At 37.5% G+C, this 121,896-nt stretch overlaps 1 protein-coding gene across 1 annotated transcript; it reads left to right on the top strand.

Annotated features, from left to right (window-relative positions):
* The first annotated feature begins 422 nt into the window (after positions 1 to 422).
* On the top strand, positions 423 to 100,367 carry COL21A1 (collagen type XXI alpha 1 chain). Its single transcript, XM_027730588.2, has 30 exons — positions 423 to 484; positions 26,467 to 26,586; positions 27,435 to 27,986; positions 33,139 to 33,307; positions 33,441 to 33,657; positions 35,530 to 35,703; positions 36,606 to 36,683; positions 39,053 to 39,061; positions 40,113 to 40,196; positions 42,469 to 42,531; positions 52,823 to 52,876; positions 53,754 to 53,807; positions 56,287 to 56,340; positions 57,182 to 57,235; positions 58,389 to 58,442; positions 58,521 to 58,574; positions 62,352 to 62,405; positions 78,769 to 78,813; positions 79,162 to 79,215; positions 84,015 to 84,068; positions 85,363 to 85,416; positions 85,897 to 85,968; positions 89,452 to 89,487; positions 90,003 to 90,047; positions 92,080 to 92,112; positions 95,753 to 95,899; positions 95,997 to 96,051; positions 96,341 to 96,541; positions 97,995 to 98,072; positions 98,836 to 100,367. Exons 2-30 carry the CDS (start codon positions 26,499 to 26,501, stop codon positions 99,021 to 99,023), a joined length of 2,874 nt encoding a protein of 957 aa, XP_027586389.1. The 5' UTR covers positions 423 to 484; positions 26,467 to 26,498; the 3' UTR covers positions 99,024 to 100,367.
* Positions 100,368 to 121,896: the final 21,529 nt, after the last annotated feature.

Below are 121,896 nucleotides of genomic sequence, written 5' to 3'. Positions count from 1 at the left end.
AGTACCAAATCTTGCATTAAGCTCCGAAAACCAAGCACTTCTGAAATGAAAGGGACATCATCACCAAGCTATTTCAAACTACTGGCCTTTCCCTCTTGCATCCAACAGTTTGCTAATCCCCGATGCAGCCGGCGGTCGGCATTGTCTCACAAACCGGGGAAAGCCTATTAGACCCCTTACCGGGGACCGTGCGGGACGGCGGGGGCGGCACTTCGGGGGGCAGGGGTGCACAGGAGGTGCGGCGGGGAGCAGCCAAGCTGCGAACCCGGCCGCGTCCTGCGCTGGCCGGAGCCCAGGCAGGGCTGTGCCAGGGCGCGGGACCGGAGGGGGCGGTGCTGCCGCGGGGCGGCTCCTGCGGGCGGTGCGGGGCCGGGGCGGCCGTGGCTGGGCGGGCGTGGGACAGAGCCGCACCAGAGCAGCGAGGGGAGCCTGCGGCAGGTGCGGCACCGCGGCCGACGGAGGGGCGACGTGTGGCCGCCGGCAGGTCAGCGGGGCTCCCGGGGGCAGGAGGGCTCCCCGGGGGGCTGCATCCCTGCGGGGCTTCCCTTGCCCGCGGGGCAGCTGGAGGGGCAGCCGGGGAGGGGCACGGGCAGGTGCAGCCCTCGGGGCGGCCTCTGCCACCTCCCCGCAGCCGGGCTGCCCCCGCGGTAGCCGGGCGTGGGGACCGTGGGCGCCGGAGAGCCGCGGGGCTGAGATAAGGAAAATTGTGCCTTCGAAGTCAGCAGGGAGCTGACCTTGGACTGTGTCACTGATGAGGAGTTTTTTGTAACTTGACTGCAGTGCGTGCAGCAGGTTGGACTAGCATGATATCCTTGCTTAGTTTATTGGCACGAGATGAAATCATTTATATCTCGCTATGTCCTTCTGTGCTGTATGGAAACCTGCTTTATTCTTTCATCACGTTGGTCTTGCACAAAGTTAATGGCTTTGCGGATCAACTTTTTCAGTAGTTTGTGGCAAGAGAGTACAGACTTTAGAATAATCGGTAAAGTAGAAGGGTTTGTAATAACTGCAATTATACTTGCTTCTGTACCTGGAAAGAGAAATTTGTTCTGTGGGCCATTTCTGATTACTGCTTTTCAGTTGTGTAAGGCTTAGCTGTACATGCTACTTGCTGTGCTGAAAGGATCTGGTCTCTGGTTTGAGAACTTCACATGCTGGAAAACCAGTCCACTGGTTGATTCTGAAAATGTTCCAGCTTTCAGGCATCTGAGAAAGCCTTCTGAGTCTGTTACAATTAGTAAACTTGGAAGTCTTCCTCAAACCTTATTTATTGTGGGAGTGCTAATTATACAATATCACTCAAATATTTATTCAAATGCATAATACTGAACTAAAGGATGAGCATAAAATATTTATTTTAAGAACTGTGTTAAGCAGTTTCCTTAGGAAATTTAGTTTTCAGCGTGAAGACTTTGATAGGATCCAGCATGTTAAAGATGTGCAAAATCAAGACAAATATATTCGGGGATGCATAACAGGAGTGTTGCACTTCCTGGTAGTTGTGACTTTAGGGTCTGTGTCAGGTATCAGTACTACCTAGGATTCTGGACACCAAGGTTCCATCAGAGTCGTACCAGTTAGGAGATGAGTAGCAAAGGTGTTCAGAGATCTAGAGAACATAACCTATAGGAAGACAGTGAAAGAACTGGAATGTTGCAGTCTAGGGAAGCAAAGACTGATGAGAGATGTGATAACAATCTTGAGCTGTGTAATTGGTTGCTGCAGAGTGGTGGGAAGCAAACTCTTCTCCACATCCAGTGGAGACATAACAAGAACCAGCATGCTGAGCTGCTGCAGGACACATTGGGTTAAATCAGTAGCGAAAGTCCCGTGTAACTGTACAGGTAATTGAGCATTGATTGTCCAAACAATCACTTACTGGAAATCCTAATGACAAAGGTGATTGTGGCTTCCTGTTGTCAGAGACATTAAATAACCTCTTCAGGTCCCTTAAAGGCTCCATGGGTGGCAGAGGCTACCAATAGGCCAGCCTGTGAACTCGCACTCTTGATGATGATCATGCATATCGAAGAACCAGCTTTGTAAGGTAAACATGGCTCAGTAATCCATTTATAGTAATTCACTCACATGCCAAGCTTTTATAGTAGATTTTGTGATTCTTCTTTCTGCTCAAACTGCATTTGCCATTGAAGTCTAAGAACAGTTATAGATGATCTGTTCAAGAACATCACATCTTGGTTTGGCACCATCACAACTGGTAAATTGGCTTATGTGTAAATTTTAGGAGATTTGAGGTCAGTTTTGAAGTACAGTTATGCAAATTGTATTACGTTGTTTTCTTCAGATCCTCGGTAATACAAGTGTTTCTCAGGGAGTCCATGAGGCAGAATGCTTTGGTTTAATTTATCTGTATCTTGGCTGTGATCGTTATCTTGGAAATTACTCGGAATATAATTCAGTTCTTAAACATACTTAGAAATGCGTAATTTGTCCTACTGCATTTAACAAGGGTTTGCCTGGTCCAATTATCAGCCCAGTTTATCAACCAATTATATTGCTGCTTTGCTCAATTTTTATTCTTTTATTGTGTTATTCTTTGTGTTGTTATTATCAATTTATATGTTATTTATATTAAAAATTTTACCACATTCTTTACTTCCCGCAACTACTTGTGAAATTAACTTCTCAGTCCCAAAAAGGATGACTTAAGGTTTTTGAACATCCCTGTTCTATAAGAATGGGAACAGACAAGGCCTAACCTCTATTTCTAGGTTGTCTCTATTTGTTAGTAATTGGTGTCCCTGTGTTCTGCTCTTGCTATTTTAGAGAGGCATTGAATAAAGCTGGCTCAATCTTTCCGGTGTCTTTTTATGAAAAGAGATGCTTTTTCAGTGCTCTTAGTCATCTGTATTATTAACATGTCTTTGTTTCCACCTTTTTTCTCTTTTTTGACCTGGCATGACGTGAGCTGAGCCCAGTAAACCTGCTGAAGATGTGCTATTCCTGGGGCATCTTCTGCTTTTTCCTTCTCACAGAATATTCCAAGTTGGAAGAGACCCACAGGGATCATCAAGTCCAATTCTTAAGTGAATGGCCCTTATGGGGATCAAACTGTTCTTGACTTTAGCATTGTTAGCACCGTGCTCTAACCAACTGAGCTAGTCTCAGCTGCCTCCCATCACACCCACAGTGGTGTGGCAGGCTAGAGTGCTTGAAGAGATCAAGATGTGCCTTATAAAATGTTTTGCTTTTGGTTTTTATGATGTTGATTTGTTGCACTGGACCATGTCAGAGTTTCTCTGAATCATCAGAAAGGACAAATTTTGTCAGGGCACAGCATCAGGGGCTCCCCATGGAGGGGTGGCAGGGATGGGCCTGGCCTGTCCCACTGCCCCAGCTGGGAGCAGAATGTTTGAGGGCACCAGGGCAGCCCCAGCCCTGCACATCAGGCACCTCCCTGGGGATGGGCTGAGGCCAGGCTGCAACATGGGCCTGGCTCTATGGGGTCCATGGGCAGGCAGGGTTGGGCTTTGGGGAGCTGGGGCAGGGGATGACAGCCCTAGGGGGCTGACATGGGTTCCTGGGCTGTGGGAAGGGACCGGTTAAAGGCTTGTTAGTGCCATGAGGCCCTTGACACATTTCAAAGCTCTGTTGATCCAAATTGTGTGTTGAAAATGTGCAAAATCTGCCCATTAGCACAGTAGTGGGTACCTGAAGTATCTGAAGATGTGGGCTTTAGGAAGGGTGAGCAGAAAGGAGTGGAAGGCCAACTTTGCCATTTGTGCCAGGGTGATGGTCACAAGGAGGCTGTTGGAGAGTTTATCTTCCCCAGTTACACAAAATGACATAACCTATAGAACTGGAATTTTTAGTGGTAGAGACACATGTGCTTCAGCACTCTGTCCTTCTGCAGCACATCCTTGGCTGGAGCATATCGGGGTGTAGGGTTTGATGGCTGCTGTGCATCCTCTGCCTGGAGAATCTATTGCACCTCTTTGACCACCCATGGCAACCAAGCTCAGATCTTTGGATTGGAGATGGCTCCATCAGGCAGGTCTACTTGTAAATAGCCAATACTACTAGTCCAGAGTAAAATTTAGGGATAAGCAGAAAATTGTTAGGAGGTTGCTGCACCATGGTAATATATATTGCTTTGGTAAATACCACTCTCTCCCCCCCCCCCCCCCCAGTAATCAAGGCTTGACATTTCCTCCCTGGTTTTGCCCATAAAAATAGGCTGAGCCCTGCAAGGCTCCCGTGTTGCATCATTTAGAACTGGATTTGCTGCAGAAAAATGCAATATATGGTAGAAGAAAACTTAGACCTGTAGGGGCATAGACAAAATGGCTTGAGACACTTTTTCCTTCTCTCTAGTTTATGTGGTACTGGGGTACTGTGAGACTTACAAAAGAAACTTTTCCAAGTTACCATTAATCTGCACAGGCATTGTTTTAATGCAGCACTGATTGATTTAGCCTTCGAGGGTAGATGTCAGGCACACTATTCATGATTAACAGCAGATAGAAACCAGGGAGATGAGTAGTGTTGATCATACTGGATAATACTATGAGTGGAAAGAAGAGTACAAAGTAAATACATGTCAACCTTTTGGAATTTTATATACAATTTCAATGTTGGATTGAGTAATCAATCTTTTATCAGTGTGTTTCATGCTGTAGTAAAATAGGCTTTAAGAAGTGAGAAGTTAATAGCTGCTCTAAGTAAAACACACAGGCACTGGAATGAGACCCATTCTCCATAACTATGAACATGCAAAAATTGCAGGGAAGTTTGCTTAAACTCGATGTGGTGAAAAATAAACTATCATTCATGCCAGTGAGATTTACATTTTTTCTTGAATTTTTGGTCAGTTCAAAGTAAGCCTGTTAAGAATACTGCATTAACTCATAGGAAATCTACATGTCCACCTTGAATATTTATACTTTAGGGCCTCTTCATAATTCAGATTTTTGTATTCCAAGATTTTTCTCTCTGTGGTTAGTTCTAGTAGCTTGCTCTGAAGATCTGGTTTGAACTAATAACAAAGAGAGGCTGGAGGCTTCTTAGCAATGACAGAAAGAAATACTGATGTGGCAAAATGAGACAGTTATGGAGATTGCAGAGGGGAAGACAAGGAGGCACTGAGATCAATCACAGGTCCTCTGGGGCAGGAGGGTTGGGAAGTGACTGCAAGGGCCCTTTGGCTGTGGGACTAGGGGTGGGGGGTCTTCTGGCAGCTGACAAGGGGACAGAGGCATGAAGAGGGCTCAGGGCATTTTTAGGACAGGGAGAGTTTGGCAGAGCTTTGTGGCAGCAGAGTCTCTTATTCCCTCACACTTTCCATCCAGACCAGTTCTTCTCATTATCTTCTGCACTGTCCCATGTTGTGGGGTGCCTCTTGTCACCTCTGCAGCCATACATTTTTTCTCAAGCTAACATTTTTTCTTTCCCTCTTCATTGGCCCCTGCCAATACCTCCCAGAAAAGGGCTGGGGATCTCAATGTTGCTTGTTCTGGCTGTTGGGAAGGTGGTAAGGGGAGGTATGAAGATGGGTAAGGGGACTATGCAGAGGTGAGGACAGTGCATCAGTAATCATAAAGAGCAAAATTTGCTTCTTGTGGAGTCCTGAGTGACATGAGAGATGTATGGCAGAGAGGTATAGCAAGTCTGCCTCATGCACAGTCATCTCTGTCCTTGGAGATGGTGTCAGAAGTACTGTGTAAATACGAGGTGCTAATCAGCAGTTTGGGATGTAGTTTCTGCCCTCCCCATCTTTTTTGGCATAGGTAAAATCTACTGGTAGAAGTGGGCTACTTATTTACAAGTGTGCAGGTTTGTATGTAGGTCTAAAAGATGTTGAATGAAAAAGTGATAATTTTTGTATGTTTTTGTATTGAGAACATTATCTGGAGGGCTCTAAATGTGTCTGTCTTGACATGGCATATTCACAGCTCTATATGTGCTGTGTGACAAAACTTGTAGGATATTTTAAAAAGATTTTATCTGTGGAACATGCTAGAAAAGTGTCTTTTTTTCAAGCTGTCTTTGAAGGGAAGAAACTGAGTTGTTGGAATGAAGAGTGTCCCAACTTCTGTGGTTGTAGTGTACATTAACACTGCCATTTGATTAGGTCAGAGCATTTTTGTATATTTTAAAGACACTTACTCTACCCAAAGGTATTTTTTTGTGTATTTTTCTCCCTTTTTTTCTGTGTAAATTTTCCGAGCCATGGTGATGATAAAACATGTTCTAACTTGCCTGAACTGATTTGTATCCTACATCAACAGAAAGTGGAAAAAAGCCAAAACCCCAGAGCTCTACTTTGAAATTAAGCCAACAATTTTTAAAGCATGCCAGCTTGTACTTTCCAAAATATAACAATCTGTACTTTCTTCATTAAGTAGAGTTAATGATTTCCAAAAGTTTTTTTCAGTCAAAACTGTTTTGGCATATAAAAATGAGCCTAATTAGGGTGATTTGAAGACACGTAAGTGAAGAGTGCTGCAGTTGGTATAACAGCAAGAGTATATCTAGGCTCAGCCTTTAGCAGACACTTGGGAAGTCTTTGTTGTCAAGAGTACTTGTGCTTCCTTTGGTCTCAGTAGGTAATGCCAATCCTCACCCCTTATGATCTCCGTAATGCCACAAGAGCTTGCAGTATCACATGTGGAGAGGTCAAGATAACTTTGCATAGTGATACAACTATGTGATACAATTGTTGATACAAACAGTACAGTTTATAAAATACCAGATTATTGAGCTCAGTTTACTATCTTGTGGTATAACCCTTGCTCACTAAAGTGTGCAGAACTGTGTGAAGTACCTACGACCTTCAATGTCCCCAAATGTAGTAATTTCTTTTTCTTAGTCTTTTAACCACCTGGCATCTCCTGAGTGTCTCTCTGGGAGCTGCGTCCCAGACAGACTCCTTTAGAGAGAGATGTAAGCAAGGCTGTTTAAATAACTATCTCTTTAATTGCAGCTCTCCTTGACCCGATCAGCATGTTCCTCCTTACTTGCACTTGGGATCTGACCTTGGTTTTCTACTGTTTCCCCTTTCCTCATTGCACATAGAGAAGATAGAATAATACTTCCAGTTAAATAAAAAGGCAGAGGAGAAAACAGATACTGTAAGCATAGCTGCAGTGTCCTGTGTGGAGAAGAGGGGATGGACGCATCTGTGCAATGACCTGAAGGGTGGGTGAATTATGCAGAACATGACTTGAAGATGGTAGAGGCGGGAGTGGACCATGCAGAACTGTTAGCTTTGTGAATTCATTTATTTCTCAGCTGTGGGAAAAGTTTCAAAACAAAAAAGCACTCTGTCGAAGTGGCTCTGAGGTTAGACTTTATGCCCAAGACAAAAACCCATGGGAAAGTTACATAATGTTGAACTTCCATTTTATCAGAGGTTTGATTGCCAATGGGAGCTGGATATGAGAGTCTCCAGCTCTTAAAATCTTGGCCCTGATAGCACAGGACTTTAAGGGGTAAAGTAGATCACTGTTGGCAGAATATGAGCCAAACTTAATGTCAGTGTCTCGGTAAGGAGCTGTGTGCCTTCTTTCCCCAAGTGGAATGGTATCTGCCTGCTTATGACATTTCCGTTAGGAGGGAACAGAACTGGGTGAGAGACCTGCTGAGATATACCATCGGGTTCATTGTCAAGTCATGAGGTAGAGCAATGTGGGAAAGTACAGCCAAGAACCTTGGAGCTAGAGTGCAGCCCTTCATAGCAACTTAAAACAAAGGAAAGGTCATGTGGAAATGCAATAATAAAAGGTGTTAATATGTGGAGGGGAATTTTCAGAGGCAAAACACCTAATTATCTTGCTTACTAGAAGAAAACTGAAATTCTTACCTACTGAAAAGAAGTCCTCTTTGTCTTTCAGAAGGTGTCACTTGCAGAGGAAGTGAGTATCAAATGGCAAGCCTAAAAAACCCAACCAAATAAATTAAACGGCTTTTTGAATAGCTCTGTCTGGAAGTTGAGAGAAAAAGAAAATGGAGAAATAAAGGCAATTAAGAGACCTGGAGGTATTTTTTCCTATCCCTGAAAAATGAAACTGAGAATCTTTCAGGTCCTATGTAGAATGACACAAGCCATGAGAAATTACTGATGATAAAATGTAGCTACATGCTAGCAGTATATTAAATTGTAAAAAATATACCCTTGCAGTATACTAGAAAATAAAATGATAAAGGTGTTTTTTGCTGTTTTACTACCATGGAAAGGAATAAGGGGTAGGGAAGGAGAAGAAGATTTGCTGAATAGGAATAACAACAAATTCTTTTTAAAGGTCCTGGACAATGGAGGTTTATGTTTGCTATTCCCTGGTGAATTTTCAATGAGGAGAAAGGAATCTAATTGTATGCTCCTGTAATTAAGTCCATTTGCTGTGCAGAGAGGCCCACATGGCCATGGCGTGCTCATGACTGGGCTGAAATGAAGATTGACAATTTTGCCAAAAAGGGGAGGGAAGCCAGAGTGCAGAGGATTTCGTTAAGGAGCTCAAAAGAGGGGACAGCTGCACCTAATTTTCAGAAGCACATAGTTGTCTTCAAGAAAGCCAAGCAGTACCAAGAGTAAAGCTTCATTTTTATTTCCTGAAGAGTAAGAGCATTCCATTTATTTTATCTCTTATTTTCTTTCCTAATCTGCCCTCAGATGAGGTTTTTCTAGCAAAGAAGAATTACTTCTCTATATAAGTATACCTACTTATGCTAAGTACTCACCATGGGTTATTAGTAGTTCATGGTTTGATACTACCTGAGAGTAGCAAGTAAAAGGCATTCAACAAAAGCATCCTGGAGCTGTCCAGTACAGAGCATTTCATGTGCAGAAAACCTGATTCTCTGTTCTACACTTGACCATGTGCAATTTTGTGTTTGTTTCATGGGTCACTCTGTCTGATTTTTAAATAGATCTGGGTGATATATGTCTTCTCCTGCAGAGTTACTTAGAGGATGCCTTTGAAAAGTTGGACAACTTTGAAATCTTGCTCAGAAATCAAAGTGCAGTGAAAATTCTGTTATATGGTGATTTCATCCTGAAAACTCTGCTACACTAATGCCAAAATAGAACTTAAGCACTGATTGTTGATACCTGAAGTAAATATATAATCACTTTAAATCGTTAACCTATTTTCTTGTTTGAATACACAGGAAATAGCTTTTCTTTCCTGAAAATGAATAGGCCAAGATGTAAAGAATATTTTGATACCATGGAAAATAATAATATTTATTATGACAGTTGCTGGGAAATAATCCTATGTACCTTTGTGACATAGAAATTTTGACACTTTTTTCCTAAAGTGGTTATTTTCTAGTTTTTGTTTGTTTAGAACTTTTTCACTGGTTGATGTTTTAAATCTGGTTTTGTTGTCATGGAAGTTTATTTTACAATATGACTGAGAAGAAACTGGCTTTCTTTATTTGTTTATTCCCTTTTTTCACCTTAAGTACTATCTGAGAACCAATAATCATGTGCATAGATAGAGTTCATCTTTAACAAGTTCATTCTAAAACATACAGGACAGCATTTGATTTTAAAGATCTAAGATATAAGGCAATGCTTATGGATTATGTTATTGTTGCTAGTTGTTATGGCTAAACTATAGCTAAATTGATTGTGAATTCTGATCAATTATATAGCCCAAATAAGAACTGAGAATCGAATCACACATCTTGGAATAACGCCCAGAGGCAAGAAAATCCATTTGAGTCAGTGGATCAGTTTTTTATAGTTTAAGTTTTACACACCATCTTTGACTGTTGATGCTATACCCCAGAGATTCTTCCAAGGAGAATTTTTTTTGAAAGAGATGACCCTTATACAGTCATTCTGAAAGTCATTCAAGTGCCAGAATACAAAGTCATTCTAGTGACAAAATAAACCCAGGAAACACTGTAAGCATTTGCTCTGAAACACTGTGATAGTCAAGATTTTGTGTTATTGGGAACACAGAATAGATTAGATTTCCCTCTTGTATATAAATTTATCTTTTTAAGCAAACCTGAAATCTACCTGTTTTTCTAAGAGCACTGATTTGACATTTTCTAAGAGTACCAGTTTGACATTTTAAAAAAAAAAAGCTCATCTCAAGTTAAATAACTCTGGAATATGTCTGAAAATACATCTGGCATCTTCAGAAATGTCAAATTTCTGGCACAAATAATAACATATTGTATTCCTTTCACTTTTTGAAAAAAACTTTTATTAAAACTTATGATAATATAAAATCTACTTTTTAAAATTTGTGGTATTCCTCTGAAAGGTGAGCTGTACACCTGTTTATTCAAGAAAGCACGACCTGCACTTCATTCAGGCCTGTCCGATACCATTAATATACAGTGTAAGCAGCTTGTCATAGTTCCTAATAAGTGTGCCATGTTGTTTTATTCGTTCTTTTGCAACTTATATTGGTAACAGTAGACATTTCTTAATGGACTCTATGGAAAATAAGTTACACATATCTTGTATGTTTTGAGATATGGGAACTACTCTGGAAAAATTAATGGGAGCTTTTGAAAGAAAAGATGTTACCTAAACTGCTCTAACCTCTAATGGCCATTTAATGCACCTGTTGCTAATTTAAGTCAAGCTAGCTGATTCAGAAATGTGACACTTGAAACTCTAGGCCCTTTCATGTCAAAAGAGCAAAGAGCAGAACTGTTTGCACTGTTTTCTTGAACAGAAAAGCTGCAAGTGGAATGGCATGAAAGAGGCAGAATAGAATCATAAAATTGTTAAGGTTGGAAAAGCAGTGCCATGGAAAGGGATCTGGGGGTCCTGGTCGATGGCAAGTTGAATATGAGTCAGCAGTGCCCTGGCAGTCAGAAGGGCCAAACACGCTCTGAGGGGCATCAGGCAAAGCATCTCCAGCCAGTCAAGAGAGGGGATTGTCCCACTCTGCTCTGGAGGGCCTTGAGGGGAAGCTGTATGAGGAGTGGCTGAAGTCACTTGGTCTATTCAGCCTGGAGAAGAGAAGACTGAGGGTAGACCTCATTGCAGTTACAACTTGTAAGGGGAAGAGGAGAGGCAGACATTGATCTCTTCTCTGTGGTGACTAGTGACAGGACCTGAAGGAATTACCTAAGTTGTGTCAAGGGAGGTTTAGATTGGATATTAGAAAAAGGTACTTCACCTAGAGAGTGGTTGGGTGCTGGAACAGGCTCCCAAGGGAAATGGTCACAGCACCAAGCCTGAGAGAGTTCAAGACGCATTTGGACTACACTTGCAGGCACATGGTGGGACTGTTGGGGATGGTTCTGTGCAGGGCTAGTAGATGGATTGAATGATCCTTGTAAGTTCCTTCCAACTTGGCATATTCTGTGACCATGAGCTCCAGCTGTCAACCCAGCACCATCACCATGTTCACTGCTAAAACATGTCCTCAAGGGAAAGTCTTTGGCTGTTTACTGTATGGGTTGTAATATTGTAAAATACATAATCTGTCAGAGTAGTCTATGGTAAATAATATTTAATTATTGCTCAAAAGACGGAGCCTTATTTGTTCTGGTTCCCTTGTACAAACCTAAGAGGGTGTGTGGTGATGAGTACTTATGACTGTTCGGGGTCACTGCTGAGTATACTAGCAAATCTCATCCCTTGGGGCCAGATAACTCTGACCCATATGCAGAAGATTTCTTCATAGTTGTAGAGTGGGAGGAAGGAATTCGCCTTCTTGCCATGAGTAACCTAGCAAGATGGAACAGGATGGTGCCTTCCACCCCCACTCCATCCTTACGGTGCCAGCTTGTGAGGAATTGTCTACAATGGCTGAGGGATAATTTTCTGCAGTTTTGAACACTGAGATTTCTAAGAATTTCCAAGTGCATAACAAACTTGGATGTCCCTGCCTGTTGGAATTGTTATAAAACCAAACAACTCTCAGTCTTGAATGTAGTTCTCACAGTGCTCTGGAGATTTGGAGTTGCACTATTGCACTATTAAAACCTGATTAATGAATGTCTGAAGATTAAGCGAAACAAGTGGCCAGTAGCCCAGACTGTCTGGAGAGAGATAAAAGAAAAAGCAAAGATAGAGGAGGTAAAAGGTTTTATTATAGGGTTCAGGGACTTTTTCATGGGGAGAGATGAGATGGTACTTAGGTTTCTGCTGGCTTAGTAGTGGGAGAATCACTCCCCAGCATCATCAAGGCTCGTCATAAAACAGGAATGTGATATCTAGGCAGTTATGATACAGAGTGATGTATCCAACTAAAAAGTATTACATCTGAAAATTCAAGCACACAAAGATGTGGGGAATATTTTTAACATGTTAACATTGACCCCTGAACAATGAAGGAGAAGAGCTAGTTAGTTGTGAAAGGGGGAAAAGCACCACTAAATTTTAAAGAATTACATGGAATAAAAGGGCACTTTCTCTTCATTTAGGTAGAGAGGCTGAGATTGGGGGAGAGAGGAAGAGACATTGGTTTTATTCCTGTCTCCCACTTAGACTCCCACAACCCCAGAACGGTACTGGCCAGGACTACATGCAGTTTCTGCATCATCAGGACCCAGGAGTCCTGCGGAATCCTTCAGACATCTGAGCTCTAGGTTCTCTCTCAGTGACCTGTAGCAGTGCTCCTGACCTCCTTCCCCTCTTCCCCCGGTCCCTGCAAGGAGCTAAATTACTTCATTGGTGGCGATTCTTTAAATAATCAGAAACAGGTTTATTAGCAGGCACTGAGGGATATCTACAACAGCAGTGCTTCCTAGATCATTCAGAATAATCATTGTCACCAGTTTATTCTACGTAGGTTACTTCAGAGATGTTGTGTTTTTTTGGTGTCACTATTCCATAGATAGTCACCTCAATATACACTGTTGCTCAAGGGCTGGGACAAAATAGAGCATCCATGTTTGTATGTGTGAAGTTGTATTAGCTTTGCGTGGCCAGGTTTTGGTGGTGAGAGGGTTACAGCAGTGGCTTCTCTGAGGAGAGAAGCTTCCACTATGTTCGACAGAGCCAATACCAACCGGCTCCCAGACAGATCTACTGTTGGCCAAAGCTGAGCCCATCAGTGATGGTGGTAGCACCTTTGGGATAATGTAGTGAAGAAGAGGGATGGAATGGCAGCTGCATCCAGAGAGAGCAGTGAGAATATGTGAGAGGAATAGCTCTGCAGACATCAGGGCCAGTGAAAAATGAGGAGGGCAGAGGTGCTCCAGGTGCTGGAGCAGAGATTCCTTTGCAGCCTGTGGTCAAGGCCATGGTGAGGCAACTGTGCCCCTGCAGCCCATGGAGGTCCACAGTGGAGCGGAGATCCACCTGCAGCCCCTCGAGGACCCCTCTGGAGCAGGCAGATGCCCAAAGAAGCCTGTGTTCCTGTGGGAAGCCCACACTGGAGCAGACTGCTAGAAGGACCTGTGGCCCCATGGAGAGGGGAGCCCACTCTGGAGCAGGTTTACTGGCAGGACTTGTGACCCCACCGAGGACCCACAGTGGAGAATTTCATTAAGAACTGCAGCCTGTATGAAGGACTCATGTTGGAGAAATTTGTGGAACACTGTCTCCCAAGGGAGGGACCCCATGCTGGAGCATGAGAGTCTTCCCTCCCTAAGGAGGAAGGAGCGATAGAGACAATGTGTGATGAACTGACTGTAATTCCTATTCCCCATCCCCCTGTGCCTCTGGGGGAAGGAGGTAGAGAATTTGGGAGTAAAATTGAACCTGGGAAGAAGGGAGGGGTGTGGTGAAGGTGTTTTTAAGATTTGCTTTTATTTCTCATGATCCTACTCTGATTTGAATGTTAATAAATTTAGTTTTTCCCCAAGTTGAGTCCGTTTTGCTTGTGACAGTAACAGGTGAGTGATCTCTCCCTACCCTTATCTCAAACCATGAGCCCTTTGGTATATTTTCTCTCCCACTTCCAGCTGAGGTGGGGAGTGATAGTGTGGCTTTGTTGGGCACCTGGCCTCTAGCTGGGATCGACCCACCACAGAATTACAAGGCTTTTGAGTAGAAATAGGGAATTAATCTGGGATCTTACAATAACAAGTATACAAAAATGAAAAAAAAAAAAACAGCTCCCTGTTGAGATGCGTGCCAGGGACATTGGAAAATACTGGTGTTTTTCCTATGTCAGAAAGTGATTTACAACACCCAGGGAGAAGTTTGATCTTCTGGCTTACTTAGTATTTTTTCATAATGCTATTTATCTGTGTGAAACAATGCTGAAAGCAGAGAAATATCCAACCCAGAGACATGGGTTGGATAGTGCAGGACAGCCCTGGCCTTCTGACCACCCTGCACCTCTGCAAAACCTTCTTGGTGTGATTTGTCCATTCATTAGTTGCTCAACTCTTCAGCTACCGTGTCCTTAGTTGTTTTGTGGACTGAATGAAAACTATATGGTTAAGACTAGGAAGGTGCTTTATACTTTATAAATGTAATAAAAATAATTGTCTTCATAGACTGGGCTGTAAGTGTAAAGAAAGTGATCAGGAATACTTGCTGGAATATCTTTAGTCTTCTTGCAGGGGTAAAGCAGCTGGGCATGGAAATTGTGCATTGTTTTAATTTTTGCTTGGGATCATACTATATCTGGAACTGTGAGTTATTTCTCAAAGTACCACATTTTGGATATACTTGAAACAGTAAATGTTTATGTTTTCCCCTTCAAGCATGAATGTACTAAATTTCTTTTTTCTTCCCTCAAAAAACTGTTTAAAATCTTAAGGGTTTGATTTAACTCCCCTGAATACAACTGGAATTCTTTCAAAGTTTTCACTAGCCCAGGTCCTAAATTCCTCTAGAATTTCTACTATTTCCATTCCTTCAGCCATCACAGCCTCTTTTGAATGACTTTTCAATATTTTCAGTTAAAGCAAGACTAAGTAAAAAGAACCCTATCATTTAAAGAACACAGAATTGGAAAACCTAAAAATCCTTTTTATCTATTTGTTCTATGATTCTTCTTCATTTGATGTCAGTGAATTTATATATTGTTGTTAAAATGCTAACATATAATCAAATGGTTTAGAGGTCAGTTTACTTCATTATACCTTTCTGTGTAGTCTGAAGGCTGTTGTACTAAGTTAAATGGAATGAACATCCATTCATTCTCATCATGGCTAGGCTTCGCGAACGAAGATTTGGGAAGGCTCTATCCACATTTGCTGCAGGCACGCTGGTGGCTTATGAGGCCAATACGTGACAGACAAATCCGATTGCAAAAGGCACAGCAGAAAGACTCCTTAGAAGGTGTATTCTGCAATACACGGTTCTTTCTGCGTTGCCTTTTTTCCTCGAGGGTGATCCTGTGTGTGTTTTCAAAGGAGACAGCTGCGTTATAGATGGTGTGTCTCCAGGCCTCCCGATTTGATGCCAGAGTAGACCAGTTGTGGTGATCAATATGGCCAAGGCTGAGATGTTGTTTCAGGGAGTCCTTGTATCTTTTCTTCGGGGCTCCTCTCATGCGGCAGCCAGTGGCAAGTTCACCGTAAAGCAAGATCTTAGGGAGGCGGTGGTCCTTCATCCTGGAGACATGACCTGCCCAACGCAGCTGTGTTCTCATCAGCATTCATTCTACTGTGTAAAACAATAACGTCAAATTTTGAAGCTTGAAGAGATAGTTTAATCAGCTTTTTCTGTGACTACAGATTGCTATTGGAAAAAAAGAGCTTAATCTGATTTACCTTTTATTGAATGTTTCTGGAAATGAAGGAAAAAGAGGACAGTTAAAGAATTGCAAAAAAACAAGCTTTCAAATAAAGTTTTGAAACCTTTGACCAAAGCAGGCATCCATGGCATCATTCTTATCCTTTCCAGCATTTGACAGTGCTTAAATTAAAACTAATAGTAGCATTAAGTATAATTTGTGGAAAAAGACACATGAATAACACTAATGTGCTTGGTGCTAGAATGCAAATCTGTTTGAGGAATAAATAGGAGAAAGGAATAGAAGAAAAAGATAGGGAGACAGAAAAATATAATTTCTATTTCTGTTGCTGGTCCTTACTTGAAGGATGCAAATGAAGCCCATAGACTTCTTTCCTTCACATAGTAAACTTACTTTAAATCACCTATTGAGTATTTCTTACTGCATCTCTCTTGTTTTCAAGGTAAATGTTGTAGTCATCACATTGCAAATAACAGCTAAGCCAACCCTACCTTCCCTTTCTTAAAAGTGGAGAACAAAAATAAAAAGATGGAAGGAAAATAAATGTAAGGGGAAAAGAAAGAAGTGCGTGAGGATGTCATGGGTTGAGATTGGCTCCCCTGAGAGCCGAGGGGCCCAGAGGTGATTGGGTGCCAGGGCAGTGTTCCCTGGAGGGCCAGTCACCGTTCGTCTTGTTCACTGCTGCTGAAAAATCATATATGCACAATCACCGGAACATGTTGGCAATTCTGTCTGTGTCTGCTGCTGTGTGAGGGTGAGAAGGCCGAAGGGGTGGCAGGGCCTCCTCTTTCTTCCCCCTCCAAGGGGGGAGGGGGGGCCCTGCGTCCCACAGCTCTGTGGCCCACAGCAGGATTAGAGGCAGCATTTGGAGTGAGTGTTTGTGAGGGATGCGACTCACAGCACCTGAGGTAAGAGGGAGGAGGCCAGGCCCTCTCCCCCCCACCCTGCAGCTGGGCTACAGAGCGCTCGAGGCAGGGTATAACCGGACCGAGCTGCCTGCGACCAAGGCTAGGGGGCTTTTTTTCCCTCTCACTGTTTAGTGGGAGTGGATGCAAGGCTTAGTATTGAAGCTGAGCCAGGACACGGGCGGATAACGAAGCAGCTCGGTGCCACGGAGAAGAATCCCAGGCAAAATTGGAGACGGGCCAGAGAGAGAGACTTGGGAGTTGCCCTGCCGAGGTTTGACCAGGGGCAGCTGAAAAACTGACTTGGAAGACGCTATGATAAACTGACTGAATTACAGCAGCCTACAGAACCGAGGTATGAGACTGAGAGAGAGAGATCACACAGCAGAAATGTCACAGAACCACGGAGAAAGGACTCAAAGCTATCTTGGACTTCATGAAGAAGACAAGACTGCAGCAAACAACTGGAAGTTTGGTGAGGGAGTGTTTCAGGTTCCCTAAACACTCCCACGAGAGAGAGACCGTGTTACCTATCAGCCTTGAAAGGCTTTTCCTGGACTAAAGTTAAAAGGAGAAGCTTTGGAGGGACTGATAGAAGTGTAATATATATATATATATATATATAATTGCTTTTAGCTTGTATAGTATCTATTTGTGTAAATAAAATGTATATATACAACTTCCCCCTTCCCCTATAGAAGCCTCTGGCCTGAAAGTTTTTCTCTTCGGTGTTGGGATAAATTGTGGGAAGGGGTGAGTGAAGCCTGGAAATTGGATTTTAGATTTCTAATGTGGCTCAAACTGCCACAGAGGAGCTATTGGCAGAAATGTGTCTGACATATCAGGACCTAGCTGAATCTGGTAGCACTGCCAATATTTTTGAGTCCTCGGCTGTTTTGCCTTTTTGAGAACTTTGAGACCACAGCAATTGGATGAGCAATTCTGTGTATCTTTTGTCAACTAGACATAATCCTAAAGTAGTCTTTTAATTGCATTAGAATTTCTTATTTGGATTGAATCCATTTTTGTGTTGCCTTTATGCCTCTTTTTATCAACACTTGTTAGAGATTGTTGTACCTTTCTCTCAGACTTGAGCCAATTTCTATGGTGGTTTCATTGCTAAATGATATATAATTATGTGTAATTATATATAATTATTTTATATAATTTCTAGTTATGTGTGCCTCAACAGAAGGCATTGGCCCAATTGAACACTACATTCCTTAGTGCAGACAAAATGCTCTCCCAAACTATTGTACCAGCTAGTAATTTTTATTAAATCGTTTTATGTTTTTCTGTTTGGTAACGTAGTTATTTGTACATGTGCATGCTCCAAATTGGAACTTTTGGATTTCCTGTAGGAGTAGGTTGAAACATTTCTTATGCGGAATCCTATTATCGCATGCAAGGTCAATTTCAACTGTACAATTTCAGTGTCAGATTTTATCCTAATGATTGGCTGGTTTGTTTTTCTTGGGTCTGTCCAAGGAGAGAAATTTCTGTGGAATTCAAGATGCTTGATAAAGAGAGAAATAACAGCACAGGCTTTTCTTAGACAGGATGAAATCACGGTTTCCAGGGAGACTTCAAATTAATTTGTTGCAGCCAGAACTCTGAGATGCCAAGTGTGGTTACTTACATAAGTTGCCCATCTTATATTGTTTTCCAGTCAGTTGTGTGTCAGTCCAGTAGCTCAAATGCTGTGGTAAGCCTCCTTTTTCTTTAACTCATAGTAACTAATTGCTGGCTCCTGGCACAGCATTCTCTTGGAGTGGGAATAAATCCAACAAAATGTAAAGTGCCAGAATAAATTGGATTTAAAAATACAAGTCTTTTGTGACTTCAGATATTGGAGCATGAATACAGATGTTCTCTGCTGTAGACTGGGGGAATCTGTGAGTTTGTGTGGTTTACTCAATCATATGAAAAATAAATGGTCAGCCCATCCCAGTTAAGAGAATTATTTGCTTAAATAAATATAATGTCTTTTTGCTTGGGTTATGATATATATCAACTGCTTGGTTTAGTCTTCAATGTACAGCATTGAAGTTGGTGTAAAGTCTTTATACCGCTGATAAAAGCGTTCTTTCCAAAATCTGCTGAAAAGATGGTAAATTCTTTAATCCTCTCTGCTCCTTTATATAATCTGCATAATACTTTATGCAGTATATATATATTAAAGCTATAAATATGGAGTGTAGTCTTACCATGTAGTATTAATTCCTGTGAGTTTATTTTGTTTGTATTGAATACCTCTAATCATGGAAATTCCAATCATGTTGAAGAATAGTTGCATTTAAAGTACTGGCCCATTGGATTTTTTTATTATCTATCCCTAAAATGTCTTCTGGAGTGAAGATTGAAGTGGTTTGCATTATCAGTAGTTTCGGCAATGCTCTTTTTGACTGTTAAGTCAACTATTTTTAATGAAATGTTTAAATTTTGGCTGCGGCAAAAATGAATGAAATATCAAAAATAGTCTTGAAGTAGTTTTAGTGCCCTTACTGAGTTTTGAGGGGGAAATGCAAAATAATGTTTGAGCAGCAGGAAGAGACCATGCTAGTATATAACTTGAGGGACCACAGAGGTCTGTGTGGAGGCAGGTGAGATTGATTTCTGAAAATGTGGACGAGTTGTGATGTTAATGTTTCTCTGAGGTTTCCAGTATTCGTCCACATTCTGCAGGCACTTGGACATTGACTTTCAGCTAACCTAGATTGCTTTGCCATCAACCCTGCACAACTCCCATTGCTGCAGCTGTGGACTTGATATACTCACTCAGCTGCAAGAGGTCTCTGCCTACGTTTGTCCTCACTTTTTCGCGTGTTTCTCCAGCTCTGTTTGGAGATCTCTGTTCTTTAGTCTGTCTGTCAGGTAGGCTTTTAGATTTATAGAGAGAGGGCAAACAAAACTATGCCTCTTACCCTTGCTACTGTTGTAAAAAGAATGATAGCAAAGGTGGAGGAAATGGGGTGGACAGACCAAGCAAAACCCCCATTAGCCTTTTCTTTTTAAGAGAATCCAGTAAATTCTTTCTGCTTGATCTCAGGGTTAGGAAGTAAAATATATCAAACTGTACTCTACATATGTACTTGTATTGCCATGTATTCTTATATGGACTTAATGCAGCTATTGCTTAACCAGAAGGAAACCATTTTACAGCTACTTTTCATCATTGCTGCACTAGTACGTACTATTAAAGCCGAAAGAAAACTCATAATATGTTTAACTTAAACATATGGTTTTCTTTCTTGACCCCTCTTAATAAAAACTGTAGTCATATGTTTAATGTTGTAGAACACTCTTGGTATGAATGTAATTATACTGCTGATTATGCCAAAAGAGTTTGTTCCAACATAAAAATAGAAAGAAATGGTAGATGGGATACTGATGTACTCGTTACTGTAGGAGATTTTATCTATTTATATGCAATCTTGCATTTATGTACAATCTTGCATACAATCTTGCATTGTATGTGCAAATTGAGCCTAAATTAATGATGTCTTCACAGCCTCACCCTTCCCAGGAAATGCTATTATTACCCTTTTAAATGTCTGCAAGTATAATAATCTCATTAGTTGTGCCCACCAAAAAAACAAATGAAGAGGAACAAGATATGGAAAAAATGCAGAATGGACTGAAATCCAAGTTGAAATAAATACAGGTTGAAATGAATTACTTGCTAAAAGAAACTGACTTAGAATAACCTCATAGACTTTTCAAATGCTTAAGACTGGTAGAATAAGGTAGAGTTAGGAATAAATAGTTAAATGTAAATTGCCCTAACATTTTATTTGTAAACCCCATTAATTTTGAAAACTGAGAGCAAATATAAAAAGAAGGTGATGTAATATTGCATTACTTTTCCACATTTTTTAATGCATATTTATCAGAATTTTCAGGGTTACTTTTCTCTTGCTGTACAGTTTCTGTAGTATTGCATCATTTTTGGAAATGCAAAGAATCTCTTGTATGTCCTTTCAGTCATTATTGTTGTAATATCTTAGAATTTGTCCCTTTGTAGGCCAAACCTAATATCTCTAGTTGAATTATGAGATGTTTATGCAGTGATGCAATATGAGAGAAGTGTTAATTTATACTTGGAAGGCTAGATAATATATTTATAACCTTTAGTCTGGTTATTTTCTCAGAATGCTTGAAAGGTTAAAATCATACTATTTGTTACTTTCTTAGGCAGTAACTAGCAATGGAAAGAAGTGAAAGAAGGAACTCCTCCTTTCAGTGTAGTTCTTCAGTGTAGTTCTTAGTAAGAAATCTTCATGCAGCACAGAAACCAGGACTCTCAGAGAAAAGAAATGGGGAACTCCATTCCCCAGTTTGAATAGTGACAAAACCACACTGAAGAACAAAAATTTTTGATTCTGTAAAATTTCAAATTGCTCTAAATGGAAACTTTCCTCAGAGAGTATTCCTGGGAAGAGTAAAATGATATATTTATCTTGTCACTGAAAAAAGGGCTACAGAAAGACTACATCAGTAAACTGATCTTTGAGTTACAGAAGGTGCTGCTTTTAGGTGTCATAAATGCAAAGTGGAAATACTCCCTAACCTCCTTAGCACCTAAATTTCCTACTGAAAACTTCAATTGGATGTGAAATTATTCTACTGTGCATACATACAGGAAATACTGTAGTTTGAACCTCTGTGCACTTCTGTGTAGCAAAGCTGTTCTGGGAATTGCACACCTTTGCCATCTGTAACAGGCTGACAATCTTGAATTCATTCAGGAATTGAGTAGAGTCTACTGATTTCAGTAATGGCTGTATCACATGTCCACTGTATAGGAAACCTAAATTCAATGTCCTTCCCAGTCAGCAGCGTTCAGTGGCTCTGTTGGTGCAAACACTGCTGCACAGCAAAATTGCAGCACCCAGAAGAAAACAAGAAATAAGGTGTAGGAACTGTGCAGTTGGTTAAAGCTGCCTAAAATGACACAGCATGGGGGTGAGTTGATGAACCACAATTTCCAAACTTCACCGAGTTTTACTCCTACCTGTGAGAAAAACTGAATGTGCATTGGGGAGGCTGTCAGCTGTCTCTGACCATGCACTCACAGGGCATGGGCTGATGCAGACAGGTTATACTCTACTATCTTTCCTGCCATTGGTGAAGAGAGAAATAGTACTTTGCCAACTCTGCTTTGGTGGAGAACAGAGTCTTACACTACTGCTATCTTGGTCATGGCTCAAGGACCTGATGCTTAGTAGCATTGCTAGGATTTTACCTTTCATATACTCTGACATGCACAGCAACTTGTCTGAGTCTTGATGAAAATCGCTCAAAAATATAGGGTGTACTCTACAGCCCCTCATTTCAGGGTCTCAGAGTAGTGCTGCCTAAGGAAAATTCGGGGAGAAGAAAACTCCGAGGCAAATTAGTTTTGGAGGTGAGGAAATGGTTTTTAATTTGTGCCTAGGCATAAAGATTACAAGACGTGCGCATGTCCCTCTGTACAGATGTCACAATTTATAATATCGTCTGTCCAATCCCAGATGTTTCCACCCTGTGGCTTTTGCCCTGATCCACCCTCAGTCCACTCCTGGGGAATTGGGGCTAGGGGCTTTTCAAGACCCTATTACCATCAATCATCAATTTCTTCAGAGTACAAGGGGCATATATTCACCCAGTTCTTGGCTGTACTTTTGCGGTTCAGGCCAGGATTAGATGTCCTCAAACAGAAGAGCCTAATCTTAAAGAGAGACTAAACATTTCTACTGGAATTCGGGGGTAGAATTGATATAGGGAGCATGGAATGGGGTGATAGGGTTGGGGAATGTGTGTAGTTTCTATGCTAAGGGTAAAGGAATAAGGGCTGCTGCTTCTAAATCTACTTCTACTATATAACTACTTATAAAGCTTATAAAAATTAGAAGAATCAAAAAAAACAAAACAGATGGACCTTAAGGCATCAGCAGAGGCCTTTACATAAATTGGTATCCCTCTGTCTGAGACAGACTGTTTTACGTCATGGCTATTGTTTGCAGATGCAGAGGAAATAAGGAGCAAGCGCCTTCCCTGCACAATCTGACCCAGCTCCTACAGCTCCAGCAACAAAAGGTTGGCACAAGGACCCTGATTTCTTGTAGCAGCCAGCAGAGCTCTCAAGGGCAGAGGATAAAGCAGTGAGCACTTCCATGGACCACCATAGAGACAACATTCTTCTCTGTTTCTCTTAAAAAAACTGGAAATAGTAGGGACATGATCAGCAGTGATGAATTTTGGCTTTTGGCAATGTCAGTGGAGAAGTCCTGGGCTGATATTAGTGGTGGCCTCTCCATGGTGGAAATAAGACACTTGGGCAAGTATTCCCTGTAAGTAATATCAAGTACACTTCTGTTGCCTGTTCAGTAATTACTGTGTGACAAGAAACAGAAGTTTGGTCTCTGGAGCTGTTGGTTTGGCATCCCTTTTGACTGTTAAAAGTGCAGTGCTATATTATTATTTTCTTTCAAGTGAAGTGAACAGTGGATAGTTCCTGGAATCCTCGTTGACTGGTTGCTTAAGTTTTGGGTTTAAATTTTGGGTTCTATTAGTAAGTCCATTTTGGACTACTAAATAGTTATTTGGCTTTATATTTAAAATGAATTTCCCAACTACAGGCTTTGTTGTAAATAAAATACAGAAGGATTCTCACAAATAGATGGAAAAAATGATCTGTCGAGGGAATACAGTTTGGTTCTGTGAATCAGATAAGCTTGTTTTGCCAATTATTTTACTGATTCTTTTTAAGAAATATAAGTTGGAGCACAGTTTTCACCAAAAGAAATCTTGCTGTGATGTCATAGTTTCATGACTGTAATGTCTTTCAGCATTAAAGACATACACTGATGGCTGCTGTAGCATTCATGATGCTTTCTCTATTGTAGGACAGTCAGTAGATGCTATTTTCACATGTACCTCTCCCACAGTGAAGTATCAGTGTTTCTGTGGAGCAGCTCCTTCCTCAGAGGGACAGGGCTTCCTTGCAGCCCCCTGCTTTCCCTTTGCCACTGACCCAGCTCTGAGTATCTGCCTCTTTTCTGTAGCTTCTTTCATTCCTGTGAGAGGCTCATCCCTGAAGGTACCAGTGGGTAGGTTCTTGCTGAAGGATGAGCAGAGATGAGAGGGGCTGGTGCAGTTTAAGGAAGGCATTAATGGTTTCTGCAGGGTTGGTGAAAGGGGATAGCAATGCCAGTGAGCAGGATTCCAGTGTCCCCACCTGCCCTGAAGTGTCTGTGCTCATGACAGAGCACATACCAGTTCTGTGTTGCAGGCAGCATGTTGTTAAAATAATTTTTAAAATTTATTATACTGTTTTAATTTAAAAAAAAGAAGTTGCAATATTAATGGTAACTGTCCCTGTACTCCTTTTAGTGAAGACTGATGGCAATGAAGTCACTAAGTTGCTTGGTTTTTATTTTTCTTTTACATAAATTCTGTGGGTATTACACAAATAATCATTTAGACAATCACAGAGGTGACAAACAGCAAAAATTAGTTAATGTACTGTTGTGATATTTTGCTCAGTCTTCTTTTTCAAAATTATTCCTTATAATTTTTTTTTCTTTTGAGTTGTTGGTGGGAGAAATCATTAGGATTTTATAGTTTGTTACGGTCAGCATTGTGCTCTCTGTACAGAAATCTGTCTTATTTTTTTCAGTTATGGGCTGAAATTTTTCTGATATTCTAAAAGCGTGCAGTTGTCCTTCAGTTACCTGCTATTCAAATTCCCCCATAGATTTAATTTCATATGTTCTTCTTGGTATTGATCAATCTGACCTCATGAGAGGTGTGTTTTACCCTTCAGTAAACACTTGCCGTGGAAAAGGCTGAAAGGGATTTTAAAATAATCAATCATACAAACCATTGTCTGAAATAATCAATGTAAATTGGTTAACTGCCACTTAATCTGTTTGAATGAAGATGATCTCAGTATTTGTGTAGCATCATTGGAACAGTGCATCTTATGTCCTATCCCATAGACCCCAAAGTGCTTCATCTGGTTTTTCACCCATTTTGACACAAGGTAGTATGAATAAAGTATGGGGTTACCTTGCAATTACCTGTAACCCGAAGGAGAGATTAATAACAGAATAACAATGTTTTTGCATTATTAACTTTGGGTGATTATATTAGGTAGGAGTAGCGTTTCCTGGAAATTGACTTTTTTGCATTTTTTGAGGTTGTTTGTGGAGATTATTTTTTCTAGATAGAATGAGTGCTATATAAACAGTGGAAAAAGAAAATGTTTTTCTTGAAATGCCTGAGTAAATAAACTTACTGATTTGTGGCATATCTTCTATTTGGCAAACACAGATAATGAATCTACCATGAATGAACCTGACATTGAAATTACTACCTCTCTATTTGCCCCCACAACTTGGCCCCACAACTATGTAATCCTTTTTTCTCATATCATTTTCCTAAAAATCACATCAGGTAGATACATCTTCAGAGAAAAAATTTTATGTTTAATTGCTGTAGAATTTTGTTGCAGGTAACAACTTACTGGCTGCTTGATGGTTGCTCAGTATGTTATAGTGATTAAGTGGCATTCTCTTCAGTTTACTCTTAACTAATCTTGGAAATGAAAATGGTTTCTTATTTCCATTTATCTATTTCTTCTCTTAAGAAGAGGCATTTGCAGTAGGCATGCTAATTTGTGTTTTGGTGTATTTTTGGAGACCAGTCTTTCCAGCACTACAGAGGTTTCAGAACATCTGCCAATACCTGATTACTGGTCATGCGGTGGGCATCCTCAAGAGTTCAAAAGTGAAGATCAGCAACATAAAACGGACAAATACACACATTTTCATCCCTTCTCCTCTTCTTCCCATCCCACCCCCCTGCCTGATAGATGGACTTCTAATTTCGTTGTGTAATAAATATTTTAATTTATATTTTTAAGTGGATGTCTAGGTCATTTTGTTGTCGGCATAAGTAACGGTTTATGACTAGAAGAAAAAATATGAAAAGACAAGGAGTCTTGGCCTTATGTAAAGAAAGCATTTCAATTCTAGGAAATGGGCTGAAAAAAATGGCAAGAAAGTTAGTGGTAAACTTATGTGTAATAGATTTAACATGACTGACAAAGCAAAGTCTTTTTACATCTAGTCAGAAAACTAAATATTCCTCTTCTGGCTAGATGTAAAACACATTAGTGACACTGAAGGGCATTGAAATATATTGACCCTGAAAATTTCATTTTACATTGAAGTATGAGAAGAGAGAATACGGAAGAGATTTGGTATACTTTTTTTTCAAAGTCTTAAACTTAATGGACCTCTAATACAGTACTTCAAAAATGTATCTTTTAGCATTATAATTTTTTTTTTGCAGTAAACATAATGAATAAACATAGCTTAATTTAAGTAAATTTGTCAAATAGTATTTATAACAGCAATATGAGACCAAAATTGCATGTTTGCTTCACAGGGGGCTATAGTTCATAAACCCTCATAACAAAGGAGACATAAACAGAGGGAAAAAATCAAAAGTTGAAGATGTATATAATTTATATAATCTTGGATGTCCAGTACACAGTCTGCAGCGCTTGGCTCTGCTGGGGAAGGGCTGGGGCTTACTGAGACCCTGACTCCTGGTGACAGTCTCAGTCCTGTGGTAGAGAAGGGGGAATTGTACCAGACTTCGTGAAGTAGCCAGGTGCGTGGGTTGAGACTGAAGTAACACCTCCCCACCAGTACCTCATACATAAACACTTGCCACATTTTGAATCAGGCTGTCAAGTCTTTTGATAATGACTACAGAGTGGGATAGTGTTTGGACAAGGGCTGGGAATATAACCTAATTGTGAATGAACCTACTGATTCATTGCAGGGTGGCCACATCTGGGCTTGCAGATTCGATTCAGAGTTGTTCTTCATGCACAGTTTTTAAACTAGAGAAGCTTGGATATGTTTTGTAATACCATAACACTGTATTTTCTTTTCATTTTTTCCATCTAGTTTTATCTCAGGACCTTGAGAATAAAATACACATGGCACAGATCGTAACATTTTTTCAGATGCTGTTAGTTCTGCTACTTCATGATTACATCTCAGCTGAAGTTGGGGAAACAAGAGCAAGTAGGTCTTAATTTTTGCATTTCAGATAACTGCCACTTCAAAGAATACCTTGAATTTTTAGTATCCATTTTTGATGTTGATGGTGATTTTCTTCCAGTATAATTTTCCTAGTGAAAATCCTATCATATGTGAGAAACAGCTTAAATATCTTATCTCTCCTTTAGGAGGGGAATATCCTTATTTCTCCTTTGTGTCTTGGAAGTGCTCAAGGGGGCAGATGGAACTGTAAAGCTCCAATCTTGATTTAAAGTTATGTCTTGAGTATTTGTATTTTCATTTCTTCAGAAGTCATGTTCTGAATATCTTAATGTTATGTGAGAAACTGAATAAGGAAAAGTAAAGATTCCATGGATGGAAGCTGAGATAACCTCAGTTCTGGGACAGACCTCCTTGCGTATTCTCCAAAATTAGCATCTCAACCCCCATCAAATCATGTTTTGTACTCTAAATCTGGTTTATAGAAAAGAAAACATTAAAGCAAGGTAGTTTTTTGAAAGATAAAGTGACTGAATAAAAGGAATGTGGAAGAATTAATTTCCTCTGGCCGTGATACTTTCAGGGTAAGTCTTTTTCCTCTAGTTTTGCTCTCAATGCAGCAATTTTCACTACTCCATATTAGCAATTTTCAAACTCCATAAAATTCCTTTTCGTCTCTAGACTTTCAGATACCAGGTTAGATCTGTGTGGCTTACACAAACAATAAACTCCTCTGATTTTTTTTTCAAATGGAATGTATTTGTCAATATAGATCCTAATGCAAACAGCAATTAATAGTACAAACATTTACTCTGGAAGAAGAAAGTGGAAGTGTTCATTAAAATATTAATTTGATTTTTATCATTTTTTAGGTTGCAGAACTGCTCCAGCGGATTTAGTTTTTATCTTAGATGGCTCTTACAGTGTTGGCCCAGAAAACTTTGAAATAATCAAAAGTTGGCTTGTCAATATTACAAGAAATTTTGACATAGGGCCAAAGTTTATTCAAGTTGGAGTTGTCCAGTACAGTGATTACCCTGTACTTGAAATTCCCCTTGGAACTCATGAATCCACTGAGAACCTCATCAGGGAAATGGAGTCCATACACTATCTGGGAGGAAATACAAGAACAGGAAGAGCTATTCAGTTTGCTTATGACCATCTTTTTGCAAAATCTTCAAGATTTTTAACAAAAATAGCGGTTGTTCTCACTGATGGAAAGTCCCAAGATGAAGTCAAAGATGTAGCAGCAGAAGCAAGGAAAAATAAAATCACTTTGTTTGCTATTGGTGTTGGCTCAGAAATTGAAGAGGATGAACTTAAAGCTATTGCCAACAAACCTTCATCAACTTACGTATTTTATGTTGAAGATTATATTGCAATATCAAGAATTAAAGAAGTTATAAAACAGAAACTCTGTGAAGGTAAGTGCTTGTAAAATATCTTAAGTGTGCAAAATGTTGTTCTGTCCACATATTTCTTAATTTCACAAGCAGAATATATGATAAATGAAACCTAAAGGACTTGATAATCTTTACTCTGATCTTCTTTCATTTTGGCCTCAAAATCAAAATCACTCCCCGAAGTTTTGGAGTGGTTTTCCCTGTCATGCAAAGAGGTATATTTGGGAAAGATATGATGTTTTGACCCAGTACGTGTTTAATTTCAATATGTATCCTTTTGCGCTAAGCCTAATTTTTTTTTCATTGCTGAAGTTTAGAAACACTAAAACAGTTGAGCAATTCTTATACTGCTGAGAATATAGGGTTTACTTTGTTGTTTTTCCAATTGCAACTGATACTCATGCACAATCTAGCATTTCTTCTTGACAGGTGAGAGAATAGCCTGCCATTACAAACAAGAGTTCTTATGAATACATACTTCTTCTAGTACGTATTGAAAAACCCAGAAGACTCTTGGCAAAAATCATAGAATCACAGAATGGTTTGGGTTGGAAGCAACCTTAAAGACCATCTTGCTCCAACCCCCCTGCCATGGACAGGGACATCTTCCACTAGACCAGATAGCTCCAAGCCCCATCCAACCTGGCCTGGAATCCTTTCAGGGATGGGGCGTCCATAGCTTCTTCTCTGGGTAACCTGTTCTAGTGTGTCACCACCCTGACAGTAAAGACTTTTTTCCTAATATCTAATCTAATCCTACTACTTTGCATTTTAAAGCCATTTCCCTTTGTCCTGTGACTTCAGGCCCTGTGAAAAGTCCCTCTGCAGCTTCCTTGTAAGCCCTCAGGTGCTGGAAGGCTGCTCTAAGGTCTCCCTTCTCTTCAGCCTTCTGTTCTCCAGGCTGAACAACCCCAACTCTCTCAGCCTGTCTTTATAGAAGAGGTGTTCCAACCCTCTAATTATCTTCACGGCCTCCTCTGGACTTGCTCCAGCAGGTCCACATCCTTCTTGTATAGGGGGCCCCAGACCTGCACACAGCATTCCAGGTGAAGCAAACACATGGAGTTGTACCAAACTGTTATGATCTTTCTTAGAAGGATTTTATTTAAGAATTAGGCAAGATGAACATGGTAAAGTGCCTTTTTAGCTTTAGAATACTAGCAGCATTATTGCATTGAGTTTTCCGTTAATTTTGTAAAACAATGGCTTTCCCATATATATATAAAAGATAGCAAGTTGCTTCTAAAATGTATCACTCAGACTCTATTATATCGTGTTATTTTGTACATTTTATTATCAAGAATTGATGCAAGTTCTATTTCAGTTCTACCATATTTCCGCACTTAGTAAGAGAAAATATTTTTGTTTGCTCTCAGTTTGAGTATGGACTTCATTGAAAAAATATGGTGATACTTTTGTTGAGGATATTAGTGTTTATTTCTTGATACATCAAATGAAATCATAATAATTCCTTGTGGCTGATGTAATAAGGTGATCAGTCCAAAAATTAGCTAAGTGCAGCTAAATTCTTTAATAGAGCTTCATGCAGAGAGAAATTCCCCTAAATAAACACAATACTTTCTTTAAATAAAGTTTAGAAGTGACATTATATTTAATCAGATTTCAGAATTAAGTTAACTAGTATCCTTTAAAATTCAGCTGCAATATTTCACAGTAATCTGTGAATGTTGGCTACTTGTACAAACATGTACTTACTGTTTCACTTGAAGTGACCCTTTGCTTCTTCCCCCTGATGTCGTGCACTTCCCTCACATTAGCACTGAGATGCCTCTCTCATACTTGGCAGCTTCATTTCTAACCGCAGTGTCTTTAGCAAGTGAACTGCAAGACTAGTAAACTGTAAATTTTATACTGAGTTGTGAATGATTTTATTCATTTATTTATTTACTGATTATCATGTTGTTACGATTCACTTTGACTGTGGGAGAGGAAGTTCCATGAGGGCCAAGCAGCAATGATTTGTCTGCAGTCAACCACGTGAAGCTACCTGAAAATTTTGCAATACTCTCTTCATGGTCTCTGTTTAAATATCTAAAAAAAAGCTAGCTTTTACTGTATGGCATTTTAAAATTCATCATCATATGAACATAGGTGTAAGACTACAGGGACAATATCTCCTTTCTGGACAAAGGAGGCTAAGGTTTGCTGGTTCTTGTAGCAAGTATTGCTATTAGGAATGGGCTTGTGGATTTTGCTGAGAGTGTGCCTTTTAGGGTACCTGTAGGGTGAAAGACTTGCTAAACATGCCCAAATATTTAAGGAATATTTAATATTTATTCTGAAAGTTGAATGTTCCTATAGTATCAATATTCTATAGCAAAAAAAGAAAAAAGATTGTGTGTCAGGAGTGCATTTAAAAGAAAACAATACAGACCTCAGAAAGTATGTCTGGAGGATGCAGAGAAAAGTTCCTTTGTGGTAGATACTGTGAGTTAACATCAAAAAGTTATTTCATGCTTTAGCAAGGAAAATAAAGCATATGAAAATTGTAAAAATACTAAGAGGCAACAAAATTTCAGAATAGGCTCAAGAGTTGATGTGACTGGTACTATGGACTAGAAATACGACCCCGTTTTCCATGGAAGACAGTTCTTAATTTTGCCATTGATTTCTGCATCCGGTATAATGGCTTAGTTAGTTATCAAAATAGCCCTGCCAGAAAATGGTCCAGAAGACCCAAAAATGTCTACCTGACTGGGAATTTTTTATGTAATTCTTCAATATGCCATCAGAAAGAAAGAATATTTTCTTAATGCGTAATTTTATACATGCTTAACTTGGTTTGTGTTGGTTTGGAACAGTTACTTTGTCATTGATCTGTAATAATGGCCCTCTCACATAAAATAATCCTAATTCTGCATTTAGTTTTTGATTTTACACCTATTTCTAATACTGTAACTGGTAAGAGACACTTGTGTTCATTTTCTTCTCAATGTATATGTATATGATTATCTGTAATCTGATATGACCGTTATTCAACTTTGAAGTAAATGTTTAGAAATATTTCCATGATAACAATGCACAGTTGAAGAAACCTGAAAAAAAGTAGTGTTATTACTCTTACTTAATATCATGTTGACTCAAATACTGCATCTGTATTTTGAGAAGAGTGAGAAGGAAAGTTGTGTTGGACTTTGTATTTCCTTTTTTCTTTTGGAAGCATTCATTTCCAAAATGTAGGAAGACTTCTTGCAATTCTTTCTTGTAGAACAGAGAGATAACATATTTTTAATTTGGGAGTCAGGTGTCATTTTGCTGTTGGGAGGAAAAGAAAACTAAGGAGAGTTTAAGTGGCTTCTTGCTGCTGCCCCAAGTACCTGTGACACGTCTTCTTAGAGCAGATTGTCTTTTCCCACCACAGATAGTTTGTGCAGGCAATTCGCTGAATTTTCTTAGAGTTTGTATATCGTGCCTCACCCACCAGAATGGGGTATCTTCTGAGTGCCCTTGGATTAGTTGGAAAGGGAAGTCATGAAGCGTTTCTCATATTATAAAAACGAGCCAGTCTAGACCTTTGAGTTAATAATTCCCTGGCACAGGGACATGACTTTTCTAGCCCATAGCTGGTCCACATAGAGATGACAGAACTCTCCAACCCTTCTTTGGAATGTATTCCTAACCTCTTCCCTGTCTATGAACTTATGCTTTTCTGAAGAAACAATGGGAAATGAATAAAGAAAATGTATTTATTACAACTAGTTTAACATAATTTTAATAAAACTAAAATTTTTTCATCAGTTTATAATTCTAATACAACGTATGCTGTAGCATTAAATTTCACTCTCCTATCATATTTTATTTTTTTTTGAGACAGCTTAGGTCCACTGCCTAGTAACGTTTTTGTGTAAAGAGAATTAACCAGAGATAACATGCAGTTAACTTAAATTTCCACAGAAAATATATCACTCACTGTTTGTCCAGTGAGAATAGCTTCCAGCACTACAGGCTGGGCACAGAGTGGCTGGAAAGCAGCCAGGCAGAAAGGGACCTGGGGGTACTAATTGACAGGAAGCTCAGCATGAGCCAACAGTGTGCCCAGGTGGCCAAGAAGGCCAATGGGATCTTGTCCTGTATCAAAAATAGCGTGGCCAGCAGGAGCAGGGAAGTGATACTTCCCCTGTACTCTGCGTTGGTGAGGCCACACCTTGAGTATTGTGTTCAGTTCTGGGCCCCTCAGTTCAGAAAGGATATTGAGGTGCTGGAGCGGGTCCAGAGAAGAGCAACAAGGCTGGTGAAGGGACTGGAGCATAAGTCCTATGGGGAGAGGCTGAGGGAGCTGGGGTTGTTTAGCCTGGAGAAGAGGAGGCTCAGAGGTGACCTCATCACCGTCTATAACTACCTGAAGGGAAGTTCTAGCCAGGTGGGGGTTGGTCTCTTCTCTCAGGTACTCAGCAATAGGACAAGGGGGCACGGGCTTAAGCTCCGCCAGGGGAAATTTAAGTTGGATATCAGGAGAAAATTTTTTACAGAGAGAGTAATCAGGCATTGGAATGGGCTGCCCAGGGAGGTGGTGGATTCACCATCCCTGGAGATTTTTAAACGCAGATTGGACGTGGCACTGAGTGCCATGATGTAGTAAATGGACTGGATTTGGACCAAGGGTTGGACTCGATGATCTCGGAGGTCTTTTCCAACCCAATTGATTCTATGATTCTATGATTCTATGATTCTATGATTCAGTGTAACAGACAAAATAGCTCAGAGTCTATTTCGTGTGAAAGAAGATGAAAAAAACAGTTGTAGATAATTTTACCTTTGTCCATTTTCAAACTGATTTTATAGTTGGGGGGAATGCTGAATCCAAATTATTAGTGCACTGTGGAAATCAACATCTATAATTTTATAGCATTTTGAAACCATATAATTTTAGAAATTAAATTCAATATTTTTATTAGCCAGATATTGTAATACCAATGAACTAGTTAGTGACAATTCAAAATAGTATGTGAATGTAATTGCAGTAAAATACGTCTTAGTATTCTTGCTTCAAGTCCCTGAGAATTCTGTGTATGACTTCTCTCATGTTGTACTTAACTGACAGTTCTCTGTTTATTTCTTGAAAGGCAGATACAAAAAATTAGTTAGGTTGAAACTTACTTTTTGAAAGTTTTAAATCATATTTTGAACTATCCTTGCATTTATTACTTTGCAGAATCTGTTTGTCCAACAAGAATTCCAGTGGCAGCTCGAGATGAAAAAGGATTTGACATTCTTGTAGGATTAGGTGTGAAGAAAAAGGTTAAAAAGAGAATTCAAATACCAACAACTAATGCAAAAGCTTATGAAGTAACACCACGTGTTGACCTCTCAGAATTGACCAGGTATTGAAATTTATAAATACACTTCTATACTTAGTAATTTTTTTTTTTTGCTTTAAGTGAGAGAGAGTTATTTTAAGATTTATATGAATATTAAAGTACTGTTTCTTTTTTTCCCCTCTTCTCCCTTACTTAGGAACGTGTTTCCAGAAGGTCTTCCTCCATCTTATGTGTTTGTTTCCACTCAGAGATTTAAAGTAAAAAAGACATGGGATTTGTGGAGAATTTTGAGTCTGGATAAGAGACCACAGATATCAGTCACTATTAACGGAGAAGAGAAAACACTATCATTCACTACAACAAGTTTAATAAATGGCACCCAAGTTCTTACTTTTGCTGCACCTCATGTAAAGGTAAGGAGTATGTTATCTTCCTGCTGGAATACTTATTTAAATACACATTATTCCATTATTCCCCATTTGTCCAAACCACTTGTATTGTTTTCTAGTGTAATCTGAAGGTTCTCTTTCAGTCTTCAATAATTTCCAGTGAAATATTCAAATCTTGTAAGAAGGATTGTCTTGGTTGCAGATGAGACAGAGGGATAGGGACTGAATGTCTCTACTCGTGCATTTATAGCAGTATAGGAATATATGCAGCCCAGAGATCACCATTCCTGCCACGGGGAGTGTTATTTAAGTGAACAGAGATTCAGCAGACAAAGAGTGGGAAGGATTTACCGCTGGAGTGCTTCATGACCAAATGGGTTCAACTTTCCTGGGAAGCAAGGGCCTACATTTGAATCCCTACTCTAAGTCAGACTGAAGGAATTTCAAATTAAATCCTCTGTGAAGGAAGGACTCCTATCCAAGGAATAGGTCTTAATTACTAAGCTTTTCCTAGGGAGAGGTATTTCATTCTTCTGTTATTGGATGGAGAATTTTTGCTTTTTTCTTTCCAAATTTCCTCTACTTTATTATAATTATTAGTAAGGGAAATAAATTTTATTATTTTTTAAGAAGCTGTGTTAAACTTAACTTACTGGAAATTGTTAAAAAATTCAGTTTCAAGTCAGTCAAAAAATTAATATTTAAATGTTTCTGGGAGCTACAGTGACAAATCAGTCGCATTCTTTCAGTCCCAAATATCCATGAACTTCACCATGAAAACACAACTTTTGTGATTTTTTTCTTTTGTGTTTCTCTGTGCTTGCATTGCTATTATGGAAAACAATGAATTCATGGCTTTTTTAGAGCTGTATGTCTCTAAGCATGATATAAATGTCAATATGCTCTTAATTAACCTTTTTATTTAATAAACATTTATGATAATTTATCTCTTTAACTGGAAAATGGAAAGATTATATATTCTGATCCGTTGTTTGTTTTATCTTGTAATGAGAGCCATTGTTTTTATTTATTTACAATCTATGTAAGAAAATAAAATGGAAACAGAGGTACTTTTATAGCGTGTATTACTATTAAGTCAAATAAACTTAATCTCTCTATATGTCTAAAAAAGATAACAAAGATGTATTACTTAATGAAAGATGCGTATTTCAGTTTACTCTTATTAATACCAATTTAGTGTGGGATTAATCTCTGTGCAATTTAGCATCTAGGCTAGGCTAGGTTAAAGAACTAGGTTGTTTTTGAAATTAATAGATAGACTCAGGAAGAAGATGTTCCTTCCCATGTTGAATTTTATTTCTAAACTCTGTGAGATAAATGCTTTAAAGGTATCTCTCGCTTTCTATTACTTGTAGAATTATGTAATTTGTTTGATTTTCAAGCTTTAGAAACCTGAGGTTTTGTAGAGTATTGTCTGGTTTATTCATTGCAATATTGTGATCCTTTCTGCCATGTCATCTTTTTTTTCATAAGAGATTAAGTCAAAAAACTTTCAATTACCAGTTTGTTTTCACCATGGTTTGTGATCTGAAGGGTTTGAGTCATTATACCATTGCTGAAAAAAAAAGAGTTCAGGCTGCATATTTTGAACAAATACAGGTTTGGACATGTTCAAGACCACAGACTAAAGAGATCTATGTGAGTTATAAAATAATTTTGAAATAGGGATTTATTATTACTAATTGTCATCTCAATTACGGTATTACTTGGCAATACTTTTTTGCCTATACAGTTTATGACTATTTGTATGTAAAACCTGTAACACTGATCATCTCAACCACCAACAGTAGTTTTAAGTATTCAAATACAGTTTTATTGTTATTTAAATTTGAGACGTTTTGTTTAAAATAATTCTGTATTCTTTGTTTTCCTTAGATTTTGTTTGATGAAGGCTGGCATCAAATTCGTCTTTTAGTAACAGAAGACTCTGTAACTTTGTTGATAGATGGCCAAGAAATTGAAACTAAGCCATTGCATCCCGTTTTAGGTATTTACATCAGTGGCCTAACCCAAATAGGAAAGTATTCTGGAAAGGAGGAAACAGTACAGGTAAGCATATGCTAAAACTACAATAATCCAGTAATTCTACTGTAGATTAATATTACATTGGCGTATTCTGTTTCCTTGAGCTTACTCTTCTAATTTACAGTAGACTGAAATTTATTATACAAAATCCTACTACTTAAAGAGAGAACAAAAATGACCATGAGGACTCAGCACAACTGATGTATCCTGTGTGATGGGTGATGCAACGTGGTTGCCTGAATTGGAGAAACAGTGTCTGAAAGCAGGGAATTTCCTCTGTGCTTTCCTTCCATCAATATATGGGTTATGCTCGTAAAAGAGGGAGAAAACGAAATTTTGATGAAGTTTCTTTCTCCTCACTTTGCAATCACGAGAGTTTATGCTAGAAAAACTGACAGAGGTTTCATGTTTTTGGAATATAGCAGCAAAGCAGAATGGCACAAACTTTTGTTTTTCTGATGCCAGTGTTTTTATTGGTAGCTTTTTAAAGATTTAATTTGTACGCTAAACTCTAAATGAAATTCTTTTAAGCATCAGAGATGCTTCTAATGCTTCACCAGAAATTACTAATCCTACATCTAGTACAGGCAAGTCAGTGCTGGAGCATCATCCTAGGCTGTTAAGGTAAAAAAAGCAAAACGTTGTTTTTCCCTGCACTTGTAACTTGTTTCTGTGATGATACGGGCAGCCACTGTAGTTCATGCTGGGTATGTTTGGATTTATTGCAAAGGATTAAGGGCAGTGATTTCTGTTATTTTAGAAACAAAAATCTTGGATTGATTATTTTGCTTTAAATAATTCTGTTACAGTATGTTTAATTGGTTGTGCGTGAGTTGCCTGACTAAAAATGTTTCTATATCTTTAATTGACTTTTAACTGTAGCGAACACACAGAGCTCTAAAGAGTCTTTATGTTTTGAATTATAGTTTGATATACAAAAACTGCGAATCTACTGTGACCCAGAGCAAAATAATAGAGAAACAGTCTGTGAGATCCCAGGATTTGTGAGTATGATAGATGAAGAGGACTGCTTGGTTGCTTTTACAAACTGCTGTTTAAAGCTGACTTAATGAAGTCTTAAAATAAATAGTACTACATTTTTTCAGCTGGTGCAAACACATGCTTGTTACCTGTGCAATACCAAGTGACACAAACCTTGTCTGTTTTCAGCCTTATTTTTCACAAAGCACTTAAAAAGTTTTTTTAGTTTAGATATTTGATGGTGTAAATTTGACACCAGTGTAGAAGAATCTCAGGATCTTTTGTTAAAATTTCAGATTTTAAACATTATATATTAATAAAACTTCTATGTCATGATAGTGTAAAATTCATTAAATATGACTTTTTAACTTATCTGATATACTTTTTGCTACTTGTCAGGTCATTTAGACTGAAATTTTGGTACATAACTGAAAAACCTGTATTTCTAAATCACTTTCTCCTGTCAGAAATATCTATGCTGAGGTCTATGATAAATATCCTGCTATCTGAAATGTTGCCAAGATTTCCAGAAGTGTGTTGTGAATAAGACAAAATAAAATTCTCTTCAGGATTTTATAATTTATATACACAATTAGGAAACTTATGGGGATCCATCGACCCTCTCTTTGTCCTCTTACTTACAGTTAATAATGTAATAAAATGTTAAACGTGCAAACAGCTTTGGAAACTGTTCATGTCTGACAGTTGGAGCCGAATTTAAGCATTCAGTTTCCATCTCAAAATAAAAGCGGGAGATTGATTTATGCATGCAGATTCCTTCTGCATGTATAAATACTCTCCTTTGTTTAGTGTCTAAAACTGTGCTAAAGATTATCAGCCACCAGTGTCTTACTATGTAGGCCCATATTCTTTGTGTTGTGATTTGATTTAGTATCAGGACCATTTTGCTTGTTTGACAATAGAACTGTGGAATCTTCAGCATCCAGATTTTATTTTTTTTCCAGACTGGCACAGGCTGCCAGCTAGTCTGTTTTTCTTCTTTTCATTTGGGGCCAGTGTGTCTATTGCAGTCAACATCCTTATTAAAATTATTTTTGAAAAAGCTCACAACTTTCAATTAAGCAACAAGTAGGTGGCTGGATTATTAGCTGTTCTGAAATCTGACTGTGTAGGTCAAGAACTAATGGTTTCAGGAACGCTTTTGTAAAATTAGCTTTCAGTCTCGAACAAAATACAGTATTTGGCTAGTTAACTGCACCACATCTCTTTTTGTTCTTTACAAATTAAAAGCAGGATATGACAAGTAAACAAATGAAAAATATTTTACATAAAGAAAGCAAGTGAAAAAAATAAAAAGTCTGTCAAATCTTACATTCTCTGCTATTTGGCCAGAAGTCCAAGCCAAAAATTTGATTTTTGACATTTTAATTTCACTTGCTGTTGTTTTTAGTTAAATTTGGACTTTACCCATTAAATTCTGGACTTTTTCAGAAAATAAAAATGTTGCATGATCTCCACGGAGGAATATGCACTTTGTGGTTGTATTCTGTCGGTGTGGTTGTGTCAGAGCTGCTGAAATAAGCAGAGACTGTATGTACTAATTACAGCCCAAATTCATCCCCTTTCCTAGAGATACCTGGCTGCATACCTGGCTGCATAGTAATTTTAAGCTCCTTTGTGATCTGTGGAGAAAAATGACCTTCTCTAGAGGTTCCTTATGCTGAAAATTGATAACATAAGAAGCTGTCTCTCTCCACAGAGTGTGTAGGGAATCTGTGGTGGTTACATCCATTAGAAAATTCCTGTAATGGTGCAGCTACTGGTAGCTGCTAAACCATTAAGACAGACAATTTTGTGCTTGCTATGCTGGAATACTTGGGGATGGATTGTTCCGTGATGTTTCAGATACTGAAAAAAAAAAAAATCAATAGATAGCAAAGTCTAATGCAGTCATGTAGGACAGCAAGAAACAGTCAGCCTTGCTGCTGTGCTGCTCTGTGTTTTCCCAGATGTGAATTCAGGCAGAGATCAGAGATTGCAGAAATATTTTGGTACATTCTCTGACATAAATGAATAAGCAGAGGAGTTTTTTGATGAGAAGTTACTCTTGGTAAGAGATTTGACCCAAACGTAGACATTAATTGTGTCAATATTGACATGGTTTATTAATTCTAATTTTGTCAGTGCTTTTAAATATTGCTACTGGTAGCTCCTTTTGAGCTTAACAACAAAATAAGTTAAAATTATTTCATATGTGTTGATAGCAGCTGCACATAAGTCTGAGAAAGTCTAAAAATTTGAATTACAATATCTTGGTAGTTACAACCTTAAAGTTATGATTGGTTTTGATAGTGTTGTTAATCCAGAATTAATGGATTTTGCTTTTTACAACTATTCCTGTGCCCTTAAACTGTGTTTCTTCTTGTTTCAGAATGGAGAGGTAGGCTCGATCCTAAACTACTCAAACTCAGTTTAAGGTAGTATTTGACTTTATATAAGCTTCTTATTATTCTAGGTAATAATTGTTTTCAAAGGGGAGCAGAGATTTGCTAATCTTAAAAGTGCTGGATTTCCATTAATTGAACTCTCATCAATAGATAAATTCAAAATAATTTTTCTGAAGAAATGCATGTTTATTAGAATAAGTGGCCTGATTTTTTTTCTCAGTTCGATTCAGTTGCTCCTATTTGCGGGCTGGATACTGTTGCCAAGGGATGGGGATACGCACGGTCAGGTAGCTGTTACCCGCATGGTGCTCATGGGAGCTCCCTGACCAGGAGCTTGTCTGAAGGCTTGATATAGATAGTTTCCTTAACCTTCCTTGAAATTCCAATTGGTACCATTGCAAGGAAAATGGGGATTTGTGTTTTGATCAGTCATTTGACTCTAGGAAAGAATTCCATTCAGAGAACATTGTGTAAAAAAATCTTAGTTATTTTAGAAAATATGAGTAAAATGTTATGGAAAGTGGTTTAGATAATAAAAATCTGCATTTTTGTAGCTTGGATTGTTAAATTTTTGCCTTCCCATAGCTCTAAGAACTTCCTGGGTGAAAAAGAATTCAGTGAGTCTTACTTCTGCATATAGATTTAGTACAGATGTACCTGTATTTTGGATTATATTTGATAATTGATCACACTTAAAATTATTAATATAAATTGGTTTAGGAGAAGAGTTTTTCATGTTGCAAGATTTAAAATTATCAAACTATATGACAAAATATTTGTGAAAAAACCCCCACAAAGTTAGAGGTATCAGCCCAGTATTGGTACTTTGTTGTTTGTTTTTATTCTGGATAAAATAGTGAAATCATGCATGAAAATTAGTTGGAGGGCAATATTCAGATAAAGAGAAGTTCCAGCCGAACAAAGGAGTGAAAACCAGGACCCAAGGTAAAGCCAAGCTAAGGAAAATCAACTTCATATGATGTTATGATATATTTGTTGAATGCTTTTGGCATATGTTTTGATGGCTGGTTTAACTCTTGGTAGTGCATGAATGGTCCTAGTGATGTAGGCTCAACACCTGCCCCCTGCATATGCCCACCAGGAAAGCAAGGACCTCCAGGCCCCAAAGTAAGTCTTTATTCTGTCTTGTTGAGCACAGTATTTTTTTTTTTAATTTTATTTATTTTCAGATCTTTTGTTGGCCAGTCATAATTAGGCAGATTGAAAAAGTAGGGGCAAATTCTCCTAGTTCTGTTTTCTAGTGCATGAATATAGTGATTAGGATCCTCAAGGACAGGTTTTGCTGCCATAACTCCTAATAAAACAAATATATCTTCTGTTTTTTAAGGAAGATGTTCATGGGTGCAAAATTATGTTTCTTTGCTACTCTTCAACTAATGATGCTGCACTGTTAGTTGTTTGAGAATTAAATGATTTGCTAAAAAAAGTCTTTTTATTCGGAGGGTTTTTTTCCTTCTTTGTAAAAGAAGGAAATAGATGTTTACTGGGAGACTTCCACCTCAGCTGTTCTGATGACATCCCTTCAGTGCTGAAGAGCGAAAATGAGAACCAGACTGGAGTTGCAAATGTCTAACATGGCAAACTTAAATCCCTAGTATTTTGCTGTAGTACCTTTCTCAATGACTGTGCTAAACTTACAAGTGTAGACAAGAAAACCCCAGACCACTTGTCTTTCATTAAGCAAGTGAATAAAAAACCCTCTGCTCTCATTGTATAAGAGGTTACAGTATGCTGCAGCTAACTCAAGTCAAAAGGCTTATTGTTACAGTGGTAAAGATTTCTGATGAGGGAATTGGAATCCACAATATGGAGATCATAATTATTATTTCATGTAATAGAATTTTTGTGGTTTTTTACCTTTTTTTTCTTTTCAACATATATAAGATAGAGAGACTAAAGTATTTATCATTTAAAAAAATTGAAAACTACTTCCTGTAAAGTATGAAGGAGTATGAAATGTCAGAATTAGGGTAACCTATACAATTTTTTTAGACTGCTTCTTCATGTGCAATCTTTCAGCAGAATTGCAGTATAATATTTTTTTGGGGATAACTGAATAATACAGGTGACAAGATGCTGCCTAACCCAGAATGCTGCAGAAAGAGTGAAAAGGATACCAATTTAAGATTGAAAAGGTTATCTTAGTTATGATATTTCTTAACTTTTGAACACTGAACTCTGGAACCATATAAATTTAAACTTTATTTCTGTGTTTGTGATATTAATGGGCTACAATAAAACTAATGAAATCAAAACAATTTAAAAAAACAGTAACTGATATTTTAAGCTTTTCAAGTTAAAGCATAAAATTTCCTCATTTAAATAGTGTATTTGAAAGCAGATTTATTATTGATCAAATGCCAAACCTGGACTTCTTAATTTGGATCACAATAATTCTGGGTAACCTATTATTAATTTAGCAAACAGTAACTGTTAGGCATTTTTAAAGGGACATTATTCTATATCCTTTCCCCTTTAGTTCAGCGTTACATTTCTGTGGTTTATATGTGAAAATAAGTTTTTTCATAGTCACATTGAAAGCTAGTTTCCTGTTTCCCTTTTAATGTCCTCCTTGTTTATAACAATTCTGCAGCTATAACTGACTTGCAACCTGTTGATGGTTCAGGCTGAAGACATCACTACCTGCTTAACACTCCTGTAGAAGAAAAATGTTTTAGTAGATCAAGTCTTAATGGATTTTGCTGAGCTCACATCAAGGCTGTTAGTAAAATAGACAGAGAAAGTCAATACTCTAGGAGGATATATTGAATAGGAAGTTCCTGCTTTCTCGCTATAAACATGAATTCTGAGGATCCAACTTTTCTTTTACTTTAACATGATCATAGCAAAGGTTATAAAAATAGTTGCAAAGGACTTTTAAGAAGAAATCTAAAAAACCTTATATTTTTTAGACAGCCATAAGTGTGTGGGGAGAAGTTTATATTATTTAGCAGATTTTAGTCCTGGCACCTGCCTTTCCAGTGCTTTTGTTTTAAGAATTAGACTCAGACAAAGCAAATGGGAGTTTTCTTCAGAGTAGAAGTACTTGATTAACAAGATTTTAATAAAGATTATTTCATCCATTTGATGAAAATTGTTTTTATTTCTGTTGATTAAAATGTTAAAAAGCTTGAAAGCATTTGAGATGATGGGTCAAACTTGCGTTGTAACTGTGTGGGCTCACTTCTCCAAGTCCTGGGGGGAATTCTCCCAGAGAAGGGTTACAATATCAGTTCTCTTTCACTGTAGGAATTACTCCACAGTAGCAAGTATGTGGCCTTGTTTTGTGGAATGTTGTAGGGTTAAGGTTGCTCTGTGTTTGAGCACTTTGAAGTGCTCTTTCATATATTTTGTCTGTTAACATATTGCTTCTCCATAGGGTGACCCTGGGCAGCCTGGAAATCATGGTTACCCTGGTCAGCCTGGTCCAGATGGTAAGCCTGTGAGTACTAAAAACTTAGTCATATATTGTAAATGTAAGATTAACAGGAGAAAAAACAGGCACCAGGGATACCAAATTTTCAGATTTAGATGATTTTGTCTTCATTCTTTGAAACTGTGAATGTCACTTAAGTGCTATCTGCATGTAGCAGTTCTATGAATATGTTAATCGTATTATTTTTGTTTCAAGCTAAAGTATTGTAAATATGAGTTAGGTACTGCTCTAAATCAGAGAACAGGCTATGAGTGCTCCTGTTGGTCTTTGCATAATTTTGCAGCACTTAGCACCTTCAGTCTTTACTCCTTAAGAACTGGTTCATTAGAAAGCACTACAGGGCAGCTAAAATCCTATCTGTTTTTTTCTTAGGGATTGCTACTCATGTTTAAGCTTGCTATGTTTAGTTTCTTTGTAGGCTACGTCAAGTAGTCCATCAAAATATATAGATATAAATTAAAATGTTAAAAATATAGCTGTTTTTCAATTTTGAACATTATGTGTTAAAACATACATCATAAAATGTATAAAAACATATAAAAATACTTATATTTCTCCTACCCTAGATTTTACTTTTTAAATTGTCATTCCATTAATATGATACTAGGATGATAAAGACTGAAAGAAAGTAGATGAATTACATATGTCCCTAAAATAAAAATGACAGATTTGGCAATGGCTTGTCTGGTCTTCAAGGTTAAAATTGTTTGTTGTAATAAAATTTTAATAGAAGCAAACAAATATGGAAAAGTAGCCTAAGGTTTATTTCAAAAATATATTAGGTCTCTGAATCTAACAGAAAACCTCTAAGATATTGACAGCTAAGCTTCTGTGTTGACTACAGGTTCGTTAGCAGCCTGCAGTCTCTATCATCACAGTGGTGATATGGTGTGTTAAGAGAAGGCAGGTCAAAAGCCAGGAGACTTGACCACTCATTCCTTTTCTAAGAATGTTGTTTACTATGCGTTAGAAGCTATTTTGTTTATATAAAAAAATAAAGGAAAAGGAAAAAAAGGTTGGGACAATTTAAAAAATTGCTTCTAAAAATAGAATAATTTCTCTGCTTAGATTGGCAAGATTAATGATGATACTGTAACTATTGACAAGTCTTTACCAAATCTGCCCTTGTTTATCAATTCTAGTACTTTAGCACATTATTCCTACTAACAAGGCACTACCCACCAACTTTGATGGCTTCACAAAAACAACTAACATTCAATTTTTGTTAAGAATTTTTCATACTAGTAATACATTCATTTCTATGCCACCTAAACAGTGGAGATTGATACTTATTTGGATATATTGTCTTGTCAGGGTAATAAGTATTACCAATTACAAAGAAAAAACTCCATTCTGTACCCTATAAAATGTTCACATTTATCCTGTTTTGTTCCTTAGTTATGTGTTGGCTTTTCTTAGGGATGGCACCTGGTTAATTTAATTGTGATGATTCCATTTGTAAGCAGAGCTAATTTGACAGGAAAATAGGCACTGAAAACAAGAAATGGATCTGGGTTTCCCTTTCCCCATCCACGACGTGGGGGAGCCCAGCTCTAGTTCCTTCTCCGTCTGAAGAACCATTTCCGACGTCTTGGTGGACGGGGAAAGGGGACTCCAGTGACAGGGTTTTTCAGGCCCCGAGCCTGGAGGGGAGAGGTGCCCTCCCCTCCCCCCACCACCCACGTGGCTCCGTGGCAGGCACAGAGACAGCACACCGGGCGTGGAGAGGAGGCAAGAGAGAGTTTATTGTTGGGAAGGGGTTTATAAGGCTTTTAGGAGGGTCAAAGGGGAACCAATCACGAGTTCAGGGTCACACAGAAAAAACCATCAGGTAAAGGGTCAACAGCCAATAGGAAGGGGTTAAACAAAGGACCAATGGGACACCTCAGGACACCTTTCCCAGGACACTCCTGCATGGGAGATAACAGTTGCTGTGGGGGGGTGTTGGGAAGAAGAAACACGTGTTTGCAAAGGGACTACAAAGAGCCATTTTAAGACATGTTTAAACAAGTTTCTCATCAGGTATAGTGCTACAAATGGAATTGTTTCTAAAACTGAATAATTCCCTGTTTGAAATACGAGACGTTATATTGAAACCTGGCCATGATGGCCCAGATGAGAATTGAGTACATGAATTTTTCAGTAGTTCCACAAGCAAAGATCCTTATTTTTTCTGTGGTATAAAAACATTTTTATACTTTTGCTTTGGTCTTAAATAGCTTTTGATAGCTGTTACCTTCAGAGTTTTTTAAAACTAGAATTAGAGAAGACAATCTGAATTGAAATTATCAGTGCTTTAAAATACTGCATTTTGGTTCTAAACAATCCTGAACATACAGGTTTTAAAGTATTCTAAGATGGGGAAGTGGATTTAATCAGAATAAGTTTTCAGTTGATAGTTGGTGGTGCTTAAGCTTATGAAGAGCAGTTCTGATCTCCTACAGAAGACAGGTATACAGACTGTTTGAACCTGGAGTTGCATGGGAGGAGGTGTCCATCACTGTTTGACCATGCTGATTTCTGGAAGGAGGTTTGCAGTATTGATAATCATAGCAGAGCTGTCTTTAATCCAGCTAAGTCTGATATTCTGGCAAAGCGATATCATGTAAGCTTTAACGAAGGCAGAATGCACTGGGTATCGGTAGGGAAATGCCAGTTTCCCTTCTCTCTTTTAAAAAATAGACTAAGACTTCATTTCTGAAGCATCTAGTCAGCTGCAATAGTATTGTTCTAGAAACAATTTGTTGCGACTCTTTCATACTTTTATGAATAGGTTTCTACTTCAATGCTGTGTGTTTTCCCGTAGGCACTGAAATTTGTAACAGCATGACTCATGAAGGAGAAATAAATTGATACTCTAGACTTTCTGTAACTTTGTAAACTGGCAGTTACAGCTTCTTTTTTCCTGCGAGTGAGTCATAATTTGCATAGATGGGCATTCTCTGAACATAAAAAAGATTACCAAAAGTATCTCAGAATGAGAATCAAAAAGCCCCACTAAAGGAGAAATTTCACCACTTTGCTGAAGTTCATATGTTATTTGAAATGCTTACAGCAAAATCCTATAACTTTATTAACTCAGTAATGTTTTTGAAATATCAGCTGCAGTTTTTGCACTTGTTCTTTGTAAGGACATAATTACAAAACTATTAGATCATCTGCAGGTCTGGCCAGTACATTATTGTTCCTTACAGTAGATTATTGAGTGCTTTCCAGGCAAGCTTTTAGCTGTGAATGGTGGGAGACCCTTTAGATACACTGTGCAGGAAAACAGATTCCTCTCACTGTCTTTCTGTTTTACTTATGTATTTGCTAATATGACTTGTATGTTTTCTGTGCTGTCAGTGCTTTTCATTGTTTGAGAAAACTGTGCTCATATGAGTCTGTTTAGCTGTATCACCTGGGGAACTCTGAGAAGCAAACTCTTAATTCAGACAGCACCATAGGCTTACAGGTAGTTGTGTAGTCAATCTTTAATCAAGTGGCTTTTGAGTGAAAAACTTTTCCTGCAAAATCAGTCTTTTCTGTTCCCAAACGCATTTTTATTTTCTACTCTGAAGTTATTCCAGTTTGCCTATCTGGTATTCATTTTCTTTGAACAGTATAAGTAGTCAACAAAATGTTGACTTCCTCTGAGAAAGGTTTTAGGCATGCATTTATATTACTATATGTAACTGATTTTTTGATTTGAGGTCTTAGTGTGGGTGTTCAGTCGCCTTAGATTGAAAAGGCTTCCATCAGTACAGTATTGAATGTAGATACCGTCCTGATCATCGAGGTCTGCAGTGGCCCTTTGGAGCATCATGCTAAAAAAGATTGTGATGATGCCACCCTTGTGGCCCACACAGAAGCAGCTCTGCAGCGTTTAACATCCTGCTTTGCAGACGCTGCTGAGCTCTTTGGACTGGAAGTCAGCTTAAAGAAGACAGAAGTTCTCTATCAACCTGCACCTCAGGAAGTCTTCCATCATCCCCATATCACCATTGGCCAGTCAGAGCTTAAATCAGTCCAGCAGTTTAATTACCTAGGTAGCCTCATCTCCTCAGATGGTAAGATTGACAGAGAGATAGACAACAGGTTAGCAAAGGCATATAGTGCTTTTGGAAAACTCCACAAAAGAGTATGGTGTAATAAACACTTGAAGAAAAGTACCAAGATCAGTGTTTACAAAGCCACTGTACTGTCTACTCTTTTATATGGTTCGGAATCATGGGTCATCTACCGCCACCACCTGCATCTCTTAGAACACTTCCATCAACGCTGTCTCCGTACAATCCTAAACATTCACTGGTCAGATTATGTGACCAATACATCTGTTCTAGAACAAGCAGCAGTCACAAGTATTGAGGCCATGTTGATGAGAACACAGCTGCATTGGGCAGGACACGTCTCAAGGATGAAGGACCACCGCCTCCCTAAGATCCTGCTCTATGGTGAACTTGCCACCGGCTGCCGCAAGAGAGGAGCCCCAAAGAGAAGATACAAGGACTCCCTGAAACAACATCTCAGCCTTGGCCATATTGATCACCATAACTGGTCTACTCTGGCCTCCAATCGGGAGGCCTGGAGACACACCATCTATAACGCAGCTGTCTCCTTTGAGAACACACGCAGGATCACTCTCGAGGAGAAAAGGCAACGCAGAAAGAATCGTGTCTTGCAGAATATACCACCTAAGGAGTCTTTCTGCTGTGCCTTTTGCAGTCGGACATGTCTATCTCATATTGGCCTTATTAGCCACCAGCGTGCCTGTAGCAAATGTGGATATAGCCTTTCCCAAATCTTCATTCGCGAAGCCTAGCCATGATGATGTGATGTAACTGATTTTTTAGGTAAAACATCAAAGAAAATTTAGTTTATTGGTTTTGGACTGGCTAGATTGTTCTGATAGGTAAAGTTAATTTTAGTCCAGAAAAATTCAAAACAATTCCTGTTAATACCTTCAGTCTTACCAGAACATAATTATTCACCTGGTGTTACCCAGTAAAATTATTTTCTGTAATATTTGGGAAGGTGAACATAAACATAATTCATTTTCAATAATTTCTTAATTGTTCTTTTTATTAGTTTTGTTCATATGTTGTTTTTTCCCTTTAATTGCCACCTCTGTTTATTTTCTGATACATACAGAAAGGATCAGTTGAAGTTACTGTAAAAAAACCTGAAAGTGAGAAGCATAATAATTAATGAAAATACAGTTTTTGCAATCAAAAATGTGATTCAGAACCTGAAATTATTAAAATGTTTAGTCAAGATAAAAGCACTGGTAAGTAAGTGGAAGGGTAAAAATAGTATTTGAATCTCAACTCAAACTTATTTTAATGGACATTATTCGTCCAGAAGAAACAGTTGGAGTGATTGCTGGCCCTGAAAGTGCTCTGCAGCCTGACTGTGTGGTCATAAAGCCATTTTTTATTCCAAAGGATACTTTTTATGTACTGGGGAAAAACTCACGGGGAAAAATAAAGGATCAGAGTCTGTGCAGCGATAACTTGTGGTTAATAGAGGTGATAGGTTATCAGTCTGTTGAAAGAAATTTAAAAAAAAACCACTTATTTGTCAGTTTTGAACTGTGAACCATGCAGCTGGAAAATCTGGACAATTTTCCAGTATTCCATCTAGTTTGATTCATGAAAGTTTGGAACTGTTTGCCTTGTCTTTACAGTATCTACAAGAAATAAGCAGTTTAATCTGATGAGACTGACTTTACTGATATATGTAGACAGAAAGTTCATAAGGTGTCAAAGCCTCACATAATAAGTAATTTCTCATCATTCCAATATACTTTTTAAAAAATATAGTACATTTTTACGGCTGTACTAAGTAGAGTTTCATATTTGGTGACCAACTGAAGGCCAAATCAACAGTGCTTTTGGAATAAAAATGGATAATATTTTTATGTATACATAGAATTCCCTGTGCTATTGCATGGTTTGCCTGGGATTTAGGTTGTTCTAAACTCTGGAGCTACTTTTCTCAGGAAAATTTCATAGACATAGTTGATAATTCATCCATAAAATGCTGCTTTCAATTCCAGAAAAGTACGTATTCCTCAGTAAAACTGTGATGTTGTTGTTATTAGAGGAAATACAATTGCTCCATTCTAATACAGTTGTGTAATGGCTTCCCTGAGACCTACCACTTTGAAATTGGAGCGATGCCTGATGCCAACTTGTGCTGCCTACAGCTGTGTAGTTTAGACAGCAGTAGCCAAAGGCAGATGATATGATAAGGATGAACAACTAAGCAGTGAGCAGGAAGTTATACTCCCTCAGTACATCATCTCATCTCCCAACACTCTGAAGCTCAAGAATTTTTAAACTGGATTTATGACATTTATTTAATGATCTTGATGGATCTTTTTTCCTCTCAGGTATTTGAGAACATCATGCTCATGTAAAATATACTGGTAGGGGCTCTGAGTTATGAAAACCTTGGCCGATGATGGAGTAGCTAATGGAAGAAAGTGTAATGAAATGGAGAAATAATAAACAGACCAAACAAGGCAAACCCAAAAAAAGGCAACATACAAGCCAATGAAAACTTTCTTCTTTACTTTTCCCATAATAATGTTTACATGATAATAAATATTTGATCAGGAATCACCCTCAAATTTATGTTGGTAGATAAAAGCTTCATTTAGCTACCTTTCCGATCTAATGCTGGATCTGCCCTTCAGTTTTGCTTCAGTGTGGGCTTCACTGCAGAGACAGTTCTGGTGAGCTGCAGAAGTAAATCATAGAATCATAGAATCAGTTGGGTTGGAAGGGACCTCCGAGATCATCAAGTCCAACCCTTGATCCACTACCACCATGGTTACTAGACCATGGCACTAAGTGCCACATCCAGTTTCATCTTAAAAACCTCCAGGGACGGAGAATCCACCGCTTCCCTGGGCAGCCCATTCCAATGTCTGATTACCCTCTCTGTAAAGAATTTCTTCCTAATATCCAACCTAAACCTCCCTTGGCACAGCTTAAGACCATGCCTTTTCGTATTACTGATAGTTGCCTGGGAGAAGGGACTGATCCCCACCTGGCTATAACCTCCTTTCAGGTAGTTGTAGAGAGTGATGAGGTCTCCCCTGAGCCTTCTCTTCTCCAGGCTTAACAACCCCAGCTCCCTCAGCCTCTCTTCATAGGACTTGTGCTCAAGTCCCTTCACCAGCCTTCTTGCTCTTCTCTGGACCTGCTCCAGGACCTCAATATCCTTCCTGAACTGATGAGCCCAGAGCTGGACACAATACTCCAGGTGTGGCCTCACCAGCACAGAGTACAGGGGAAGAATCACCTCCCTGGACCTGTTGGCCACAGAAGTCCTTCTACAGTGCCATGCTGTTTAACAGAGGGAGGAGAGATGACTGTTGTTCTGAGCTCCTGAGTTACCACTGCTTAAGAAAGTCTCAGAGAAAGGAGTAAGGCACAGGCTCCAAACAGACATGCTGAAGAGGGCCACTTGACTGATCCACGTGTCCAAAGAGGCAGGAAAAAGAAAAGCAATAGCCACATGAGTACAGACACAGTGAGGTATTAGAGATGTTAGAAAAAAAAACTCCTTGAGAAAAGGAAGAGAAAGGACCTGAGGCAAAAACATTAGATGATAGAAAAAATTCTCAGAGAAAGGTTAAAACACTTAATTCAAATACATGAAGTGCTTTCTGTCATTTCTGTTGCCTGGCAGGATTTTAGTTATTGATATTGCCAGTGAGGGCACATACATTTACTCTTTAAATGGGTACAAAGACACAGGGTGTCTAAATTATCGCATTACTCAGCAAGTATAGGATTTTTATGCTGCAAGGTATTTTGTTTTGCCCATACTGCAAGACAGTGGGCAAATATTTTGTGCCACTGTCTTCTACCACTGGGTGGGTGTCCAAAGAATCTCAAATGACAGGTGCTGCCTGTGTTTAGGGAACTGGATTCAAAATTGCATATCAAATTAATAGTTAACTATAATACTTCTCACACTATTTGTGTGTGTTCTGAGAAGTTCATGAGAGAAGACCAAACCCAGATAAAAAGTATTATTTTTTGTGGCAAATTTAGTACTTTCGCTGTATTTGAAAGTGAACCTTCAGTCCTGAACTCAGCAGTGTCAATTGTAACAGGAATTTTTACTTCTGTCCCTTTTACATAAAGTGGCAACTGTGGCACTGCTGTTCTTGCAGCATATGTGTGTATGTCACATAGGTACTCCTACTGAGGGCTTTGCGGTTAGGAAAGAGTGCAAACTCTTTTGCACTAAAGAGTTGACTTTAGTGCAAAAAATTTGTAGGCTTTAGCATATAGATTTATAATCCGTACTGCAAAGGAGTAGTGATACAAATACATGCTCAGTTTTTATGAAATCCAGTTTTCTTTTTACAGAAGGTGGTTTTACCTTGTCCAGACAATTGCTATGTGATTTTTACCAGACACCGATTCTCATTTTTGTGACTTTCTGCAAATTTCCTTTTGAATCTTCTCTGTTCCAGCTTTCCATTAACAGAGCACACTGACACTGTGTTTGATTTGTGTTGAAATCACATTACAGTATGTAGCTCTGAGCTAAATATGCAGTTTTGTAAGCTGAAAACTCTTCTGCCATCCTCTATTCATGTTGTGAATTTCAAAATTCAGTTCAACCAGGAAATTGTACTCCTCTACTTCTTCCCCTTCTCAGTTAGAGGGAGAAGGGAAATTGCATTGCAGAGATCTAAAATATAAAAATAGAGTTTTATTTATATATAATTATATCCTACAGAAAGTCATACAAACCTTTTGCCTTTTTTTTTTAGAAGAAAAAAAGGGATACACTTTTAAAGGCATTTTTTGGTTTGGTGAATTATTTCAGCTATCTGGGAGGCCTATGAGCAGTCTGGGAATGCTATACCATTTAACGTTAAAGCTGATTTTGTTAGAACTGCCTTGAGCAGTGGAGGTGGAATGCTTGATAGAGGATCCATGTATGACACAGACCTAGAATTCTGTTTACTTCTATACTAAACATTACCAGCTGGCTCATCGGTCATCTGCTCAAATGCCTTTGGGAAGAGAGCACAGCAAAGACTCTCTTGTATCTAACCCAGCAAATAATTTTAGCTTTTTTTATTATTCCTAGGAAGCTCTGACTGATTTAAAGAAGATATCAGACATACATGTTGCCTTCCTTGAATTGAAAAGGTTCTATTAGCTCCTTTTTACCAGTGTGGTAATCCCCTCATTAAATTTTGTGCTAAGTTTTTAAGACTGAAACTCATTTAGAAATAGGATTATTAGTTCTCTCAGTTCAAATCAAGATCAAATTCTGGGTATTTGAGATTGGATAGTCCATTTCATGGGATTTATCACATTTAGTTTTGTCTGCCTGTTGAAATGTCTGAGCCAAATAGCCTCAGAGTTTTATAGAGCAATTTCTCCTCTTATTTTGAATGTTTTATCAAAAAAATCCCTCCTGGTAGCTAATTTTCTCCATTGGAATGAAATATTTTTAGTGGAGCTATGTGAAATTCTTATTCTTCAGTAACTTACCTCTCTTAAAGGATTCTTTAAAGCACTTGTTCATTTTACATAAAATCTGGTTATCTTTGCTGTAGTAATTGAATCAAATCTACCAAAACTTAGACATATATTTTGGATTCTGTAGAGGTTCTCTTGTTCTGCCAATGTTGATTTCTAGTAAAGCATTCCTGAAATTCTCTTTTCAACTTATGAATTATTTAGTATTTCTTTTCATAGTCCCAGTCATTCTAATAATTTTTTGTATTTGCATAGCCTGTAATATACCTTCAGGTTCATAGCTAAGTGCTTAGTATTTAGAATGAAGTTTTTATTATTTAGAGATATTACAAAACTAGCTGCATAATGAATTAGAACATACCTTATTTGTTAAAGCTTGTTTCTGTAACTAGTAATAAGCCTTTAAAACTCCTGACATCTTTCAGCTGTTTTTCTTGAGAGAGAGAGAGAAAAAGTGTGTCAACATATGTGGATTAATTTCTTTTTTCTTTTTTCCCCCAGCTGAAAATAAAACAATATGTTTGTTATGCTTTTTTGTAACAATTCTAAAATAACTGATTTTAACTAAAGTCTGGAGGCTGCAAGCTTCAGATGCAGATATGAAAGCTTTTGAAGGCTGAAGTGTAAATCCCAAATATATGGTTGTAATAGCAGTTGCTAAAATTTGTGACCTACAATGACAGGGCTGTGACAACAGTTCTCTAGTAAGCAGGAAGATCGTTTTTTCTTTAAATAGGTGTTTGGAAATTTGTATATGTGACTTTTGAAAAGTCACAAGTCTTGGTTCTTTTCCTTAGGGATATCAGGGATCAGCAGGAACTCCAGGTATCCCAGGAACTCCAGGGATTCAGGTAAGTTTCTGTTTCATTCCTAGATTTTGAGACTAGATCTGAGACGAATCCTGCCAAGTCTCTCTCAATATCCATTGTTTTTTATTGAGAGTTGAGGTTGGGGTTCAAAAAGGGCTCAAGTGATGTCATGATTTGAAGGTAGGCTGACAATTAGACTGGCAAATTTAATCAGTGCTAGGTAAGGCCTGTAGAAGATGGACTCAGCTGCAGCTTAGACGTTTTTGTCCTGATCCAGAAGCCAAAGAGTAGTTCCTTCAATTTTTCTATGAATCACTAACAGTGATCTGAAGTCTTGTCATGGAGATGGATTACCCTCAATGCACATGTCCAGAACAAAGTTTCAGATAAAGTCCAGTCTGATGGAGGAGAATTAATTTTCTTTCTTTGTTGTATAAATTTAGTAGTCCTTACTGAGACAGTTGTATCAGTATCAGTTGTATCAGTGCTGTATTTTACTTGTGGCACGATCCAGTCTGGCTGATAGTAAAGGACTTGGTAGTTTGTTGAATTAAACATCTGAGAGAATGCTGGGGCCAGGAGTGAGCCTGCAACATGGCATTTGTGAAGGCTGTCTGATGGACATTTGAAGGGGACACCCCTGGGCTAATACAGCCTGCGTGACATTCTTTTTGTCCTTGATTAGAACAAAAAGTAGTTTCTGTACTCCTGAGACATGGGTTATGATGGCGTGCCATATTCATACATGCTGGATGCATTTCATGCTTGGTTCTGCCTTTGTGTCCAATTACAAAAATGTTGTAATCAGCCAGCTGACACATTGGTCTCTGGGTCATGTTGTGTTACATTTCTGTGTCTTGTTCTATATCTGATTGAATTAGTATTTGAGCTGGTTTTCATTTTTTTCTCCTCACTTTAGGGACCTCGTGGCTTACCAGGTATCAAGGGAGAGCCAGGACAAGATGGGGCAAAGGTAAAAAAAAACAAACAAAAGTAGTAGTATCAGTTAATAATATCAGTATTTTCACATGAAGCTTCTGTGAGAATTGTTTATTAGAAGGGTAATAAGAAAGGATTAAGAATCCTAAATTTAAATTCTGAATCTGGTCTGCTTTATTTAATAAAGGTCATATAGGCTTTAGCACTGCCAGTAGCAACTTCATTGGACTGAATAACATATATGTAGAAAAGTGTATCTAAGTATGGGTACCTGGAAGCACAATACAGACTTCTGTCAGAATGGTTTTCTTTTTGACTCTTTTCACCCTTTATCTCTTTAAGTAAGCATCCAGATGACCTACATAGGAATTTTTGGATGGCACTTTTTATCAGAAAACACTAATTGAAACCAAAGCTTTTTGTGGAAAATTCTAGCTGAGGTGTAACCAGTAGCTTGGAGCTACAGACAGATGTGGAAGTTTATATGTAACTCCCTTCTGATAATCTGGATAAACTTGACTCTGGATCTTCTGGATGCACAGAGAATAGACTGGCCATTGGCATTGCCAAGTTTCATTGATATGTAAATATCCATGCCCACATTTCTGCCCTATGTTTAGAAAAGTTCTAAGTTGATTGTGATAAAAATGATTTTGGTTTTGGTTTATTAAAACTTAAAAGCCTTTTCTGTAAAACAAATGCTTGTTTTCCCAACAGGTCTTAGAATTCCTTTCTGAAGTTCCCAATATTAAAAACAAGTCCTTAAATTTGTCACTGTTCAGCAGAATTCTCAAATGCACGATTAGGGGTGAAAAATGTACTTATGTTTTCTGTGCTTTAGTCATCTCAGTCTAATTGATTTTAGATGTTAATCTTATCAATCAGTGGGTATTGGACCATGTGTAGAAATTAAGATACTGCTGATGAAAAACTCTATTCTCCTGGCAGTGCAGTGTTATGACAGATAGAATATTTCCTATTGCTCAGTCCAGCCTTGTTTAAAATGTGCCAAGAAATAGGGCTTCCACCACTGTTTCAGGAAACTTTTCCATTGTAAAATACGTCTTGCCATTAGAATTTTTTTCCTGGAGATTCAGCCCAAATTTTCATCTCTTAATTTCATCCCATTACTTGTAAAGTTTCTGTAGTAACTAATTTAAAAGTGTTTCCATTTCCAAGTGTTTTAGTTTATCCAATAATTGAGTCACCATTTCTGAGTAGAAATTGGAACTCCAATCTTTTTCATTAAGAAGCAGTGGATGCACAAAGTGTTGATTCTGTAAGCTTTGCTGATTTTTTGAACTCCGTTCCACCTGTTTTCAGTATTTATTTGTTAAGAGATATTTTGATAGCATTAACCTGTAAGCTGTCATTCCTGTGGTTGTGTTTCTGTCTTCTGCGAATATATGACAGAACTCTCCATATCTGCTTAGACATGAATGGCTTTGATAAACAGCACTGAGATATGTTGTCATGGCTAACCTTTGCCTTAGAACTTGAAATATTACATGAAACAGCTTCCCAAGCATAGTTTACTATTCTTTCTTTATGATTGAAATAGATCAAACAAATCGAAATGTATTGTTTAATATAGAGTTAGGCATTAACAGAGAGAAAACATTTTGATTGACCAAAAATGATTTTGGGGTTGGCTCTTTGTCCTATGTGAAGTAAATCTGGTCTCCTGAAACAAGCAGCAAAGCTTGATTTTATTGCTTCAAGTCAGGTACTGACAAGTTATAATTTAGCCTTTTGTTGTAATTGTTCAAAGGAGCTTGCAGACAAATTGTCAGTTAAATATCTTCAGTACCAACAGTACCAGCAAAAGTTTGGAATCCCTGATATCTAACACTTCTGAAAACAATAAAAAGAACTGATGATATGCCTTGTCTTTTCAGTTGCCAACTGCTTTTACCAAAGTGTATTCTGTCTTCCACAGAAATAAGAACTCATTTGTCAAAGTGCCAAAGTTGTTTTATATCAGTCTACTTTGGTTTAATTTTGTTTGGTTTCTAGAGAAGGTACTTAATTCCTTATTTTTTTAATACTTCACTCATGCAGAGTAAGCTGGTGAGAAATTTGATAAGGTCGGTAGGTCTTTGATATTTTCAGTAACAGGTCAAAGCAAAGCCATTACAGGTTTATGGAGTTTCCTTATTTAGGGATTAGGAATGGATGGTAGAATTATCACAGCTCCTACAGAGATTTTCAAAGCTTTTTTTCATCTTGTTAAAGCTAAATTGCTACTTTTGAATCCCCATAAGATTTATTCAGAAATTACAGTAAAATCTATTCTAAAATTTAATTATTGTTTTAAGTTTTTTTTTTCTTTTATGTACTGAATCTTGTTTGAAGATCAACAGACTCTCACCAATCATCATAGAACGTTATGAAGTTGATATGGTGGTACATAACATCTTTCCACTATTTGTTGATCATGAGGATATGAATGTTATTATAGTACATTACAACTATTTCAGATACAAGGATTTAAAATATGTTTGCTCTTTTAGGGTGACAGTGGACTACCTGGTTTTCCTGGATTACATGGGATGCCAGCACCAAAGGTTGAAATGAAATATGTCTTGTTACAGTATTCCTGTGTTTCAAGTTGCTCTATGGTTTAATTTAGGGGAAAAATAAGTCTGTATACAATACTATCAGTGTATTTTATGTAGATGACCTACGTAAAATCAATGGATATGATGCTGAAATTTAGGGAAGATACATGCCATGGGACTTCATTACATAGATATCAAACTGTTTTTATATTTTTGTTCTGCTCTATGGGATTTTATATTAATTACTTTGATTTTACTACTTAGAACCTTCTTCATCACAAATAATGTGTCAAAAATAAAAATATAATTATACTATTTTCTTTAAGTTGTTAAATTTGGGTGACAGCATTTTGAAGGATAGTTCTAGTCTATCCTAGCAAGTTTAGTTCATGTGTGTGTTCTCTAAATCATCATCAACCATATCTTCTTTTCTTCTATGTTAGTATTCAACTGGATATATTTCTTAGTTTTTCCAAATTTGTGTTTTAAACTTTTCAAATAAGGTCTTCAAAAAAGTGCAGCACTTTTCAAAGAACTGAATTTTCACTTAGGTTCCTACCTATATTTAAGCAACCAGAATCACAAAGTACCTTCCATAAAAAGCAGAAACATTAAGCCTGCAAGCTGTGGATTGCCTCACCATCAGTGCTGGACATTCTGGGCTTCTCCCCCTAGGAGAGCTTGGAAAATTCAGGGTTTGAGTTTACTGTCTTGGGCATATTTTTTATATCACACGTAGCTCTGCCTGCTTTGTTTTGAGTCTGTTATACGTGTATACTTCATATATGTATCTTTATATAACTACTTCTATTTTAAAAATTAACTTGTTCACACACATTTTGTCTAGGGAGAAAGGGGTCCTAAAGGAGATCAAGGAGAGCCGGGAATATATGGAAAAAAGGCAAGTGAACTTGTAATTATAAGTTAAAGCAAAATGTTATTGGTATCTGTGATGGGGTGACCTTGACTGGCTGCCTGATGTCCCCAGCCACGCTCTCATTCCCCCTTCTCAGCAGTATGGCCGGAGAAAATAAGATGGAAAAGCTTGTGGGTCCAGATAAGGGAGATCACCTACCAGTTAGTGTCAATTTGGGGAAAATTAATTTAATTTAATGACATGTAAAATAGATTTGGGTAGTGAGAAACAAAGACAAAAACTAAAACACCTCTCCCAGTTGAGCCTTTTTTCCAGGCTCAACTCCCATCCTTCATTGGATGGGGAATGGGGAACAGGGTGGGGTGGTCAGTCCACAACAGCTCTCTGCTCTCCTTCCTTCTCACGTTCCTTCCCTGCTGCCAGCTCTGGGGCATGGGAACCCTATGGAATATAATTTATATTTTTATAATATGTATTCACAGATAATTTAATTCTGCAGTCGTAACTCAAAAAAAAATTTCACTGTTGTTACTGGATGTACTTATGTTTAGTATTATCAAACTTGCTTTCTGCATATTTGCATGTTTAGAGAACTGTCTTCATCCTGTTAATGGGTTGGTGTAATTCAGTTTCACGTAACACAAAATGCATATATTTTTTGCAAATGCGTCTATGGGATAACGCACCATGTATGCGGTATATGTAATAATTGCAAAGAAGTCTGTACTTTTTAATACATAGAAATGTATATATAATCAAACAGGAGCAAGGGAGAGGAGTAAGGGGAGTGAGGAGAGGAGCACACGAAAGGAGTGAGGCTTATAGTGGCCATGAAGAGAGATATTTTAATCTGTAATTTATATAAAGCAGAGAGCGCATTTTGGCCATGGAGAGTTAACAGTTACGTTTTCATGTGTCCTTATATTTTCTTCACGTGTTTATTGCTCTAGAGTTTTAAGCAATTTGAAAGAGGGTCTGTGTTAGCATTTCTATATTTTCAAACATAGTTACGTTTCTGTAACGAGGTAGTTATTAATTGACAGCTGGCTGTACTAAGAAAGAAACAGATCTCCTGTACATTTTCAAAATTAGAAATGCATTAATTATAGGTTAAATATACTAAATTTGCAGCGTAAACATTGAGCATAACTTACTTTTTGTTTGCTGTTTTTCTCAGGGTTCAAAAGGAGAGAAGGGTGATACGGGGTTTCCAGGAATGCCTGGCCGATCAGTAAGTTTTGTGAAGACAATTTGTCTTTAACTTTTGCATGTTAATTCACTTATTGATTACTGGTAACTGTTCCTACAGGGAGACCCTGGCAAAGATGGGAAAGATGGATTACCGGGAAGTCCTGGTTTCAAGGTAGGTAGAAATGTATATTCGTATCTTGCCAAAGTCTTCAATAGCATTGCTATTGGTCTAAATATACCCGTTTATTCTGTGGAGAATTACTGGAAATTAAAATAACGTGGTACTAGGAAATGCAGAAGTTTACTGCAGCAGTGAGCAGATTTCATTGTTTTCGGTTGTTTTGTGAGCCGGGGCAAATCTTTTATTAAGAGTGTATCCTTAGAGATTCTTTATCCGTTGTCTTCCTTATCCTTTTGTGTTTATCTAACTCTCTTAATGAGATTTATAAACAAGCATACACTGTAGAACATAATTAATTACTTTTGAAGGGAGATACAGGAAAGTTAGGGGAAAGCACTTGAATATTTGTGTTCATATTCTCTTCACTGTGCAATGCCCTTTATATTGAATTTAGAACAGTTTTTCAAGTTGATTGAGTATCTGTGTACTGTAAAAAAGACTACAGGATCCGATATTTGTATAATGTATCACAGTGTGTGAGCTCACTGGATGTTTTTTCTTGCCAAGTGCTTGTTTGCGCTTTTCTGATTTGTGAAAAGGTGGACTTCAGCTGTATCAGTTTTAAGTTCACAGGAAAAAAAATTAATAATATGCAATGTAAATGTTCAGTTGAATTGACTTAAAGAAGCTTTTAAACAGCAGCGTTGTTCCTTTTCTTAGTAATAAGGAAAGTATTTAGGACTGCTCCAGAGTGATGTTACTTCAGTGTCAAAAAGTACAAGTGTACTTTTAAGTGCATTTGTCTAAATTCCTGTTGCTTCAGTTGAAGATCTGAGTCTTCTTCAGTTGAAGATCTGAGTCTTCCATTTCGTGACCATGCTTGTCTAGAGCAGTTGGGGATGCAGTTGGCATATCTGTGACATCTGCTGCAGCAGGGAGATGTGGTGCAAGACCTATGAGAGACCTAAACCCTTTGGGCAGCAGCTGCCAACAAAGTGGATCCAGCAGCATCCCAGGCTTGTTCTCTCAGGCTGGAGGGGAATTTCAGTCATCTGCTGGACTAGCTTCCTGCTCACAAATGGGACAGCACTGAATCCATACCAGGTTTCTCAGCTGGGTCTTGGTAACCTCAATGGAGACTGCACAACTGTTCACCTTGTTCCATCCTTGAATGTTTTCAAGGTGAAAAATTTATCACCCTTATTTGTCACCACATCTATGTGGTGACAACTGAGTGAAGGTCTTAGTAAATATAATGAATGGAGCTTCTAAAGTCACTAAGCTGCTGACTGTTAACTGCTATAACTTTTGTGACTTTACTAGTAAGTTTTCAGTCTTATTTCATCCTCTTTGGGTAGCCAAGGTGACCTGTAAGTGTCATTTTAGAAGGGCATAGATCTCCTTTAGGTGGTACCTGCCAGCCCAATGTGGAAGCTTTGGCTGCCCTACAGCACCTCAAATAGCACCCATCATTTGTGATTTGGTAGCTAAATTGAGCCTTTGTTCACTGTAATGGGGTCTTAGTGCCCTTGCATGTCCCTAGACATCTTTGGATAGAATAGCATACCTAAGTGTCTTAGTTTGAAGCTAAAGGGATGAGTTATGACTTACATGCAACACTACAGCACTGTTATCCGGGAAATTGCCCAACTTCAATGTATAACTGAGCATCCTGCAATTCAAAGATTTATTAGCAGAAAACATCTAAAATAACAGCCTTGAGAAAGTATGTATAAGATTTAGCTTTTATGGTAGATAAACTCAGTATTTCCTGTTTTATTTGTTCTCCTTGGAAGGCCTAATGAGACTGTGCTAAAAGTTAATGGAGTAACTTTGTTTTATGTGTACTGCTTTTTTTTTTAACTGCTCTTATGTTTACCACACTCTAAAATATATTGGTAAATGAAGTTGTAAATCTCAATTATGGAAAAAAATTCACATTGCTCATTTTTCTTAAGTTAACTTCAGCAACCAAGAGCAGATTATTTCTACAATACTAAAGGACTTTTTCTTTATTTGTTGCTTGGTTTAGTTTTAAATACTCCTACTTAATTTCATTTTCATCTTCAAATCCCATTGATACATGCCTACAAATTGTCTTTATTAATATAAATGTATCTCTGACTCTTGCAAATATGTCAAGCAAAGACAATTGAACAGACATTCTTAAAACACTCAAAGTTTGTGTCCATGGACATACTAGCTACCTATGTAGCCATTGAAGTCAACGCAGGTCTAAGTGGTAATGCCAGAGGAGTCAAAGAAGGCAGACTCATAGGTACCAGTTTAGTTGTGTCCTTCAAAGGCCTGTGGTGCATTTGAAATGTATTAGTGTCCAAAGCATCCTAAGGAAGCTGAAAAATATGACATAAGTCCTATGGAAAGACAGTACCTTTCTGGAGTGGGAGTAGGACCCTAGACAAGACACCTTTGGGTATCTCTAATATGACCAAATGTCTATGTGTGGGCAGTGGAATTCAGCTTCTGTTGGCTGATCAGCTGAATCAGTCCTCCATTGATTGTCCGGACTAGACTTCTGTTGTCCGTGATAGGAGCTTACTTACCTTCCATGAATTTACGTCAAACAAATCCTCCCTTTTATATATGTATATCTACGCACGCACACACGTACACCAGCTAAGCTGGTGGAGGAATTCCTTTTCTGGTACTATAGAACATAGAAAAAAATTAGGTATTAATTTTTTCCTTCTACAGTATTTGATAACACGGACAGGTAGAAGTCACAGTCAACACAACGTTAGCATAAAATTTTAACTGTCACTGGTGGCCATTTAGAGTGAAGCATTATGTTGCTAAAGGATGAATTTGGAGAGTACTTTGATCTGTTTTTATGCTTGTAAAAAATATACAGAGAATTCAGTATAATAGTTATGTGAACGTCTGTGCATTTAAACTGAAAGACATTTTCTGTAAAAAAAATTATTGTACAAAAAAATATGACATACTCATTAGTTTTTATTCATTTTATAATATAGCTAATAGAAGCTGTATTCTTCATTGAAATATTTTGTCAGCTTGACTTCAGCATCTGCTTGCTATAAAACATTGTTTCATTCTGGGTCTATAATCAAATTCAGAGCAGTAACAAATGCTGTCTTTGAAGGAAACTTCTGTTGGAGCTTTCCTGTTTTTTTACAATATTCATTCCAGGAAAGAATGTGGAAAAAGCATGGCTTGAAACCCAGATGCTACCCATTGTTACTTCCAGTCCTGTATTTTATAATTTTAAATTAATTATTGTGAGATTATTTTGTATATATTTTAATTGATCTTTAATTTATCTTTAATTGATAATAATAATTTAATTGATCTTTAATTTGTTTTATGTGCTTTTATTTCTGGAATTTCTGAATTTCTGAAAATTTCAAATTTTCAGAATAGTATCGTATATATTTTGAGTAAGGGCATAAAGATTTGATGATTTCTGGTACTGCTGTATTCTTAAGTGCTTTGAAATATTTTTCCAGACTATTAGTTGTACTAACAGTTAGACAGTAGCAGTTTATTTTTTTATGCATTTCTTCAACCAGAAGTTGCTGTTCTGATTGAAAAGACAATTGTCTCTCATCTCTTTTTGCAAACTATTTGACAGCTACCTGTTGGACACAGCATGAGGAAATATTGGATTGACAACACTTCTTAGTGTGTTTTAAACTGTTTTCAAGAGATGTTTATTTGGTGAAACCTTGATTTTGTGTATTCGTTTGACATTTTACTTATATTAAAAATAATAATTCAGTATTTGAAATAATTATTTTTATAATGCAAAGGAAATTTTTTTTTTTGTCTTTTTTTTTTATTTTAAAGGGTGAAGTTGGACAGCCTGGATCTCCAGGCCTAGAAGGACATCGTGGAGAGCCTGTAAGTGATTAAATTTCTAACATATCCTTATGTACTGATTTATTAGGTTTTTTAGGTTTTGAGGGTTTTTTTAGTTAATGACTGTTATACTTCATGTTTCATTCATATTGATTGGAATTGGTTGATATGCCCATTTTTTAAAAAGTACTTGTTTATTTTCTTTTATTGTTTGTCTTTAGATTTGAATTTATTAAAAAAAATAAGCAAGCCCTTAAAGTCAAAGATGCCTTAAAAGAAAGGATTCTTAACTATTCTGCTGCTATATATACTTATATGTATATATGTTATAAAATTATCTCATTATTGACTTCTTTCCTGTTGATATAATGTTATAGATGGATTTTAATAATTACTTACACAAGAAAAGATTCTGGATGATTTTAACTCTCGTTTCTACAACATGGTCTGTCTTCTTTCATATACTTGTTAATGACACTTTTAAAGTTTATTTTTTTCACTGTCTACCTCCCCCTTTCCTTTGTCCAGTTTTGTTGGTCTTTACTTCCTTGCATCTTGTTACACTGTCCATATTACCTGTATGTCTGTTCTTGCTTAGCTGGGGAACATGCTGCTGCATTTTTGTTTTGCTTATTTCCAAAGACCGTTCCTCTACTGATATTTGGGCAGCTCCTCAGGGCAGCTCATTTTTCCTCCTCTTTATATCTGATAGTTTGGCTTGGCTTTGTCCTCCTTGTTTCCTTGTTTCTCTCTTTAAGGCCATCAGGCTGCTTGAAGCAGATGAGCCAAGATGTCTGTAGAAATAACTGAGAGCTTTGAGTGGTGAGAGACAGCCTGCTATCTTCAAAGCATCAGTAATCCTTCTGTAGGCCCATAGCAGTAAATGGAGCTCAGTTGGTGGAGCACTGCTACATTTTGAATTTTAAGAGGAGGAGATACAGCTTTATACATTCAATGGAAATTTTGTGGTGTTGAATATAATGAGAGCCCCAAATAACTGTGAGGGATTTTAACCTTTTACAGTCTGTGGTATCATCATATGTAAAAAAGACTGAAATTAAAAATCATAAAATACAACTGAAGGGGTTTTGGTATATTTTTTGTTAGTACACCATAACAAATGTGTTAAGATAAAAATGAGTTCTGTCCCTAGCCTTGTTTTGTCTCTTTTAATTTTTAAAAAAAAAAAAAAAAAGAAAGTAGTTAGTTGGTCATTGTGATTTTTTTTTTTTTAAATTAGTCAAAAAAATGGAAAGGAAAAGGCATTTCTTACCTAGGGAAAACTAAGTATTTAATACTGTAACAGCTCTCTTTCTGATCTGATAACATTGGTTAAGTATGACCTGTATCTACTAAAGAAATATATTTTGGTTTAAAATTAATATAAATACTTCACAATATAAGATTTTAAAGAGCAATGTAAGCACATAAGTCCCATAATTTTGCTTTAAAAAGAAATGAAGTGATAACATTGGTTAAGTATGACCTGTACCTACTAAAGAAATATATTTTGGTTTAAAATTAATATAAATACTTCACAATATAAGATTTTAAAGAGCAATGTAAGCACATAAGTCCCATAATTTTGCTTTAAAAAGAAATGAAGTGGCAGACCTAAGACATTAAAATTACTAAGAAGTCTTTGAAAATCACCACAAAGTAATATAGAGGGAGACTTCCAATATATAAGCAACTACAAAAGATTTAAACAATCCTAAAAGGCAAGTCAGATTGCGTTGTATGCTTCATTTATAGTCAGTGGAGGTTCTGAAGAGCAAAAAGTCTAAATGCTGACCATGAAATTACCTCAAGGTAAACAGTAGGAAATGTAAGACACTGAGTCATCCCTGCTCATCTGCCTCTGTTGTAGCACCAGATGTAGCTACACCAGCCTCTGGTGTAGCACCAGGCTGCATGTGTAAACATAGTACTCCCATCTATTTAGAGCCTGGAGGAGGAGCAAAGGGCATTTCTGTGTGGCAACTTTGTGATAAAAGGGTGTGTTTGGGCTGTGGAAAACAAAAGCTATTCTCAGCTTTGGGATATATGGGCACCCCTACTCAAGAGGGTAATTGGCTGTCATCTGTTGGAAAGTGGGATGGATTGTTGAGGGCTATGAGGGATGTCTTGTGCAACTTACTGCTTCTATTGTTCCTGTTGTTCCTCCAGTGTGTACATTAAGGAACATAATGTGTACAATTGAATAGACGCGTAATATGTAAGTGACTCCTCTCCACCCCTCTTCTGTGGAATTCAGTGTAATCTTCTCTGGTGGGATACCCTAGGAGTTATGGCACTGATGTGGAAGAGAGGGATTGAATTCTGCTGTGCCCTCCCTGTGATAGCCAAATAGGGTGCCTAAGCTCAAGACAGGCCTTGGGTTGTACTGTGGAAACTGTATGACTGTATCACTAACCAGCCACATGCACGGTTAGTGGCCCTGGAACAGCTCTGCAGGTTGAGTGGATACCCCACCCATACAAACATACATGCAGATAGTCTGTTTCTTCTATTCAGCCACGTTAGTGTTAGACATAGCCTAATTTGTTAAACTGGTCTTTTTAGAAATAGTCATCTTATGAAATAGCCATCTTATGATCCCTTTTGCTTTAGCAAGAAGAGCATGGTTGTGAAATGAACTCATCTTGAGGCAGCGTCTAAGGGGCAACTGACTAGGATGGAGCACCCCCTGAACTCCTATTGCCTCTAGCCTTTGAGAGGTGTGATTAATTTTTGGGCAGAACACTTTCTGGTATATTATTACTCTTATTAATGCTCGAAGTTGTAAACAGGAAAAAGTAGGTTGTAAAGCTAAGTAAATAATTCCAAGTCATGTGGTTGTTTTCCCTCAGTAGTATTATTTGGAACTTAAGTTAACCAGACCATCCCAGTTCCACCCACTCTGTGTAAGAGTAACATGACAGTATGGAGAGAATAATTTAGATAGCATTTAGTAAAGGTAGTAATCAAACTCATTTTGCTGATGACAAAAAAAGGCCATGCTGTCACTTGAATAGTTTAGTGGCTAGTCATCGATCTTACTGATGACAAGCTGTTTTGATAAATGCTTTCTTTTTTTTTTTTTTGAGGGGCCAACTGTTTAAAGTATAGAATAAATCAAGATTTATTTGAGCTTAATTTCAGCCTGACTGTCCTTTTTAACATAGGTAGAGTTTTGTCAGAGTTTGATTTCAGTGGAAGCTCCTTGTGTTTACAATTATGCAGATGGGAACTCTGAAGTGAGTGCTTGTGGGTAAAGCTGGCAGGACATTTGTAGCACTCTTCTAAGCCTAGCATATGCTCTCCTGCCACAAGTAATATGTCTGAGCATTTGCAACTGCTCATGTTTACTCTCCAGAAATCATATCTTTCAGAAATACAGCTGCAAACACTTAAAATGGTAGAGTTTGCCCTCAATATTTAGGTCACATCACAAGACCTCAGATGTGGCCTTATTTGTGCCAACGATAGCAACGTATCACTACTTTCAGCTTTTGACCTGACTCCCACTGTTATGCCTATACTCCTACTTTGTCTGTTAATCTTTCCTAACTGCATCAGGAATGCCAGATCTAGATCAATGCATTCTCTGGAAAAATCTGTGTTTTATGCTAGGTAATGGTAGTAGAATTCTTTTTGAAGTGTATTCAAGGTACACTACAAGATACAACAGAAGTTGCAGTATTTTATTCATAAAGCAGAAATCCTGAAAATAAACTGATATAGCCAGGTATCCTGTATGTTTGGAAAGCAAACCTAAAGTTAATGTAATTCTACTGTATCTAAAGCCCTGCTGAGATTGATCAAAACAGGAACCAAAGAAAGAAGATTCCTGATGTAGTTATGTAGTGGCATGAAGATCAAAGTAATTTTTTTCGTTATTAATTTTCTCTCTGTGTCATGTAATGTTTTGCTTGATGCACTTTATGTTGATGTTATGTTGGTTTGTACCAGTTTTAGTTAGTAAGATGACATTTACTCAGCATTTGTATTTTATATTTGCATTTACATACTGAGTTATGAAATGCTTCAGATAAAAACAAACCTAAAAATTCTGTTATGTATCTATACAATAGGCCTTATGAAAAAAATTTCTTTCTGAAAGTGTTACTTCATTTTTTATGCAACTAGTCTAATTATTGTATTTCTATGTTTAATCTTCTGGTAGATTAAAAAGATCCTGTCGTATTTCTGGTGCTCGAAAGATCATGTGTTGTGTGAATTTATTATTTATGGAAATGTTCCATAGATACTCATTCTGATTTTATATTGTCTTAAATTTGGCAGTCCTATAAAGGACCACTCTCTTTGCAAGTAGTATATAAAGAAGAAATTATTTCCTGTCAGTTTTTAAGATAAAAGAGATCAGGAGATTCAAGAAACTGGTTGTGTGAGTTTATCAAAATTCTTAGTTTAAGATCTGATGTTGATCCACTAGTCTGAGATGCCTTGATAGTAGAAGCTGAACTCTGCTGGCCTGCTTTTCAAAAGTGTCAGCATTACAGTCATAACGGATGTACGAACTACCATTTTCTCTGCAGATGATGTCTTGTGGGTCTCAGAAAAATACCTTATTTCTTTTTTCTGGCTTTTACCTCTAAATACATTTATGAGTGAAGTGAAATTGTTACTTGACTGGGGTGGTTTTTTTAATATATAAACAGCTGATTTTGGTAGGTATATGCCATTCATCATTATTTCTTTCCAAGTAGGTTTGGTTAATTGAATTAGCTTTTTCATTATTATATCTTTATTCCTTCTTCTAATTTCTGAATCGTTGAAATAGACAGGGAAGAGTCTTGCTGATGACTTTCTGAGTGCTGGAGCTACTATAACAGATGTTTTTAGTCTTGTTCTCACTTGAGGAAGCGGAGATGACAGCTTTGACTGGGTAATACTTTCAACGATCATTCATTAATTACATAGTGGTTGCTGTAAGCTCAAACACATTTTTTTAGACTGAATGCAGGTTTTTCTGTCAAGTATAATTTTTAGGTTCACTTTAGGTGGATGTATTTTTAGCCAACTTTATTTGCATTTATCTTCATTCTGACTGACAAGTTATTTTAACTAGATTAATTCCATACTACGTTTATAGCAGAGTTAATTGCTGTTCAGAAGATAAATATGAAAGTGGTGCTGTAATGGAACAGGTAATAAAGACTTCTAGATTTTCACCCAGGCTAATCTGAGTTACTTTATTATTCTCAGTTGACAAAAATTATATAAAACATGACAGTATAGTTGCTGATCCGAAGTGTATTGAAGTCAATGGAAAGATTCCCATTGAATTCAGTCTGGACTGGGGCCACAATAAATGCTGTAAGAAACTTGGACCCACTGACCTAACACTTGGAAAATAATGCCTCCTTTTCTAAGTTGTAAAGCTAACAGTTCTCACCCATCTAATTCTCACTTTCTGACGGTTCTTTGTGATTTCTAATTTCTAAATTTCTTTTCTCACACAGTATGAAATTACATTAATTATATTAATTTTCCAGAATTGTAGTAACTTTTTTGTTTTTGTTTTGTCTACAGAGACTTGGGAAAATTATTTTTTATTTTTTCAGTTAATGCCATTTTCTATTTGATAACTTTGGAAAATCAGGCAGAGAAGCGGTGGTGTACCTTGCTGACATTTCTTTAAGACTATTTTATAAATGTCAAGTTAACAAAGGGAATTTCTTAGAAGTTGTAAGGAAATATAGGAGGAGCTCTAGTTGTAAACCTACTATGGACATGAATGGCATATGCTATAAATAGTTATAAATGGTACTCAGAGTAGTCTGTTTTCTACTTGTATTCTGTAGTGACCTTTTTATGGCTACCCTGGCACTTTTCTTGCTAATTCATATGCTGATAGAAGTCAGATGCCAGCATTCCTCCCCCATTGCAACTGGTTTGTAAACACAGCGATCGAAATACCTTTAACCAATGTGTTGTACCAATTTAAAATCTCACTACTGACTTGATGAGCTGTATTACGATAAAGAGATGCTTGTCATTTGTTAAAATATATCTTAATAATTTGTTAATCTTTTATATGTTAAAAAGACTGTTAAAACAATGTGATTTTGAAAGAATTGTCCTGCAGTGAACACTTGAAGGTGCAGCACTGTTAAAGAGTTCAGTAACTACTTCTAAGCACAAAATTAGCGGTAGAGATTATTTATTTATATTCCATGACTGATTCCAATGCATTAGTCCTGTTTATACACAAAACCATAAGTTCTTCTGAAGAGTTTAATTTCTTCTATGCATTAAAATAATTTGCAGTATTTATTGGAAATTTTTATATGGAAACTTTAAGCTTGTATTATACTTCTTGGTTATCTGTACCAGAAAGTGAGCTTTAATTCCCAGATGAGTGCTTTGACATAAGCTTGTACTGTCTGTAGAGTAAGACACATGTTCCACCTGTGTTTTTTTCCACTGAGGGAATGATAATACTCACTTCATACTGTAGCTTCAGCCTTCAACTGTCATGTTTTCAACTTGGCTTAGATGGAGCCTAGGGATCTGGTTTGAAACTAAGAGTGAATTAACTTGGTGGTATAGATGTGTACATTACCTATCAGATATCATCTCTCATGATAATATTCCTCAAAAGTACATATAAATGTTTGCCCATTTACGTGCTCGTGCATTTAGGAAAACAGAGGCCTTCGTATCAGGTGCAGAGACTGCAATATGCATGTGCTTACAAATATCACTACCTTTTTTCTGAGCACCAGAAACTAGGTTTTCCTGTTGTTAATATTGGAGTGGACCTTTTTATAGAGATTTTGGTTTGTATTTGAGCATTATAGCTATACAACTTGATTAAGTGGGAAAAAATCAGCTTACTTATTCAAAAGCATTTCTTATGAGTTTTTTTAAGTTACTTTGAGCAGATGATGTACAGATACATTTCAAGTATATTAGTTAACATACTACTGATTGGACCAAAAAAAAAAAAGAAGACATTCTTAAAAATTACTTGACTTGTTCAAGTGGAGATTTTTGAGAAATTGAATGGACAAATCCACAGCACTGCAAATTGATTCTGTATTCTTTATCAGAAATTTTTCTCCCAGATATCAGTTAAAAATGTGATTGTTTGCCGGATTGGCTTAAATTAAGGAATTATAACAATATACTCTGTGTGTGTATATGCATGTATATGTTGCATATTGGGCTGGTGTCTGTATATTTTAGTGCCAGGAAAGTTGTTGTTTATACTTCCCGTAAACAGTGTTTCACATCTGCTGATTAATCTTAAAACAACAATATCTCTCCCTTATTCTTGCCTTACAGTTTCCTTCTCAACTCCCACAGTTTTCAAGGAACATGTCAAGAACTGTCAAATCCTTCTGTAATATAGATAACACATTTGAAATTACATCTTTAACAAAATAGATTTTGTATATTTCTCAACAGAAAGATTATTACTGGGATCAGAAAAAAAAAAATGCTTAGTGAAATGGTTATGAATTTGAATGAACTTCTGACAGCCAAAGTACCCAACAGTCCCTCATGGGCAGCAGCATCATCACATGATTTTGACCCAAGTTACTTATATATGCACCACCTTTTAACCAAAATACGATATGACAAAGTATTTGAAATAATTGAAGTAACATTTTCAGTTTATTGGGAAGAAAGAGCAAAAAACAGGAAAAAAAAGTTCTTTTGTAACAGAGAAGGTATTTCACCAGTAAACATCCCATTTGTGGATTTAAAAGGAGTCAAAAGCAAGCGAGATGCAATACATTTTTTTCTCTTTATATAGTTTGCCAGATCACAGATAAGAATGGCCTTTTGTATTACTTATGTTTGTAATTCACAGGAATTTTCTTCAAGATTATTGCTCAACAGTAATCACACAGAAAGTGTCATGTCTGTTGGAACATGTTGTACTGCAAAATGCATTGATAACGTGCACGTCCTAAGTGGCAAATCACTACACAATGTGCAGTGTGCAGTCTTTCAATGTGTGAGGCCTCAGAAGCAAGCTATGGAAAATCAAGATGGATCTGGATGTTTTGGTGTTATTTTAACATACGATGCAAAATAGAAATGTTTTGAGTCTTTGAATATTTTTAAGACAATAAAATTTTAGCTCTAAGTTAATCATTTATGATGAATAAAAGCAGAGTATATGTAGGACTTTTCCCCCCCCATTTATGGTGTATAAATGCAAAATTCAGACTAAACTTTTTAAACTGACCGTTGGTAATTCCACATAGTCATGGGCAATGCTATAGGGGCTAATGCCTCATACTGCAATTTCATATTTCATTTTTAGGCACATGCAGTGTCAATTCTCACTGGTTTGTATCATTGCATTTTGACAGAACAGTAGTATAAAGTGTGATTTGTATCTTACTAGTATGACTCAAAGACGAATTCCTAAATATATTCAAATTCTCATCTGTAGAGATTCTCATCTGCAGATGTGGTGTTTCAGGTTTCTAGGGAAAGTACCCTCTTCTCTGTAAGAATGATGTCTCTTTAAATCTTCGTGCTAGGGCATAATCAAAAGAAGAGAGGTCTCAATACCTTTAACACATCCCCTAAATACTTCTGTCTTCCCTTCATAATACACTTTGAACACTAAGAATTAGCATTTTCATTTACAGCTTAGATAAATATGTGCTGTAATTTCCAGTGACTCTGAAGACTAAACAGAAACTTCCCTCAGCTGATTACTGTACTTAAAACCCAGACATAAAGAGCAGGCTATGAATAAAGAAGACATTCAGACTGTAGCAGACAATAAATATTTATTATTTCAGTTGATTTCATTTGTACATGGCTGTTCTATTCTGTGCTTCCCAACATGTTTATGGCAAGTTCCTTAACCACAAGTAGAAAGAAGTTTACCAAAAGGATCTTTGGCTTTCCTTCCTCTGATCCAACTTCAACAGAGTAGTAACAGTGTAGCCAGTTTTCTAGCCAGTTATCATTCTTCTTCAACATCAAAGAAACCAGAGAAAAGACTTGTTCTACCTGTGTCCTCCCAGAAGGTTTGAGTTACAGCCTCACGTGGTCAGGCTGGTGATATGAAGCAGTCTAGCTGAAACTCCTTCAGAGCTCCAAGCGCTGCATCCGGGCATCAAATCTACAGTCTGTATTCTGATAATTATCCAGAACAATTTTCATTTTGTCTCATACAGTCGAGTAGACATATTTAGTCTATTTCTTTGATATGGTTGTTCTTTGATATGAAACTATCCCATCATTAAATGTTTGTCTCAAATAGGAGGGATCTTTTTCTTTTGAAATTGCCCTTTTGTTTTGACTGGGTTAGTTTAGGTTTGTAGATTAATTAAATTAATTTGAATTGAACCTCTCCAGAAAATGTGCAGGAGAAAAATAAACAAAGAACTTAAAGTATGGCTTCTTTTTAAGTTTTGTGTTCAAGTGGTAGTTGGGCTGTCAACGTAATTAAGTACTTGTTATATTCCTTCCATGTGTCCTTCATGATCAACAGCATTGCATTATTCTTGTGCAGGGTCATGTCAATTGTTGAAGATAGATTGTCACGTACTTTGTAGTGTAGAGTTAGGAGAAAATACAGAGAAGTTTAGTAAAGGACGTCTGCATTATTTGTGAGCCTTAAAAATCCTTTCATTGGAGAAACCACATTAGTATTGCTTCTACTCAATACTTTTGCTATAAAGAAGATGATAGTTTTGTAACTGAGATCAGTTGGTTCACCTCACTTTAGGAAGCAGCAAAGACAGTTCCTGTCCACAAAGAGATTTAAATGTGAAACTGAGAAGCTGATGCTCAAGTCTCAGGCACTCAAGTAAATATAGCGCTAAAAAATGTAAGAAAATTTGGTACAGTGGGTATTTTCATTTTTTAATCCTTACATATTGAAATTACTGTGAATTGAAGCTATGGAAAGTCTTGTCAGAATACATACATACAATACATACAATCTGGCTTCTCATTCATAACAAAACAAAAACTTAAACAATCTTCGATCAGAGTGAATTTAAATCCATTTGTAAGGTTAACTAATGTTTCTGCTAATATTTTTAAACCATTTGGGACACAACCTTTGGTTCTTTTTGTGCAAATTAGTTTTTGCTTTAGTAATTGGTTTTAGTGATTAAATTTAGTCTTAGTGATTGCTGTGTGAGCCAAGGTGTGATTTTCTTTCTTTGTGCTCTGAAAGGGTGTGGTCCCAATCTCTGCTCCAACTTTTCTTAGCGATTTCTTAAACAGGTAATGACTGCAAACAGACTCAGACTAAAGGAATTATCACAGAACTTTTTCTCTGAGAATGGATAGAAGTGTGTAGAAAATGATTTTTTTTTCACCTATTATTTACTACCAGATTCTGTCTGTCAGAGCTTTTGGGACTTCCTTAGCCAAAAATGCATGCTGGCCCATCCTTCTTAATAGCCAGCAATGGACCAGTTCTCTAGGAATTTTACAGTCCTTTTTGGAACACAGTTTTACTGTTTTCTTTTGCTGCATCTTGTGACCAATTTCACAGTATGCACCATATGGAAAAAAAAAAAAGAAAAATACATGATTTGTTGAACTTACTCACTGTTAATTTAACTGAGTGGTCCCTTACTATGGGAAAGGGATATGGCCGAAAATTGTGTCCTTCTGCATCTGTGTGACCTGTGTGAACAGAACTTGTTGGTTACGTGTTGGGTGCAAGGAGCAGATCAGCAGTCACTGCCCTTTGAGGAGGTTCTGCTGTCCTCAGCCTTCCCTTTCGTGTGTGTGAAAGGTGCTCAAATGGTGTAATAAGTTTTTCTCCATACTTTAAGTAGTGGAGAGATTTTAAAGCATTTTGAAGGCATGTAACTGCTTGAGTATCAGTGTGTTTACATGTGTGTCAAACATGAGTCAGTTCGTCATCTTCTAGAAGTCTGTAAGCTTTTTAGACAGATTGGATGTTGGGTTTCACAGTCTCTAAGGCTGATGCCAGCATGATAGGCAGCAGGAAGGCATCATCATGTCACCTGCAGGGCTGGGAGCTCTGATTTTGTCTGCCCACCTTTGGATCCACAGATTTGATAGGTCTGATACTCACATTATATTGTAGATTGTTTACAAGAAACAGTAACACCAATTTCAGCCTGTGAAAATATATACACAGTTTTCATTTTCTGTTAGTATTTCCAGCTTTCAAATTGCAGTTTTCCAAGGTTTGTGTTGTTGGCAATGCAATTGGGGTCGCTGTTCCACGTTTAACATGTGTGTTCTATTTCTAATGACTGATTTGCTGAAGTGTTTGAAAACTCTGGTCTTATAACTGCAGATATCTCGGTAATGCCTTTTCCTTTCCTGAATTTAATTTAAAGCTGCTATGCTAGTCTAGTGGATAGTCATTATGTCTGTAGGAATGCTTCTTTGTATTTAGCCTTTTTTTTTTGGTCATTAATTCCGACTACTCAGTAGTAGCAGATGGGGCTTCATTGAATTTGTTTTCCATATATTTTGCTACTTTGCCCGGTAGAAGGTTTTATACATTATCTAAATTTGGTTTATGTCTTTCATTCTGTGAAGATCATTAAGGATTTGCTGTAATCTTTTATGAAGCATTTTGACTATTGTACTTTCATCCAGATTTTGGCTACACTTTTACTTTTTTGCATGCTTCCAGTAAAACTTTCATATATCATCAAGTATGCTTTTTCAAGTAAGGATCAGTAATACGTAAACAGTCGTATATTTCAGATGTTTAAGGGGATCATGAGAACATGTGAACAGATAGATGTTGTTTGTGAATCTCCTTCTGTTGCTATAATTCATGTAATGTCCTTTAGTGTCTTCCCAGAAGCAGAGTTGCAGATTTTCCAGAGTGGAAGGAATCATTGAATTGAAACATAATTCAGAGAATGCATATACACTAGAAGAGTCATCTTTTTATCAGAAAAAAAACTGATGATCATAAAGATAGTTATACTAATGTTCTCTACATCTGCTTGGGGAATTGACCGCAAAGCAGTTTGCTCTGAAGAGCTTTTGGAAATACTCTATAATTTTGCATCTTCCAGTGATAGAATTTTATGATTGTGGATATATTACCTGTAGCCTAGAAGCTCCTACTTTGCATAGTAGGCCATACTGTCCTATGAGGCACTGAAGAGGTGGGGAATATTAAAGACAGTAGCAGAAAATGAAGAATAGAATAAGCTAATACATACTAATATTAGGAGTAAAATAGATTTTGTTTTGTTCTGGAAAAAGTTTTTGCATGTGGTTTTTCTGCTGTTTGCAAGCATAAAGGTAAACATGATGGGGATACAAATAATCCATGATGCTAGCTAGAAAAAGGTGGGGAGTATTTTGAGAAACGTAGCTTGTTTCTTAAGTAAAAATGCTTACACCTCGTTGACTCGCATATAAAGCCTCAGGCAGTTTCCTTAATGGATTTTTTGTGGGGCTGCATGGAAGATAATCCATCTGTTTGATATAATCCAAAACAAAAATAGACACCTCATGATTAAAGAAAGCTACAAGAAAATTTTTCCAGGGATTATGAAACCATGTTCCTCTTACAGTTAAATCCATTCTGTCTGCCAGATATTATAAAAGAATGGAAGATTTATTTAAATTGCTAAAGCTGGGATAAAATAGAATATTTATACAGAATTCTATAAGTGTCGTAATTGAAGCTCATCATCACAATAGAAACAAATTCATACTTTTGGGTGTTCTGAAGTCCTAGTGTTGTGGGAGACTTCAGCTGAGGAAGACTGTGCTTATGATTAACTTAATTTTTAAATGTGAAGAAGCACTGAATGTGTTACATGAAGTTGGATGTAAAAGTAAAAGGGGAGCAGATTTCTTGATTTGGAAGTATAAAGATAATGCGACTCATATAAAGACAGAAATCACTACAGCACAGTAGATGCTTTGATTTTTTAGCTATTCTGGCTAGAAATGTAATGCTGCATTTTCTTGGTATTATAGCTGCATATATGATAAGTACAAACCATTTAACATGTGTTTTCTGGAAAGACAAGGAAAAGAAAATTTAGAATTACAACCCCTTTTCTTATTTCATATGAACAAAATGTTGCTTGATAGCTTTGCAAAGGACATCCCCAAAGGCACTTTTTTTTTCTGTAGGCCAGTGAATCATGAATTATTCCATAGCATTGATTCTGTTACTCCCAGTGAGTGGCAGCTTTCCCATTTGTAACAGTTCCAAACATTGTTTTTCCCTTAGTGGCAGAAAAATTGCATGATGAATGTGTTTCATATTAAGTTTTGATTAAACACATGCGTTTGTAATAATTTTAGTTGCAATATACTCTTCAAAAAAAAAAAACTTTTTTTATCTTGCAAATGGAGTCGAAGTGGTTGCTTTGCAGTATACTTTAAAATAAACATACATTTCTTCCATAATTAAAGTAAGGTTTCTTTGGCAGTTTAGTTAGTGTTCTAACTAGTTAGTTCTGTCACCCTAAAAAAAAAAAAGTCACATAAAAAAAAAAGTGCCTCATTACTCATGGTGGACTGAAAAAATGCACAGATTCTGAGGATTTGTACTGCATATGAAATCTCTGTTTAGGAACAAGATATGTTTCCAAAGCTTGATTTGGCTTTTGACCTGGAAGTTAGGGAAGAAACTCATGATATCTAAACTACTTTTTAACCTTGTCTTCTGAGAAAGTGCAAATAATTCTAATGGGCATAACCAGAGATTATCCATGTAAAAGAAAGTAATAGATTGAGATAGATCATGAGAAGGAACCAAATTTAATTTTTTAGGCATTCGGGAGCTGATCCTATAGAAATTAGTCTTTATAATTACTGAACCATGGAAGCTACATAGAAAAATAATTCTTTTGGGAAATATCATTTTTTATGACCAAATCAGGCACTTCATTCTCCTCTTTTTGTGCCAACTGACATGTGGAGAGTAACTGAAAATCTCCACCGCATGTACTGTGGGAATCACTTACATCAGCATAAGTGATAGATTCATTCTTAGGTGAGTGAATGTCAGTGAACCGTAAGAGAATTTTAAGGGTCTGGACCAGCTCTCACTGAAATAAGAGCCTAAGTTCTGTATACTTCAGTAGTGCAGACTCAATCAGAAGGGGAAGAAGAGGGAAAAAGAAAGGAAATATGACTTAATTTTGCAATTATTGTTCTTGGAGTTTTATCTTTGTCACTAATATAAAGTTAAATGTCTTGTACCAGCAATTTGTTTTAACCAAGAAAGATCAACACAGCTCAACAGGACATTGTGTTTCTTCTTCTAGGCATGCTTATGTAGTGGTAAGTCATTTGCTGTGTTGGATAAGTATGTGGAACTCTCTTCTCTCAGCCCTCCAAATTGCATAGAGATGTAACCATGGAAAGCTTTGGTACATCCTTTCAGGATGAGAAGTTTGCTACCTAGTGGGTGGTTTTCTTCAGCATATATGAAATTCTGTTTTGTATTACAGGTACAGATATCATAATTTGGTTTTATATTTTACAGCTACAGAAATAAATAATTAATTAAATGTTATATTAAATAACTATACTGAGAACTCATGGGTGAGTCTGGAAGTTCCTAAATGTAGTGACAAATAAGCTCTATTTCCTATCTCTCTATTTGTGCAAAAGATCTATAGGAGAGTTTTGGACAAAAGTTAAATAAGAAAAGTTATGTTACATAATGTGAGTAGAAGTCTCAGAATAAGGCATTGTTTTCAAGTTCTTTTTATTACATTATTTGATGTCTTTTTTAAATGATAGGTACATTGGAATTTTGATGACCTGTAAAATGCTGAAGTTGTCATTGTTAACTCATGTGCCATTGACCAATGACCTGTTTCTGCTTGGTGGGGTCATTATTAACTAGAAGTGGGTGTAAACTGCAAAAGAATGGAACTATCTTTTGCACAGATGTAATCCATAAGGAAGCTATCAGTTGTTACTTTCATGTTATTTTTTTCCCATAAAATGCATTTCTTTTGGTGGGTTTAGAACAGTCCTCTTGTCTTCACTGCAGCATATTCTTTTCAATGTTAGATTAAAATGCAAAGTCTTTAAAGCAAATTCTTGCTGCAGATTAATGATGGTACCATAAGAACAGTGTTTGTCCAACAAATTTTAATTGTTTTACCTGAGAGAAAAAATAGACTAACTGAATATATACTACAGTTTGAAGCATACACAGAGTTTTGTTTTAATGCTGAATTATGTTCAATTAAATGCTCACTGTAAGAAAAATGTGAGGTATGCTATAGGGCTGAATAAGCAGAGATGCTGAGGGAATGGCAGAGATCTTCAAGTATTTATGGAGGTGGAAGCTGGTGTATCTCAAATACAACTATAACTATCTCTTTACAGTCACTGTATTTTAGATAACGAAATATGATTTGTCATACGGATGGTTCTATTGACCAGGACTTTTGCTTTAACTTATGTGGGAAATCTTCATTCATTCATGGCTAGGCTTCGCAAATGAAGATTTGGGAAAGGCTCTATCTACATTTGTTACAGGCACGCTGGTGGCTTATGAGGCCAATACGAGACAGACATATCCGATTGCAAAAGGCACAGCAGAAAGACTCCTTAGATGGTGTATTCTGCAAGACACGGTTCTTTCCGCGTTGCCTTTTCTCCTCGAGAGTGATCCTGCGTGTGTTCTCAAAGGAGACAGCTGCGTTATAGATGGTGTGTCTCCAGGCCTCCCGATTGGAGGCCAGAGTAGACCAGTTGTGGTGATCAGTATGGCCAAGGCTGAGATGTTGTTTCAGGGAGTCCTTGTATCTTCTCTTTGGGGCTCCTCTCATGCGGCAGCCGGTGGCAAGTTCACCATAAAGCAAGATCTTAGGGAGGCGGTGGTCCTTCATCCTTGAGACGTGTCCTGCCCATCACAGTTGTGTTCTCATCAACATGGCCTTAATACTTGTGACAGCTGCTTGCTCTAGAACAGATGTATTGGTCACAAAATCTGACCAGTGGATGTTTAAGATTGTACGGAGGCAGTGTTGATGGGAAATCTTATGGATAATGTAAAGTGGTTTCTTTCCCTGTGTCAGGCTAGGTTTTTGGGCAAGCAGGAGCTTGTGAGCCTGCCTAGTGGCAGACACGGACTCCTGGAACGAAAGCAATGGGGAGCAATGGAATATTAGTGTTTCACCTTTATCCCAGATTATATAGTTTGCATGTTTCCAGCTGAAGCTGTTTTCTCTCATGTGTTTTTTTGGTGGTTGGTTTTTTGTTTTGGGGGTTTTTTTTTGTATGTGGGTTGGTTTTTTAGTGGTTTTAGGGGGGCTGTTTTTTTTTGGGGGGGGTTTTGGTGTTTTTTTTGTTTTTTTTAAATTTTTTATTTCTGCCCGTGTTTGGAACCGAAATAATATGGCAAATGCTAAATTTATGAGGACATATATTTTCTGCTGAAACTATTCCATATATTTAAAAGGTTTCTTTTTTTTCTCAGGGAATTCCTGGTATCCCTGGAAATCAAGGACTCAAAGGACAAAAGGTATTAATTGTTCATAACACAGTTAAAACCTGCACATATATATACATCCATGCCAAAATAAGGGTTCAGTCTGTACTCAGAGAAGAGTTTTCATAGTGAGGATTTATGACATCAAATACAAAAGAATGGAGATATACTCCAAATTCTTTGTGGCATGTTCAAAAATCATTAGGTTTTATTTCAGCTATTTCAGAAGGAATGAATATTTCAGAAGTAACAAAACTAATTTTATAATACTTTGAGAAATAATCTCTAGCTTACTAAACCTGCGTAATTAAAGAATATCTAAAAAATTTGTTAAATGTGCATACTTTAATTACAGAATTCTTCTCTTGCTATAAAAAACAGGGTGAAATTGGACCACCAGGTCAACCAGGAGCAAAAGGGTCACCAGGAGATACTGTAAGTTTGCAAAAATTTGTTATTATGGACAAGTAATTCTGGTGTTGTCGTTCTCTAGTTGTCATAAACAAACGAGCAATGGAAAATACAGGAGCAACCTTGCATTTTCAAGTTGGAAAATATAATCAGACTAAGTCTAATATCTGAATTTCTCCACAAGTATTATATACCCATTTTTATTTAAAATTTATGATTTCTTGACTGCACGTTTGATAAATACAGCAATAGATTAGTCTGAATTTAGCCTCTGAATTAATTAGGTTTGAATTGACTTTGAAAGTACTGAAGTAAATTTATTTTGAAAGTTAATTCTGACTTAAATATTGTCATAGCGTGTAATGGATTTCTGAAGATGAATTTCAGGATGCTTTTGTGATAGTGCTCTTTTGACAGACTGTGAAAATAGCTGAGATCACTGAATTCCCAAACTGCTTAAAGAGAAATTTTTGTTTTCAATGAGGGAAACTGAAAATAGTTCATTTTTTCTTGGACAGTCCGGGTTACCACGTTTTTGTTACTGTCTGCGTAGGGTGATTTCTGTGTTCTTTATAGTCCTTTAGAAATCACAGTAGCAAAATAATTGTTCTGCAAGTTGGTGAAAGTATATATAGACTTCAAAAATGGAAATTTTAAAAGCAAAAGGGACACCTACTTAAAACTAGTTACAAGTCTTTCCTAAATTAATAGGAATTTCATCATTGGTTGACCCTATGCTGCCTTTAAAAAATAATTATCTCTTCTATTGAGGAAACCATGTTTATTTAGTTCCATTACTAATCACCCTCACTGTTAACATGTCTTTTTGCAGTTTGCCTTTTGTGCTGGAGACATTTTATCTTCTTTCCTGACTAAAATGCTTCTGAGTTTCCTGAGAGATACACAGTTTAGCATAATAAGTATGCTGTTTACTACAACTTTTTAACTAGTTAAAGAACCTACGTTTCAGCCTATATTAAACCTCAAGCAGATCAGTCTAAACTATTACTGCTATAATAAATACTGTAGAGAATTACGACTGATGCTGTTATCTGTATGGACAAGGGACCACTACATGACTGAAAGGCTTTAACCTTCTAAAAATTTGGGGTTTTTCTTAGAGTATTGAGCCATATGGTAGTAAAGGAGATTTTATGCAGTTGTATTCAGTCTACAGAATTAGTTATCACTTGTCAAGGGAAGAAATAGGTAACACTTCTTGGTTTGCAGCTGAATGGCATATATAAGTGTTGTAATATTTGACAATAATTGAACGATCATTTGATTTTTTTACTTACTGCCTTATCTTGAGAGTCATTATATGTTGTGCATGTATGGGCTTGTCCGTGCCCAGTCCAAACAGAAGAAACTTCAGTTTCTCAGGAAGCCAACAAAGCAGTTCAGTGAAAATATTTTTATTGTCTATTGATGGAAATCTTTTCTCCATTTTTTCTGAGCAAAGTTGAACAAAATGCTAGAGGGAAGGCTATATCATCAGCTGTAATAAAGCTGTGTGGGATTGCAAAGTGTACATATTTATTTAATTCACCTACCATATTTTCTTCAAATTGTATTTAGATAAATAACATTTGCTTCTTGATATACTTGAAAATAATTTATTCCTGTTTCCTGTTAAGTCATTTAATGTATTTTTTATCACCTGATAAATTAAATAGGAAATTGATGCATGGAATATTTGAATATGTTACATGACATTAGGGAATTTCAACCAGAAAAGATAGTGGGATTTTCCTTGTATTAGTCACATTGAATATGTTTGTTCCAGAAAAAACAGATGGAAAGCTTGTGGATGGTCTATTAATACCTTGGGAAAATTATTCAGTAACAAGTTCTTCTTCAGAAATAACTATCCCTATTACATTGCCAACACCAGCAATTTATTAATTTACCGCAATATAAATAGTGTCAGCTCTGGAAAATAGGGGAGCAATGATACATTTTATGTCCTTGAATTGTTCTTCATTTTTATTCAGGACATGCTCTTCTCTTTTAATAGTTTCCAGATTATGTTCTCAAGCTTTTCTCATATTGCATCTGAAAGTTTTCTTCTTGCAGCATGCTGATTTCATGTAGTTGTCTTCCTATTTTTTTTTTAATTAAGGAAGTTAAATATGGCCTTGTAATGAAAGAGCAAGAAAGGAAACCAGGACAACTGGGTTTTATTTCTACCTTTCCTGCAGATGTATACTTGACCTTTGGTTGTACTAAATATATTTTCTTATTTGCCTTTTCTACTATATGTTTGCATGTCAGTGTGGATATATACACATAGGTGATTCATTAATAAAAAAAACCTATTCTTTACATTTAGTATTTCCACTTTGTATAAGATAAAATGAGCGGGGGACATTTTTGATGAACATACGCTGCTTCTGTAGTCCAAGGACTGATGTGGGAGTCAACTAGAAGTGATCTAGTGGTAGATGGTAGATTCTCGGTGTGTTACATGAGTTGAAACAGGGGGCTAATCTGAGGTGGCAATGTGAAAGGAGCCAGAAACCCCCACTCACATTTTTTATCCCTTCCCACAATACTTGTGCTTCCTTTTCTCTACTGATTAACGTGTTAGTAATGAGAACAGAACAGAAATCTGAGGAGGAGAAAATTGTAATTTCACAGTGGTTTTTGGAAAAGGAAGGTAGTCCTCAAGGAATGCAAAAAAGATCACACAATGAAGAGGGCTGTATTTCAGAAGTAAGGAGGTCAATAGATAATATAAAATTTGATTTCAAAGAACCAAACTGAATTAAACCTTACACTGAAATGAAAATTAATAAAAACTTATTTTTCTATGTAAATAAAAAGAGAAAAACTGAAGAAGCAAACCTCCTGTGCAAGTGAATTAAGACAGCATTAATATAATCAAGGTTAGGTTACAAAACCAAATGAATATTTTGTTAGTCTTGTTGTAACAAAGTTGGTGCTAAATGCAGTCCATAAGCAAATAGTTTATGGGAATACACAGTCTCTTAGGTTATGAGTGTAAGCAGTCCTCAGAAACTTTAATCCATCTGGAGAAGAATTTGTAATTCTATTCCAAATTATGAAAGAAATGGGGTAGGATATAGTAAACTTCTCTTTACCAAATAATAGATTACACTAGACTAGCTGCATCATCTTCGATAAGAAGACTGATTTTCTGTGTAAGTAAGAACAAGCATCAGGAAAGTTCAGGAAAGTGTTGGAAATTATTCAATGTATGATATTGTGTTAATTTAGAAAAATTGAAGTTTATTAGATTTTTCATGTGCAATTGACTGAGTAGGAAAAGTCTTAAGACTGAGGAACACTGGCAGCAAAGTTACTCAAGTTTTAGTCTTGTGCTTGATACAGTTTATTTGTATTCACAGACCTGTGTCTCTGGCCTAAAGAGTAAGTTGCTGTATTTATTGATGGAAAATTTTGGTGACCAGAACTTTCTTACCATACATCAGCAAAGAAACCTGAATTAATCAGTGGTTAACCTGTATTAATGTGTGGTTAATAGTAAAGCAGAGGTGAAATGCCAGAAAACTGATGAAATCCTGAAAACCCTGGCTACAGAGAGTTACTTCTTGTTCCAGATATTCTGAATTTTCTCTTCTATTTGCAGACACCCTTTCAGTTTTAGCAAATAAAGAATTTTTTTCCTTTTTTTTTTTTTTTTGCAAAGCTGAGTTGTAATCTGTGTTAACAAATTACATGGTTTTAATTCCGTGTAACCTTTGACAGAGGTCTGAGATAACGTCATGGGAGTGAATTGTTCCTAAAATTTAATACTAAATGGAAGGTGGTTATTTGGATTTATATGAAAACGAAGATTAAATAACATTAGTAACAATGGGTTTTGAAAATATTATCACTTGGACTAATTGATAAAATTTAGTCTCTGACAAGTTAGATTTCCAGGCCTTATTTAATTGTTTGACTTTCTGTATTACTGTGCTTTTGTTTTATGCTGTGTCTAAAGTACACTCTTATATTGTCTTTCAGAGTATTTATGCAAGTACAAATAAAACAATGATAATATATTGTTTTTATTGATGCATGCATCTTGAGACTAGCTTTAAACAGAAATTAAGAGCACCAGCCCTTTGATGATTTGACATCCCTTAGCTCTTATTTTATGTATGGAACAAAGACAGCTAAACATGCCTTTGTCAACATGATTCCATTTGAGGAGTCCAAGGGAATGTTTTAGTGATGCTCTGACTTTGTACATGTGCTGAAGTGTCATGATATGAAATGGCAGAAGCTGTTGGGTTCTTGAACGAACAGTTCAACCCTGAAGATTCTGCAGAAGATGCAAAGATGTGGCCCCCCTGATAAATCTCCACAAAGCTTGCAAAAGGAGTCAAGGCCTGGCAATCTTTGAGGGACGTATGGTCAGAAAGAAGAAAGAGAATTATGAAATGCCACATATAGTATTGCTGATTTTGGAAACACTAAATTGAAACCAAGAAGCTTTTGTGCTACTTTCAGTTATAGCTAAGGGACATATTACAGACAATGTTTTGAGTTGCAGATTTTTTTTCTCTCAGGAGTGTTCTATGACAGCACTGTTCTTTTTTTCTATATGGGTTTTTTTCATTGCACCATAGCCCTTCATTAGACCATAGAAGGTCTAAATAATTCATTGTACTGTATCAGAACTATAGCCTGTGTAGTAATATGATGAAAGACATTGTATTTCCTGTTTATTTCATTATGGAAATAGAATAATGATACTATAATACTATATAGTATAGTATAAATACTATACTGAAGCCATTATTCCTCTAGTTTAGTACAGAGATGTCTCTGCCTTTTTCATAAATAAATAGGGTTTGATGGGACCAGAAGGCTCACTTGGTCTGCCTGGAGCTCCTGGGCCTAAGGTAAGTGTGTTAATGTGACTTGGATAAATGACTGCTTTATAGATTTTGCAGCTAATTTTTTGGTGTACTGAATATTGGTGAGTAGCTGTATGATTTTCCTGTATTACTTTCTATGGTACTTCAGTCTCAAGAGAGGTTAATATAACTCAGTGAATGGTGCCTGTCATCCCATGATGTTTGGAACAATTGCAGGAATGGTCATGAGACTGTTTCAGCTTTGCAGACCTGGAAAACGTTCTGCAATGCTGGGAATCAGATAATTCTCAGTATATATCTGAACTTTCTTCCCATGTTACATTTACTTATATTTTAATTGAGTTAAATGATGTTAGTGCTGTTTTTTCCACCCAAGGAGCCAAATTTATTTCAGATTTAACTTTATTGATTGTACTGCAGCAACAGCAAGGACTAATTTGACCCATGCTCTCAGAAGTTAAAATAGATACAATAAATTCAGATTGCTTAGTGTAACCTTTTAATTTATTCCAAGATGAGTTTTGGTCAATAAGCACTGAATTGTGTGTCCTAGAGAATATTTAGGAATACAGTATCCATTTCCCAAATGATGTATTTACATTTAGATCCATTTCCATCCATACGTTATTTTATATCCAGAAGTACATGTGCATTTATTTAAAATTGTATACTGGAGGTAGCATTTTTTTAAGTGGTCAATGTTTGCTATTGTCTAGAAGATTGAATACCTATGAAATGACTAAAAATTAAGTAGCTTTATTTTTTTTTTGGTGAAAAATGCCTTTTTTCTGTGTATTTATCTCATTCACAGTATAAACTGGTTCTTAGAGAATCATTCTTAATAAGCTCATTCTTACTGAAGGGCATTATGAAGTAGTCAATAATTATTAGATTTTCATGAAAATCCTCAAGGTGAATATATGCCTAATTCCATAGGCTACAATAAAAGTGAAAACAATAAATATTTTTACTTGGACTGATCTTAGGATTCTCAGGGTTTTATTAAATAAGATGATGGAAATGTGAGGTCAGTATGCACAAATATGGAGTGATTGGGCAAGGGAAATGAGGCAGGTAGGGACAGGACTGGTGAGCAGAGGCTGGCGGATCATGTTTTGTCATCAGTATCTTATCTTTCCTGAAAGAAAGTTACACCTTCAGGCTTCCCATAAGGGAATAGAACTTTAGCCTTTCAGTCGCTACCTGTGCCTGTTTTTAAAAGTCAGTTTCTCAACAGTGTGTGTTTATGTTTGCTGGTCATAGCACATGTGACAAAGCATAATGATATCAGCCACACTCTTACATAATTGTTATATAGGGTGATAAAGGCGAACCAGGAATTCAGGGGAAACCAGGATCGTCAGGAGCCAAGGTAAATATGATTCTGGAAGTACTCTAGTTAAAGAAGGGATTTATGTACTATTTTACTAGGCAGTTTGTTTCACAGTAAAACAGTAGTTAACATCAAATTGCATCAGAATCCATTTGATTACTTATTCTTACTAATTTTATGCTAGATTTTAGGCAATGTAACTCAGGTACTCATTAAGTTCAAAGCTGCAGACATTGCCGTTACTTCAGATAGTATTTTTTGTGTAATATTGAAACATCAACTGTATTAAAATACAATTAATAAAAATAGGTAGTGGGAAACTGAGGTTAAGAATTAGGAACCTCTTTTGTGGCTTCTCTGTATTCAAAATCCTTTCACAAATTTTCCAGACATTTCAATTATCTTCAGTTATAAAATTTCAAAATATCATAACCAAAGTGTATCATGTGGCCTTGAGAAAATATGCAATATATGTTTTTGCGCACAGCATATCACTAACAGAGCTATTGTATTACTCAGGGAGAACTAGGAGTACCAGGTGCTCCAGGTGAACCAGGCTACCCAGGCATTCCTGGTACCCCAGGCATAAAGGTAAGTATTTTTAATTGCATCTTTTATTGGAAGTGCTTTTCTTATAAGTAATCATTATTAAACAAAATCCTTTCTCTAAACACATCATTATTATTAGAGAATAGGACACATTTAAAGCAACAATATGTGCATCATGAAAATTTTCTTCTGAAGGATGAAGTCTTGATGTAAAGGCATTTGTGGTGGGTTGACCTTGGCTGGATGTCAAGTGCCCACCAAGCTGCTCTGTCACTCCCCTCTTCATCAGTACAGGGTCTTGAGAAAGTAAGATGGAAAAAAACTCGTGGGTAAAGATAAAGGCAGTTTAATAAAGCAAAAGGAAGGCCATGTTTGGAAGCAAAGTAAAACAAAGTATTTATTCTCTACTTCCCATCGGTATGTGATGTCCAGCCAGTTCCAGGGAAGCAGAGCTTCAGTACACATAGAGGTTTCTCTGGAAAACAAATGTCATAGTAATTAATGTCTTCCCCTTCCCCCTTCCCTTAGCTTTTGTTGCTGAGCAGACATGATATGGTATGGAATATCCCTTTGGTCAGTTTGGGTCAGCTGCCCTGGCTATGTCATAAATCATAGAATGGTTGGGTTGAAAGGAACCTCAAAGACAATGTAGGTCCAGCCCTCCTGTAGTGGACAGGGACACCTTCCATCCACTAGACCAGGTGGCTCAAAGCCCCATCCAACCTGGCCTTGAATACTTGTAGGGAGGGGGCATCCACAGCTTCTCTGGTCAACCTGTTCCAGTGCCTCAACACCCTCACAGTAAAGAGTTTCTTCCTAATATCTAATCTAAACCTGCCTTCTATCAGTTTAAAGCCATTCCCCTTTGTCCTATCACTACAGACCCTTGTGAAAAGCCCCTCCCCAGCTTTCTTGGAGGACCCCTTTAGGTACTGCAAGGCTGCTCTAAGGTCTCCCCAGAGTCTTCTCCAGGCTGAACAACCCCAACTCTCTGTCTGTCTTCATGGGAGAGGTTCTTCTTCAGCCCTCTGATCATCTTCATGGCCCTCTGTTGGATTAGATCCAGGAGGTCCACGTCCTTCTTATGTTGGGGGCCCTGGAACTGGATGCAGGTGGAGTCTCATGAGAGTGGAGTAGAGGGGGAGAATCACCTCCCTTGACCTGCTGGCCACACTGCTTTTGATGCAGCCTAGGATACAATTGGCTTTCTGTGCTGGAAGTGCGCATTGACAGGTCATGTCAAGCTTCTCGTCCACCAACACCCACAAGTCCTTCTCTACAGGGCTGCTGTCAATCCATTCTCCACCTAGCCTGCATTTGTGTCTCCTCTCAAGATCTTGCCCATCCCAAGATTACTGGTGAGGAGCGGGATTTGGAGAGACAGCCTTGATGCTGTGGGAGCTCTGCTCAGCAGCAGCCGAAACACTGGTGTGTTATCAACGCCTTTCTAGCCACCAGTGCAAAGCACAGCACTGTGAGGGCTGCTATGGGGAAAATGAACTCTGTCTCAGCCAGACCCAATACAGCATTACAGAAATAGAGTTGAATCAGGCATGTCATTTTCATAGGGAAAGAAAAGCTTAAGGATAAAGAGGCAGTAAGATAGGAGAGTAGTGTTATAATTAAAGTTTTATGAAAATCCCATACAGAAGTATTCCATTAGACTTCAGCTCCTGCTCCAGAAGAGCACAGATTTCCTGTATGTCCGGTATTGTATATGCCAGCCATGTATAAATGTCTTAGGTATACTAGAGTACTTTGCATGTCAGTATGGAGGTGCCTTGCACTGCACAGAGCATCTTAAATACCTATGTTTAGATATCTGAAGGAAGTCCCTAGTCAGTGGAAGCTAGAGAGAGATCCAAATTTAGGTGAGGTTATCTCACATAAATGAGATAATGGAACCTGAGTTACATTTTTCCAAGAGAAGATGTAGAAAAGTTAGTCTTCTGACCAGTTTCGAAACAGGGATTTGCAGAGCACAAAAAGACCAGTGGAAGAGTGACTGGAGTCAGTGTCACAACAATAGTTTATTAGTTCCATTATCACTATATATTCACTTTCAATATCTAAGGGTTATGCAAGGTACATGTACCAAGACAATAATGCTGATTTTATGAAAGGTGATTTTGTTAAAATTATGAAACTTCTCTAAATTTTAACTGATGAAGCTTTTGCAAAAGTCATTCATTTTATATGAGGATGCAAGTTGACTGGAGTTACATGTCATAAGTATGACAGACTTTTGAATTATTCAGGAAGAAAAGTGTGATTTGGGCATCTGACAGTATAAGTGAAGCCTTTCAGCTGTAGATTATTTTAAAACTTGAAACCAACAAAATATTTGACATTCAAGTACAATACAATCGAATACAGCTGGCATAAATGTCTTATGTTCTGGGATTTTTGATCAGGAAAATACTTGCCATGGCGAAATGTCCTCTTTGCTACTGTTTAGCATTTAACTAATTTTTTTTTTCCCAGAAAACAACCAAACGCACAAATGTTTGGCTCTTACAAGAAAACTGACAAAACAAAGCCAAAAATTTCCATTCTAATTCTTTTCTTTACTAAATGCAGTTTTGCACACCCCCCAAAGATCTGTCTTTGTTTCCTGAGCTACTATGTTCTTGGCCCAATGTTTTGATTCATGTCTGTTTGAACAGAGTCACAAGGGTTTAAGCGGTCAGAATTAGAGTAAGAGCCATCTCCCGTAACTTTAAGTTTCCTTTTCAATCAATGAAGAGAGAAAGGCACATTTTGAGAGTACGTGTTTTATACCTCTGTTGTTAATTGGAATGAATAATTTTCAAGCACTGACTGTTTCTCTCCAGTGTCAATTAGATGGTGTTCGGTCAAGTTGATAAACCTAGATAACTAACTTTTGAGTACAATTTGCACCATCTGATTGTCAATTCCCCCCCAATTATTTAATATAAACATTTCAAGTCAAAAGGAGTGGGTGGAAGTAGAACTTAGTCCTTAAATATTTTGATTGAATTTAAATATAGGAGGTTTACCATTCAAAAAATACTTTTTCTTTGTATTGTCATGGGTAACTTCTGCATGCAGTGTGTTTATAGTAAGTGTTACAGAAATTATTTATACTCTAGTCTATGTGGGTGAAGGCAAGCATACTTGAGGTTAGCATTCAGCTGAAATTTAACGCATGAGAAACACTGCCTCCTTCCCTACTTACATCCTCTCCACTCCCATGCACGGAGTGGATAAAATCCTGCTGGATTTTCCACCTCGTTATGTCATATTTTTTAGTTTTTTACTTGGTATGTGAGTATCCACTTTTCTTTTTGATAGTTCTTTCCATGACAAATTCCTTTTTTAGTATAGCTTTGCGGGGTTTTCTCAGTTTTTGTGTACATGGGGATAAAGTGACTTGTTTTGATTCAGTATAAATAAAAGCTATTAGATGCTTGTCTTGTAATTATGTGTTAAATTTAAACACAGACTACATGTCTTTGAGATGAATCATGTTGAAATGGAGACTTTTCTTCTGATATTTCACAGGGGGACAAAGGAAACCAGGGTGACAGCGGTATCCAGGTATATCAACTTTGTTCCTAATGAAATCATCTGGCAACGCTATTAATACAAGTTTTAGGTGTTAATTCAGGCACTTTTTTTAAGATTAAGCTCCATAGAAAGTTTGCTTGAATAGCAGCAGTAACTCTCCTTCATGGAAATCAGCCCAGTGTACCCAGTATGAATTTCCAGCTGCATTTCTAGGGCCTGAGCAGGCCTACCTACTGTACTACCTGCCTACCTACTGTACTGTAATAAGTGGAATTTTCTTTCTTGTTATCTAAAATCATGGTAATACCTACAAGAAAAAGTATGATGTCACTGCTCAGATCCTGACTTGGTTCCTCTATGTTCAGAGTAGAAATTGTATTCTTTTGCACAGTTTCTGCTTTGATCTCTTGAAGAGTAACTTTTCAGATTGATTTGTCCTGGTTAGGATGATGTTTTAGGGTTTAACTCTTTTTGTTATTTTTCATAGTTTAATTACATGTACCAGATAAATGTATATTTTAAGAAAATGTGCTTCTTTTCTTAAGGGACTGAAAGGAGAAAAAGGAAGACAAGGAAATCCAGGCTTACAGGTACTGTTAAAATAGGGATCCTAGTTCAAGAGAGCCATAGAGATCCTAGTTTGAGACCACAATTCATATTTGTTTCTTAACACTACTTCCATCAACATGAATAGGTCTTTGCATCACATGAAATATATTTATGTACCACACGATTACATAGTTATATAAATTACCTCTTAAACAATCTTAAGGTCTTTAAATTAACAAATACAACACATGTAGAGAAGATGGAGCCACATTTTTCTCAGCTGTGCATGCTAGAAGGATGAGAGGAAATGCACATGAATTGGAACGCAGAAAATCCCAGCTTGCTTTAGAGGAAAAGCCTTTTGCTTGGAGGGTGGTCAAACACTGGATCAGGCTGCTCACAGACATTTTGGCAAAACCTGTCTGGGCAGTGTGTTGGGTCGATCAAGTTGCGTCTGTTCTGCAAAGGAACTTGAACCCAAGGAAATCACTTCCAGGCTCCATGTTTCTGTGCTTCTGGGATATTATATCTTGAGAAACAGACCATAAGTGCATTTTTTTATTATTGTATTAAATCCTTAATTATATAATAGTTTTATAAAATAGCTATAAATAATATAAAATGCAGATAACAGCACAAAGTGGCTTTTATGTAAAGGTTATAAGAATAATACATGCGATGTTAAGATTTTGCATGTACCATGCTACATTTTTATGCAGTTCATTATCTTCTAGACATTACTGGGAGTTATTGACATCTTCTGGGCTCATAAATTACAGATGTTTCCTGTTTCAGCTGCAAATCAGTGAGATGCAGTTGTTTCTCTTTAACTCTGGGCCAGTGTATTCTGATTGTGTCATAGTTGGCTATCTTGTTGTACCACAGAAAATAACTATTAGTATTTATAAATACTTGTTAACTGCATACTCTGTTGTGTCTAAACAGAGAAGTATTTGTTGGAGGTACATATTTAAAGCTAGACTTGGAAGGAAGCCACAGTTGCTTTTTTCTGAATTACGACATCGATACAGCTGCCTGTCTAGCCAGAAGGAGCTGATTCCTGTGGAGTATGGGCAGGAGATCTAGACTGTATGTTAGTTAACTCTCTCAGGCATATGAAGGTTAACAGTAGTTCAGTATTAAAGCTGAGCAGATTTTTTTAAAAGAAGCACTTTAAACTAAAAGACCAGTCTTTGATTTTAAACAAATGTAGTGTCCTACTCTAGCATTTTACAAATTAAACGTTCTGGGTTTTCCTTTTGCAAACGATATACAATTTTTTCATCTATTTATTTTTTTAATCATGAGCAAAACAAAGTGATAGTGAAAGGAAACATTATTTTTCCCATAGAATGATGCAACTTGAATTGCTGGTGCTTGCTTGCTTTTTTTGGAGAAAGCTGAAAAAATAATGCAGACTGAGTCTAAAATTGTTTCCCATGCTTTTCTGATTTGGTTGGCAACCAAAAAAATCTTCTGGTAGACAACACTAGGTCTTTCCAAGGTTTCTCAAGACTCCAAGACTTCTTAAAGATACAATACAGATTCCCTTGCACATAAGAGTGTATCAGAAAAGTGAACTGCCAACTTGCCATGGAACTTAATGGTCAGTAACACTGTTGAAGCACTTGGCAGAAGTGACTCCGAAATCATTTGCTACCATGCAAAATCTGGCTTACCACTGAGTTTCTAAAAGGCTCTAAAATTAATTTATGCATAGTAAGACAGTGTTAAACAGGTAGAATCAGGAGTTTTCTTTTACTAGAACACAACATTTTATTTCTTTTGTCTTTTCTAAAGTGAATAAGATTTTGTCTCTATGTTATGTTTGTTTTTAATATGTATGATATATTCGCAACTTATCCTCTTTGTATATGATATTAAAGGCATTAATGAATTGTTCATTCACCATGGTATAAATTTTTCATCATTGTATGCAAGGGGGTTTTTTGTACAATAGCAATCACAGAATCTTTAAAAGTTGCCATTTGTGATTAATTATTGAAAACAAAGGATGCCAAGTAATTTGGTTCAGCCTGCTTTTTAAATTCTTTTTCATGTTATTTCTTAAAGGGAGTAGAAGGACTGAATGGAGAACGAGGAGAGGTAAATATTTTTGTAATGACAAATATAATATTACAAAATTATTCCATTTGTTTCTGCAAATTATATGATCTGTAAAATGTGTGTTTATAGTCTTGCTTCTGTTCTCAGATGTCTATAAGCAACAGAAGAGAAATTAATTGAGAAATATCGAGAAGAGAAAGAAATATTAGTTAAAAAGAGATGTAGTGAAATATATATTTCGTTAAATGAAATATTTTTAAAAATAACTAAAGCCAAGTATATATTTTAAGGGAATTAAAAAGCCAACAAACTAACCAATAAAAACAATGAGAAAAACTGGTTCAGGAAAGGAAATACTTAAAGGAAAAAGAATCTAGAGATTCTATGATCACTGCAAAATAAAAATACATTCATAAAAATACAGAGTAGTGTTATAATATTATTCAGCAGTAACCAATAATTGAAAGGCACAATATAGAAATAAAGAACAGGACCCACAAAGAAGATCCTTCTTGTATCCCTTCCCTTTTTTGGGGGAGTCAGAAAGTTTGGAGCACATAAGTTAGAGGTCAAGACCATTGTATTCAATGACAGTGTTGAGTTTACTTAATTCCTTTTGAGCTCTGCTGATATACTCTACTTTCAGCTTCTGTAAAAGTCTGTAGTAAGGATTTCCACAGATGAGCTCTTTGTCTTGTGTGTTTTAACTGTCACCAGTGAGATTTCTTTGTGTGCCTTTATTTCAAAGCCAATGGAAAGGAGTCTAGCAAAGCCTTTACAAGTATTTTTTTTTAGAGGTTTCTGTTTTTTGAGACTGACTCAGAAAATGCAGGGTAGATTTTTTTCTTTCTACTAGTAAGTCTATACAAGAATAACTCAGCTCAGCCTGAAACTTGAGGGGCGTAGGGGAAAGTGTCCACAACGAGGCTGCATACAGCTCTGAGCAACCTGGTCTAGTGGAAGGTGTTCCTGCCTATGGCAGGGGGGTTGGAACAAGATGATCTTTAAGGCCCCTTCCAACTCAGTCTGCTCTATGATTCTATGAAGGCTGCTTGGACTGCTCTTGGTTTGTCAGAAGCTGCATTTGTTACTCTTCAGGATATTTTTAGAAGTCCCATATTTTCTTTTTCTTTTTTTTTTCCCTTGTGTTTGGCTAATGTATATATATTTATGGCCAAAATTTTAATCTTTGCATTGCATTTTTTTAAAAAATTGGTATTTAAAACGTTGATTTTGTTGGTTATTTTTTATTTATTTCATTGTTTAGTGAAATCAGAGTACAAATTTATTTAGAGATTTCTTTGTTCAACTCTTTTCATTAAAGCATTGTTGCATATCAATAGCTGGATACATTAGGTGGAAGCTCAATTCTGATAATTAAATAATTGTATGCATTTTAACATGTAAACTGTTTCACATGCTGCTGTGATTCTATGAAATACTTAAATTACAGTTTGACTTATAATTGTTTTGCTAAATAATTGTCAAAACTGTGTACTATTGAACTAGCTTCTTTAAATATTTTAAATCATGGCAATAATATATTTCTACAAAAAACTCAATAATTTTCTTACTATATGTTAAGGTATAATGATGTTGTGTTTACTCATTAAACCTATAGAATTAGTTGATTTTCTATTTTCATAAAATATGTTTTTTGTTAGACTCTGACTCCTCAATAAAAAGTTTCTTCAGCCTGTAATTCTCAGCACTTATTGAGCTCTTCTTTTTTAAATTTTCTTTTCCAGTAGCAAGGATCAACAAACAAGGCCACACATGGGATGTGGTTGACCATTAAAAGACCAAGATATACTGCAGAAAATGTTCCCTCTGCAGTTTCATTTACTCTTTGGCAAGTTCTTCAGGCAGTTTCTGTTGATGCTTCCAACATTTTGTCCTGGTATTTTTATACTGGCTTCATGCCTCTAGTGTTTTTCTGCAGTAGATGCCATTTTCCCAATATTCACTGTTTCTTAATGCTTTCTAACTCATTTAGTTCAAATAGATCAATTTGCAAGTCAGATGTCTTTTATGTAAACTTCATCCATAGCTGTAAAAGTAATTAAAAACAAAGCAAAACAAAAAACCCGAACCAAACCCAAACAACTTCTACCTATAAGAACAGAATGGTTTTCAGATCTCAGCACATGTATTCTAGTATAGCCACAGGCAGCTACATATGCTCCATGTGTTTATCTCTGAGCCTTGCTGACCATGTTAAAGGAGAAAAACCACCTTTGTAATTATGTAATTTGTAATTATGTAAGAAATGAACAAGTACAAATCTACATGATGTAATAAGAGGATCAATTATCTGTTACTACAACATTCAAGATGACAATATCAAAAAAATAAAATGTTATTACAGCTTTGGAAAAAGTTCTGAATTAGTGTATAACTTTTGAAGGTATGGACTGCTGTTCAGGTCATCTTTCCAGCAGTACTTTTAGGCACCTGACTGATACCTGTCTCATTTCTGGGTTTTTTTAAGAGGATAAACTGCCTATCTGATTTTAGTGCCTAGGTCTCTGCATAAAACTAGATAATCCAGTACTGAATTTGAAGCTTGCTACCCTGCAGTAATTCTTGTGGAGAATTCTGGATTGTTACTAATTTAGACCAAGCCAGGAAGCTTTGAATTTTTCTGATTTATTCTGAAGAATTTTGATGAGTAATAGAGAAAATTAAACAAAATATTATAAATACCATAATTTAAAATTCAGTGTAAGTCTATGAAGACTGTATGCACGAGTATTTCATAATTTCTTAAACTTCTATTATATGTTTCAGTAAGTTTTGTCATATATAATAGTCCTGTTCCCACAATTCTATCTGAAATAGTTGTAAAGAGTGAAAGAAAATTTTGAGGCAACTGATAATATTATGCAGAAGCTGTGCAGAAATGGAAGGAAAAAACTCATCAGAGAGCAAATGTAGTATACTGACTTTAATCTTGGGCATATACCAAATTACATTGTACTGATGTTTTGTTGGCTCCAGAGTGGGGAAAGGGTTCCACTTGAACTGTTGCAGTAGGTTTCCATACATAGAAGAACCATTGCTTTGATGAAGATATATCAAACTATTTTCCAGTATTGTTTTAACCTTTTCCAGTGAAGCAAATGGACTATAGTTATTACCAATCAGATGAAAAAAAAAAAAAACAAAACAAAAGAATTGCTAACTCAAATCAAACTATTTTTTCCTTTATCTTATATACTACAGACATAGGGGTCAAAGGCTTGATAATTACAATAAGTTTCCAAGAACTTCAGTGATGCCAGAATTTCATCTCTAATTTTTCCAGCATTCTAAGGAACTTAACATACTGTGAAAAAAATTCTAATTCTCATGAAAAAGAGAATAATGCCTTTTTTTCCATATGTTAATAATGAATACTAATTTTTAAATAGTAATTTGTAAGTTAAATGGTTCTTTAAAGTTAAAAAAAGGTAATTTGTTTCTAGTTATATTGGGTAATTGTATCTGAAACAGTTACCAAAGAATCTCAAAACTTCAATACGTCTCATCAATATCAAGTTAATATTTAGTGACAACTTATATTAATTTTATGAAGGTCATCAATAAAGATTTTCTCAGAACATGTTTTTGTGATGCTGCCTAGCTTCCAGATGATCGCTGAAGATACAGTTGGCTTTTCATGGATTTTTCATTCCAGAAAGGTGAGAAAGGAGATCCAGGCATTCAAGGCATCAGTGGACAAAAAGGAGAATCTGGTGTCCAGGGTTTGGTTGGACCTCCTGGTCTCAGAGGTCAGCCAGGAGATCGAGGACCCCCAGGACCACCTGGATCAGATGGAAAACCTGTATGTATAGGACCTCAAACTTGTAATTTTGAGTACCTTAAAAACCACAAAGAAATGCATGATCTCTCTCGTTTTAACTGTTCTCTGTTCAATTCAGGCACGAGAATTTTCAGAAGAATTTATTCGACAGGTGTGTTCAGATGTACTGAGAAGTAAGTTTGAAAGCCTCTTTACTGTTTTTTTCCTTGTTTGAAGTGCTAAAGAAGTTTCCTGATAATTGTAAAGTCTCCTTCTTGAAAGCAAGTTCCATACTGCCGATTTATCACTTGTTTTCTTGCAGGTGTGGATACATTTCCACACCACAGGTTCCATACTTTGCCATCTTATTGCCTAAAGGTATCTTGTTCTCTAAAGAGATGAAACTGATCTTGTATTTGTGGTTAGGGGCACTACTTTTATTGTTTCAACACTCTAAGCAATTTTTTGTTTGAATTCTCTCAGCCCAGTTGCCTGCCATCCTGCAGAGTAGAAGACTACAAAGCTGTAACCATTGTCAGTCTCAAAGTGCTCCCCCAGGACTTCCAGGACCACCAGGTCCAAGAGGCCCTGAAGGACCAAGAGGGTTTCCTGGTTTACCAGGGAATGATGGCATTCCAGGGCTGATGGGCATCCCAGGTCGCCCTGGGGCTCGTGGGACAAGAGGTACTGTGTGCATACATCATGGTGTAAATGGCCTTTGTGACTTGGTTTTCTCCTAGTTTTGAATGGGGTTAATGCAGGGTGGAGTAAGAGAATTGGTTGGGCTTCTATGACAGAGTGTAGTTGTGAACATGGTGCAGAGTGGATGTTTCACTGCTTTCGAAGAACGCATGACAGAAGAAGAGAAAATACAAGAACTCAACAAGGCAGCTAGTATTCAGTTCTACTGTAGTCAAACTGTTGTGATCTTTTTAGAGACTTCTTAGTCTCATGTAAATGTTTCTAGCTGTGTTTAGATTATTTTTTTAGATCAAATATGCTTAGACATGGATTTCAATGCATTTCCATGTTTTCTAGTTTCATTTCTTCCAAACTTGTTTGTTTTTGCTATTTTAAGGAACAGTATTTATTCATTGGCTACTTACTAGCTGCACTGATTTTTGGCATGTGACAACTTTTAGACTCCCCCTGATTTCCTGAGTTTTTGTCCTTTTGTTCTTTTTATCTCAAAAGGATTTTTACTCCTTTCTTTATGCTTTTCTTAAACATTCTGGATTCTTTTTAAGCAAGCTAAGGTTTATCATTCAGGTAACTCAGCTGTCCAAGCATTCCAACTGATTTCTGTGATGTATTTGCAGACTTTATATTAAGTATGCATATGTAGTCTGGAACTAGAGAAAGAGACTGGGTGATGTCCATAATTTGGTAACTGGTAGGATCAAAATAATCAGGAAAGCTGTATAAAATACAGCTAACTAGTAATGTGCCAAGGGTAAGCAGACAAATGGTTGGTAAATGTTTACTTTCTTTTTGACATTACCTGTGACCTAGAACATCAGATTCATTTGGGATGTAATAAAGATTTGCCTGTAGTGCTTTTATAAATTCCTCTCCAATAGGAGAATGTGCAGTTTTCCTCTGAAGCATTCACTAACAGGTCTGACTATTCCATAAGAGTTGGAAAAATGTGTATATGTCTCTATGAAGAAACTGAATTCACTGGGTTGTAAGTGTAAGAGAGCTCATATTTTTACACTCTCAGTATTTCTTTGGTGGAGATTTAATTCTGCTGTATGTTGTAGAAGATTGTCTATATATTCTGTATTCCACACCGACTACAGTGAATAACTTACACTTCTTTCATACAACTTCTTAAAGTCTTTGCCGGTTGGAAAGCAATAACAGCAAATTTTTTTAATTGCCTATCATCTATTCCCTCAGCTCATAGTGACTGTCTGCTTAACAAGTGCTATATCAGCTCTAAATTCAGTAGAAATTAGGATAATTTAGAACTCAGTCGCACTGTGTGGGTTACAAGAAAATGCTTGTTTTACATCCTATTATTTGCTTTTGAAATATTAGGTATTTTATTGAATAAATATTATCAAATGCTGACTTCCTAGTTCATTGGATGAAAGTAGTGTGCAAAGATATACCTGTGTTTGCTAATTCACAGGACTGCCAGGGAAAAACGGTGCAAAAGGCAATCAAGGAATTGGGGTTCCTGGGATCCAAGGCCCCCCAGGACCTCCAGGTGAGGGATGGTTCAGCTGTGCAGATTCAGTGCATGCTAATAATTTATTAATTTCCAAATAAGTGTTTGTGTGATTTGGGAAAAACTGAGGTAGTTTGTACATATCTTAATTGCCATATATGTTTTAGGGATAATGCCTGTCTCTTGCATGCCCTTATAAATTGTCATATAATACATAATTTAATATAAGATGTCTTGTAGAAATTGGTACCTGAGACACTGCTGTTTCTTGATAGATGGATCCTGAAATCAGCCATTATCTAAAAACTGAGCCCTGATATGATTATGTGACATGTAAGCATTGCTTAGTGAGGGAATATATTCTTCCTAATATTAATGTATGTATAAAAAATGCAGAGTTGGGTGTTTGGAACAAATATTAGGGCCTGATCCAAATCCAGAGTAACAAATAGAAATAGGGGGACTGATTCATGTGATGGTGGCTCCAGATTATGTAAAGTATAACAGTGTGCTATAACAGTGTGTATAACAGTGTGCTAAAGCAGATTTTTATATTTTCCTTTAAAAGCTATTTTTATTTAAAATGTTTTCCGTGTGCTTTTAAAAAAACCTTAGTAAGGTATCATGTTGTGTATATAAACATATAAGCAGTTTGTGACAAGGAGTGTCTTTTTCAGGAAATGTTTTCTTTATCTGCATACTTCACCAAAGAGCAGGGATGTGTGTGGAGGGGTGGATCTGTTCTTGCTCTTGTTTTTATTTCAGTAGTCATGTATTTGTTTATTGCATGTGTGTTATTAAGGTCCTGAAGGTCCGCCAGGTATGAGTAAGGAAGGACGTCCTGGAGAGCGTGGGCAGCCTGGTAAAGATGGAGATCGTGGTACTCCGGGAATGCCTGGACCAGTTGGACCCCCTGGAATTTGTGATCCATCACTATGTTTTAGTGTAATTGTGGGGAGAGATCCATTCAGAAAAGGACCAAATTATTAATTTGTGATATGATAATTTAGAAGAATAGGTATGGTGCTTGTCTTTTATGGTCTTTCAAATCTCAGGAAGGTGACCAGCAATAATCCAATAAGCAGGAACAAAAGTACCTCTGACATTATAAATATTATAAACATTATAAATAACGAACCCAAAGGTTATACATTCCTTTAGACAAGAAACTCCAAAACCCCAATGACTTTTTTTATACCTTGCACTGGTTGAATATCATCTGTTTTGAAAGAGTTTTAATAGGAATTAACTATAATATTTGATATTTAGTATTTAAGTGTCCTATAATTCTCCTTTTACCACTGAAATCCTTTGCAAAATTGCTGGAAACACCACTGGGAGCAGGATTAGGTCTTAAATGGCATTGGTCAGGTATAAGTTACTGTGAAATTTTTCACATGCAGCCAGCATACACAGTATTTGATTTGGAAAGAATGTGGCTGGCTTTGACTTCATATGTGTGTGAATTTCACTGGCTTGTGTACATTTCATATGTCATAGCTCCAGATGTTCTGTGAGCGAAAGCCTATATCAGATTCTTATAAATTAAGATAAATATCTGGATAATCATGGAAGAAATATCACCTATTTTGCCATGCAACTGTGCTTAAAACTGAGGTGAAATGCAAGGGTAGAACTATTCGTTCAAGGGTCAAGGTTTTATTGAAGATGGTACTGTCAGCCACTTAAGATTTAAAGGTTCCATGTGGGTGATTCAACTTACATGAAAATAGCATTAAAAATAAAAAAAGAATGAAAGACTGATACAGCTGGCTATGATACAGTAGCTGTGATTTGACAAAATTAAAGATTAAAAAATGTTTGCACAACCCCAATGTAACAGTTCTGTGTAATGGAGTATTAAGTTATATACCCTTTGCTGTTTCTCCTCAAGGACTGCATTGCCAAATTGAAGAAGCAGGTTTACAAGGAGAAAGGTCTAGCTGGTGGCTGACCAGCTGCAATGTTTGTTATGCTGTTTCCTTTTTCATTTTAAACAAGCTGTGTGTAATTTTCATTGTAAGCTTTGCTAATGAGTTGTATTGCTTGCTTTTACATAAAGAGCAAAGCCACAGTTCCTATGACAATTTAAAATCCATTTCTTAAATTAAGGCAGAATCTTGTATTGAACTTAACTGATGCTTCATAAGTGACTTCTCTAATGGATTGTTTTTCTGTTGTCCTACTGTCAGAGAGTGGTAATATGCTTGACATTCAAGGTAAAATAAAATTTTGTAAAGAACTGGTGATAGTTTGATGAGCAATTGCAAGAGTTGCCTTTCTCCTGTGTTGCAGAGCAGAGTGATGTCTGTAATACATGGAGGGGTGGTTCCACCTGGCAGCTGTGCTTTTACTCTCCAGCGTCTTTCCATTTTCTCTGGGGAAAGCATTATCTCTTGGAGCAGCACCTTTCTGGTGGGCTCCTGATGCCTGTGGTGCCAGAGCAACCAACTGCACTGTGCCTGGTGGCTGCAGCCTGCCCAGAGCTGTGGCCTGTGGAAGGGTGCTTGCAGTGAGTAGCTTAGCCAAGCCACAGCCCTGGTTATACTGGAGTGTGATCATTAGCATCTCAATAAATCTAGTCTAAAATCCTCCAAAAGGATTCGTGAAAGCAACCTGACATGGACCTCAGAAATTAGGCTGTGCATGAAGTTTTCTCCCCAGACAAGTGATTCTCAGTACACAATATAAGACTGCACCTGTGTGCAACCATTGATTGAATTTGTGGAAAAAATTATCTAGAAACCTCTTAATTTGTTGTTTTCAATCTCACACTGTTTATTTTTTGAGAAATGGAAGTGAAACATTGCTAGGTCAGTGTAGTGGGTTTGTAACCCTCCCTGGGAGGGAAATGGGACTAGGATAGGTCACCTGATGTATATTTTACCAATAAGGTACTCCATGCCATGTTATGTCAGCTCAGATATAAAGAGACGGGAAGGAAACCACTCCCTCTCTTCTCCTCTGGGATGGTTGCATGGGATAAATGGCTGTTTTTGGAGGAGGAAAACACCTTTCATGGGGAAGTAGTCTTTATTGTTAGTTTTCCCTGTGTGTATAGTGGTTATAGTTTTTTTTTTCTTCTGTGCGTAAATATAAAACTTAGCAGCCTCGATTTTGCAAGTTTTTTTTCTTCTCCCCCCCTTCCCTCCTCCTTCTCCCTCTGTGGGGGATTGGGCAGAGTCTCGGTGGACACCGGCTGTTCAGCTAAAGTACCAATAACAGTCAGGAAGGAATCAGGATCCCAGCATACTTGTAGAACCTTTCTGAGCTGTCCACACTGCATGCTAATTTAAATCCACATTTAACACACATTTTTCAGTAAGATGTATGATGGTGGGAATGGTGAGTCTGAGAGGAAGCAAAACCAGAAACAAAAAGAGAAAGTCAGGAGGACCTCTGACTGCAGTGAATACAAACAGAAAAGCAGAATTCCTTACTTGTAGAAAAAACTCTTGATTTTCAGCCAGTTTGATTGGTAGCTTTGGGTATGATTTCATTTGATGAAATTAACACATATATCAAGCTTCCATATTAAAAGTAGTGCTATTGTCACCCCTTTAGTCCTATTAGAGGGTTGTTTCTGAATGACTGACTGAGCATCTACGTGTAATTTCCAGTCTGCATCTATTAATTGTCCCTTTCTTGTTGTTTTTTACATTGTCTGGCCAGTTTCTGTGTGAGCTCAGCTTTTGCTTTTCTGTCTGCATTTCTGCATACCCTGGCAGTGCCCCGGTAGTTTTCAACAGGTTTTTGTCCACTTTTCCAACTCTGGAATGCTTCTCTTTTGAGCCGACTCAGAAGCTCACAGTTAAGCCAAGGTGGTCTCTTGCTCTGGCTACTTCCCTACCTTTAAAAGGAGATTAACTGTTTTTGTTCTTCTGGGAAGAGAGTTTAGAAAGGCTCCCAGCGCTCACTAGCTTCCTCATGGAAGCTTCCCATGAAATCCTTCACAGTTTAGCTCTGAGAGAGCTGAAATTTGCTCTTCTAAACTTTAAAATGTTTGTTCTAATACTAACCTTCAGCATGGTCAGCAGGATCCCAAATTCCATGGTATTATGATTGCTACATCCAAGGCTATCCCTAACTGAGATATTACAAAGCAGACTTTCTTGTTTTGTGAGCAGCAGGGCCAGCAGTGCCTTGTTCCTAGTTGGCACATCTAACATTTGTACAAGGAAGAAGCAGTCCTCTACACATTCCAGAAATCTGGTGGGTGACATGAGCTGCTGTATTGTTCTTTCAATGAACGTGTGGGGTAGTTGAAGTCACCCATAAGAACCAGGTTCTGTGACCCAAAGCTTGTTTAAGTGATCCAAATACTTTTCCATTGGTCTTACTCTCTTGATTCAGAGGTCAGTAGCAGATGCCTACTGTAAGATCCCCCTTGGAGATGACCCCTCTGATCTTGACTAAGAAGCATTGTGAGACACTGGATTATTGTATTAATTATTGGCTTGGACCAACTCGGGGGGTGGGGCGGGGAATGGGACAGGTCAAATGTTATGAAGGTGAGGTGATGCCCTGCCCCATACCCCAGCCCCTGTGAGCCTCCCTGGGAGACCCTGGAGAAGCTGTCAGTCAAGACCAGCTTGGGGGTGCTGCCCCGTTCCACACCTCAGAGACCTTAACCCAGTATGGTATAAACTGGAGTATTATCAGATTAATGATCCACAGGAGAGAGCCTCTTATTTATGATTGATGCAAACTATGTAAGGTTTTTGCAAATGTTGATCTGCAGTCAGAAGCTGTGAATTAAAAAAAATCACAGTGAAACATGTCACTGTCTATCTATCAGATATTTTCTGGAAACAGTTACTAGAAACTCTGTTAACTGACATTTCCTTACTCTCTTGATGATAGACTTTAAAACTGGATCTCGGGCTAATTTTAAGCAGAGGGTAAGATGCAAAAAAAATTTCTGGACATTTTTTATTAGTATCTTGCTGTGTGACTTTTAGTTAAGAAATATACTTCCTGGTGGGTCTAGTGCCTGTTGGTGTCAGTAGAGGAACTATGATCCACTACACTAAATTTTTAATATAACTTCAGCTCATAATAACTCTGTGTGCATAAAATAGGTTTAACATTTACCAGTTTACTATGCTATTGTCTCGCAGATACTGAGGCATACACTTGGACATAAAGATGCAGAATTGCAAAGTATTACTGTGGGAACTGGATTTCTTAATGAAAGCTTATTGCTGTATGGAGCTCAGCAATTTTCACCTCTGAGAATCATGATCTTCTTAAAGAGGTTTGTAGTAAATACATATGGAGTGATGTGTCTGTCTCTCTCTGTGTATATATATATGATTTAGTAAAAGACCAGATGTCACAGATGGTTTCCACATGTGCAGATTTATTTGGTGAATATATATATGTATATATATTGTGTACGTATATGTATCGTTCTCAGAAAGATATCATAATCATCCAAATGGAAATAGAAAGTAAAAGAATAAAATCACAGAATCATAGAATGGCTTGGGTTGGAAGGGACCTTAAAGATCATCTAGTTCCAACCTCCTGCAGGGACATCTCCTTCCACTAGAGCAGGTTGCTCAGAGCTCCATGCAACCTGTCCTTGAACACTTCCAGAGATGGAGCATTCACAGTTTCTCTGGTCAACCTATGCCAGTGCCTCACCACTCTCACAGTAAACAATTTCATCCTAATATCTAATCTGAGCCTACTCTCTTTCAGTTTGAAACCATTCCCCCTTGTCCTGTTACTAGTCTTTATCTTACAGGGTCCCTTTAGTTATTGGAAGGTTTCAATTAGGTCACCTCAAAGCCTTCTTTTCCCCAGGCTGAACAATCCCAATTCTGTGACCTTTTCCTTGTAGGAGAGGTGCTCCATCCCACTAATCATCTTGGTCACCCTCCTCTAGACTCACTCCAACAGGTCCTTCTTGTGCTAGGGAACCCCAGAGCTGGATGCAGCACTCAAGGTGGGGTCTCCACTCTACTCGAGAGTGGAGGGGACAGATTCACCTCCTTTGACCTGCTGGCCACACTGCTTGTGATGCAGCCCAGGATATAATTGACTTTCTGGGCTGCAAGTGCACATTGCTGGATCGTGTCCAGCCTCTCATCCACTAGCACCCCCAAGTCCTTGGCAGGGCTGCTCTCAATCTGTCAATCCCCTGGCCTGTACTGATGCAGGAGGTTGTCCTGGCACTGGTGCAGGACCTTGCACTTCGTCCTTTTAAACCTTATGAGTTTAAAAGGGCCTGCTTCTAGAGCTTGTCCAGGTACCTCTGGATGGCATCCCATCATTCTAGACTGTATGGTCTAGTCTAGAAAATCTAGTCTTTTAAGAACTGAACTATCGCAGTCCTTTTACTGCTTCAGAGCCAGGGTGTCATTGTCAGCTTGAGGTGTAACCAGTAAATATCAAGGTTGGTCAGCCTGTTAGAGGAAGAGCTGAGAATTGTTAGCTGTGCATCTTTCAGAACTAGAGAATCTCATTTCTCAGAAAACTCAAGGTGCATTCAAATGGAATTTCTTATTAATGGCATCTGACTATCTTGGCAATGAACACTGTCAGGAAATGTCACTACAGTTCACACAGATTGAATCAAACCACTGTGAAAAGATACTACAACTTTTTTTCTGTAGGAGGAACACATAGATGAGAAATAAAAAGGGTTTACTGTCTCTGCTGAATATGGATTAAGAGGTATTTTAACAACTATTGCCTTCTGGGGTGATACTGCAATGTTTAAAACTTGAATTAATATAAAAAATTTTATGAGTTATTTGTTTTGTTGATAAGCAAGATTTTCTTATAGCCTACATTACCTGTGTATCTTAAAGAATCTAAGTGCATTTTTATAATGGGGAAATCATACTGTGCGATTCCTGACTTTTTCTTTACAAGCATCTTTCCCCTCTCAGTATTTGCCACCTTTGCATAAAGTGCTTTTTGCTATCAAAAAATATTCTGGTGACATTCCAGTGTATTGTATTATTCTGCTTTATGCTTTTCTTTCTTGGAAAAAGATGCATTAGAAGATGTTCTTCCAGAAGTGAAGTCTGGCCACTCAGCCAGCTCTCCCAAAGGTATATTGGCGGGTTGGAAGCTTGGTTGTCTGCCATGGGCTTAAAGAACTACTTAAGTGCTGTGTATTGATTTTGTGACACTTTTTCCTAATTTTCTGCTTTTAAAAGTATATAGTATTCTTCCACTTAAGGAAAAAGTAGGTGAGAATTCATCAGAAAATTTAGCCATTTGGCTGTTACAGCCTTGTATGTCCATAATGCCTGCAAAATGTCTTTCTCATGTTGGAAGTTCATAAACTCCAAAGAGTGTTTCGTCTGTTGTTTTGTGATTTTCTTTTTTTAAAGCATGAAAAAAATTCATAGTATCTCTGGGGCACACTGAAATCACATCTTTAATATAATGCAAAAACCCTAGTAATGCCTAGAAACTGTGTTTCAAATCAATAACTTTATTGAACTGTTGAAAAACATAATGCTACCTGAGAGATGGAGAAAAAAAAAGCTCTCTTCTAACAGGAGCATGATTCTTCAAGGTATGCAAGGCTTTTACTGATGTGGGAGTGAATGTTACCTCTAATGTAGCCAAGATGGAGCCTGAAGAAAACCCTTAAGCAGTACAGTAGGCTGGGTAGCAAATGAAGGAGAAGGAAAAGGTCATTCACTTTATTCCTTCATTCTAATATAATATGAATTGAATGAATTGTGCTTCTTGTCCTTGTCGAAAATTATGAGAAAATACAGTCTAGATACAAAGTGACAGACCTCCCAGAAGTGAAAGCTCAAGATGATTGTGCCAGTGATGAGCACCAGGAATCTCCAGAAGCTGAGACCAAAGTTCTGGATGAGAGTTCAAGGGATCATAATAGCTGTCCCATCCTGATGTTGTCTAACTCCTGCTCTGGAAATTGGCAGGCAAATGCTACCACTTAATAGTGTTTGTGTTATGAAAGTTTAAAGAGATTTTTTTATATACACAGTAAGTCCTTTCATAATACTTCTTAGAAAAAAAAAGAACAAACCTAGAACTTAGGAAGAAGAACCTGGATTTGTGTGTTCTGGTCACATAAAGCTCATACTGAATATCCAAAGCCATCTGTGCTGGACACTAAGTTAGTTTTCCTTCCTGTGGAATGCTGAGCAGGCATTCATAAAATCCCCTATACTTTCTTTTTCTCCCCCTGCACCAGAGCATCTCTCACATCTAGGAATCCAGCAGCCTACGGCTTTCTCAAGGGCAGTTATTCTTATTCAAGCTAACAGAAACACAGAGTTCAGTACTCATTTACTGTTTAGTATTCACTGTAAACAAATCAGTGCTAAATTATGAATCAAACCTTTGGTGCACACTAGTGTCTTTTGGAGGTGCCTGCCATATGCCAACAGGCATACATACCACTGAAGTCATACGTAGGTGTCTAATGGTGGTACCCACAAAGTACCAACTGGCAGAAGTAAACAGCTATTAAAAGTTACTATCTGTTCCTTTAACAGGTAGATGTAGTAGATAATAAGTAGGAAAACTTACTTGTTTAGTGGATAAACTCAGGCAGGGTCTGCCATGAGAAGGTAAATTTTATAAAGCTCAAAATAGAAGGAGATTATTACCATTTTTCCTCACAATGACATCATTCCCATAAGGATTCCTTTATATTACATGCATACTGGCAAAAGCTTGAGAAACGTTGGAGTAATACTTTGATAGTAACTCATTAGTAAATCATTATAATTTTTACTGGTTGAGAAATTGATAGCATAGCTCTGACTACTGTATTTTTTATTAAAAGCTGGATGAAGGGTGAGTAAGCCAGTATTTAATGTATAAATGGTGATCAGCTAATAAGTATCTTGGAGCTATGCTTGATAAGGAGATAGGTTAATGTCTGTAAACATTCTAGTGAGTCCTAGTGGGGAGACTCCAGCTCCTATCTGTCACAAGCTTGAGCTCTTACTGCACCTGCACATGGTAAGAATGACAGGAGATTAATTGATTAATTCCCAGCAGGCTGAGGGACATTGCTGCTGAATGTAAAGCAGCTGAACTAAGTTCCCAGCTGTAACAGAGAAAGGGAGAAGGCAGTAAACTAGAAAACAGTTATCAGAACTCAGAATTTTGAGATGTTTTTATATTACATTTCTGCTTTTTTAAAAGCTGTATCACACTGTCTGTGTGTGTTTTTATCCACATCTTTCTTCTACTTCAGTCTCTCCTGCTTGCAATGCTCCTGTAAAAAGGAGATGCAAAAGCCAGGTATTTTCTTGGTATAAATATATATTTTCTTGAGGTATAAAGTGAGTTACTGGCAGATCTGCAGCCTGTAGCCTGGCTGTTGAGAGCTGTGTGCATAATGCATTACCACTGTGTGATTGTTCTCACTGGTTGCTGAGTTGTGTGAGATAGGACTGCTGGGAGGAGGTGGCAGTTGCTGAACAGATGTGCTGAACAGAAGGACTCAAATAACCAGTGTTGTGGAGAATCTTTTTGTCATGGGAAGGGGCTCTGAGATACCGACAGGGAAAATCTTCACTGCTTTTTTTCTATTTTGTGGCTGTTACCAGAGCTGGAAGAATCTGATAGTAGAAATAGTCATTCTCAAATAAACTTTTTGCCCGTTTGAAGCTGGTTTCTAACATTGCCCATACAGCAAATACAGCTTAAACCCCTTACTGTGTATCCCTTCCTTTACTGCTTAAAAATTGAGGCTGAGTGTTTCTTTTATTAAAGTTAGAGCTGGCTAGAGATATAACTAGATGCAATATAATTCTGCAATATAATTTATATTGTGCAATATAATGTAGTCTAATATAATTGCAATAAAAAATGTACAATATAATGTAAGTGGTGAGACACTGGAACAGGTTGCCCAGAAAAGTTCCTCATCCCTGGAAGTGTTCAAGGCCAGGTTGGATGGGGCTTTGAGCCATGGGCAGGGACACCTTCCACTAGACCAGGTTGTTGATCAATGCATATGATATGAACATTTATTCCTTGCAAGATTATGCAATGTATGCATTAATGGTATGTGCCATTAACTTCAAGGAAGTCAAAAAGGAAAATCTTAATGTCAGTTCTAAACTCGTCAAAATTGAGGACCACCTTTTCTCAGCGTTACAGCCATTTCTCACATTTACTCCATCTGTTGTGCCCATATGCCAAGTAGAGAAATACTGTGTTTGGAAGAAGTGACATTTCAGTTTCCAGTGAAATATTTGGATCCTGCAGAACTTTATATGTACATAACAAAATGTTCCTCCATCTAAATGTTTAAAACAAATGTTTAAATAATTGTCATCTGTTAAAGTGCCCTTAGAGCACTGGGCACTGGGTGGTGACAAATGGAAATTAATTTTATAGCAAATATAGGAATTATTTTATGGTTATGGGAGTTGTTCCAGCATATCCTTGATGATCAACAACCATGTTTACTGTGCTAGATCATCAAAAGAAAGACATATGGTTGTACACTTGGGCACATTGTTTTCAGACAACCTCATTTGCTCATTTTCTTTCTAGCGGGGGTATTTTCTCCCCTTCCTCTGTCACAGCTTTTCAGTGTCTTTCAGGAGCCGCTTGCCTTAAGACTTTCGGAGAAATTCCAGGTTAAGTGATGGATTTCTGTACTTTCACATCTGTGTTACAAGTGGAATCAGTTGATCTCTCTTCTGTCTTAATTTCTGTTTTGCAATTCTTGTTTTTGTGGAGGGCCTCAGCTTGGCATCCAGGAGGTCTTTCACATACATTTAGATTCAGAAAGCCATGTAGTCCACCCACCTGAGGCTCAATTCACCTGCCTGCATACCTGCCTGTATATATGTGTGTGTGTGTGTGTGTGTGTGTGTGTATATGTATACACATTTATGTGGTGTATATATACATATATATACATATATACCTCTACACATATGTGGTGTGTATGTATACATATAAAAGAAATACCATATATATGTATGTGGTATATGGTTGGCTTGCAGATACCTGTATGCAGCTTGTGTGAGAGGCTGTCACTAAACTATGAGATAGATGAAGCCTCAGAAATTACTTCCTTTCCTTACTTTTGTTATTGCTTATCCACTGGATCACTGATTTGGTGAACCACAGGTGTACATGCAAGTAGATAAATAAACTCATTGAGGCTATTAGACCTAGAAGTACTCGTGGGCTTCAAACTGGACATGTGTACGTGCTTTATTTATTTGTGGCTGTCTAATTAGTGGTATAAATGTTGTCAAAAGCGGTACATGTGAAACAGTGTATAATAACAGCTTTGTCAAACCCCCTTAGTGCTGGAGAGGGGAGCAAAACATCCATCCCATTAGCCACATCTGAAGTTAGACATGTGAAGATTTTCTCTTGATACCTACCCATATGATTGTTATTTCCCTTTCCTATAAAGTGGGCTACGTTTGAAAACACTCATCCAAAATACAGGTGAGAGCATTTGATTCCTGCTTGAGACTGAAGGGTTCAGTATGCCTGAAAGGAGTAGGAGGGAGAGAACTGTACAGGCTGGGGGGCATCCCTACCCAGAATTTGTGTGGGGAGGTGGAAATACTACTGCTGCCCCCAGAGAAGTTTGGACGTCTGAATGCCCATTGCCTACAGAAACAGATTTTGAAGAGACCCAGCTGCATTGCTTGCTGTGCTGTCTTAAAAGTCCCAGAGAGACCCAGCTGCACTGTCTTAAAAGTCAGACCACTGTGTTGTGCTCCTACACTGGTGCAAAGTTTACAGAGCGGCATGAGTTAAATAAGGTGTGAAAGCACTCACGGGTAGTCTTTAAGCTGGTGTTTTGTCTGGGAGCTTGAGTGTCTTCAAGCCAAGAGGGCTGAAACTCCTTCTTGATTCCTGGATGTTTCCCCTAGTGCCTGGGCGCAATGGGTGCTGCTGCAGACCTTGTAGATGGGTTGCTGCGCTTTGAAGGACATTGCGAGTGGCAGAGCTGGCTGTGGCGGGGATCCTGGAACAAGGGTCACGGCAGGATTTCTACAGGGGACAACCCAGCCCAGGCAACCTGCCTGGCTGAGAAATAAGCCATGTGCCGAGTTTCTCCACTTTGCTGGTGTCAGAGAACTCCTGGCACATTCTCTGCTGCTACTATCCTGCATGCTGGAGCCCACTGAGTCCTTCGGGCCAAAACTGCTACCTCCATACTCCCTCCCACACAACCCAAATTTGAACTGACAGTACATGCAGTGAAGCAGGGGAGCTTCTGCCCCCCTCCTGGGGCAGTGTGGGGAGCTCTGAGAGCATGGTATCCCCAGGGGCACCTGAGATGGTTGGAGGTATCTGGGCCAGGCACAGACCCTGTCATGAAGCCAGAAAGGCTGTTTTTCGCTAAAACCTTCTTCTTGGTATTCCCTCACATAGATGGTGGATATAGGGCTTGATTTCAGGCACCAGATCAACTTCACATCTGTTTTTAAGAAGCAGTATCACTGCTGTCTAAATACTTGGGGGACTTCAAAGGAGAAAGTGCGGCAGCACGGAGTCTGGGCTGCTCTCTGCATCAGCAGTGGCTGGCCAAGGGAGATTTCAGCATAGAGGCTTTTGAGTAAAACATTCGATTAAATGTGTTGTGGGTTTGGCCAGTTCAAGTCCTGATTCTGGGCCCAAATGAGGGCCCTAACTTACTATACACATAAAAGACAGAAAGCTCCATCTGAGGTTAATAATTGCCATCCTAAAAAATTCTTCCTACAATTCCATTCTTCCATTCATTCCATTAAATTGTTATGTTTCCTTTTTTTCACAATCTGGTATGTTTTTTCATTCCTGAAAAGTCAAACAAAGCTTTTTCAGTAAAAAGATACAAAAGAAGGGGGTGAGGGAGTGGGGGGAAGAAGCCAAGAAGGCAGATAAACCTATTACAATCAAACAAATAAGATGCCTATGTGTACACAAGTGGGATATATTTTAAAAGGTAGTCAAAAGGCCCAAAGCCTTACTCTCTGCTTCACCCCAAACTTTTTTTAAATAACAAACCACAAAAAACTAGCTGATAAATTCCATACATAAGTATCTAATTACTTATTATTTAATTATGAGAAAGAATCTACATTAAATGAAAACCACTTGGGTTTAGTAGCTGAAGGGAGTTGCTATTTTCTTCATCATTTTTAGGATAATGGAGCATAATTTCTGTGATGAAAAAAGCAAAGACTGTTTTACTTCTGTCCAATTTCTCACTCAGATGTTTAATTCCCTCATCCATCTTCCAAATCTTCTCCAGACTGGATATAGGTTCCTCACTGAATGTATTTTTTCTAAAATCTGTGGGTTAAACTGCTCAGCTTTTGTATACTCTTCATGATTTTGTAGTTCACTATCACATCCTTCCTGAAATACTTCTTTTTCAGTTCTTAATCTTCTTAATAGTCTTTTGTATAGGAGTCTCTCCATATCATCCTTATTGCCTGCTTTTCTGAGCTTTTCCTAGTTGTATGATATTCTGAAAAGCAGGATGCCATGGCATGATGCAGTGTTTTATGTTTTCTGTATCGTGTTTACTGTGTTATGATGTATATTCTTCTTTTATTATAGTAATTCCAAATAATCTTTGACTTTTGTCTGTGTCTGAGCTTTGAGTTAATGTTTTCACAAATATACTCAAAGCAACTGAGGCCTTTGAGATGTAATAAGAAATTCAGACATACCTTTCTGTATCTGTGCTTAGGAATTTTTTCCCCCCTAGGCTTTCACTTACTGGATAATGGCTTTCATCTTCAGGCAATTTAATTGCCTGGTAACTCTTTCTAGTGAAAACTATTTATTACCTTATTCAGCCAGTCCTAGATTTCATGATCCTGAGTGCATCTGTGTCATCTGTGAACTTGGTAACAGTTGTGAACTTGGCAACAGTTTTGAACTCATTATTTGTTCGTTTTCCACATACATTCTGAAAATATGGAGCAGCAAAAAAGGCTTGAAAGCAGATTCTTGCTATCTCAGTCCCTTTATTTATTGTTGCCTTGCTTTCTGTCTTTAACCAATTACTAATCTCCTAGAAGACTTTTTTCTCTTAGCGCATGATAGTTTCTTCAGTTTAGCAAGGGCTCTTGTTGAGAATCTTTGAAAAATCACACATACTGCATTCCAATGATCATTCTTAGCTGCATTCTTATTAAATATTTTTGTTGTCTTACTCTGGGTATATTTTCCCCTCTGGTTACATGTTGAATTAGTTATGTAAACAGTTTTCTTAATTGAAATATTTTTATTTTCTCCTTTTCTGCTATTTATCTATACTTACTTCTTTTCCTTCATTTGCTAAGATTCTAACTCGCTGTTCAAAAGCTCTCCATCATGCCTGCAAACATTTTAGTAATTTATTTTATTTTTTTTAAAGACTCCTTCTGTTTAATTGTTCTCAATCAAGTTAAACTAGAAGGAGATCTGGAGGGAGGGGAGAGGAATTTTTCCATTCTGACAAGGATACTGAATGTACACTGTTTGTTATACTTTTCTGTGGCTGCATTTTGATTTTTGTCCTGCTAAATACTGAAGAAAATCTGTAGCTACTTTTTATGGATTTTTTTTTGCCTAGATTTTGGCAGTCATGTAGCCATGTCTTGTTTTGTTTGAAGTTTTGTATTTTTTCTGTTTCCTCCCCAAGCCATACTTTGTTATGTAAAAGCATGAAAATACTAAACAAGATTTTCTCCATGGTGTATTTTGAGACTTCTGTGTTACGCAGTCCATATATACTATAAAGTATTAATATTATCATCCAAGTCAAATGCATTTTGTCTCAGATAACATCTTTTAACAATAAACCCTTCATATTTCTTCTGTATTTAATTTTGTAGCATAAAATACCTTAAATTATATATTTAAGTCATGTCAGTTTTATCTCTAAATATAAGGAGTATCCTCTGTGCTCTGAAGATATGTCTGATAATATACTGATGTAGAGAAAAAAGGGAAATATGGTAAGATACAAGAAATATAAAATATTCTACAATGACTGGAAAGTTGAAAACATCCCACTGCAAGTAGGAAAAGGCATATTTCTATGATCTAAAAGGAGGGGAAAGTGTGAGGGAAAAGTACATAGGAGTAGGATGAGAAAGAAGATTAAAATAGACTTAAAATGTTTTATTAAAATTCTTACTATGAATAATGTTAATAAGAATATGGGACATGAAAGGAAAAAAGATCAGCTAGTGAATATTTAGATTAATATATTATCCACAAAAAGGGCCAGAAGGAGGACCCGGGAAACTACAGGCCTGTCAGCCTGACCTCAGTGCCTGGCAAGGTTATGGAGCAGATCATCCTAAGTGCAATCACACGGCACCTACAGGATGGACAAGGGATCAGACCCAGCCAGCACGTGTTTAGGAAGGGCAGGTCCTGTCTGACCAACCTGATCTCCTTTTATGACCAGGTTACCCACCTGGTGGATGAGGGGAAGGCTGTGGATGTGGTCTATCTGGACTTCAGCAAAGCCTTTGACACCGTCTCCCACAGCACACTCCTGAAAAAGCTGGCAGCCCACAGCTTGGAGAGGGGCACCCTGTGCTGGGTCGGGAACTGGCTGGAGGGCCGGGCCCAGAGAGTGGTGGTGAACGGGGCTGCATCCAGTTGGCGGCCGGTCACTAGTGGTGTCCCCTAGGGATCAGTGTAGGGCCCAGTTCTGTTTACTATCTTTACTGATGATCTGGATGAGGGGATTGAGTGTAACATTAGCAAATTTGCAGGTGACACTAAGCGGGGGGGGAGTGTCGATCAGCTGGAAGGCAGGAGGGCTCTGGATAGGTTGGAGAGTTGGACTGATTCCAACAGGATGAGGTTCAACAAGGCCAAGTGCCAGGTCCTGCACTTGTCCTGCACTTTGGCCACAACAACCCCATGCAGTGCTACAGGCTGGGCACAGAGTGGCTGGAGAGCAGCCAGACAGAGAGGGACCTGGGAGTTTGGATTGACAAGAAGCTGAACATGAGCCAGCAGTGTGCCCAGATGGCCAAGAAGGCCAATGGCATCCTGGCCTGGATCAGGAACAGTGTGGCCAACAGGTCCAGGGAAGTGATTCTTCTTCTGTACTCGGTGCTGGTGAGGCCACACCTCAAGTCCTGTGTCCGGTTCTGGGCCCCTCAGTTCAGGAAGGATATTGAGGTGCTGGAGCAGGTCCAGAGGAGAGCAACGAGGCTGGTGAAGGAATTCAAACACAAGTCTTATGAGGAGAGGCTGAGGGAGCTGGGGCTGTTCAGCCTGGAGAAGAGGAGGCTCAGGGGAGACCTCATCAGTCTCTACAACTCTCTGAAAGGAGTTTGTAGCCAGGTGGAGGTTGGTCTCTTTTCCCAGGCAACTATCAGCAAGACAAGAGGGCATGGTCTCAAGTTGTGCCAGGGGGGTTTAGGTTAGATATTAGAAAGAATTTCTTTACAGAGAGAGTAATCAGACATTGGAATGGGCTGCCCAGGGAAGTAGTGGATTCTCCATCCCTGGAGGTTTTTAAGAAGAGACTGGATGTGGCACTTAGTGCCATGGTCTAGTAACCACAGTGGTGTTGGATCAAGGGTTGGACTTGATCTCAGAGGTTCCTTTCCAACCCAGCTGATTCTATGATTCTATGATTCTATGATATGAGACTATAGAGCTTAATTTGGGAACAAGATGAAGCAATTTCTGATTCATTGTGCTCTTCTTGGGGAACTCATGGAAGGCCAAGGAATCCTTGACAACTGGCAAAAGGCAAAGAAATTGCATTTAACATAGAAGGAAAAGTAGTTTTGAGTGGATCCTATTTGCTGAGAGAATAGTAAATTGATAAAAATGCAACTCATTGCTTGTCAATATCTTAAAGAAATTTAATATTCTTCTTGGGAGCAAGTAGTACAATGGACAAGGGGAAACATCATTTATGATACAGCTTGTTTATATAGGCTTTTAGTCTCCCCCACATGGGACTGTCAAGAACAAAATAGGAAGTATGGTGGACGGTGAGGCGGATACAAAATTCTACAGAGACTTTCAGTCAAAAAAATGTTTGTGTTAGCTGGCACTTAAGGTGGCCTATCAGCGAAGTCAAATCAGCTCTTCCCTTGGCGTAGTACCTAAATTTTCATGTGTAATGTGTACTTGGCACTGTAAAAAACCAAGATTTTTTCAGAAGAGGGACACCTGGCAGAGGTTAGAGAGAACATGGTTGCAATTCAAAATGGCTTTGCTAAATTGCAGGAATAGTCTGAAATAAATACGATGAGTGATAACCCGGTAATTTCATGGTCACCCTAACAACAGTTGCCTTCTAATACTTGACTCACTTCTGCCTGTTTTAGAAAAACAATATAACAACCTTTCTTTTTTGTTACCAAGAATTGCTCATTGCACTTTGATCATTTCTTCTCTGTATGAAATTCACCTGACTATATGTAGAGATGAACATTGCAGGCTTTTGTATCTGAGCTTGTCAGAAGAGAGAAATAGGGTGTGATTTTTTTCTGATTTTAATGTAAATGTCCAAATTAGGCTAGATTAAATCCTTTCTAAAAATGCCTGTTTTCATTTCCTCAGTACTAAGGATTACTATGTTGGGGGTAGCATCTACACTGGAGTTATGTTAAAAACAGGCAAGATGAACCCTTCTCTCTGTCTACATCTGTACTAGAAAGTGAAATGCTGCCAGTGAATGTTTTTGTCAGTGAATAGCTTGAAAATTCCCTGGCATGATGACTGATGTTTTCCCATATAATTGCCAGGTATAGTTCAGAAGTTAAAACACTCCAAAGACCTTCTCAGTGAACTTGCACATATAGGCACCAGATTTTAGACAGCAAGACAGTTCATATGATTAGACATTGCCAGCTCCATCCCAGTTGACCTTGCTGTCTGGGGAAGTCATTAACCCATTTGCCTGGGAGAGTTAATAAATCATTAGCTAACTAGTATAGGAGTGTTAATTTCCCCTTTCTATTTTAGAGCTCTCATTAGTACCTGCTCTTCTATTTTGGATGTTTACACTGGTTGCCCCCACAAAAGCTTTTGTCCACTTGTTACTGTTTTAGGTATCTGTGGACAATCACTGTTGTCCTTATCATGAGCATGGTTGCTATTTCCCTCTTGCTTAAATCCTGCATGCATGTATTTCTGAGTAACACCTAAATCATCTTCCTGCTGTATTTTATTTCTGAACAAGTGAAATCTTTGTTAATGCTATATCCAATAAATCTATTATTCTAATCAGGTAATAATTTTGATAATATGAAGGCTTCCAGATTTTACTAGGGTTCCTTGCTTTTGGATGCAAAGCTTAGTATGTAAGATATTCAGCAACTTGACAAATTACCATTGGGTTTTTTTCTGACTCTTACGCCACTTTAATCAGTAATCCTCAGTGACTGAAATTTCTTCAAGAGTTTTGGATGACTGTATCCAAAAAGTTTCTTTCCTTTCTTTTTGAGTGTTGCACCATGTCTACACAGCAGTCCCTTTGAAGCATAAAGAAGGAAGCCAAAGTGCTACCAGAATAGGTATGCACATAAACAGGGTATATTTTCTCTTTCCTCTGCTAACTGCTTTTATTTTGCCCTTCTATCCCTGAAAGCATGTGTATATGTCATATTATCCAAAAGAGGTCAGTCATTGTCTAGCCTTTTCATACCTACGAAAGAGTTGAAGAGAATATAATGTGAGCCTCTGGTTCTAGTGATTTCTGATCTGCTCACTTTTAGTCCCAGAGGAACCATCAGCCCATATGTGGGTTAGCAATGTGGTGGAGTAGTCTGTGATTCAGATGAGCCCCGGCAGCTTTTCTGTTAGTGAACTCAGGACCCTTTGCAGTGGTACTTTCTGATACTTCACAAGTCAGCAGATCATTCTTCCAGCTTCCTCAGTACTGAGTCCCAGAAGCACTGCCCTTTGAAATGTATAAGCCACAACAAAGAAGAAGCAGAGGCCTTAGGCCTTTTTTTTTTAAATAATTAGGTTAGATTCCTCGAAGGTCACCAAGATAGCTATCGGCTGTTGGCCTTGGCTGCTGGGACTAAGCAAGCAGCGTTTCCTGCCTGAGGAGCAGACACATTCCTTCTCTCCTGGTGGAGTTGCTTCAGATTCCCTAGATAAGCAAGAGCCTTCACACTTCCAGATCTTCTTCTGCTTCGGGCAAATACATATTTCTTGCAACAGATCTTTTTCTTTTACTTTCTGACTTTCAGTGGATGTAAGACCCAGTCTTTCAAAAGTCTGCATCAGGAGATCCTTATATTTATTGGAATCTGTTTGATCACAGCTTGCACAGAAGCAGTGGAAGATCTGCCAAAGAGATGCCTTCAATAAAACATTGAGGACCCATCATTTTTGTCCTTGCATATTATTTTGATCTTCAATTTCCTGTTCTGTACCTTTGACAGGAAACTCCTCTGCACTACCTTTTCACTTTACCTTTTTCCATGGTTTTCTTTAGGTGGTTATGGAGAGAAAAATGCTCATTGGAGCCTAGAGTATGTTTCTACAAGATAGTGATTATGAAAATGCATACAAATAAGTGGTTATTATAATTATGTAATTTAGGAGGTCTAGTGAATGCTAGTAGCCAGAATTAGCTTGCAGAACAGAAAAACATTGAGTAGTTTGGATTAGAAAGGACCTCTGGAAGTAATCTGGTGTCTCTACTCAAAGAAGGGCCAACTGGAAATTAAAGCCAACTGTGAAGTTAGATCAAGCTGCTGAACCATAAGATCAGAAATTTTTAGGATCCTTTAGTTGTGGACCGTGCTTCCTATTTCATGTGATGGCAGAAATTTTGGTTTTTATTAATATTCCATATTTTGTAATTTTATTTTTATAGATGTTTTATAGATTCCTGTAATTCGATGAAGAGGCTGCAATACTGGATACATTTCAGACATGAATGGACCAGAAACCAAAACAGAAAAGATACTCAGGAGCAACAGATAAGAGTAGGAACAGAAAAACTGAGTTAAATGTTATAAACCCACTCATCACCAATTAAGGCAGAAGTAACAGAGATGATAGATTGGGAAAGCTTCACTTTATTGACCTTTTGCATCATTGGAGGGCACAGTTCCGTCACACAAATCCAATTTTCTAACCATGTTATTCTTGAGGGAGAGGAGAGAGAAGAAGAAAATAAGAAGGGCATGGGCAAGTAATAATTATACTAGAAGGGTTCCATACACACCACATGTTCCTGTACAAAATGTGCATCAAAACAACCTTTAGCTTTTTGATCTGCTACAAGCATCTGTATTTTGTGGGCTTATACAAACTCAATTAGATCATTCTCATATTTGATGCTAGTTGAACAATTATGCTTTTGGTTGCTTAGAGTTCTGTACAGCTAGTTCCCTTCTGCTTTAGCTTTGTTGAAGTCAGATCAGGATATCAAATGAAAATATAGTTGAAACTCAGATCTACTTCTGAAACTAATAGCTACTGTTGTTCAAAGCAATAGCTGGTGTTCTAATAGTATAACTATTTGCTGGTGACATGGCAGCAAAAAGCTTTGGTTTCCTTTTGATATCTCTAATTATTAACCAAAGTGAATGTTACCTGATTTGCAAGAATTTACATCATAGTTCCACTCTGTCATAGAATATTCCAAATTAACCATGAAGGAACAAGACAATGGCATAAGCCTATCAAAATCAAAAGGTGATCTCAGAACACAGTTACAGTCATCCAAGTCCTCAGAACTTATATATAACCTCACTCATCAGAATTGATTGTTAGCTAATACTGAAGATTATTTACTTGTAATGTATTCCAATGTATTCTAACCCTTACTATTTTTCATCTTCTTTTTTTTTTTTCCTTTTTTTTTTCTTTTTCTTTAATTGTTCAAATACATTGAGGGCAAAACAAACTAGAAAGTTACTTAACATATGTTCTTCTGAACACTTAAATTTGCCAGGAACCATCTAATTTTTAGCCAAATTATTTGCACAGTTTGTTGAGTTGGAAAAAAGTACATGTAGCTGACACAAAATTAAGCAGCTCCTGTGCGCAGCTGATCTTTAGTGATATTTTTCTTGAAATCTCCAAGCTAATAGAACTACCATATGTGTTGGCTACCGAAATGCATCTTGTAACTTGTTGCTATGGCTGTTGCCTATGGAAACTTACTTTCCTGCCTGATGTTAAAACATAGCGTTTCTTTCTCTAAACATAGTAAGAAGAACTGGAAATTTCCTTGCTAAGACACATTATTATAGCCTTGGACTGTATTTTAACCTGATGTGGTCTAAGCTCATGTACATTGTCTTCTTTGAACATGTAGTTATAACTATACTGCTTTGCAGTTGAAACACTCCCTGTACTAATGGCAATATGTAGCAATGTCTGTTTCTTCAATTTTTTTTTGTTCTTTTCAACTTGCATAAATATCATCAGGATCTTTGAAGAAAACTTGCTTTTAAAGAAAATTATTTAGATGATGCAATCTATAAGGATAAGAAAACTTGTCAGTTCCTTACTACTAGAGTGAAAAATGCATACAACACTTCTGGAAGCTGATTATGTGGAATTAGAGAAATACATAGGTCTTTCAAACTGTGCTTCTTTGGAGGAGCATAAAAGGAACATAGTCTTTTCCTCTTGAATTCTTAACCAAGAGGAAAACTGGAACTCTTCTAGTCATGGTGCTCCAGGGAGGATCTGATCATTACTGTGCACCTTGTATTGTCTTTTAATCAATTTGATTTATTTTTAAGATTCTACCAAGTCAAAATGGCAATCACTCCATATTTATTTTTCATTCATATAAATAGCAAGCATAAATAAAGTAATGCCATATTGAATGAGATCATCTGTCTATCATGCTTGTTATTTTGTACTTTGCAATGACCAGTAGCAGACATTTAATATAAATTTAATAGAAATACAGTATGCTAAACCTGCTCATTTCCCAGGAGTCAGCTCTTCATTTATGATGATCAATGGTTGTAAGCACTTCCTGAACTGTGGGTCTTATCTGGACTATTGTGCTATGTAGCCTCTGACAGATCTATTCTCCATGAGAATTTTTTAATGCCTTTTGGAACCTTTTGGGCTTTTGACCTCCACAACATCCTGTGATAATGAGTTCTACAGTTTAATTTTGCATGTGATTTAATTATGTGTGAAAAATTACTTCCTATGTTTGTTTTAAACTTTCTGCCTGGTAAATAAATTAGGTACTCCCTGATTATTATACTAAGAAAAACAGTGAGTAGTGCTTCTCTATTCAATTTCTCCACATATTTCATGTGTTTATAGATCTTCAGAACATCTCCCTTTTCTTATCTCTGTCCAAACTGAAGAGACTGTGTCAACTCTTCTTGCATTAAAATGACTTCATATCTTTTTTCAAAGATGTGCAAGGATACATAATGATGGAAAGGTGAAGGTGATGTTGCTATATATGACAATAACTCACACTAAAATGGTGGCTGTGACTCCATTCCTTTTCCAAATTAGAGGGACTTCTGGACAACCAACCCTTCTGACTTCTAGGCTGTTTTAAAGTGAGTCTCTGCTTATATGCATACTTTTCTCCAACTATCCCTAACAGGCAATTTCCATGACTTGTGCATGACTTTAAATTCAGAGATTCTGGTTAAATTTACACTCTGGAATTACTCTGTCACCTTTACTTTCCTCTTTTTAGCCTACTATCAGTGTACTTACCTGTGGGGTTTTTTTTTCTAATCTAATAATTAAAAAGTGCCATTTAATTGCTAGATATTCTAGACAATATCTGACCCAGTTCATTACTAAAGCTACACTATGTCTTCAGGACCTGTTTAGATATTAATGGGTCAGGAACGCAAGTACTTCATTAACAGAATTCACACCTACAGAAAATGAGATTTCTATGTCCAGCTGCTTTGTCTTATGCAGCAAAGATATGCCAATCACCTGATTTGCAGCAGGGCAGCATTGCTGATAATCAGAGCCATGTGCAGAAGGAGTTGTGGGAACTGGTGGAATTGGAACGTCTATTAAAAGTGCCATGTACAGAGAAGTACCTCAGATCCCAGATGTGCTGTGTTTTCTTGTGTTTCCAAACGTGGCACTTTCATTCGTAACCAAAATAATCATAACTGCAATAAATCCCATTTTTGTCATATGAATGCTTTTACCCTGTTTTGGTTAAACATTATATTTTATGATAACATTCATCAATCCTTTGCCATTAATGTTTTTCAGATGTACACAAGTTACAATCTGCTAAAGAAGCAAGTACAGTGCTGGGGGGAGGGCAGTCACTGTCTCGGTGACAGTGAAATACACTGACACTTTATCTGCATGAACCACTCTGGGCTTCGGCTTCTGTTTTATTCTCAAGCTAGGTTCCCTAGGTTTTGCCAGTCTTTTGGTGATTCTTGGTCACGTTCCATCAAGCTGGGGCCAACCTTTAAGTATTCTGGAAACTGGATTTGGTTCAAAGCTTAGAATAATTTATAGTTTGGGAAAAATATTTATATAAAACCTACTTTGATTCGGTCAGAATTCGGTGGATTTGTACGAGTTTTATTTCTAGTTTTATATCGTGTTTTAATGGATCTGTGTAACTGGAACCTGAAGCTGGTGATACATATGTTCACAGAAGAAAAAAAACCCCTACCTTATTTTAACTAAAAGTGCTAGCTGGTTTTGCCCATTTCCATGAAGCAATGAGTAAGATGAGTAATTTTCTTCCATTCCACATTGCAAAATTAACAAGGTTCAAGGATCCATTGCAATATAATAGTTTCCTGGCAAACTGAGCTGATGTTCTATAGGATCACACTGTGATCTTCAATTGTTATGTACCCACAGGGGCAAACATATGGACTGTACACCTACCTTCTCAGTATGACTCTCTCCATGGCTCTCGTACATTATCTAGAGATAATGTAGCACACATGCTAAAAAA

This window comes from Pipra filicauda, unplaced genomic scaffold (genome assembly GCF_003945595.2).
Source record: "Pipra filicauda isolate LSUMZ 115617 unplaced genomic scaffold, ASM394559v2 scaffold195_size2193078_pilon, whole genome shotgun sequence".
Taxonomy (NCBI): Eukaryota; Metazoa; Chordata; class Aves; order Passeriformes; family Pipridae; genus Pipra; species Pipra filicauda.
Note: the sequence above shows the minus strand (reverse complement) of the source record. Positions and strands in the feature narration are given on the sequence as shown.

What these genes read in the sequence shown, in the direction of transcription:
- COL21A1 (XM_027730588.2), top strand. Translation starts at nt 26,499, where the DNA reads ATGGCACAGATCGTAACATTTTTTCAGATGCTGTTAGTTCTGCTACTT. An exon ending in CAGGACAAGATGGGGCAAAG is followed by an intron (nt 53,808 to 56,286) that starts GTAAAAAAAAAC and finishes TTGCTCTTTTAG; the next exon opens with GGTGACAGTGGACTACCTGG. An exon ending in TGAATGGAGAACGAGGAGAG is followed by an intron (nt 92,113 to 95,752) that starts GTAAATATTTTT and finishes TTTTCATTCCAG; the next exon opens with AAAGGTGAGAAAGGAGATCC.